Source organism: Erythrolamprus reginae, chromosome 7 (assembly GCF_031021105.1).
Source record: "Erythrolamprus reginae isolate rEryReg1 chromosome 7, rEryReg1.hap1, whole genome shotgun sequence".
NCBI classification, from domain to species: Eukaryota; Metazoa; Chordata; class Lepidosauria; order Squamata; family Dipsadidae; genus Erythrolamprus; species Erythrolamprus reginae.
The window spans coordinates 22,177,884-22,322,062 of NC_091956.1; the positions used below are offsets into that span (position 1 = coordinate 22,177,884).

At 42.3% G+C, this 144,179-nt stretch overlaps 1 protein-coding gene across 2 annotated transcripts; it reads right to left on the reverse strand.

Moving 5' to 3' along the window:
* Positions 1 to 6,204: 6,204 nt before the first annotated feature.
* On the reverse strand, positions 6,205 to 86,775 carry PDGFRA (platelet derived growth factor receptor alpha). Of its 2 annotated transcripts, none has more exons than XM_070757141.1 (23): positions 86,557 to 86,775; positions 66,328 to 66,388; positions 61,429 to 61,743; positions 60,481 to 60,747; positions 58,448 to 58,578; positions 55,400 to 55,571; positions 55,126 to 55,315; positions 53,192 to 53,307; positions 50,432 to 50,552; positions 47,739 to 47,932; positions 41,871 to 41,965; positions 39,865 to 39,997; positions 34,066 to 34,170; positions 33,628 to 33,738; positions 33,180 to 33,333; positions 29,215 to 29,381; positions 25,767 to 25,876; positions 20,328 to 20,450; positions 19,168 to 19,279; positions 14,273 to 14,372; positions 12,536 to 12,641; positions 10,460 to 10,695; positions 6,205 to 8,111 (listed from the first exon to the last, which is right to left on the reverse strand). In XM_070757141.1, the coding sequence occupies exons 2-23, from the start codon at positions 66,374 to 66,376 to the stop codon at positions 7,964 to 7,966; spliced, it is 3,255 nt and encodes a 1,084-aa protein (XP_070613242.1). In that variant the 5' UTR covers positions 66,377 to 66,388; positions 86,557 to 86,775; the 3' UTR covers positions 6,205 to 7,963. The 2 variants fall into 2 exon arrangements, with proteins under 2 accessions (XP_070613242.1, XP_070613243.1); XM_070757142.1 differs by lacking the exon at positions 86,557 to 86,775 and adding an exon at positions 82,432 to 82,493.
* Between the last annotated feature and the right edge of the window lie 57,404 nt (positions 86,776 to 144,179).

Below are 144,179 nucleotides of genomic sequence, written 5' to 3' on the forward strand. Positions count from 1 at the left end.
AACATCCATATTTAAATCAGAGTCCCAATCAAGGTATTCCTCAATGTTCCAATTTAATTCTGGAGCTTCTGCTGCTATTATTATTATTATTATTATTATTATTATTATTATTATTATTATTTAGATTTGTATGCTGCCCTTCTCCGAAGACTCGGGGCAGCTCTTTCTCATCCTGGCACCCACACTGGGGAACCCGAATGAGAGTTTCCTACCCAGTTGAAAGTTCAGATGCCTTGCCCTCTGTTCTGCCAGCGTGTCTCAACTGGCCGAGGAATGTGCAGGTGGATGTGGGGGAGACATCCACATGCCGCAGGCCTGTTTTGCTCCCGATGGAATCTGCCGATGAAGTCTCCTCTGACCAAGGAAGCATGAGTGACAGGAAAGAGGGGAGTTTGGCAGACAGCCCGGGAGGAGATCAATCATCTGTGGATGATTGATCTCCAATCCAATCATCCTTGGATTCTGAACAAGAATTAATGACACATCCACGCATGCGTAGAGTGATGCATAGGAGACAACAACTGAAGGATTATTACAAGAGAAAATGAGGCCACCTGTGGTTGGGTGGGGCTGCTGTGATTAGTGCTACAGATGAAAAGAACAGCGTGCTGGTTTAGCCTTGTGGCAGTTTATCTGATTCATTGTTTCGTCAAGATCGTGGTTTGTGTGCTATTCAAGATTGTGTGTGGACTCTCTGGACTTTAGAATTTGACTCAATTTCCCAGTTATTGTGTGAGCAATTGGATTGCATTTAACCTGTGCCTTGTGTGTACCAGAAAATCCCTTTGACATTTAAAAAGGGAGCTGTTTCTGTTCTTCTGTTTATAAAAACCTTTGGGTTTTCCTTTTATCTTGTAGTGTGTGTCTTCCTGGATTAATTACCCTGTAATTACGAGTGGTTGAAACATGCCGGCAGAACAATGCGCAAGTCTTGACATCTCAGTATGTCAAGGTCCTCTTCGAATATGATGGATGGACATCATCATTCCTTCCAGAATACCATATTAATCACAAGATTTGTCTCAGAGTCCACAAGTTATTCAGAGTGAAGCAATTCGACCTCTGGATAGTGCTGCACTTACAACCACAAGTGAGCCCACAATTTATGTCACTAAGTAAGACATTTGCTAAGGGAGTTTTGCCCCCTTTCTTGGCTGCAGTTGTTAAGTGAATCCCTGCATTTGTTAAGTTGGGAACCCAGCCGTTAAGCGAATCTGGTTTCCCCCTGGACTTTGCTTGTGAGAAGGTCGCAAAAGAGGATGACATGACACCAGGGCATCGCAACCGTCATAAATGTGAGTCAGTTGCCAAGCATCTGAATTTTGATCACATGACCATTGGAATGTTGGACTCTCATAAGTATAAAAATAGTCATAAGTCATTTTTTCCAGTGCCGATTTGTGTTGTGGTTGGCTCGAGACCATGGCCCTCTGGCAACAAAATTTGAGCCTGATGATCTGGGGCCATCTGGGCATGGTTGGCCTGTGTGGCTGTCGGAGGAGGAGGGAGAGTCTGGGTGTGAGGAGCCTACAGAGGCTATAGAACCCTCAACTGGGGATTCACAGCCCCCATCTGGGGGCTGGGGTTTATCAGGGTCTGAGGAGGAGGAAGAGGAGATAAGGGAGCCGATCCTGAATGTACGGGTGAGAAGGATGTGGGGGCGGCAGGAGCAGTTAAGAAAGCTCAGAAAGGGGAAGTGAGCTCAGATGTACATAGTCCCCGAGAGTACATAAGGGGGAGGAGTTGGAGGGTGCTCTTTGCAAGAAGCCAACATTCCTGCCTCCGGAGGAGAAGAGCCTATAAAGAGTGTTTTTACCTGACAAACTTGGATACAGTACTGGACATTCATACGATTATAATAATATTGTGAGTAGACTTTTGACCGAGAAGCAAGTGTGTGTGACTTTATCTTATCAAGTTGGCCTCACGCCTGGATTTTGGCAAGGGAAAAGACATTGTTTTGGTTTGCGTTTGTGCAATTCAACAAATGTCTCATAAAAAGACTCTTGTTCTGTGTGAAATCTGTGTGTTTGAATTTTAATTTGAGGCTAAATACTGGCCGGCTACTGTGCAAGACAGAACAGTTTTGTAACTTTGAATGGTCACTAAATGAACCGTTGTAAGTCGAGGACTAACTGTACTAGCAGTGACTGCTGCTTAGAATCAGGAAGGTGAATTGAATCATGTCTAGCCGCAGACTGGAGGAAACAGTGGATCGCTTTCAGTAAGAATAAAAACTTCGGAATTATTTTTTAAATTTTATTTTTAAATTTATATATATATATATATCATTTATTGAAATATAAAGATCTTAATTTACATGTTCTTAAAGACAAAAAAAAATAAGAAAAGGGGCATTTGAATTACATTTTGTACCTTTAGTCACTCTCCCAACTTCTCCTTCCCAAACATTTCCCAAAACTAACACTCGAAACACTCTTTTGCTTTATCACTCCTTATCTAAAATATAAATTTTGGACATTTAAAAGTGCAACAGTTAGCATGTCTGTGGAATATATCACAGTAACAAAAATTATTAACAGAGGCAGTGATACAGCTTGTCATAAATGTTTTGTACTCCTCAAAATTGATATAAAAATACATATATACATATTGATGTATAACATCACCTTATCTCATGTCCTTCCTTATATCATAGGACTGTTTTGTATAATTGCAGACAACATTTTAACGAATAGGTCAGCCATTCTAAACAAGAAAGTTGTGTTTCACAGGCAGATTTGATTGTCATGTGTATATGGAACAGAAAGAAACTGGGCATTTATTATTATTATTATTATTATTATTATTATTTTGTGAAAGCTTCTTGTATCTGAGCCATAATGTAGAAACTAGGTGATTTTCCTCTGCCACTATATTATTAAAATCCAGTGCAATCCTAAATACATCATTTAAAAAATAATAATAAAAGCTCCATTTAATTCCAAGGAGCTTGCCATCACACAGGATTGCAATCTAGTGGGTTGAGATTGACTTAAGCTTTTCTTTTGAATGTGCAGTCCATTGCTGTTTCTGGAGCTATAATTTTCAGAAGATTATAGATTTTGGTCCATATCTAAATCTTGGTCCCATAAGTATTGGTCCCAAAGGTGTGAAGCATGGCAAGCAAGAGAAAGCAGAGAACAGCATACACACTGCTCAAAAAGAAAATAAAGGAAACACTTAAACAACACAATATAACTCCAAGTAAATCAAACTTCTGTGAAATCAAACTGTCCACTTAGGAAGCATCACTGGTTGACAGTCAATCTCACATGCTGTTGTGCACATCCAACTTTGTACAGAACAAAGTATTCAATGAGAATATTTCATTCATTCAGATCTAGGATGTGTTATTTGAGTGTTCGCTTTATTTTTTTTTAGCAGTATAGTACATACCAATTTCCATTGTAATGCAACAAGGTCAACATGGACACATTTATGTAGGTTTCTGGCACACAATTAGTTTACTGTTGGCTTCCACCAAGCATTTTTGTATGTGTGTGTGTGTGTGTGTACTTGTCAGTCTATTCTATGATACTATCCCAGTATTTTATAACAGTCCCCTGATCTGCATATAACTGCATATTCTGCATATACTCTGCCAACAAAAGTTAAGGCTATGGTTTTCCCAGTTACAATGTATGGCTGTGAAAGTTGGACTATAAGAAAGGCTGAAGAATGGAGGCCTTTGAACTATGGAGAAGACTCCTGCGAGTCCCTTGGACTGCAAGGGGATCCAACCAGTCCTAGAGGAGATCAACCCTGACTGCTCTTTAGAAGGCCAGATCCTGAAGATGGAACTCAAATACTTTGGCCACCTAATGAGAAGGAAAGACTCAATGGAGAAGAGCCACTGAGGGCAAAAAAGGAGGAGATGACAGAGAATGAGGTGGATGGATGGAGTGATTGAAGCAGTTGACGTGAACTTAAATGAACTCCGGGGCATGGTAGAAGACAGGAAGGCCTGGAGGAACATTGTCCATGGGGTCATGATGGGTTGGACACAACTTCGCAACTAACAACAACAATTCTGCATATTAACCAGATCTAATCCTGTGCACCTTCTGAGCCTAGGCCCCATGCTACTTCATAGGAGGTGAGGGCAAAGTGATCAGTCTGCAAAATAGAGAACTATGTATCTTGTGGAGTTGGGCAAGTTTTGTGAGATACAAAAGAAAGGTGAGTCCATTACTGTCAACAAGGTAAGAATATTCTACTCCATTTAATGCTCGGTGGAACATGAAGACTGATGGGACATAAACAGCCCCAAATTATATTTTTTGCTATTTATAAAATTTCCTACTTTTCTGCCCAGTGGGATGCGAACACTTGTTGAAGGTACATGCTAAATACGATATTGGGAGTCTACATCTGATCTGAGCCCAATTGTAATTAATTAGACTGGCCCAGAAAGAAGTTGTGATAGATTACTAAAAAATGTGGTTTTACTTATTTGGTGTGGTGATGTTGGGCATATCCAGAACAATATACATTGCTCAAAAAAATAAAGGGAACACTTAAAAACAGAATATAACTTCAAATAAATCTAATTTCTGTGAAATCAAACTGTCCACTTAAGAAGCAACACTGATTGACAGTCAATTTAACATGCTGTTGTGCCAATGGAATAGTTGTGCAAATGAAATATTCAATGAGAATATTTCATTCGTTCAGATCTAGGATGTGTTATTTGAGTGTTCCCTGTATTTTTTTGAGTAGTGTACAATAAAATATTTATTGTTACATCAGCCACAAAAAAAGCTCACTGGAATCTCTTGGATTGTTATTGGAGATCCTTGAGAATGCATCTAACTATCATTTGTTGAATGCAACATCTTTCAAGAATGTCCCAAAGGTGACTTTTTCCAAGGGGCAATTGGACTTTCTTATTTTTCTTTGAAGACATTTTGCTTCTCATCCAAGAAGCATCTTCTTGTCACATTTGGGACAACTATGACCTGGATGGACTGAGAATCTCCACGGACATCTTACAAGAACTTAATGTTGGCTGAATCATTCTTTCTGTTTGGAGAGATTGTTTATTCCACTAAACTAAAGTATCATGTGTCATTTGAGATCATCTTCAGAACCAAGTGAGCGGTCACATAGCTGAATCATCATTGAGATGATCCAAAGCACTCCTTCACATTGTAGGTAGGTTCTGATGGGCTGTTTCTCAGCCCAAGGACCAAGCACAGATCTTAGTGTAAACATAATACTGTCTCTAAAACAGCCTTGTCTACTCAGTGCCTTTTTAAAAATATGCTGCTCTTTATTGTCATAAATTCAAGCACAGTTCCCTGTAAGCTGAGCAGTGAGCAATCGCTCACTTAAAAATCATCATCAACTCAGAGTTTTCCAAACCTGTCCAGAAGCCGAGAGGGAAGGAGAGAGAGAGGAAGAGAAGAAGAGAGAGAAACAGATAGAAAAAAGAGAGGAAGGAAAAGAGAAAGAAAAAGAATGGGAGTAAGGAAGAGAGAAAGAAAATCAAAATCTAGTTTGAAACTAGCTCAACTATTTAAGTGGCATTTTGATATTGATAGAGTTGCCCTATTATGAGCTCACTGTTATAGACACACAGGACAGTATTTTATTTTGAAATTCTCTGAGGCAAAACAGGGTTGTTTGTTTGTTTGTTTGTTTGTTTGTTTATTTATTATTTCCATGCCGCCCAGTCCCGAAGGGACTGCCGCTAAGACACTACTTTTCCACCCACCCACCCCAAAAAATTAGCGGGAACACTGAATTCAAGCCAGAGAAGCGATTGCTCCAAGCAGTTGTCTCTCTGGGACTTTTGCAGGGATCATTAAGAGTACTTTGGAAAAACAGATTCCACAGGGCAGTGTTTCCCAACCTTGGCCACTTGAAGGTGTCTGGACTTCAACTCCAGTTGAAGTCCAAGTGGCCAAGGTTGGGAAACACTGCCACAAGGGATCCATCAAGCTTTCACATTTTCTTAACGCCAATTCTCTGCTCCTTCTATTGAGTTGGAGCCTTGTGATGAGTGTAATTGTATGCCAAATGCCTCTCACAACATGCCGAGGTTTTTCGTTTGTTTGTTTGTTTGTTTGTTTGTTTGTTTGTTTGTTTGTTTGTTTGTTTGTTTGCTTCCACCGTTGAGAACAATTCAGAAAATTGTACATATAGGTTTGCATGCAAACTTGGCTTTCGGAACCAAGAGCAGATTCTTCTGAAGTTCACTTTCTTTTTCTTTTTCTCTTTACACAACTCCAGACTAAATTTTCCGTAATTATGGGATTTCATCTTGTGTGCACCATATGCTCCCAGTCTTTATTTATACAGACCGGTTCCAGTTTAGTATTTCCACAGATCCTCTGACCAAAAAAAAAATAAAAATCACAGCCTAAAAGCTACAATCCTATATGCACCAATTTGGAAGTAAGCCAGAACACGAATCGGGACTTACTTTTAAGTAGACGTGAATCAGATCCCACTATAAATCATACAATAATTTGACCCTCTATCACACGTATTAAAAAGGCAGATTAAGAAAAAGAGTAATATTAAATCTATCTCAGAATATATAAAAGAAGAAAGAATGCTACCCGATTGACATTTTACAAATGCCAGCGGCATACTTTTCCCACTTAAATCTACAGAAATTAAGCAGACCTGTATTTTAAGTAGACTGCATGCATGGAAAGATTTACTTCTGATTCAATGCCCATCAGAGAAATTGCAGTGGGGAAAACTTGCTAATTTCCGTAGGAAAATTTCTTCAGAACAAAAACATGTTTGCACAAAGTGGCTACACAACTGGAAATTTCAGGCTCAGAAAAAGATCAGTTGGTGTATCCAATCATCCAAGTCACAGGTATAACCCCCCCTTCAAAAAAAAAAACCTTTTAAATGCGTACCATTGTTCATCGATGCTCCAAGCAGCCTTATTAATTGGTCCCCTATTTCTATTGTACAATAACTTGATTGTAAACGTATTACATTTATTAAAAATACATTTCAGATTTCTATAATTCTGCAAAATCAGTTTCTGCTAGTGAAGACTTACTAGCATGTTAGCCGCTCTATTGAGAACGCTCTTCTGTTAAAGGAAGGCAAATTAATATCTAGCCTTGTTAGAAAACACTTTCTAATCCTATTTCCTAAACTAGGTTTAATTTACCAAAACAGAGAAAACCGAGAGCTTTTTTGTGTAAATATTTAAACCCTAAAATGATTTAGTTCATTAGTAGTGACTTAAGTACTGCGCTTTAACAAAGGACAAAAAAGTAGTTATAAACTATACTTAGTAATACTGAGAACAGTAGATAAAGAACTATTCCTCTACGGTTATGAATTTTTTAAAAAATCTTGCTTGATTTAATAAGCTATTGAATATATTTTGGAAATACCTGCCGTCCCCTTTTTGTTCGCATTATCTGTAAAAAATATATATAAAACATTACTTAGTGTTAATCCATTTCATGCTTGTCCAAAGTGGTTTCTTTTCGATGTGTTAATTCGTCTTCTCAGGTGATAATCCACCAGCAGCTTATATTAACGTAAGGAAGTAAAAAATGATGAAGTCTTAAGTGGTCTTCTTTTTAAAACCTAGTAGGAGCAGGTATTTATACAATCACACTCCCAATGATCCACCGCAGTAGAAATTTTATCCGTCTGAGTTATGAATGCCCTTGAAACACAAAATGAAATATCCGTGGCCTTTTTCCTTTATTCATCCCTCTATTGAAACAGCAAACAAGGCTGAACTGCTACTATGGAATACTTCAAGGAAAAAGGATGCTGGCAAAGGATGCTGAGTTTTCAAAGTCTTTCACGAACCAAGGGAAATTCTGAGACCACTTGTGGAGATATGAGCACTGGCAAGTTGTTTGTTTTGGAGTGGTTTTCCTGATCGAATTGAAAGTATCTTGATCTTCCTCTCTCTCTCTTTTCCTTTTGTTTTACACAGCTCAAAAGTTGTCTGCTCTCCTTTCCAGAGTTACAGGAAGCTGTCCTCAACGAGTTCTGAGGAATCCATGCCGATATCATCAATGATGTCAATGTCGTCGATGGTTTCGTCTTCTCGCTTGACAAATGTCGAACTGCTGGATCCAGTTTCAATGGCACTTTCTTCAGACGTCTGAGAACTGTGTAAGGACAAAGAAGAAGAGGAAGAGGAAGAAGAATAGAAGAAGAAAGAAGAAGAAGAAGAAGAAGAAGAAGAAGAAGAAGAAGAAGAAGAAGAAGAAGAAGAAGAAGAAGAAGAAGAAGAGTTAAGAAGATTAACAAAGCACTGCCGGAAACACTTTACTTATCTGTTTGTCCATTTATCGTTTGTTTTTTTTTAGGGTAATTTTTTTTTCTCCATCATAAAACATACAATACAAAATACCTTCTCTTTTTAGTGCAATAAAAGTTGATTTGATTAGAACATCATATATAATCACAAACAATTCTTAAATCAATTTTAATGTCGGTATCAATCATTTTTTGTTGCCAGGTTTCTAATTTTGTCATCTGGATTAACCAATTATCTTCTGATTTATTTCACCATTAATGTTCTTTCCCGTATTTAAAAAAACACCAATATCTCTAAAATCTTAAATGTTAAGCCAAAATATCTCCTATCCTCCATATACATTTTTCTAAAGAGCTAAAAACCTTTATATAACCATCTATTATTAAAACTAACAAACAAAGGAGGAAAAATAAGTACAAGCAAATTTCAAATCTTTCCCAACTTTCTTTCGTTGAGTCTGTCATCTGCACCTCTATAACTGTCTGGTTTGGTTCTGCAACCCAACAAGACCGACACAGACTTCAGAGGATAATCAGAACTTCAGAAAAAACAATTCCTGCCAACCTGCCTTCCATCGAGGACCTGTATACTGCATGAGTCAAAAAGCGGGCTGTAAAATTATTTACTGACCCCTCACATCCTGGACACAAATTGTTTCAACTCCTATCCTCAAAACATCGCTACAGAGCACTGCACACCAAGACAACTAGACACAAAAACAGTTTTACCCCCGAATGCCATCTCTCTACTAAACAAATAATTCCCTCAACATTGTCAAACCTTTAACTAAGTCTGCACTTCTATTTCTACTAGTTTTTTCTCACCATTCCTATCATCCTTTTCCTCCCACTTAGGACTGTATGACTGTAACTTGTTGCTTGTATCCAAAGATTTATATTAATATTGATTGTTTCCTGATTCCTTATTTGACCCCTATGACAATCACTAAGTGTTATACCACGTGATTCTTGACAAATGTATCTTTTTCTTTTATGTACACTGAGAGCATATGCACCAAGACAAATTCCTTGTGTGTCCAATCATACTTGGCTAATAAAGAATTATATCTATTCTATTCTATCTATCCTGATGATCAATATCTTATAACCATTATTACAACTTATCAGTATATCATTTTAGAATTAATTAATAAATTAATAAATTTCATTTATGATGCTCATACAAATCAAAACAACTTTCAAATCTTTCCTATATCTCTTAATAATCAATATATCTTATAGCCATTATTAATACTTATCAGTACAGTATATCATTTTATACCTCATTTTAAAAAATCATTTATCATATTTGAATGGCCATGCATCTCACCAGAAACTGATTCTGGGCCTTGTACAACACTTAAAACCCTTGTTCAGTTGTGTATAGTGGCCACGGAAAGATTAGAATGCAGAGTGTGCAGTGGTTGGAATGCAGTACTTCAAATTAACTCTGCACACTGCCGGGAGTTCGATCCTGACCTGCTCAAGGTTTGTTCAGCCTTCCACCCTTCCAAGGTTGGTAAAATGAGGACCCAGATTGTTGAGGACAATATGCTGTTCAGAGCTGTAAAGCACTATGAAGTGGTATATAAATCCAAGTGCTTTTGATATTGGTGTATTTATAGACTAATAGCCAGATACCCGTGTTTTGCTACAAAACTATGTGATCAGGCTTGATAAATTGACAGTTAAAGCTTGAACATTAATGAGTAATTATGACCGGCCTTTCCTCTCCCCTTGTCTCCCTAAACTTGCTCCACAGAAGCCTCTGCTATCTTATCCCCTTCTCTCCCTTTCAGGTGGGGAGGTGGAGTCAAATGTCTAACTCCTTAGCATCAGAGCGTGTTAATATAAGGCAACTGGCAGTTGGAACAGAGTTCTTTTCAGGTGGGGAGGGGGAGTAGAACGTCTAACGCATCAGAGTGTGTTAATAATAACAAAAGAAATACTATTTATCTGATGGTCATTTCGAAAAATCCATGTAGAAGCCTGCAAGCATGTAGAAACCAGAGGAACATACAGGCCATGTTTCAAGTTGGTAGGCTTTACGGATCTGGAGATTTCATGATGATGCATGAGTGGCATTTGGCTTTTATATAGAGATTGAAAATACCAATAAAAATGAGTTACCAGTAGTTACAGCAACTGCAGAGCTAAGGTGAGTGTGTATCCTCACATGACCAAAACTGATGTTTACCTGTGCCTGTTCCTTTTTCCCAGTTCATCTTCTGATACAGGGTCAATATCAGGCAGTGGAATTATATAGCCACTGTCTGCACTGAGTCTTTGTTCATCAAATCCGCTCTCCCTGTCCTTCAGTTTGTCATCATTCTTGTAAGTGACACCAATATATGGATTATCGCAGTCCACTCTCATGCGTGTCACAGCAGGATGGTCACTTTTTAAGAAGTCCAAGTGAATTCCATCATAACTCTGAGGGAGAAAAGTTGAAAAAAATTGATTAGAAGCCTAGACCATTCATCCTTATTGTCCTACAGCTTTATTTTTTATTTTATTTATTAATTAGACTTTTATGATGCCCCTCTCCGAGCACTCTGAGACTTTATCTGCCTTCTCTGTAAAATCTAATCTGTGTGCAATAAGGTTTCTTTTGCCATTCAAGGATCGTGCTTCACATATAGCAGTGGTGGCGAACCTTTTTTTCCTTAGGTGCTGAAAGAGCGTGTGTGTGCACTATCGGGCATCTGAGAGTGCCCACACCCATAGTTCAATGTCTGAGGAAGGCAAAAACAGCTTCCCCCGCCCCACCATAGGTCCTCTGGAGGCCAGAAATGGCCTGTATCCCAACTTTTGGTGGGCCCAGTAGGCTCATGTTTCGCCCTCCCCAGGCTCCAAAGGCTTTCCTGGAGCCGGGGGAGAGTAAAACACCCTCCTCCATCCCACCGGAGGCTCTCTGGAAGCCAAAATCACCCTCCCAGAGCCTCTGTGTGAGCCAAAAATCAGCTGGTCAGCACACACATGCACACTGGAGCTCAGCTAGGGCAACCGCTCGCGTGCCAGCAGATATGGCTCTGTGTGCCACCTGTGGCACCCGTGCCAATAGGTTCGCCATCACTGACATATCGAGTGTTTTTAAAGAAAAATAATTCCACAAATGAATAACTTTTCTTTTTTAGAAGTATGGTTCTATAGCCCCTGCACCACAAATGGCTGGAACAACCCTGCACAAAAGGAAGGGTAGTAAGGTAGCAGCAACAATTTTTTTCTGATGTTGCAAAGAACATAATTAAGAGATCAAAGGTGGCTCAACAGATTTGGAAACCTGAAGTATTAAAACTAAAATTATAGTCCGTAATGACATGAGAAACCAAACAACCTATGAACTTCCACAGATGTTCCAGGATCTGCTCTGTGATGGATCACCTGTCTTTTAGAACTGGCACAAGCTAGACCAGGGGTCTGCAACCAGCGGCCCTGAAGCCATATGTGGCTCTTTCATCCCTCTACTGTGGTTCCCTGTCGCTCAAAATATGCGTCAATGTGCAACACTCATTGTCATGTGATTTATTGAGCTTTTCGACCCATCTTTTTTTTCAGAGTTCAAAGGTTTTTGTTGCATGCAGAAATAAAAATGTGTTTTCTCTGAATCAGGTCACTGATTTCATAAATGCATTTTTTTATACATAGCATAAAGGTTAAAAAAAAAACCCTATATATGCAGTGTTATTTTCATTTTAGATGTCAAAAGGGTTTTGTGGTTCCCAGTGTTTTCTTTTCTGTGGGAAATTGGTCCAAACGGGTCTGGTCCAGTTTAAGGCTGCTGACCCCTAAGCTAGACAATCCTATATGAAAGGGAGCCTAAAAGCATGTACACTGCCCACCAACAAATAACATTTATGAAGTTTGTCACAGATATCCCAACTTTTTTATCTCCACATTGCCATCATTCTTCAATAAAGAAACATATTTTTTAAATTGTTGGAATTCATTGCTGGAATGTATTTCAGTACAACTACAATAATATTCCGCCAGTAGATGGGAGTATTTACATGTTTGGATTTATAATAATAATAATAACAATAAAAGTAATAATTTATTAGATTTGTATGCCGCCCCTCTCTGAAGACTCGTATATATGGTATATATATCCTAAGCTCTTTTGTTCAAGTGGCATTTCCTATTACAGTTAAATAGTTGGGCAGTAAAGCACATGGTGACTCTACTCTTTATTTACTCTGTGTGGTGCTTTATATAAACAGAATTTCTAACAAAAATCCTAAAAGCAACATCCATTTTTTCTGAAAAGACTAACCTTCTTGTATTCACCAGGCAGCAGACTCTCAACTATTTCACTCAAGTGGTAAAAAGAAGGTCTCTTTTCTGGTTCACTATTCCAGCATTTCACCATGATATCATACCTGGGAAAAAGATAGAAGAAAATATTTGTGATTGGGAAAGTTCATAAGTAAATTGTTGACAAGATGTAAGGCTGATGAAAAATGGGAAGAAAGCTGTGATGGTTCACTCGTGTCCTGCGCAAATAGTTATGGACTCCGAGGATGTAGAGACCATGGAGAGGAGAGGCAGGCATCCTGACAGTGATAATAATGAGGGCTCAGGGGTGGAATGACAGCCAGGGCCTTCAGCACTTTCTTTCAGGGATGAAACAGCACATCCTGTCAGGAATGAGTTAGCATGTCCGGGGCTGAGTGACTCACAGGAAGAGGAGGAGCCTCTTCTGGATGCCAGAGTGCGAAGGTCATGGAAGAGACACGACTGGTTGGCTAGGTGAAGAGTCACTCAAAAGTAGTGCTGCTGGGTAATTGGGTTGCGTTATTTAAGGGTGAGGTATGCTCTGCCTTGTTACAAAAAAACAACAACATTCATTGTGGAATCATCTTGTTTTTCTCTTGCATTTGGTTTGGCTTTTAAAAGGGACATTCTTGGCCTTGATAATGAGCTTTGCTCGTCCAGTTATTTTCTGAGGACTTCGTCTGAGAACTCTGGTTACAGCTGGTAATTATTACCAGGTTATCTTCGCTCTGGGACTTTAGTCAACTAATATATTTTGCTAGCTTGCGTCTCTCTCTCTCTCTCTGAAAAGACTCTTAAAAGACTTTACAATATTGGGACTTTTGTATATATTTAATCCTGTTATAAATTATAAATCTAATTATTGGGGCTGGCACCAGGACAGAACAAAAGCCACTCATGGTAGACCTCTCATCTCAATAAAACCAACATTGAATCAGCTATCAACTTTCTTTTTTAAAAAAGAACTTTTTTCTTCTTCACAGTTTTCATACACATATCAATGCATATACCTAAGACTATAAATAATATACACAATTACACATTTCTATCAATCATTCTTAAATCAATGTCCTACATGGCATCTATTATTTCTGATCACTAGTCTGTTATTCTTCATTTCTTTCGGATCATTTCTATGAAATACTTTATTTTAGGTTTATGCTATTTATCTAATGCTACCTCCTCAAAACCTTGTTATCTGGGTCCACCATTCATTCTCAATTTTCTTCCTTTACAGTCATTCTAATTTAATTTCTATCTATATCCATTTTCTATCCAATCATAAAATTTCACCCATGCTTTATATTATGGTGTCTTCCTTGTCTTTAATTTTCATTGTCAATCTATTCATCTCTGCACAGTCCAAAATTTTCTTAATCGTTTCTCCTTTAGAAGGAATTTTTGTTGCTTTCCATTTCATCAGCTATCAACTTTCATTCTCCACTACATTATATAGCCCTTTATATTTTTTAAGTATCTCAATAAACTCATGATTACCTGTTAATTTATTACCTAATAGTTTTATCAAACAGCATATTTTTCTTAAAGTGCAACACAGTTTTTTTAGGAGAAGCAATATTGCAAGAGGCAGGCCAATAAATAGCTAGAGCTCTAGTGCAAATTTCAGAGTTCACCTTGGAAGGATTTTGGACAGAATGCTAAAAGGACAACAAGATAAAAAAGTTTAATCCTATCACATGCCAGCAGAGAAAGAAGATGCAAGTGAAATACATACACTTCAGAGGTAGCATGATCTGGTTTGGTCATCCGATAGCCACTTTTGATTTTATTATAGAAGGTAGAGTCAACCATCATGCCAGGGTATGGGGTCCCACCTGGAAAACAAAACCAAAAAGTTGACATCATATTTTCTGGCCCAGGAAGTAACTCCAAAAAAATCCAGCTTATTAAGACATATCTTACAAAGCTGTAAAAAAAATTGAATGGTTCAACATATGTCAAAGATAAGAGTCCAAGATTTTATGCACACATACATGTGTGTGCACAAATTTTTGAAAGCAAGTAGATCAAGATGAAGTAATGGTTCTGGGTCACATCCTTCAAGTCTAACTTCAACCACTGCAAAAACTTCTAAACAAGCTACATCTCCTTTATAAATATGTGCTTTCAGTGGTTGGGATAGCAATAGCATTTTGACTTATATATCGCTTCACCATGCTTCACAGCCCTCTCAAATGGATTACAGAGTTAACATATTGCCCCCAGCAATATGGGTCCTCCTTTTACGGACCTCTGAAGAAAGAAAGGCCGAGTCAACTTTGAGCCAGTCAGGATCGAACTGCTGGCAATTGGCAGAGTTCGCCTGCAATGCTACATTGTAACCCCTGTGCCACCTAATCAGCCTAGGTGAAGATTTAGCAGACTTTAAATATTTTGACATCTATAATTGTATATATAAATCCCTGGTTAAGAATGGACAATTGCAGGGGGGGGGGAGTATTTTAAAAGGAATCCAAATACAGTGGTACCTCTACTTACGAATAAATTCATTCTGTGACCAGGTTCTTAAGTAGAAAAGTTTGTAAGAACAATAATAATAATTTATTAGATTTGTATGCTGCCCCTCTCCGAAGGCTCGAAGCAATTTTCCCCATACGAATCAATGTAAAAGCAAATAATGGGTGCGATTGGGGAAACCACAGGGACGGTGGAGACTCTGTTTCCTCCCAGGAGATTCCTAGAGAGGGCCCATGGAGGCTTCTCCTGCCTTTTCCAGCCCTGTTTCCTCCCAGGAGAGTCTTAGAGAGGCCCCACAGAGGATTCTCCCTGCCTTTTCCAGTTACAGTTTCGGAGACTCGGGTTTGTAAGTGGAAAATGGTTCTTGAGAAGAGGCAAAAAAATCTTGAACACCCAATTCTTATCTAGAAAAGTTCGTAAGTAGAGGCGTTTGTAGGCAGAGGTATCACTGTATATAGGAAAATATATTATTTATTAAGGTCTGATAATCCAGCAATAAACTCACCTATTTCTATCGCATGAAGCAAAATTGGAGTTATTGGTTTAGCATAAGGCATGAATCCCTCTACTTATTTTAGGGTGGACCATAATTTTGTGGCCATAACTTCATTTAACACTGAGGCATGGGGTGATAAAGCATGGGAGTTCTAAAACCCTTTACTACCGGCTTGTGCGCATGCACAGCGCTACTGCGTGCACACACAGAGGTATTCTGGTTGGGTGGGCAGACCCTCCTGCCACCGGTACTACCGATTCTTAGAACCAGGCCGAAACGGAAGCATCCACGGCTGGTGTGATAGGATGGGAGACTGAGAGCAAGAATGATGGTGGAGGGCACACAATCATGCGTGGAGGACAGGGGTGGGTTCCTCTTACCTTTCTACTGGTGCATCCCCTCGTGCAATTGTGCTTCTGTGCATGCACAGAGGAACGATTTTCCTTCTGCGCATGCTCAGAGAGCAAAAAAAAATCACAAAAAATTATGAAAAAAAAGATGGTGCTATGCATGAACCAGGAAAGACAGCACCGGAGCCATCGCGGGCATATAGTGCAATCGGTGGGCTGCTACCGGAACGGCGGGCAGGGGCGCACTGGTAGGAACCCACCTCTGGGGCAGGACTGTGTTTCAGGGAAATCTTTTTGAAAATGAATTGTTTCACTTTAATTTAAACAAAAGACTAGCATATGAACAAAATTGGAAGCTGAATAAAATTCCAGATGAAAGAGAAATATTACATAAGGTTTTAGATTGTGCTGAAATGAATAGGCTTACTTTAAAACTTAAAGATAAAGAAGAGTGTGATTGCTATAAGATCTGGGGAAAGTCTTATGAATGGTTGGAAACGAAAAATAATTGAGACATACTTTTCTGAATCACTTTTGAAGGAATACAGGATGATTTCATTTTAATTTACTAAAGACCCAGATGACGAAATAAGTATTGGTGGCAGCAATGGATCAGGAGGTGAAAGGATTAAATTAGATATTGAGTTAAGATGTTTATGTTTTATTATAGATAGAAAAAGGGAATCGAAGGGAATAGATTTTATAATATTGCTATCTCTAGATTAAATATGTCTCGTGTAGTTAACTTTAATTAATTTGGCTAAAAGGATAAAAAGTGTACAGTGATCCCCCGTTTATTGCGTCCCCAACCATTGCGAACAGGGTACTTCGCTATTTTTCAACCCGGAAGTCAAAATACCATCTACGCATGCGTGTATGGGCACGCATGCGTAGATGGCAACCGGGAGATCAGCTGCTGGGCGGCTTCCCTGAGTCTTCCCCCTCTTGCTGGTGTCAGCGAGGAGTTTCCCCACCGCCCACGCAAACTCCTCGCTGCCGCCCGCCCTTCGCCCGCCCACGCCGTTCATTCTCGCCGCTTTTGAGCTGAGTCCGGGAGCGAATTCGCTCCCGGACTCATCTCAAAAGCGCCGATAGCAAGCGGCAAGGAACGGCTTGTCTCGGCGCTTTCGAGCTGACCGGACTCATCTCGAAAGCGCCGAGACAAGCCATTCCTTGCCGCTTGCTATCGGCGCTTTTGAGATGAGTCCGGAAGCGAATTCGCTTCCGGACTCATCTCAAAAGCGCCGATAGCAAGCGGCAAGGAACAGCTTGTCTCGGCGCTTTCGAGCTGACCGGACTCAACTCGAAAGCGCCGAGACAAGCCATTCCTTGCCGCTTGCTATCGGCGCTTTTGAGATGAGTCCGGAAGCGAATTCGCTCCTGGACTCAGCTCGAAAGCGCCGAGACAAGCCATTTCTTGCCGCTTGCTATCGGCGCTTTTGAGATGAGTCCGGAAGCGAATTCGCTTCCGGACTCATCTCAAAAGCGCCGATAGCAAGCGGCAAGGAACGGCTTGTCTCGGCGCTTTCGAGCTGACCGGACTCAGCTCGAAAGCGCCGAGACAAGCCGTTCCTTGCCGCTTGCTATCGGCGCTTTTGAGATGAGTCCGGAAGCGAATTCGCTCCCGGACTCAGCTCGAAAGCGCCGAGACAAGCCATTCCTTGCCGCTTGCTATCGGCGCTTTTGAGATGAGTCCGGAAGCGAATTCGCTTCCGGACTCATCTCAAAAGCGCCGATAGCAAGCGGCAAGGAACGGCTTGTCTCGGCGCTTTCGAGCTGACCGGACTCAGCTCGAAAGCGCCGAGACAAGCCATTCCTTGCCGCTTGCTATCAGCGCTTTTGAGATGAGTCCGGAAGCGAATTCGCTCCCGGACTCAGCTCGAAAGCGCCGAGACAAGCCATTCCTTGCCGCTTGCTATCGGCGCTTTTGAGATGAGTCCGGAAGCGAATTCGCTTCCGGACTCATCTCAAAAGCGCCGATAGCAAGCGGCAAGGAACGGCTTGTCTCGGCGCTTTCGAGCTGACCGGACTCAGCTCGAAAGCGCCGAGACAAGCCATTCCTTGCCGCTTGCTATCGGCGCTTTTGAGATGAGTCCGGAAGCGAATTCGCTCCCGGACTCAGCTCGAAAGCGCCGAGACAAGCCATTCCTTGCCGCTTGCTATCGGCGCTTTTGAGATGAGTCCGGAAGCGAATTCGCTCCCGGACTCAGCTCGAAAGCGCCGAGAGCCAGCGCCCCCCGGACCCCCAACCCGGGTTTGGGGGGCTGCTAGGAAGCCTTCCATGCCGGCGGCAAATAGCCGCCCCGCCCCCAATCTTCGGCTCCTCGCTAGCGCTGTGGGAGTAAAAACACCATCTGCACATGCGCAGATGGTGTTTTTACTTCCGCAGCGCTACTTCGCGAAAACCCGCTCGTTGCGGGGGGTCCTGGAACGGAACCCTCGCAACGAGCGGGGGATCACTGTATATTAAAGGCATTGTTAGGATTTTTTCTGAATGTTTAATGTAACAAAGAAATATCATTTATTATTATTTTAGGCACTGATTCTCTGTTTTTTTTACTGCTTATATTGTTTTTACTTTATGTTGGAGAAAATATAAATAAAAATTTATACCCCAAAAAATTAAACAAAAGAAAGAATTTTAAAAATTCAATAGAAAATCAACCGTTTATATCTTGGATATTGGGCTAATATTCCATAATAAAGATCAAGATTGCTATTTGAGTGGCAAAGAAGCCAACAGCAGGCTCTCTTCCTATTTTCTGATCAAATATCTACATCAAACCATTTACAAAAGATATTCCGTTGCTGCCTGGCTAACATCCTGAAACTGTGTTTATGTATTATTTAAAAGAACGTGTGAATGCACAATTTATTTTAATTAAATTTATTTTAATTAAATAATAACTGTTAAACTAACTATTTTAACGCATTGCCAATAAATATCCAAAACAGAACTATGGATTGGCTTCGTAGAAAATTAAAATGAATATTATTTACAAAATTAACTTACTAGAAGTCTGAATTCTAATTCATGTAATTTGTTATAGAAGTGGGAAATGAAAAAAATATAGGTTGCAAATTTTTCAGTAATGTAGCTGTTAACAATGTATACTTGTTGATATTATGTTGTTACAGTATTTTTATTGTTATCTGCTTGTACCAGAGCAATTTTTTTAAAAAAAAGTAATACTGCAACAGTTTTGGCTATCATGCCTCTAAACAAACATTTCAACCATAATATATCCACTGCAGATTATTCATCGGGTATAATGCTTTCAGATACCAAACAATTAGTTTACCTACCAAGGGAAAATATTTCCCATAACAGAATGCCATAAGACCAGACGTCACTTAATGTGGTATACAGGTTGTCAAAAATGCTTTCAGGTGCCATCCATTTTACTGGAAGAAAGGTCTGAAAAAGGCAAAAGTTAATTAGAAAATATGCAAGAGTTCTCATAAATTAAATTTTATTTTATTTTATTTATTTTATTTATTCAATTTTTATGCTGCCCTTCTCCTTAGACCCAGGGCGGCTTACAATATGTTAGCAATAGCACTTTTGAACAGAGCCAGCCTATTGCCCCCACAATTTGAGTCCTCATTTTACCCACCATGGAGGGATGGAAGGCTGAGTCAACCTTGAGCCGGTGATGAGATTTGAACTGCTGACCTGCAGATCTACAGTCAGTTTCAGTGGCCTGCAGTACAGCACTCTACCTGCTGCGCCACCCCGGCTCTTATTAAATATTCATTATCAGGTTGTCTTTAAAGTCGATTTGTCAGCCACAAGAATGTGGTTAGGTAGGTAGCAATGACACTAAAGTTGGCCAATTTTTTTTCCAATGTTGTGGCTTTTGCTTCTCACCCACCCAGTGAAGGGGGGGGCACTGTGGAAGTAGTAAGTTTAAGCACTATTTATTGGATACTTAATAGTTTTTTTATAATTATTGAATACTTTATAGTTTTTTATACTTCCTTCTCTAGTACCTTAGTATGATCCTTAATTACTTTTAAAATAGGAAATAATTAAATAGTATGCTTTTACCCATAAACTCTTCAATCATTTTCATCATTATCTAGAACTGAACTTTTATAGGTATTAAAGGAAATGGAGCTACTTGCCTAATCTGTTATCATACTGCACCTTGGGGGTTCAGTACAAAACCTTGAAATGTTACTGTGCTCCTCAACCAATAATGCTGTCTATCATTTGTCCTTTTTGTGGCTATTCAAATAATGTGACTTAATCAACTGAAAAAGCACCTATTTGAAAACTTATCTTGGTTGGTAAGCCACACCCACCCAGTCACATGACCTTTAAGCCACTCCCGGTCACATGGTTGTCAAGCCACTCCTACCCGGTCACATGACCATCAAGCCACACCCACAAAGTAAGCCACGTCCACAGTGTGGCAGTAAAGATTTTGGCACCCGCCCCATTTAAACACAATAGTACGTACGCTGCCTTTGGAGACATAGTTCGAATCATGCATAATATCTCTTGCTAGGCCAAAGTCACAGATCTTCACAATTTTTCCTTGGGCTAAGAGGACATTTCGTGCTGCCAGATCACGGTGCACACACTGTAAAAAAAAAAAGTACACTGCTCAAAAACGTAAAGGGAACACTCAAAGAACACATCCTAGATCTGAATGAATGAAATATTCTCATTGAATACAGTGATACCTCTTCTTACAAACCCCTCGTCATACAAACTTTTCGAGATACAAACCAGGGGTTTAAGATTTTTTTATCTCTTCTTCCAAACTATTTTCACCTTACAAACGCCGCCACTGGGATGCCCCGCCTCTGGACTTCGGTTGCCAGCAAAGCGCCCATTTTTGCACTGCTGGGATTCCCCTGAGGCTCCCCTCCATGGGAAACACCACCTCCAGACTTCCCTGTTTTTGCGATGCTGCAGGGGAATCCCAGCAGCGTAAAAACGGGCACTTCAATGGCAACAGAAGTCCGGAGGTGGAGTTTCCCAGCAAGGGGAGCCTCAGCGAAATCGCAGCATCACAAAAACACGGAAGTCCGGAGATGGGGTTTCCCATGGAGGGGAGCCTCAGGGGACTCCCAGCAGTGCAAAAACGGGCGCTTCGGCTGGCAAAAGGGGTGAGTTTTGGGCTTGCACGCATTAATTGCTTTTTCATTGATTCCTATGGGAAACATTGTTTCGTCTTACAAACTTTTCACTTTACAAACCTCGTCCCAGAACCAATTAAGTTCGTAAGACAAGGTATCACTGTACTTTGTTCTGTACAAAGTTGAATGTGCACAACAGCATGTGAAATTGATTGTCAATCAGTGTTGCTTCCTAAGTGGACAGTTTGATTTCACAGAAGTTTGTTTTACTTGGAGTTATATTGTGTTTTTTAAGTGATCCCTTTATTTGAGCAGTATATTTCATGTTTACTCAGTTGGTATAATTATATTAATATAGAATGTACATAGTGCTATAGCTATTAATAAATTAAGTATTTACAACTTCCTTTTTGTTTTCTCTTTTCTAACCAGTCATAGAATACATTCCAAATTTCATAGACAGACTTGGACAAATGAAAAAAAAAACATTTGGAATATTAAAGGTGGGAACTTTAGAGGGGAATACTCTCTTAGATGTCTTTTCCATCTTGCACATTTTAAATGTCTCCTTTAGCATAAAGATCATTGCAATGTAGCTTGCTTAAGGGGAAAGGAGAGGAAGGATGAGTGTAGATATGTCAAATCTAGAAGACCAAGCAAACCAGGCTGAATTTTTTCTGAACCTGGCATGAGGTTTTGGCACTGTCTCTCTCTTGACCACATGAAAATTTGAAGCGGCCTAGATCCTAACATAGAAACTGTGACTTATACATAAGATATGTAATGACAAGCAGATCTATGGGATAGGTTTGGGGAAGAATCGCTGACGGGGATAAACTCCTACCATCCCACAGGAAGATCACTATGACAACTGTGCTATATTACTTAAAATCTGGTTGGCTCTTAAATTTAGAGAGGGTCCCTTTGCCATCCTCACTCTTAAGGTAGCTCAAGTGACTATTGATTGATTGATTGATTGATTGATTGATTGATTGATTGATTTGATTTGATTTGATTTGTATGCCGCCCCTCTCCGTAGACTCGGGGCGGCTAACAACAATAATGAAACAACATATAACAAATCTAATATTTAAAATAATTAAAAGACCCTTATTAAAAACTGAACATACACACAAACGTACCATGCATAAATTGTATAGGCCTAGGGGGAAGGGATATCTCAATTCCCCCATGCCTGATGACAGAGGTGGGTTTTAAGCAGCTTACGAAAGGCGAGGAAGGGGGGGCAATTCTGATCTCTGGGGGGAGTTGGTTCCAGAGGGCCTGGGCCGCCACAGAGAAGGCTCTTCCCCTGGGTCCCGCCAAACAACATTGTTTAGTCGACGAGACCCGGAGAAGGCTGGGATTCATGCGGCAGAAGGCGGTCCCGGAGATATTCTGGTACAATGCCATGAAGGGCTGATTAAAAGTAGTTTAAAAATTGGGGTTTGAAGCTAGTCTTTGTCAGAGGAGGACCTAAGCGGTTTCTTCTCATCTCCCTCCACAATAATATTCATTTTTCAGAAAACAATATGTAAATGTACAAATACATTCCTTTCAAAAACCCAGATAAGGTGACCAGATGTCCCACTTTTGGCAGGACAGTCCCGCTTTTGAGCAATTTGTCCTGCGTCCCGCGGCGTTTTCAAAAAGTCCCGATTTTTTGTAAGAAATACCAGTCGACGGCTTGAACGCTGGCTGGTGATTGCGTTGGAGCCAGAAGATTCTTCATCCATCGTGAGCTGCTTGCCGGGTGATGATGTGGCTTGAAAGGGTCGCCTGGCAAGCAGCTCACGATGCAAAGTGGTGGTGGTGGGGAAATGAAGCGGTTGCCCCAGTTATTCTATGCATGCGTCTTGGCTGTTCTGAGCTGCGCTGGTTTTAAAAAAATGTTGTGGGGAGTTTAAAGGCGAAGAATCGAGCCAAAGGGAGGTGGAGGACAGAGGAGGTGAGTGGAAAGAAAGTGGAGACAGGCAGGGGAAAGTTAGAGCGTACCAAGTGGGGGGGGGGAAGCAGAGCGGGGAGCCCGCTTTCCTCCCGTACCCCCCTTTTTCTCCCAGAACTTTTTTGGCACGATAGACTACGGGTTCCTTTGTGCATGCCCAACAACAAGAGAATGAGAGAGAGAGAGATTGGCGGGTTGTAGAAGCGACCGAGTGCGCACCTCTTCGGCATCGGGGGGGGGGGGAAAGAGTAGCGAAACTGCTTTCTTTGAGGTGAAGCCTCACCCTGACACTATACTAACACTGAGGTAAAGTTCTGTAAAAATATTTTAGTCATCTGTCTGTCTCTTTACCCCCCTCCCTTGCCGATGGTGTCCCGCTTTACCAAATTTATAATCTGGTCACTTTACCTATGTACTGTAGGGATACATGTAGAGCAGGGGTGTCAAACTCAAGGCCCGGGGGCCAGATCTGGCCCACAAAGTGCTTAGATATGGCCTGTCGGGCCACCCTGGAAACAGTGAAGGATTGTCCCGCATTGCCTCTGTCAGTAAAAATGGAGCTCGGTTGCGTGCGGCCCTCCCAAGCTCCATTTTTACTGGCAGAGGAGTTGCAGGAGGTTGCCACAGGCAAAACAGATCTCAGGAGCCCGTTTTCACTGACAGAGCGCTTGGACCACCAGAGGTGCCCCCAACACAAGTGACATCAAGCTGGTCACACCCACCCTGGCCACACCCACCCCAGCCACCCCATGGCAAATATAACCCTGGTACGGCTCTCAATGAAATCGAGTTTGTCACCCCGATGTAGAATCTATCAGTTGTGTTTGAACTGTGTTTCTTCCTTGTTGCCTGACTTAGATAACTTTCCCTGTTATTACTCCTGCTAGAGGGAACTGTTAGGACTCTGCCCATAACTGTTCGGTTGGCAATATATTGGCTGCAGGTGTTGTAGACTGCCACAAGAGGGAGCTAGAATTTATAGCTTATTTCTCTGAGTCACCTCTCTTGTTTCTCTTTGTCTGGCTACTCACTGTTAATGGCTACTCACTGTTAGTTTAGCTCTGCAATCTCTATGTATTGTAGTTATATATTATAACTAAAATGGGTTTAGGCTTGATATCTTTGTTTACTGATTATGACAAAGACAATTGGTGAAAAAGACTATGTATTTGGTAATATTTGGATTGTTATTCTGACTATTATGTGTATCACTTTAGACTGTTTATCTAAAGATGCTATTTCTCAAAGTAAAGTTTAAGTAAAGTTAGTTTATCTGTGTGAGGCTGAGTAGTTATTCACAATTAATTTAAATGTTTCTGTGTGTGCAGAACCTTGGTAAACAAGGATTACTCTGCCCATACATTAATAGGAATAGTATTAGCGTAATTTTTTTACCTTTGTTTTCTAGGGATTAATAGGAAACTTTAGATCGAAATATGTTATACAGTGGTACCTCATCATACGAACTTAATTGGTTCCAAGAGGAGGTTCGTAAGGTGAAAAGTTTGTAAGATGAAACAATGTTTCCCATAGAAATCAATGTAAAAGCAAATAATGCGTGCAAATCCTTCAGGAAAATCCCAAACTTTAGAAGGGAGGCGAACAGAGGGCAGGGAGGAGCAGCTAAAGGGGGTGGGTGGAAGAAGCAAGGCTAGGCTAAAGGGTGAGTGGGAAGGAAGAAAGGCAAGGGGGCGCCCCTCCCTTTTCTTTCTTAAAAAGACACCGTTTCAGTGCTTTTGCAAGCATGCAAAATCTTTACTCCTCCAAGCTGCCCCTCCCCTTTCTTTCTTAAAATGACACCGTTTCAGTGCTTTTGCAAGCATGCAAAATCTTTACTCCTCCAAGCTGTCCCTCCCTTTTCTTTCTTCAAAAAAGGGGAGAAAAAGAAACCCCTTCATCCCAGCAGCAGCTGCTTGGTTTCGTAAGGTGAAAATAGTTCGGAAGAAGAGGCAAAAAAAATCTTAAACACCGGGTTCGTATCTTGAAAAGTTCATTAGAAGAGGTGTTCGTAAGATGAGGTACCACTGTACTGGGTTCATGGCAGAATTGGCTATTTGAGTTTATGCAGAATTGCCATGGACTGGACTGTGGGGAAATGTCAAATCATCCATACCAGGGGTTGGTTCCTCCTGGTTCACAGAGGATCGCCCGAACTGGGGACGACTTGCTGGTGATGTTACTGAACTATTGGGCACCGCCATCATTTTTTGGATTTTTTTTTGCAAATTTTAAAGCTTTTTTAAAGGTGTTTCCTGTTCTGCCACTTGTAAAAGGGCCCGCCTGCCTGCCCCCGGGTTTAAACTGACTTTTATTCCTTCACCCAAAGCACAGATGATCAGCTGATCAGCTCCTCAGCTGTGTTTTGGGCAGATTCCAGCTACTGAGGTCAGCCAAATTGCACGAGGGAAAGTGCGCAGGTGCCCAAGCGAAACGAGCACGCATGCGCAAAACATCGCAATGCAAACCGGTGGCAAAGATAAGTGGAACCCACCCTTAATCCATACAACATAAATAATCATATTCTCATTTATTTAATAATTTATTTATTAATTAGATTGGTCTGCCACCCTTCTCCGTGGACTCGGGGTGGCTAACAACATATAATATAAAAATACAGTACAACAGCAAATCTAATTCAATTTAAAATTACAATCTAAAAATCAAATATTTAAAAACAATCATACAAGTTCAATCATATAACATATGTCTCATGTCGTTGGCCAGGGGGCTGAGATCTAATTGCTTGGCAACATAGGTGAGTCTATTCATGCATGTTCTGCTGATTGTTCCTTTTTTATAAGACATCTTTGCAAAGCTTAGATGCAAACTGTGTTTAAAATGAAACCCGCCTTCAGATGTTGCTGCTTACGTTTTTTGAAGCCAAGAACTCCATTCCCCGGGCTACCTGGTAGGTGAAGCTCAGCAGATCCAACAAACTGAGCCCTTCAGAATTGTCGTCAGATAGCAGATTCTTCCCATCTAAAAGCAATGAAAAGAAATAATTTTTTGTTGAATTTTAACTCCAGAGGAATCCATCCATCCATACTCTTTCAAGCAAGCATCATTGTGAAAAGCTTTTGAGCAGGTTGCAGGTTCTGAGACATGAAGGAGACAATACCATGGTACCTCTACTTAAGAACTTAATTCGTTCCGTGACCAGAAACGCTCTTAAGTAGAAGCAATTTTTCCTATAGGAATCAATATAAAAGCAAATAAGCAATTTTTTATTAGGAAAAAAAATTAAAACTTGGAATTTGGGTGAGAGGAAGAGAAGGAGGAAGTGGAGGAGGACAAAAGAAGAAGGTGAGGTGAGGGGAATCCAAAAAAATCCAAAACTTTAAGACTTAAAAAAAAAGAGGGACTCTGAGGCAGCGAGTAGGAGCACACGCCTCCCATACACCCGGCGCGAGGCTGCCTCCCATACACTGTGCCAGAGAGAGAAACCCAGAAGGAATGGCAGGAAACTGGCCAGGCCTTCATGCCGCTCTCAAATTTATTTATTTACTGGATTTGTATGCCGCCCCTCTCCGCAGACTGGGAAATTTTTCCAGGCTCGGGTTCTTAAGAAGAAAATGGTTCTTAAGAAGAGGCAAAAAAATCTTGAACACCCGGTTCTTATCTAGAAAAGTTCTTAAGTAGAGGCGTTCTTAAGTAGAGGTACCACTGTACTGTATCTCCAGCAAACTGATTTAACTATGAAGACTCCCTTTTGCTGTCTGAAGGTTTTTTTTACTCAACTTTTACACAGATAAGACGGCGTACCAATAGCGAAAATTGAGCGGTGCACGCAGCTTTGCTTCCACTGTGGGTGTGCATGTGTCCCAGTGAGATTTTGCTTCTGCGCATGTGCAAAAAACAAAATCTCATGAGGGGGTTCATGCGCGAGAGAGTTTTGGGCAATTTTTTGCTTTTGCGCATGTGTAGAAGCAGAAAAATCACTAAAACCTCGCACACACGCCTCTCCACTTGCAATATTTTATTTATTTATTTATTCATTCATTCATTCATGCTTACGAAAGGCAAGGAGGGTGGGGGCAATTCTAATTTCTGGGGGGAGTTGGTTCCAGAGGGCCGGGGCCACCACAGAGAAGGCTCTTCCCCTGGGTCCTGCCAAGCGGCATTGTTTAGTTGACGGGACCCGGAGAAGACCCACTCTGTGGGACCTAACTGGTCGCTGGGATTCATGCAGCAGAAGGCGGTCCCTGAGATAATCTGGTCCGGTGCCATGAAGGGCTTTATAGGTCATAACCAACACTTTGAATTGTGACCGGAAACTGATCGGCAACCAATGCAGACTGCGGAGTGTTGGTGTGCATGCACACCATCCATAGAGTTGGCCGTCAAGGATGTAAATTTATGGAAAACCCCCCCCCAGGCCTGCCAAAAGAGCCAGGTCTTTGCGCAGAAGCAAAATCTCACTGGGATAAATTCACGCGCCCGTAGCAAAAACAAGGGATGGCAGGGATGGACACAGTGGGGTAGCGAAAATGGAGCTCCACCCCAGAGCACCCAATTTGCACTGAAAGATTTTGAAAGAAAATGCAAGGCGTCCTGCATAAGCCACACCCACAGTGTGGTAGTAAAAATTTGGTAGCCCATCACTGCGTGGGAGGCAGTGGTGGGCTGAGACCAGTGAACGCCACTCTATAGAGTGGTAGTAAAATTGAGGATATGTGTGCAGCTGCAATGCACGCCCCTGCGTCCCCGCATGAGATTTGGCTTCTGCGCATGTGTGAAAGCAAAAATATTGGCAAAAATTGCTCATGTAAGACTTCACTTGCTGTGCGTGTGCAGAAACCAAATCTTGCACCGATGGGCTCATGCGCCCACAACAGCCAGTAGTGCTGAAGGCACGCAGCCCTTCACTGGTGGGGGGCCATAAAAATGTGCGGAAGTGGGAAGGAGCACGTGTACATCACATTTGTGAACCGGTAGGGAAGGTAAGTGAAAAACCACCTCTGATCTCTCAAACATTTCAACAAAACAAGCTACGTTTGTATCCATCAATAACAGAGAAGCATGGGGTTCTTTTTGAAAAATCTAAATACTAAATATAGTTTTATTTCTCCTTTAATTATGGACATTTTCCCCCCTAGAAATTGCAGGATTTAAAAAGCACCACCTACACATTACAGGGCTTTGTTGTTACTTTATTCCCATGCGGTTTCAATCCAAAGCCATCATTTAGAAATGGCATGGAGTCATCCACTTGTTTTCCACCTATATCCATTTTTGCCCTGTTTAGCTTTGCTAGGCTGGCTCGTGCTCTTTGGTCATTGGGGTTAGCCAAGACTCTCAAGGGATCGATGATTCTACGGCATGGTTCTTATTACGCTCGGGGGAAATGACAGCTGCAACACGACTAAAATATAATCATTTTGTTACTTGGTTGGACCCACTAAAGCCTTAGTGGACAAGCTTCTGCCAATGGAGCTGGGTCTGGAAGAGAATCCAGTTCAAGAACCAAGAGAGTGCAAATCTATTCTGTAAACCAGGGATCAGATTTCAGCGTAATAGGACAGTAAAAGGGATGAGTTGGTCATACAGCCCTTGGCTAACCATCAATTTGGCATTCTGCAAATTACTTCTGTTTAAAGTCATTTAGCTCATAGGGATGAATCCTAACCTAAGGAAAAGCACAAAACAAATGGCTCAAAATCCAGCGAAAAACAAAACCATTTGCTGCCAAAAAGGCTTCAAGAGTTGTTAACCTAATCCTTCGTAGCTTCTGCTCCGGTAATTTCACACTACTAACCAGAGCATGCAAAACTTTTGCCAGACCAATCCTTGAATGCAGCTCATCTGTCTGGAACCTACACAGCATTTCAGACATAAACACTCTAGAAAATGTCCAGAGATACTTTACTAGAAGAGCCCTCCGCTCCTCCACTCACAACCGAATGCCCTATGCCAGTGTTTCCCAACCTTGGCAACTTGAAGATATCTGGACTTCAACTCCCAGAATTCCCCACCCAGAGAATGCTGGCTGGGGAATTCTGGGAATTGAAGTCCAGATATTTTCAAGTTGCCAAGGTTGGGAAACACAGCCCTACGCAACTAGACTTACAATCATAGATTTAGAAAGCTTAGAACTACTTCACATTAAACACAACCTAAGCATAGCCCATAAAATCATCTGCTACAATGTCCTGCCTGTCAACGACTATTTCACCTTCAACCACAACAATACACGAGCACACAACAGATACAAAATCACAGTAAACCCCTCCAAACCCGACTGCAGGAAATCTAATCTGGTTTTTTTTGCCGAATGAAATTAGTTAGTTATATATGCTAAGACATATAAGTAGACTTACCCAACATGGATTTTTTCTTATATGAAGCAGGGCGGTCGTACAACGACCTTTGGATGTCAGAGTATTTTGACCTGTCCTTTCTTTCTAACATGGGCACGTACTGAGTTGCATCTGCTTGTTTCATGTCCATATATTCACCGTTATTTTCAAAGGACAGGATGACGTAGCTGTAATTGAAAGCACAGTAGCAATATAAAGGAACAATGCACAAATGGAGATTTCAATATTTACTGTACTTATTATACTTCCGCTTGGAAGTGTAATGTTATACTTATTATAGCCGAGGTGGAGCAGTGATGTTGTGGCCTGCCGACAGCCTGTGCAGCTGATAGTGGATCCCGCTCAAGAGGAGACAGGAATGGTTACTCTGGAGGAGGTCTCCTCGGGAGTAAGACTGCGGCTAATTACAGGCTAATTAAGGACAGCAGAGGCAGCTGAAAAGCTGCAGAGAACAAAGTTGGAGAAACCCATCTGATCATAGTGTGCTCTGTGTGTGAAAGACTTCTGCTTTGTTTATTCTGCTGCCATTTCGCTTATCAAGAAATGACTCTAGGCCAGTGATGGCAAACCTTTGGCATGGGTGCCACAGTTGGCACACGGAGCCATATCTGCTGGCACATGAGCTGTTGCCCTACCTCAGCTCCAACATGCATGTATGTGCCAGCCAGCTGATTTTTGGCTCACACAGAGGTTCTGGGAGGGTATTTTTGGCTTCCAGAGAGCCTCCAGGGGGGTGGGGGAGGGTTTTTATAACCTTCCCTGGCTCCAGGGAAGCCTTTGGAGCCTGGAGAGGGCAAAACACGAGCCTACTGGGCCCACCAGAAGTTGGGAAATTGGATGTTTCCAGCCTCCAGATGGCCTCCAGGAGGAAGGGGGAAGCTGTTTTCGTCCTGGCCAGACATTAAATTATTATATACAGTGGTACCTCATCTTACAAACGCCTCTTCTAACAAACTTTTCAAGATACGAACCTGGTGTTTAAGATTTTTTTGCCTCTTCTTCCGAACTATTTTCACCTTACAAACCTAAGCAGCTGCTGCTGGGATGAAGGGGTTTCTTTTTTCCCCCTTTTTTGAAGAAAGAAAAGGGAGGGGCGGCTTGGAGGGGGAAAGACTGCATTTAAAAAAGTAGGAGAACAGCGTGCTTGCAGGCACTGAAAGAGTGTCTTTTGAAGAAAGAAAAGGGAGGGGCGGCTTGGAGGAGGAAAGACTTTGCAGAGAACAGCGTGCTTGCAAAGGCACTGAAAGGATGTCTTTTGCCTTTCTTCCTTCCCATTCACCCTTTAGCCTAGCCATGCTTCTTCCACCCGCCCCCTTTAGCTGCTCCTCCCTGCCCTCTGTTCGCCTCCCTTCTAAAGTTTGGGATTTTCCTGAAGGATTTACACACATTATTTGCTTTTTTACATTGATTCCTATGGGAAACATTGTTTCATCTTACAAACTTTTCACCTTACAAACCTCCTCCTGGAACCAATTAAGTTCATATCATGAGGTACCACTGTATATAATTATTATAGCATGCATGCGTGCTCTTTCAGCATCCAAGGAAAAAAAGGTTCACCATCACTGCTCTGAAGCTACGTAAGATATCAAGATCTATTTGTTCTTCTTGGCTTTAAGACTCTTTAAACTGATTCCAGCTATTAATGAGATTAATTAGCAGTTGGTTGCTGGATAACTGCTTGATATTTATGACAGTTGCTGTGTCCCGGGGTAGTGTGATCCGCTTTTGTGACCTTCCGACAAGCGAAATCAATAGGAAAGCCAGATTCACTTAACAATCTTGTTACTAATTTCAACAACCGCAGGGAATCACTTAATGAATGTGGCAAGAAAGGTGGGGCAAAACTCACTTAACAAATTTCTCACGCAGCAACATAAATTTTAGGCTCAATTGTGGTGGTAATTCAAGAATTACCTGACTTAAGTAAGCATTATATTAAATATTTTCAGTGTGGCTTGGAAGTATAAACGTTTCATGATGAACCTATTGTATAGATCAGACCTGGGCAAGGGGTGGCCTGGTGGCTGCATCAGGCCCGCCCGCTGTCTGTGACCGCCCTGCCCACTGTGACTGGTCCATGGAGGTCGGGGTCCCCTCCAGTGAAAGGATGAAAGAGCTCACTGCGTCTGCCGGGACTCCTCCGGTTCCTGCTTTCCTGATGAATCATGAGGAAAGCAGGAACCGTAGGAGTCCCGGCAGACGTGGTGAGCTCTTTCATCTTCGCACTGGAGTGGACCCCGACCTCCTACCGAGAGCGGCCCAGCACAGAAACCACGCAAACACTCCAGTGCAGTGACTGTGGTGCACTGTGTTGCCGTAAAGCAAACAATTAGGGGTCTGTAGAGTGGGTCTGGGTGTTTAGGTCAGGCCAGGATCTGGGTCTTTACAGTATTGGGTAGAACTGAGTTAATTATATTAGTCCGGCCCTCTAAAACCATCCCAATTTCTCATGCAGCCCCATGGCAAAATTAATTGCCCACCCCTGGTATAGATCGACCCTATTAAACTCGGGAATAGTTTCCTAAGCCTCATGGTATGCTATGGGTTCGGGCAAACTGGTAGCGCTGACTGCAGGTTGGTCTAGCCACCTGGCCAGATGTAATGCCGTCCTATTTTGCACATGCATGAAAGGCAAATGTGCAAGTAAAAAGTATGTGCAGGACACTTTGCATATGTGCGGAGCCAGTGCATGCATCTACATCAGACAGGGGCTGCCACTTACTACTGCTACCGGTGCGATGCAAATGCAGCTTTGGGCTGCCACTGTGCATTCCAGTGAGATTTTGCTTCTGCAAATGCGCAGGAAGCAAAAAATCGTGAGAGGACGCGTTCGCCTGTGAGATTTTGATGAATTTTTTTTTTTGCTTCTGAGCATGCACAGAAGCAAAAAAATTGCAGAAATCTCATGCACGCATGTGTCCTCTCACAAGACTTTGCTTCCTGCGCATGCGCAGAAGCAGAATCTTGCTGGGACATTCACACACACGTGCTGGTGACGCAAAGCTGCACATGCAGCTCGATTTTCACTACCAATGCGCAGTGTGGGGCCTACCGGGTAATAATAATAATAATAATAATAATAATAATAATAATAATAATAACAACAACAACAACAACAACAACAACAACAGCAGGATTGAGAAGAAGCAGCTAGAGAAATTAGTGAAATACGAAGATCTAAAAATCGAGCTGCAACGACTCTGGCATAAGCCAGTGAAAGTGGTCCCAGTGGTACTTGGCACGCTGGGCGCAGTACCAAAGGATCTCAGCGGACATTAGAAAACCATCGGAATTGACAAAATCTCCATCTGTCAATTGCAAAAGGCCGCTTTACTGGGATAGGCAAACATAATTCGCCGCTACATCACGCAGTCTTAGGTGCTTGGGAAGTTCCCGACTGGTGATGAAATATGAAATCCAGCATAGTGATCTCGTTTGCTGTGTTGTATTGAAATAATAATAATAATAATAATAATAATAATAATAATAATAATAATAGTAATAATAATAATAATAATTTATTATATATGTATGCCGCCCCTCTCCAAAGACTCGGAGTGGCTCACAACAGTAATAAACAGTGTACAAATCCAATACTTAAAAAAATCTAAAACCCATGTCATTAAAAACTATACAACCCAATCATACTATACATAAACCATAATAGCCTGGGGATCTCTCAATTATCCCATACCTGGAGACATAGATAGCAACCCGATACTGATGTACACACACTCATATTTGCGAACCAGTAGAGAAGGTAGAGTGAAAATTATCCCTGCTCATGATTCTCACATCTGAATAAAAAGGCAAATATTTCCCTGTCCAATTGTGTCCCATTCTAGGTTTTCTTGGCTGAAGGAGCCAAGACAATTTCCGTAGTCATCTGGCCATCATGTCTATACGCCAAAGATGCCTGGAACAGATTCACATATTGTCCCTTTGATTACTTTACAGCTTACCTTCTAGTGCTCTCATCTCCAGAGTTAATGCCAAAGATGTCCAGGTCAATCTTTGCTTTGTCGGGATGCCCACTCAGAAAGTTATCCCTATTTTTATGGAGGTAGTTCACCAAGTCTCCATAAAAACAGTATTCCGTTATGATGTATATTGGACCTAATGAGGGGAAACAAAGCAGAACAATGCTTAGCGCTTTTTTCCTGAACTTCCATTTGGCTGTTTTTTCACCGCCCAAGGCTTCAGTGAGGCCTGTGCAAATGTGCAGGGGTGGAGGGATTGTGCGCATGCGCAGAGGGCAGTGGGGGGGGATGGGTATTAGCACATGCACGCATGCTAGCATGTACGAACACACCCTTTTGGCACCCGAACCAAACACGGTTCACCATCACTGTTCTAGGTATTTCTTTTTTCCTATAGAAAGGAACAAAGAAGCCTGCTACAGAAATTTACCTGATTTTGTGCAAGCTCCTAAGAGGTTGACGATGTTCAAATGAGGGCCAAGATGAGTCATTATCTTTAGTTCAGACATGAGAGCCTGTTTTTCACTGGATCGTGCAGTTGCTGGTGAGAAAACATAGTACACAGAGAATTAGAATGGTTTTTTTGCAGAAATACAGAAGTAAACAATTATTGCCTTCCTTCCTTCCTTCCTTCCTTCCTTCCTTCCTTCCTTCCTTCCTTCCTTCCTTCCTTTTAGCTAGGAGAGTGTTTTAATGGCCGGATACTCTTCCTGTCACCAATGTGGAGTTTTGTTCAGCAGATATATTCTCAGTGTGCCCAGAGAGAAATATCTGCCTCTACCTAATATCGAACCCACACCCTCCTGATTGTGAGGTGAGAGCTCTACCTCTCCATATATTAGCTGTAAATGAAAAAAAAAATGCTTACGTTTCAACATCTTCACAGCAACTTTCATCACTGGTTGCGACCGGCTTAATCCATAGGCTGTTCCTTCGACTACTTTCCCAAAAGCTCCAGAGCCAAGGATTCGACCTATAGCCAAGAGCAAAATATAGTTAAAGAGAATTAACACTGGAGCCCTCTGGAGTTATGTCAGAGTGCGCACATTGTGACTACCACTTCAAGACAACTCAGGAGCAAAATACAGTACACAGAGGTCTGTTTTACAAATACAGTGGTACCTCTACTTATGAACTTAAATTTGTTCCATGACCACGTTCTTAAGTAGAAAAGTTTGTAAGAAGAAGGAATTTTTCCCATAGGAATCAATGTAAAAGCAAATAATGTGTGCGATTGGGGAAACCACAGGGAGGGTGGAGGCCCTGTTTCCTCCCAGGAGATTCTTACAAAGGCCCCATGGAGGGCTTCTCCCTGCCTTTTCCGGCCCTGTTTCCTCCCAGGAGATTCCTAGAAAGGCACCGCAGAGGCTTCTCCCTGCCTTTTCTGGCCCTGTTTCCTCCCAGGAGATTCCTAAAGAGGCCCCATGGAGGCTTCTCATCTTTTCCGGCCCTGTTTTCTCCCAGGAGATTCCTAGAGAGGCGCCACAGAGGCTTCTCCCTGCCTTTTCTGGCCCTGTTTCCTCCCAGGAGATTACTAGAGAGGCCCCACGGAGGCTTCTCCCTGCCTTTTCCAGCCCTGTTTCCTTCCAGGAGATTCCTAGAGAGGCTCCACAGAGGCTTCTCCCTGCCTTTTCCGGTTACAGTTTCAGAGGTTCGGGTTTGTAAGTGGGAAATGATTTGTGAGAAGAGGCAAAAAAATCTTGAACACCTGGATCTTATCTAGAAAGCTTAGTAAGTAGAGGCGTTCTTAGGTGGAGGTACCACTGTACTGGTTTATATAGACAAGACTTCTCTATATATACATGCATGTGGTAGGCATATCTTCAGCTCTATGACTACAATACAGATGGAACATGGCAAGGAGAGAGATAACTGTGGAGAGGAGCAGTATCAGCTTCCTACCCAGTACAGGCCACACTGCGCACTGATAGTAGGGACCTGTGCATGCAGCTTCAGGTTGCCGGCCTTCACGCGCATGGATCCCAGCGAGATTTTGCTTCTGTGCATGTGCAGGAAGCAAAATTTCACAAGCGAACGTGCACGCATTAGATTTCAGTAATTCTTTTAGTTCTGCGTATGCGCAGAAGCAAAACATCACCGAAATATCTTGCACATGTGCATCTCCTCATGCGATTTTGCTTCCTGTGCATGCACGTAAGCAAAATCTCACAGGGATGCAAGCCAGTGACCCGAAGTTGTGCACGCAGCGCACCAGTAGTGGTCGTAACTAGCAATCCCCACCTGACGAGGAGAGAGACGCCCTCACATGGTCTCTCTTATATAGACAGCTTCTTAAACTGGCAATAAATCTGTTGACTTATCCTCAGTTTTAAAGCGGCAATAACCCTGCTGCATCACTCTCGTTGCATCAGCACATCAGCTGGTCCGCTATGAAATCACCCTTACTCTGACGAGTTATTTTTTTCCTTTCGAGAGTTTTTCTAAAAATGTGGCCTTGGTACTTCTGTAAACTTCTAGTAAAATCTACCGATATCTCCTTGAGCGCTGGGGCCCGATTTTTAATTAGGCAAGAACTGAAACTCAAAAAAACTGAAATTATTGAAATGCTATACAGCAGTGGTTCTCAACCTGGACATCGGGACCCCTTTAGAGGGTCGAACGACCATTTCACAGGGATCGCCTAAGAACATGGGTAAAGATAAATTCCCCATGGTGTTAGGAACTAAAGCTTCTGGCGCCTTGGAACATATTACAATCTGACCAATCAGGCGTTGACAGTGGGGTGTCCCTCTGACCTTCCTGCCAATCAGCTTAAAGCTTTGTTGGGAGAATTGGGGCTAGACTTATGGTTGGGGGTCACCACGACATGAGGAACTGTATCAAGGGATCACGGCATTAGAAAGGTTGAGAACCACTGCTATACAGGATACCTATCTAAGCTACCATCTGAAATGATAAAGTTGAGAAGGCTACCATCACAAATTATTAGTTCGTTTTGCATAAAATAAGCATGAGAAAAGGTGGGAAGGAAGATGGCCTGAGCAAGCAGAAGGGCCCAAGCTCTCTTTTCATCAGTCACGATCAACAATATGGGGGGTTTATTATTTTATTATTTATTTATTATTTGGATTTGTATGCTGCCTCTCTCCGAAGACTCGGGGCGGCTCACAGCAAGTAGTACAAATCATAAATAATCCAATCAGTTAAAATATTTAAAGCTTTAAAAAAAACCCATATACTAACTAACAGACACACACACAAGCATACCATGTATAAATTAAACATGCCCAGGGGGAGATGTTTCAATTCCCCCATGCCTGACGACAAAGGTGGGTTTTGAGGAGTTTACGGAAGGCAGGAAGAGTAGGGGCAGTTCTAATCTCCGGGGGGAGTTGGTTCCAGAGAGCCGGTGCCGCCACAGAGAAGGCTCTTCCCCTGGGGCCCGCCAACCGACATTGTTTAGTTGACGGGACCCGGAGAAGGCCCACTCTGTGGGACCTAATCGGTCGCTGGTATTCGTGCGGCAGGAGGCGGTCTCGGAGATATTCTGGCCCAATGCCATGAAGGGCTTTAAAGGTCATAACCAACACTTTGAATTGTGACCGGAAATTGATCGGCAGCCAATGCAAACTGCGGAGTGATGGTGAAACATGGGCATACCTAGGTAAGCCCATGACTGCTCTCGCAGCTGCGTTCTGCACGATCTGAAGTTTCCGAACACTTTTCAAAGGTAGCCCCATGTAGAGAGCATTACAGTAGTCGAACCTCGAGGTGATGAGGGCATGAGTGACTGTGAGCAATGAATCCCGGTCCAGATAGGGCCGCAACTGGTGCACCAGGCGAACCTGGGCAAACGCCCCCCTCACCGCAGCTGAGACATGGTTTTCTAATGTGAGCTGTGGATCGAGGAGGACGCCCAAGTTGCGGACCCTCTCTGAGGGGGTCAATAATTTGCCCCCCCCAGGGTAATGGACAGACAGATGGGATTGTCCTTGGGAGGCAAAACCCACAGCCACTCCGTCTTATCCGGGTTGAGTTTGAGTCTGTTGACACCCATCCAGGCCCCAACAGCCTCCAGTCACCGGCACATCACTTCCACTGCTTCGTTGACTGGGCATGGGGTGGAGATGTAGAGCTGGGTATCATCAGCATATTGATGATACCTCACCCCATGTCCTTGGATGATCTCACCCAGCGGCTTCATGTAGATGTTAAATAGCAGGGGGGAGAGGACCGACCCCTGAGGCACCCCACAAGGGAGAGACCTCGGAGCCGACCTCTGACCCCCCACTAACACCGACTGCGACCGGCCAGAGAGGTAGGAGGAGAACCACTGGAGAACAGTGCCTCCCACTCCCAACCCCCCCCCCCCCAGCCGGTGCAGAAGGATACCATGGTCGATGGTATCGAAAGCCCCTGAGAGGTCGAGGAGCACCAGAACAGAGGATAAACCCCTGTCCCGGGCCCGCCAGAGATCATCCATCAACGCGACCAAAACGGTTTCCGTGCTGTAACCGGGCCTGAAACCCGACTGCTGGGGACCTAGATAATCGGCTTCTTCCAAGGACCGCTGGAGCTGGAGTGCCACCACCTTCTCAACAACCTTCCCCATAAAGGGAAGGTTGGAGACTGGACGATAGTTATTAAGTACGGCTGGGTCTGGGGAAGGCTTCTTGAGGAGGGGGCGCACGAGCGCTTCTTTATAGAGTGTTGGAAAAACTCCCCTCCCCAAGGAAGCGTTGGTAATCTCCTGGGCCCAGTTCCATGTCACCTCCCTGCTGGCCGAAACCAACCAGGAGGGACACGGGTCCAGTAAACAGGTGGCGGAACTCACAGCTCCAATGGCCTTGTCCACTTCATCAGGTGTCACCAGATCAAACTCTTCCCAGACAGGTGGACAAGTATGTGCCCCAGTCACCTCGACTGACTCGTTGTCAGCCGACTCTGTTTTACAATTGGAGTCGAGGTCGGCCCGGATCTGAGCAACTTTATCAGCGAAAAACGTGTTAAGGTCCTCGGCACTACTCTGCAAGGGCTCCCCAACTCCCCCCTGGTTAAGAAGGGAGCGGGTCACCCTAAACAGAGCGGCCGGGTGGGATTCCGCTGATGCAATCAAGGCGGCATGGTACGCGCATCTTGCCGCCTTGAGCGCCACTTTGTAAGTCTTAATAAAAGCTCTTACAAGTGTTCGATCAGATTCAGACCTACTCTTCCTCCATCGCTTCTCTAGACGTCTCTTTTGGCGTTTCAACTCCCGGAGCTCCTCGTTGAACCATGGGGCTCTACGGGGTCTAGCGCCACGGAGAGGTCGCAAAGGCGCAATCCGGTCAAGAGCCTCCGCTGCAGCCTTGTTCCAGGCTTCCGCAAGAGACTCTGCCGAACTGTGGACAAGTGCCTCTGGTATAACCCCAAGCGCCGTCTGAAAGCCCTCTGGGTCCATCAGGCGTCTGGGGCGGAACATTTTAATTGGTTCCACCTCCCTGTGGGGAAGGATTGGAGCCAGGAAGTCAAGCCATAGTAGAAAATGATCTGACCATGACAAAGGCAGTGCTTCTAAGCCCCTTAGTCTCAGACCATTACTCAATTGCTCGGAAAGGAATACCATGTCAGGTGCGTGCCCTCCCTCGTGAGTCAGACCCCGAACTACTTGAGTCAGGTCCATGGCTGTCATGGTGGCCATGAACTCCTGTGCCAGCCCAGAGGTTTCGCCGAGTGACGGCAGGTTGAAGTCCCTCAGGACAATAAGTCCGGGGAACTCCACCGCCAACCCAGCTACCTCCTCTAGTAGCACAGGCAGGGCTTTTGACATGCAGCTGGGAGGCAGGTACGTGAGAAATAAGCCCACCTGAACCCCTAAGTCCAACTTCATCAAGAGTGACTCGCAACCTGCAATTTCCGGAGCAATGAATCTATGTAGGCAAAGGCTCTTCCTGGCTATAATAGCCACTCCTCCCCCCCCTTCCCTGGGGTTGAGGTTGATGCCATATCTGAAACCCGGCTGGGCAAATTTCAGAGAGAGGAACACCTCCCTCTGGGCCCAGCCAGGTTTCAGTAATACATGCCAGGTCGGCCTCCTCATCCAGGATCAGATCCCGGATGAGGAGAGCTTTATTTACCACCGACCTGGCATTAAGCAGCAGCAACCTGAGCCCAGGGCCAGAGTTACACTCGTCAGCAGTACCCAAGATTGGGCTCACGGAGCCAGAACAAGGGATCGTTATTAAGCAACGATCCCTCGTTCCCCTGGAACGGCTAACTCCGTGGCCCCCACCATATCTGCCTCTCCCCAGCAACACTGGAATATTCCGACCCTCTGCCACCCCAGAGATCGGTGCCCCATCCCCTCCCGCCTCTCGAGCATCAGGTGGGCCTAATCTACCATTCATACTATTACCATTCATCTCATCCAAACCGTGACCCCACCCACCCCAGCCATCCCAATCATACCAGCCATTCAACTCATGCACACAAGTAACTCTATCCCAATCATCCATTTAAATTTAGGAACCCCAATACTAAAAATATATTAAATTGATAACAGTTTAAAACATTAATAAATATATAAAAACAATTCCCAGTTAATTAATTAATAAATATTAACAACAATAAAATATAAAAATATAAAAATAGCTAAAAATAAAATATATTAAAAAATTATGGAATATATCAAAAACAGAAAAAAAGAAGACAGTTGCGCGACCCTCACCCAGCACTAGTCCATCTCTAGGGAATTCCCATCTTGAATCGTAGGGCAGTTGCATCGGGTCCACGTAGATGTACTCATGGCCGTCAGGGCTGATAGACTCAATGACTCTCCATCTGATCTCATATCTGGGCTTCTGTGCAAAAGAAGACAGGGAAGTTCAGTTTCATCAGGGTGAAATCAGGGGTGTCCAACTCAAGGCACGCAGGCTGCATCCGGGCCTCAATGTGGCCAGATGCGGCTCATGGGGCCATCTTGAAAAATGTATGGGGCCACCCCATGTCGCTTCGGACTGGCCTATCCTCATTGCTTCATTCCCATCTACCCAATGCAAGTAGGAAACATTGGGCCAGCATGTAAGGTGACCAGACGTCCTGCTTTTGGTGGGATAGTCCTGCCTTTGAGCAATTCGTCCCACATCCCACGGCATTTTTTAAAAGTCCCATTTTTAAAAAACGGGACGTCTGGTCACTTTAGCTTTTGAAAATATAACATACGGTGACTAGTGTTCATTCAAAGTGACAATAAAGTTATTTCTAAAATTTCTTAAGTTTTCTAAAAGTACTATGGGGAATTCACGAATCCCAGCGGCCAATTAGGTTCCAGAGAGTTGGCCTTCTCCGAGTCCTGTCGACCAAATAATGTCGTTTGGCGGGCCCCAGGGGAAGAGCCTTCTCTGTGGCGGCCCCAGCCCTCTGGAACCAACTCCCCCCAGAGATTAGAACGGCCCCCACTCTCCTTGTCTTTCGCAAATTACTTAAGACCCACCTTTGTCGCCAGGCATGGGGGAGTTAAGTTATCCTTTCCCCCTATTACAAGTTATGGATGGTATGTTTGTGTGTATGTTTGGTTTTTTATAAGAAGGGTTTTTTTAGTTGTTTTTATTAATTGGATTGTTCATGTTGTTTTACCACTGTTGTTAGCCGCCCCGAGTCTGCGGAGAGGTGCGGCATACAAATCCAATTAATAATAATAATAATAATAATAACAACAACAACAACAACAACAACAACAACAACAACTCCGGGAGTTGGAAGTCCCCACACACCTTTAAAGTCGCCGAGGTTGAGGGAAAAGATAGCGTGACGGAATGGAAGAAAACCCACGTGACTTTCCCCTCCCCCCCCATCTCCTCAAAGAAGATGCCCCTTGCTTGCTCGGCCCTCCTGCTCATCCACGTGGGGGTCCTGAGCCTCCCCACAGATGCTGCTGAAGCCGCCACCCTCCTCAGCAAGCGGCCCTGCACCATCCAGGCAAGGAGGAACCACATCCCTGCCCGCGGCTGCTGTCCTAAAGATATTTTTACACACACACACACAAAAGTCATCTGTCTGTTCCCCTCCCCTACCGGCAATGGTGTCCCGCTTTAGCTAAATTATAATCTGGTCACTTTACCAGCATGGCTTCAGCAAAGGGGCCACATTGGGCCAGCATGGTTTCGGCCCAGTCTAAGCAATGCAAAGAGGAAACATCAGGCCAGAATGGCTTCAATGTAAAGGGAAAGCATTGGGTTAGTGTGGCTTCGGCCTGGTCTATCCAATGCATAGAGGAAACATGCCGACAGTTTGGGGAGTGGTGTCAAGCTAGCCATGCCCAACCAGCTGGCCACACTCACACAGCCAAGCACGCCCACTGTGTGAAGCTGGCCACGCCAACCCAGTCGGCCAGACCCGCCACCACCATCCCCATAGGTCAGCCACAGCTCTGGTGCAGCCCTCAAGGAAATGGAGTTTGACACTCCTGCACTAAATCATGCAGACTGTGGTTTAGAGCAGGGGTCCCCAACCTGTGGGTCGCGGAGCCCACTGCCAGGCCATGGGCTAATTGCCACTGTGTCACATAAGTAGCTGGCTGGTACGCACATCTCTCTGTGTGTGCATATCCCTACGTGCACATCATTGTGGGTGCTGACAGCCAGTAGCGTATTGGTACCGGTACCCCCACCTCCCCCTGTTCTGAGCCATCAACCCTGAATGGTTGGGGAACTCTGGTCTAAAGGGTGGACTTACCTGTTTCCAGATGATAACCAAGACAATCAGTGCAATTATCATAATCACAAGGAGGACCAGGACAGCAGCAGCCACGGTGAATTCTGATCTTAAGGCTGTAAGAAGAAGCACATGGGATGCTTTCATTTCTTTTTTTAAAAAAAAATAACTTCCCACTGCGGACTTTCGGTGCAGTAACACTGATATTAACAGAGGAGTTAGGCAAATGCAGGGGTGAAATCCAGCCGGTTTTGACAGGTTCTGGAGAACCGGTTGCGGAAATTTTGAGTAGCTTGGAGAACCAGAAAATACCACCTCTGGCTAGCGGTAGATTTAAACTTAATATTAACCACTCCAAACTTGACTGTAAAAAATATGACTTCAGTAACCGAGTTGTCGAAGTGTGTAACTCATTACCGGACTCCATAGTGTCATCCCCAAACCCCCAACACTTTACCCTTAGATTATCTAGGGTTGACCTATGCAGATTCCTAAGAGGTCAGTAAGGGGCGAGTACAAGTGCACTAGTGTGCCTTCCGTCCCCTGTCCTATTGCTTTCCTATATCTCCTATATCTTTCTTCTATTCCTATATCTCTTCTTCTATTCTTTCATTGATATGTTCTATTATTATATCTTCTTTTCTATTCTTTCTTAGATATATTTTACTATGAGTATCTCCTCTATAACCTTCATCATGTATTTTACTATGTGTACATATATATATGTACACACACACACACACACACATATATATATGTGTATATATATTTATATATATATATATATATATATATATATATATATATATATATATATATATATATACATACACACACACACACACACACACTAAAACTCACATTGTGTATTGGACAAAATAAATAAATAAATAAATAAATAAATAAATAAATAAATAAATAAATAAATAAATAAAATAAAATAAAAAGTGGGTGGAATGGAAATGTTGGGATCTTGGAGTAGGTCTTAGTCCTATTGTGTGGGATCAGTGATGGCTTGCTACCAAAATGATAAGGTGCTACATTCCGGGAGTGATTTTCAGGACGTGCATGCAGCTGCGCATCCCTGAGGGGTGCATGAGCATGCCCGCATGAGATTTGCCTTCTGCGCATGCGCAGCAAGCAAAATCTTGTGGAAAGATGCTCATGTGCAAGAGATTTTGCCGATTTTTGCCTTTTCTGTGCATGCGCGAGTGGAGTCACAAGTGCCTGGAACTGCTCGTGCGAATGGGGCCGCAGGCAGGGGTGGATTCCTATTACCACTGATACCGATGTGCTGCGCGTGCAGCTTCAATTAGCTTGCATGTGCATGCATGTGTCCCAGTGTGTTTTTGCAAAAGCTCGTGAGGGGGATTTTGCCATTTTTTGCTTCCGTGCATGCGTGGAAGTAAAAATATTGGCGAAAATTGCCAAAATCTTGCTCACGCGAACATCCTCATGTGAGATTCACTTGCTGTAGCCGCGCGAGCTGTTGTGGGTACATCTAGGTACACCCACATTACACCAATCCTCCACAGACTGCACTGGCTCCCAATTTGTCTCCGAACACAATTCAAGATGTTGGTCATTACCTTTAAAGCCCTACATAGCTTAAGGCCTGACTTTCTTCTACCACATAGCTCCCAGCGACTGGTAAGGGCCCACAGAGTTGGCCTTCTCTGTGTCCCGTCAGCTAAGAAGTGTCGGCTGGTGGATCCATGGGGCAGGGCCTTCTCCGGGCTGCTCCAACTCTCTGGAACCAGTTACCTCCTGAAATACGGACCCCCACCCACCCTACTGGCCTTCTGGAAAGCGGTAAAGTCTTGGCTTTTCAACAGGCCTGGTGCGTTTATCTGATGGTGGTAACCATCGAGATACAGCTATAAATGGTGTGCATGGGTTTAATTGTTGTATTTAAATTGTTTTTAAACTCTTTTTAGAGGTTTTAGTATTACAGTATTTGGATGTTTTGTATTTTTTGGTTGGGAGCTGCCTAGAGTCCCTAGGGCAGTGATGGCGAACCTTTTTTCCCTTGGGTACCAAAAGAGCATGCCCACACCCATAATTCAATACCTGAGGAGGGCAAAAACAGCTTCCCCCACTCCCCAGAGGCCCTCTGGAGGCTAGAAATGGCCTGTTTCCCAACTTCTGGTGGGCCCAGTAGGGTCATGTTTCACCCTCCCCAGGCTCCAAAGCAGTGTTTCCCAACCTTGGCAACTTAAAGATATTTGGACTTCAACTCCCAGAATTCCCCAGCCAGCGAAAGCTGGCTGGGGAATTCTGGGAGTTGAAGTCCAAACATCTTCAAGTTGCCAAGGTTGGGAAACACTGCTCCAAAGGCTTCCTTGAAGCCAGGGGAGGTTAAACACGCCCTCCACCATCCCCCCAGAGGTTCTCTGGAAGCCAAAAGTGCCCTCCCAGGGCCTCTATGTGAGCCAAAAATCAGCTGGATGGCACACTCATGCATGTTGGAGATGAGCTAGGGTAATGGCTCGCGTGCTAGTAGATATGGTTTCACGTGGCACCCGTGCCATAGGTTCGCCATCACTGCCCTAGGGAGTTGGGCGGCATAAAATTGAATGAATAAATAAATAAATTTTGCAGTATCCTTCCCCCAGGAGTGGGGAGTGAATGGAGATTTTGCAGTATCCTTCCCATGCCATGCCCACCAAGCTACGTCCACTAAGCCACACCATGCTCACAGAACCGGGAGTAAAAGAAAATTGGATTTCACCACTGAAGTTAACCTACAAAAGCTCATGTAATCATTCCACAATGGAGATTTCACGCTAGCAAAAACAAAATAAAAAACCCAAAACAAAACCCAATCTTTCCAAATTAAGCCATTTAAAAATTCACTATGCAGTTCACTTCCCTTCCTCTGTCATCCTTGTCCAAAGCCCAAGAAAGGAAATGTGTGGGAACAGTCCAGATGCAATAACAACGAAGACAAACCCCCTTTTGTCTAAGAGGTTTATAAATTGTTAATGTTCCTTTGACAGATGCTGTACATTGCAAATAATGTAATAATAATCTGCGCCAGCTCAGGAAGCTCAAACTGCCCAAGGAGCTGCTGATACAGTTCTACAGAGGAATCATTGAGTCTGTCATCTGCATCTCTTTAACTGTCTGGTTTGGTGCTGCAACCCAACAGGACCGACACAGACTTCAGAGGATAATCAGAACTGCAGAAAAAGCAATTGCTGCCAACCTGCCTTCCATTGAGGACCTGTATACTGCACGAATCAAAAAGAGGGCGGGGAAAATATTTACTGACCCCTCACATCCTGGACACAAACTGTTTCAACTCCTACCCTCAAAACGTCGCTACAGAGCACTGCACACCAAGACAACTAGACACAAGAACAGGTTTTTTTCCGAACGCCATCACTCTACTAAACAAATAATTCCCTCAACACTGTCAGACTTTCTACTAAATCTGCACTTCTATTCTACTAGTTTTTCTCCTCATTCCTATCACCCATTTCCTCCCATGTTGACTGTATGACTGTAACTTGTTGCTTATATCCTAAGATTTTTTATTAATATTGCTTCTTCATTGCTTATTTGACCCCTATGACAATCATTAAGTGTCGTACCACATGATTCTTGACAAATGTATATTTTATTTTATGTACGCTGAGAGCATATGCACCAAGACAAATTCCTTGTGTGTCCAATCACACTTGGCCAGTAAAATTCTATTCTATTCTATTCTAAAAAAAAATCTGACACATCTATACAGATGTTCTTCAACTTGCAACACTACGTTTAGTGACCATTCAAAGTTACAACGGCACTGAAAAAAATTGACTCATGACCACTTTTCACACTTATGACTATTGCAACAAACCCAGAATCATGTGATTTACATTCAGACGCCTGACAACTGGTTCATATTTATGACTGTTGCCATGTCCCAGGGTTACATGATCAACTTTGGCGACCTTCTGACAAGCCAAGTTAATAGGGAAGCCATATTCATTTATTGTGATTAATTTAACAATTGCAGTGATTCACTTAAGAAATATAGCAAGGAGAGTCACAAAATGAGGCAAAAGCCACTTAACCAATTTCTCACTTAGCTATATAAATTCTGGGCTCAGTTCAAGGGTGAGTAGAGTGGAGTGGAGTGGAGTGGAGTGGAATGGGATGGAATGGAATGGAATAGAATAGAATAGAATAGAATAGAATAGAATAGAATTATTTATTGGCCAAGTGTGATTGGACAGACAAGGAGTTTGTCTTTGGTGCAGATGCTCTCAGTGTACATAAAAGAAAATACACTGTCAAGAATCATGAGGTACAACACTTAATGAATGTCATAGGGGTCAAATAAGCAATCAGGAAACAATCAATATTAATAAATATTAAGGATGCAAGCAACAGGTTACAGTCATACAGTCATAAGTGGGAGGGGATGGGTGATACCAGGTTGGCCCAGTTCAGGCAAACCAGTAGCAGCAGTAGTTGACAGTAATTCGGAGAACTGGTAGTGATGGTTAGGCTCTGCCTACCTACCCAGACACCACCATTTTCATTTTTTTAACCCTCTGCGCATGTGAAAAGCCTTCTATGCATGCGCAAAGGGTGAAAAAGTGCACAGGAAGGTAAATAGATTTCAAGGTTGGCTCAATTGTAGTGGTAGGTTGAGGCCTAGCCGTATAGGCTTAGTCTGTTATATTATAAAGGCTTGCCTCAATTTACATGTTTTTATTTTCAATGTATATTTATAAGTTGCTACCTATAAGGTAGGCCAGTGTTTCCCAACCTTGGCAACCTGAAAGTATTTGGACTTCAACTCCCAGAATTCCCCAGCCCGCGGATGCTAGCTGGGGAATTCTGGGAGTTGGAGTCCAAATATCTTCAAGTTGCCAAGGTTGGGAAACACTGAGGTAGACCATAAGGAAAGCTGAGCACCAAAGAATTGTGGCCTTTGAACTCTGGTGCTGGGGAGGACTCCTGCGAGTCCCTTGGAGTGCAAGGCGATCCAACCGGTCAGTCCTAGAGGAGATCAACCCTGACTGCTCTTTAGAAGGCCAGATCCTGAAGATGGAACGCAAATACTTTGGCCACCTAATGAGAAGGAAGGACTCACTGGAGAAGAGCCTAATGCTGGGGAAGACTGAGGGCAAAAGAAGAAGGGGATGGAAGAGAATGAGGTGGCTGGATGGAGTCACCAAAGCAGTCGGCGTGAGCTTAAATGGACTCCGGGGGATTTTAGAGGACGGGAAGGCCTGCAGCAGAGGTCCCCAAACTTTTTACACAGGTGGCCAGTTCACGGTCCCTCGGACTGTTAGAGGGCTGGACTATAAAAAAACTATGAACAAATCCCTATGCACACTGCACATACCTTATTTTAAAGTAAAAAAACAAAATGGGAATGTATTATTTAGAGGGGGAGGGAAGTCTGAAATTCACAAAAGTTTATGTTTTGTTTTTAATTTTCTTTTGTTAACATCTGATTGGCTATACAACTCCTATACCCAGCTCCCCCGTGCGGCCTTGGCAAAGACAGCACGGGGGGGTGTTTTTGTGTGTGTGACAGCACGCCTTACAGGGGACATTGGCATGTTCCCCGGACACAGCCAGAGAAACCGGGCGGGGCTCAGAGCCCACGGGGGTTTCTCCAGGTCGACAGACTGACCCGCGGGCCGGATAAATGGCTTCAGCAGGCCGTATGCGGCCCCCGGGCCGTAGTTTGGGGACCACTGGCCTGGAGGAACATTGCCCATGGGGTCACGATGGGTCGGACAACAATACACAAATAACTACAACATAGGTGCTACATCAAATGGATCTTCTTCTCAATTTAATTATATCCTCTTACAAAAATATCTGAATTTGTGGGGTTTGGGGGCTGAGGAAGAACTTTGATCAAAGTTAACTTACTAGGAGCCACCAGCTTCAGTTCCCTGGTAACAGTCCGAAGGTCATTCTTTGCCATACAGCGAACGGCCATTATTTCTTCCACCTTCGTAAAAGTCACCTGACTGGTTACCATGTTCTTCTCATCGAGATGAGTCTCCACCGTGACGTCAGAGATATTGTTGGTCAGAAGAGTCCATGAGGTGTCATTGTTGCATCTATAAACAAGTCGCTCTTTGATTGATCCCGCCAAAGAATCTTCGTTCACTGAAGACTATTGAGTGAACAAATATCTTTACGGGCATCAGGACCCATCGCCCAAGCAGAATCAACATTTTTCTTTCAACAACAGCCATTGATTTATACTACAAGCAACATTTTAGGAGTTATTGGCTGCTGATCAGTTTCCGGTCACAATTCATAGTGTTGGTAGTGACCTTTAAAGCCCTACATTTCATTGGACCAGAATACCTCCGGATCCGCCTTCTACCGCACGAATCCCAGCGGCCGATAAGGTCCCACAGAGTTGGCCTTTCCGGGTCCCGTCGACCAAACAATGTCATTTGGCGGGCCCCAGGGGAAGAGCCTTCTCTGTGGCAGCCCCGGCCCTCTGGAATCAACTCCCCCCCAGAGATTAGAACTGCCCCCACCCTCCTTGTCTTTCGCAAATTAATCAAGACCCATCTTTATCGCCAGGCATGGGGAAATTGAGACATCCTCCCCCAGGCTTCTATATTTCATGTTTGGTATGTATGTGTTGTATGGTTTTAATTGCTGGGGTTTTAGATATGTTTTATTTTTTAATATTAGATTTGTTTCACTGTTATATTGTTTCTATTATTGTTGTGAGTGGCCCCGAGTCTTCGGAGAGGGGCGGCATACAAATCTAATAAATAATAATAATACTGTAATAATAATAATAATAATAATAATAATAATAATAATAATAATATTAAGAATGGTACTACATACCACACATGGACAAATCTCAGTTGTTATTCTTTATAATAATAATAATAATAATTAATAATTAATAATAATTAATTAGATTTGTATGCTGCCCCTCTCCGAAGACTTATACCAATCTATTTATTTCAATAGATTTATAGCCTGCTTTTCACACGAAATTTAAACTCGGGGAATATTGTTGGACACAGTTTATACAGTTCACTTCTTATTAACAATTAATCTTGGGCTTTAAATTATGTATAAATCCAACAGACAAGGGGTTTCTATAAGGAATAGAATAAAAGAGTTGGGAGGGGACCTTGGGGGTCTTTTAGTCCAACCCCCTGCTTAGGCAGGAACCCTCTAGCATTTCAGACAAATGGTGATCTAATCTCTTGTTTAAAACTGTCAGTGTTTGGAGCATTCACAACTTCTGGAGGCAAGCTGTTCCACTGATTAATTGTTCTAACTGTCAGGAAATTTCTCCTTAGTTCTAAGTTGCTTCTCTCCTTGATTATTTTCCACCCATTGCTTCTTGTCCTGCCCTCAAGTTCTTTGGAGAATATCTTGACTCCCTCTTCTTTGTGGCAACCCACGAAATATTGGAACACTACTATCATGTCACCCCTAGTCCTTCTTTTCATCAAATTAGACCAGGAAGAAAATAACTGTGGAGTAGAGAAATGATTCACCATTGCAGTTTCTCCAACTCTAACTTCAAATCCTGTGGCTTGGGTGTTTAAAGATCCATTATATACATTTACACATTTAACAATACACCAATTGCATTTAAGAGTTAAATATTCAAGACCTATTTTAATCAATAATTACTACTTTATTATATTCCCACTCCCAGATCTGATACTGTAATCTTTACACCAGCGAGGTCAAAATATATAGTTAGTTTATAGTTTATTAGATTTGTATGCCGCACCCCTCCGAAGACTCAATACTGCTCAAAAAAATAAAGGGAACGCTTACACAACAGAATATAACTCCAAGTAAATCAAACTTCTGTGAAATCAAAGTGTCCGCTTAGGAAACAACACTGATTGACAATCAATTTCACATGTTGTCAGCACATTCAACTTTGTACAGAACAAAGTATTCAATGAGAATGTTTCATTCATTCCGATCTTGGATGTGTTCTTTGAGTGTCCCCTTTATTTTTTATGAGCAGTATTGAGTCTTCGGAGAGGGGCGGCATACAAATCTAATTTTTTAAATGGTTTCAACTCCCATTAACTGTTTAGCCATTCTCCATTCTTACTGCCCTTTGGCATCAGAGATGGGTTCCTTTTACCTGTTCCTACTGGTACGCATTGTGATGTTTCGCGTGCCTGCGTGCATCCCAATTTTTCTTCCGCACATGCGCAGAGGGACAATTTTACTTTTGCACATGCTCAGAAGTAAAAAGATTAACCGGAAATTAGAAAAAAAGATGGCGGCATGCACGGACCAGCAAAGACAGCACCAGAGGTGTCGCACCAAAATAGCATCATCAGCGGGCCACCACCGAAGTGGTGAAGCAGACCACAACTGGTAGGAACCCACCTCTGATTGCCATTCCGTATTACTACTTTATTATTAGCTAATTAATGATTACCAATTTTGGAGTTATGGGAGTTGAAATGCAATACAAAAATACAAAGGCACGCAGTTGGGGAACAGAGCTATTATGAAAAAGGATATGGAAAACATATTATTATACCAGACAGATAAAGCCACTCAAGGCACCCCCCCCCCTCAAAAAAAATCAAAGGCCTTACTTCTTAATGTCCTTGCAAACCAGCCATTCAACGTCGGGGAGGGGTGTGCCTCCTGCCAAGCATTTAACCGTCTGCCCAGCACCATGGTGATTATCTACCAGGTCTCGAATTAAAGCTGGAACTGAAAAGGGATAAATTGGGAACAGCGTGTAAGAGTTTCTTCAGTTTATTTCTGAATTCACATCTGCCTGGCAGACGACGTGGTTTTTTTCTTGAGGAAAAGCAGAGTTTTAGAAATGGACCAAGGGGTGGGGGGGTTAGCTTATACAGTGGTACCTCTACTTACGAATTTAATCCGTTCCGTGACCAGGTTCTTAAGTAGAAAAGTTTGTAAGAAGAAGCTATTTTTCCCGTAAAAATCAACGTAAAAGCAAGTAATGCATGCAATTGGGGAAACCACAGGGAGGGTGGACGCCCTGTTTCCTCCCAAGAGATTCCAAGAGAGGCCCCATGGAGGCTTCTCCCTGCCTTTTCCGGCCCTTTTTCCTCCAAGGAGATTTCTAGAGAGGCCCCATGGAGGCTTCTCCCCATCTTTTCTAGCCCTGTTTCCACCTAGGAGATTTCTAGAGAGACCCCACAGAGGCTTCTCCCCAACTTTTCCGGCCCTGTTTCCTTCCAGGAGATTCCTAGAGAGGCTCCATGGAGGCTTCTCCTCACCATTTCCAGCCCTGTTTCCTCCCAGGAGATTCCTAGAGAGGCTCCATGGAGGCTTCCTCCCACCATTTCCATCCCTGTTTCCTCCCAGGAGTTTCCTAGAGAGGCCCCACGGAGGCTTCTCCCCACCTTTTCTGGTTACAGTCTTGGAGGCTCGGGTGGAAAATGGAAAATGGTTCTTGAGAAGAGGCAAAAAAATCTTGAACACCCGGTTCTTATCTTAAAAAGTTAGTAAGTAGAGGCGTTCGTAGGTAGAGGTACCACTGTATTCACTGAGACAGAAAAGTCTGCTGCATTATATGAATTCTCTATGCCTTTTACCTACAATACATTTCTGTTAACCAGGGACGGATTGCTACTTCTGCCACTACCGGTGTGCCACTTCGGTTATGTTGCATCCGCTGTGCGCTATGCATGAATCCCTGGGGTGTTTTTGCTTCAATGCAATTGTTCAAGAAGCAACAGGGACATTCAGATTTTAGTTAAAGCAGTGTGCATTGTTACGTATATCCTGGGATTAAAAACTACACACTCCTCTCTATGTAGAGGTGAGTTCGGACCAGCTCGGATCGGTTTGCCTGAACTGGTAGCAACCCGCTGGTGATGTTACAATGATGTCACCAAACTGGATCCGTCAATGCCAGTGTGTGAGTGCCACCATCTTTTTTTAAAAAAATTTTTTTAAAATATTAAAAAAATTAATATATTTTTTTTTAAAATCAATTTTTTAATTTTTTTTTTTTTAAAATTAATATTTTTAATATTTTAAAAATATGTTTATTTTAATATGTTTATTTTTTTATATTCTTCTGAGCATGCGCAGAAGCTGACTTCCAGCTCTGCGCATGCAGTCACCAGCTTTTTTGGGGGGGGGGTTTAAAAAAACCCAGATTTTTCATTAATGCGCACGCGCGCATGCCCAAAGCACACAGGCGCCCCACAAAGCATGGACACACTCACAAGGCCCACCTACATAGCACAGGAGGGAGCGAAATAACAATGAGGTAAGTGGGAACCCCATTCCTGTCCAGGAGACGAGCTCCCCCCAAAAACAGCATTTACCACCTGCAAGTTGTATAAAAACATTTATAATCCACGGCCCAATTAATTGAAGCCCTTTTTAAGGATGCAAGTACTGTAAATGAAAAGTATCCGATAGCATTGAATGGAGACCGGTCTCTATGAACTCTTTCCAAATTTATTCCTTAAAAGTGGTCATTGGGGTAAGTTCTCCACTAAATGCTTATTTTGTTCTGTGATTCTTTATCCCCTTTCATGTGCCCCTTCCTCTCTCCAAATTAAAACCGTATGGATGGGACCACATCTGTCTTTCAGCCAAGCACACCAGATGTTTTGAGTACAGTATGTCGACTGAAATAAATCCCCAGGCTATCATCCACTGGTATCAACAAGCAAGCACAATTTTCCTGTGTAGTTTGCAAAGCTACTGGCTGGATTTCAGAAGCATTTCATGACGTGAAGATGGAGGTATTATTGCTAGAATGGTGCAGTCAATCCCATTTCACTCATGGATTTGTTGGAAATAAAGGCCAATTATTTCACATTATTATTGTGACTATTTTCTTACTAAGTCCAGTTCATCTAACGTAGAAGATTGGCAGCAGAAAAAGACCTCCTGGTCCACCTAGTCTGCCCTTATACTATTTCCTGTATTTTATCTTAGGATGGATGTGTTTATCCCAAGCATGTTTCAATTCAGTTACTGTGGATTTACCAACCGCGTCTGCTGGAAGTTTGTTCCAAACATCTACTACTCTTTCAGTCAAATAATATTTCCTCACGTTGCTTCTGATCTCCCCCCCAACTAACCTCAGATTGTGGCCCCTTGTTCTTGTGTTCACTTTCCTATTAAAAACAGTTCCCTCCTGAACCTTATTTAACTTTTTAACATATCTAAATGTTTCGATCATGTTCCCGCTTTCCCTTCTGTCCTCCAGACTATACAGATTGAGTTCATTAAGTCATTGGTTCATCGCACCAATAGAGGCAGAATCAGGAATCCTCCCTTGCCTCATTTCAACCCCGAACTACAAATATTCTCCTTTATTGATACTGATCCTGGCTTGTCCCATTTTAGAAGTTTACCTTGTACGAGCAAAGAGAAAGTGTATCTTTGGATTTCGTCCTCATTCTGTGCTACGAGTGTATAATATCCACTGTCTTCTTCCTTGGCACGGATTAATTTTAATACACTCTGATATCTGTGAGGGGAAAAAAACTATGATTAAAAAAATAGCGCAGCACTGTAGGAAACAAGTACTTTTTTAATGGAAGCCAATATATATATATTGTTGTGGTTAGCTCTGGCTCTGCTCCTGCCCCAAGGACTGTGGATGTGGGGGAGACATCCACATGCTGCAGGCCTGTTTTGCCCCCAGTGGAATCTGCTGATGAAGGCTCCTCTGACCAAGAAGACATGAGTGACAGGGAGGAGGAGAGTGTGGCAGACAGCTCAGAAGGAGATCAATTATCTAGCTCCTCCTTGGATTCAGAACAAGAGTTAATGATACAGCCATGCATGCGGAGAGCAATGCATAGGCAACAACAACTGAGAGATTATTATCAAAGAAAGTGAGGCCACCTGTGGTTGGGTGGGGCTGTGGTAATTAGTGAGGCTGCTATAAATAGCAACCTGTGGGTTTGGCCATTGTGGAGGATTATCTGATCGTTGTGTTTCATGACTGCTTTACTGACTTTGACCTTTTGTGTGCTGATTTTTCCCCACTTTGAAACTAAACCAGGGCAAAGTGTGTTTCACTTTGTGAAAGAAGAAGGACTGTGAATTGCCTCACAGCTGCAAGCTAAGTATCACAACTGATAAGGGACTTGTACAAATTACCAGTTTGTTTGGAGACGAGTGCTCTTTGCTATACCAAAAGAGGGCTTGGTTTAAGTGAATTTTCATTATAAAGAACATTGTTTAGAATTTTCAAACATGTGTGTGTCTGAAATTTGTACCGGTGCATTTTTGGGAGGATTCTACCAGAGAGCCCGACAGAACATATATGATGATAATGATGTTCATCCATCGTTTTCAAGGAGGACCTTGACATCTAATAGGTTGTGGGCTGTCCATGATGTGTCCACAGGTAGCTGGTAAGGTCTATATGGGCACAAAATGTTCTGCCACATGTTGGGCAGACATGTGTGGGCACTATTGTTGCAGCATTTGCAGCTCTGGCTTTGCAGAGCGCTCGCTTCTCTTCTGCTATGAATGTTCTTCTGGCCTCAGATGTCTGGCAGCCATGTTGGTCAATCTTGCGCCAGGGTTTCCCAGGAGGTCAATATTGAGGGACTTGAAGGAGGCTTTCAACATGACTTTACATCGCTTCCTTTGCCCCCTGTGTGATCGCTTTGTGATGTTTCAGGGAAATCACATTCGCCATCTTCAGGCTGAAGTTATTAGCTTCATGCTGCTCTGATTATAGGTTATGACCTATAAAGCCCTTCATGGCACTGGGCCAGATTATCTCAGGGACCGCCTTCTGCCACACGAATCCCAGTGACCAGTTAGCTCCCGCAGAGTGGGCCTTCTCCAGGTCCCGTCAACTAAACAATGTCGGTTGGCGGGGCCCAGGGGAAGAGCCTTCTCTGTGGGGGCCGTGGCCCTCTGGAACCAACTCCCCCCAGAGATTAGAATAGCCCCCACCCTCCTTGCCTTTCGTAAGCTCCTCAAAACCCACCTCTGCCATCAAGCAGGGGGGAACTAAGATAATCTTTCCCCCTAGGCTTCTACAATTTATGCATGGTATGTTTGTATGTATGAGTGGTTTTATAACAAGGGTTTTTAGCTGTTTTAGTATTGGATTTTTACATTCTGTTTTTCTCACTGTTAGCCGCCCCGAGTTCACGGAGAGGGGCGGCATACAAATCCAATAAATAAATAAATTATGGTTAACCGAAGATGGCGAATGTGATTTCACCAAAACATTGCAAAGACACTCAAAATATTACACAGGAGAAAAACCGAACTGACAACAATCTACATACATATACCTCTGAGAAACGTGTCCCTTTACCTTGTTTCTTGGGTTTGTTTGGAACTGGTTACAATCTCCGTGAGATTCTCCATCAGAGTGACATTGTCCTTCAGCCAAAACAATTTTGGCTCTGGGTACGCATGGACGTAAACAACAAAGTTTCTGACTTCGTGTAGATTGACAGCTTCCGTAGGCGTGAACTGGGGTTCCAGATGAATGAACCCTTTATCTGTAGGAAGACAATAGCTCCATGACTACCCGGATTACCATTCTCATGACCGATAACAGGAAAAAAGAGAGAAACAGACTCTACCATGGACATCGATGGCTATCTTTTCCATCTTCTTAAAATCTTTGGTCACATGTCGGACAGCACACTCATATTCTCCACTGTCCTTCACTGAAGCATCGGGAATGGTTAAGTTATAAATCAGCTTCTGGGTTGGAACTTTGATGTCATCCAGGGTGATTATTCCTTTATTCTTCTGCATATGAGAGACAGACAGAGGGAGAGAGAGAGAGAATGGAACAGATAGTCAAGACAGGGGATGAGTTTCCATCGTTACGCTATCGAGACTCAGCTGTATGTTTCCACCCTGGGCCAATTTACTGAAGCAGTTGAAGTGATGTGCTGGTGCCTAGAGCCTCTAAGGGTCTGGATGGGCATCAACAGGCTCAAGCTCAACCCTGACAAGACGGAGTGGCTGTGGGTTCTGTCCCCCAAGGACAACTCCATATGTCCATCCATTACCTGGGGGGGACTTTGACCACCTCAGAGAGTGTCCACAACCTGGGAATCCTCCTAGATCCACAGCTGAGGCTAGAATAACATCCCTCAGTAGTGGCTGGGAGGGGGAGGTGTTGCACAAGTTCATCTTGTGTGCCATTTGCGGCCCCATTTGAACAGGGAGTCTCTACTCACAGTCACTCATGCCCTCATCACCCCGAGGCTCGATTACTGCAATGTGCTCTACATGGGGCTACCTTTGAAGAGCGTTTGGAGACTTCAGTTAATCCAGAACACAGCCGTGTGAGCCATTATTGGTGTACCTAGATACACCCATATTACTCCAACACTCCACGGGCTGCACTGGCTTCCGGTTGATCTCCAAGCGCAATTCAAAGTGTTGGTTATGACCTATAAAGCCCTACATGGCTTAGGACCAGAATATCTCCGAGACCGCCTTCTGCCGCATGAATCCCAGCGGCCGATTAGGTCCTACAGAGTTGGCCTTCTCCGGGTCCCGTCGACCAAACAATGTCGGCTGGCGGGACCCAGGGGAAGAGCCTTCTCTGTGGCGGCCCCGGCCCTCTGGAATCAACTCCCTCCAGAGATTCGAACAGCCCTCACCCTCCTCGCCTTCCATAAAATGCTGAAGACCCACCTTTGTCGCCAAGCATGGGGATAATTACCACCTTCTCCCCCCTTTTTTATTAAGTTTTCGGCCTTACTGCATGATGGATTAGGTTGAATGTGTATGATTGTATAGTTAGGGATTTTACTATTTTATTAATGTTTTTTAAATTGATTTAATTTTTCTACTGTTGGATTTGTAATGTATTGTATCACTGTTATGTTGTGAGCTGCCCCGAGTCTTCGGAGAGGGGCGGCATACAAATCTAATAAAGTATAAACTAAACTATAACTACTTACCTTCCCTATCGGTTTGAAAGGGTGTGTTTTGTGCACCCACGAGTGAACTTTTTCACCCTCTGTACATGCACAGAAGGCTTTGCCCATGCGCAGAGGGTTTTTTTTTAAAAGAAAATGGTGGCATCAGAGCAGGTGGGCGGAGCCTCACGCTTCTACCACAATCAGTTCTTTTTTTACTTTTTTAGTTGTACTATTCAAATTTATTTTATATATAATCTGTTTCATTATTATACAGTATGATATACTACTTTGTTATTGGAATAGCTACTTTATTAGACAAATAGACTTATAGTTTAGTAGACTTTTTGTTGCAATATGAGGAATTATTTTATATATAATCTACTTGGCTTAAAGGATTATAAGAAAATTGCCTTTTGGAACAATTAGCTCAACATATTTGTAACACTCAAATAAGAAGCCCTTCATATAAAGCCCTTCATGGCACCGGACCAGATTATCTCCAGGACCGCCTTCTGCTACTGCATGAATCCCAGCGACCAGTTAGGTCCCACAGAGTGGGCCTTTTCCAAGTCTTGTCAACTAAACAATGCCGTTTGGCGGGACCCAGGGGAAGAGCCTTCTCTGTGGCGGCCCCAGCTCTCTGGAACCAACTCCCCCCAGAGATTAGAATTGCCCCCACCCTCCTCGCCTTTTGTAAGCTCCTTAAAACCCACCTCTGCCGTCAGGCATGGGGGAACTGAGATATTCCTTCCCCCTAGGCCTTACAATTTATGCATGGTATGTTTGCGTGTATGTTTGGTTTTATAATTAAGGGTTTTTTAGTTGTTTTAGTATTGGATTGTTACATGCTGTTTTTATCTTTGTTGTTAGCTGCTCCGAGTCTACGGAGAGGGGCGGCATACAAATCCAATAAATAACAATAACAATAACAACAACAACAACAATAATAATAATAATAATAATAATAATAATAATAATAATAATAATGTGAATTTGATGACCAGCAATTAATGTAAAGGTTATGTTTTAATATTAGATGGAGAAAAGCTATATTTTAAGAGGTTTTGAATATATAAGATATTATATGTTTCTACAGTCCTTTTATGAAAGAAAGAGATATAAGAGCCTCCCTTGAATGATTACAAAGTAAAAAGAAAAAATTTGCAAATGTTTGACAATAAGCTTGATTTTGTATTAGAAACTGTGTATTGTTTTTAACTTTGTGTTGGAGGGGAAAAAAATTATGCACAGGTTCTCTGAACCACCAGCAGCCGATGCTACTAAAACATCTGAACTGGGCCGAACCGGTAGCATTTCACCCCTGATCCAAACCTTCTGGAGGAGACCATATTAGTGAAAGCTGCTTTGGATTACGACTTAAAGACATTTGGAAATAATCACGTTCTTTCATCAGCACAAGGGCAACATGTGAGCAACTGTACAGGAACCATTTTTCTCGTATTATATTTTCCAGGTTTGTGGACTTGTTATTACTCTTCCTCTCCCACTTCCTGTCAAACTCATGTGTTACCCATCTCCGTATAACAGTTCTGCAAAGTTCTGCCTGCTTGCTAACCCTTAAGTCTTGACAGTTGACCAAGCAAATGCATTTAACAATTGGCCTTTCTTCCAAATGTTTTTATTGCAGACATTTTCTTCTTCTTCTTTTTTAAAAAAAATAAGGAATTAAAGCCCCACCTACAGTCTCCTCCCGTCATTAAGTCAACAACAAAAAGGGATATTTACCTCTTTCCCTGGATAATTCCACTCTAGGTTCACTACTTCATTATCCAAGACCACACAAGTAACGGTAATGACTTCTCCCGTTTTATATACAGTCTTGGGGGATTCAATTTCAACATGGAGATATGATGGAGCTGGAAGAGAATTAAACACTTCTAAGAAAATCATATGCATAGTACGTCATTCTCTTGAATACTGTATTTTTCTCCGTATATTAAAACATCAACATTGAAGAAGTGCAAGGAGAAATTTATTAAACCAAATCTTAGTACAGTGGTACCTCTACTTATGAACTTAATTCGTTCCATGACCAAGTTCTTAAGTAGAAAAGTTTGTAAGAAGAAGCAATTTTTCCCATAGGAATCAATGTAAAAGCCAATAATGTGTGTGATTGGGGAAACCACAGGGAGGGTGGAGGCCCTGTTTCCTCCCAGGAGATTCCTAGAGAGGCCCCACAGAGGCTTCTCCTCACCTTTCCACACCCTGTTTCCTCCCAGGAGATTCCTAGAGAGGCCCCACAGAGCCTTCTCCTTGCCTTTTCTGGTTACAGTTTCGGAGGCTTGGGTTCTTAAGTGGAAAATAGTTTGTGAGTAGAGGCAAACAAAATCTTGAACACCTGGTTCGTATCTAGAAAAGTTCATAAGTATAGGCGTTCGTAGGTAGAGGTACCACTGTATTTTCAAAAACTGTCATTCATGGAGTCAACTCATGGCATTTGGGACGAGCTAAAAGAACAAATAGCATTTTTCGCCATTTAAAATAAATAACATATCTGAATCATTGTAAGGGTGGAACAGGGTCCACTTTTGGGATTCAAAAGCAGGAATCTAGTTGTAGATGTGAAAGAGGACATATGGTTGTCCAAATTATTCTCCCAGTGCCTGGTGCCTCCATCTAGGGCAGACCTGGGCAAGTGGTGGCCCGGGAGCTGCATGCAGCCCGCACGCTGTCTGTGACCGGCCCGCAGAGGCCGGTCCAACCAGAAAGGAGAAATGAGGGAGGAAGGAAGGAGAAATGGAGGGAGGGAGGAAGGAAGGAAGGTAGGAAGGAAGGAAGGAAGGAAGGAGAAATGGAGGGAACAAGGAAGGAAGGAAGGAGAAATATATAATAAATATAATATTATAATATAATATAATATATTATATTATATATATAATATATAATATTATATATATAATATAATATATAATTATAATTTATAATTATAATATAATTAACTCAGTTCTACCCAATAATATACAGTAGTAGGTAGAACTGAGTTAATTATATTAGTCCGGCCCTCTAAAACCATCCCAATTTCTCATGTGGCCCCCTGGCAAAATTAATTGCCTGCCCCTGATCTAGGGGATACAGTGAGCCCTCAATTTACAACAGTTCATTTAGTGGCCAATTCAAACTTACATAGGTACTGAAGAAAGTGAATTATGGCCGTTGTACAGGGGTGAGCTGCTGGGAATTTGCAGGAGTTTAGGAGAATCTTTAGTTAAGATTCTGTACAGCTTGGAGAACCCCCCGAATTCCATTCATGGCTGGGCCCGCCTGCCTTGCCCCTCCCAGGAGTCTCCACACGGCCCATTTTGGATACAGGTAAGTGCAGGTCACGTGCAGATGTTTGGGAGGGTGAAAAATGGGCCTAGCAGAAGTTTGGGAAGACCAGAAATGGGCCAATGGTGGTCGTAAGCACTGTTCCCCGTAAGCTGCATGGCTGTGCTGTCGCGCACGCAACAACAAACTTCAGTGCAGCTCTTCCCAACTGCTGCACAGTCATGATGGCTAAGGAAAGGAGAGCAGCCCCGCAGCCCAGAAGGACCCTATCTGAGAATAGAGTCACCCAGTTTTGCACATGTGCAGAAGCCAAATCTTGTTCCGATGCACATGTCCGCCCACTGGTCACCCAGAGCTGTGCACACAGCTCCATTTCCGCTACTGATGTGGTGTCCCCCTACCGTTCCAGTAGCAACCCAATGCTGCCTCTGACTAAAGAGATTCAAACTTGTCATTTATCCCTTTCCATTGAAAAATACATAGAGATGTACCTTTGTATACATAGATGAAAAATTCATTGGACTCGAATTCGACGGCTTTGACAGTTGTCTTGCATATGTAGGACCCCAACGAGAAGTTTCCAATGAAGCCCAACCTGTTGTCATAAGAGGCATACAGAATTTTTCCATCTCTGTTCATCAGAGTGACTTCAGTGTTAGGATCGGTCGTACGACAGGGGATAATTGAAGAATTGTCTTCCTCGCTGGTGACAATGATCAAATCTTCTAGGGAGTTTGGGACAAAGGGAACAGCTGGATCTGTTGAGAATGAGATACTCAGATGCATCAATAAGAATAAATACATACATGAATACCGTAATTTTAGGAGTATAAGACGCACCAGAGTGTAAGACGCACATTAGTTTTTGGGGAGGAAAATAGGAGGAAAAAGTCTGCCTACCATATATTCAACTGGCTAGCGTCCTTAGCCTGGTCAGCTTCAGGACACTATTTTATCCACTGATTAAGAGCTTAAAAAACACCTTATTTGGACAGAGTAATAATGAAAGCGCTTGTAAGCCAGTAAGAGCTGGGAACATCAGTTTGCCTGTATGTGCTTTCTGGATTTAATTTTTGCAAAAAACTGTGATAAATTTGGCTCCATATTTTACCCTCCTTGGAAGGATGGAGTCAACCTTTTTATGTATGGTTTGGAGTCAACCGTTTTATGTATGGTTTGCTTAGGATGTATAACTGTTTTTATATTAAGGGTTTTTAACTGTTTTTATCATTGCATTTGTACTGTGCCTTGTTGTTGTGAGCCGCTCCAAGTCTTCGGAGAGGAGTGGCATACATATCTAATAAATAATAATAAATAATAATAATAACCTTGAGCCTGGTGAGATTCGAACTGCCAAATTGCAGGCAGCTGGCAGTCAGCAGAAGCAGCCTGCAATACTGCACCTAATCACTGCGCCACCGCAACTCCAATCAACTCACCTGGCACAAAAATGTAGATGTCTTTCCCCTCCACCTCTCCATCTTCCTCTTGTGAGTGATTATAATAACAAATATACAATCCGGTGAGAGACGCCGAAGCGTTTGCCACTTCAAGGACAGTCACAAAAAGGCCACTGTTGTTCTCTTCGTTTGTGATGGTTATGGAGTGGTTGCCTTCTGCGATGGGGTGCTGCCAGCTGACTTCGCTCTCTCCAGAACATTTCAAGGTGAAGGAGCTATTCAGTTGCACAACCATTTGCTCTTCGTTGGGAAGAATAGTGGGAAGCAAACTCTGGCAGGAGATTATGCATGACCCTACGAAAAGAAAGCACGGTGCATAGAAACATAGAAGATTGACGGCAGAAAAAGAGCTCATGATCCATCTAGTCTGCCTTTATACTATTTCCTGTATTTTGTCTTAGGGTGGATATATGTTTATCCCAGGCATGTTTACATTCAGTTACTGTGGATTTACCAACCACGTCTGCTGGAAGTTTGTTCCAAGCATCTACTACTCTTTAAGTCAAATAATATTTTCTCACATTGCTTCTGATCTTTCCCCCAGCTAACCTCAGACTGTGCCCCCTTGTTCTTGTGTTCACTTTCCTATTAAAAACACTTCACTCCTGAACTTTAACATATTTCAATGTTTCGATCATGTCCCCCCTTTCCCATCTGTCCTCCAGACTATACAGATTGAGTTCATGAAGTCTTTCCTGATAAGTTTTATGCTTAAGACCTTCCACCATTTTTGTAGCCCGCCTTTGGACCCTTGCATTACTGGGAAGAACGTGGTTTAATCTCGAGGAAGTGATGTTGTGTTCCAGTGATGAATCCCAGCGGCCAGTTAGGTCCCACAGAGTGGGTCTTCTCCGGGTCCCGTCAACTAAACAATGCCGCTTGGCGGGACCCAGGGGAAGAGCCTTCTCTGTGGTGGCCCCGGCCCTCTGGAACCAACTCTCCCCAGAGATTAGAATTGCCCCCACCAACTTTGCCTTTCGTAAGCTACTTAAAACCCACCTCTGCCGCCAGGCATGGGGGAATTAAGATTTCTTCTCCCCCTAGGTCGTTACAATTGTATGCATGGTATGTCTGTATGTGTGTTTGGTTTTGTATATTAAGGGGTTTTAATTCGCTTTTAGTATTGGATTATTATTGTATACTGTTTATGATTGCTGTTAGCCGCCCCCAGTTTTCGGAGAGGGGCGGCATATAAATCCAATAAAACTTGAAACTTGATGTTCCACCCAGTAGTGCATTGCTACCAGTAGAGATAAGGATGCTGCACCAGTAGCGAAAATATAGCTGCACATGCAGGTTCGCATATGTGCATATGAGCGAGATTTAGCTTCTGTGCATGCACAGGAAGCAAAATCTCATGAGAAGACAGTTGCGTGCGTGAGATTTCAGCAAATTTTTTGCTTCTGTGATCATGCGCATGATATTTCACTGATTTTTTGAGATTTCTTTGCTTATGCGCGGAAGCAAAAAACCACTGAAGATCGGAAAAATCTTGCATATGAGTGCGTTCTCGCATGATATTTAGCATGCGCAGAAGCCAAATCTCACACAGGCATGTGCGCGCATATACATCAGGGCACAGAGATGTGTGCGCATCTCAATTTCTGCCACCAGAACCCTGATCCCAGCTGTACTGGCTGCAACCCATTACTGATTTTGCCAAAACTTTAATATATATATATTAAAAGGAATTTTAGTAGTATTTTTTAATTAATTAGGTTTGTTGTTGTGTTGTTTTTTTGTATCCTATGAGCCGCCCCAAGTCTTCAGAGAAGGGCGGCATACAAATCTTAAGAAGAAGAAGAAGAAGAAGAAGAAGAAGAAGAAGAAGAAGAAGAAGAAGAAGAAGAAGAAGAAGAAGAAGAACAACAACAACAACAACAACAACAACAACAACAATATTGTTCCTAAGACATTTTTTGTAGCAGTCAAGCTCAAATAACGATACATGTTTCCAAAAAAGCATTGTTTTGGACAGTCCCTCTTCTTTATTAAAGTCCACCTTTAAAGTGGACCTGGGAATAGCATATTTTTTGTTCCAAAGATGGTCAGATCCTCCTCAAAATCCAAGGAACTCAATATGTCCTGTCTACAAATTGAGCAGCTGCCAAAAAAATCAATACATATTTTACCCCGGGCCAAACTTCGCTATTAACTTCACCTTTCTCTAAAATTCCTGGTGGAGTTTTTCCAACTCTGGCATGGAAAATATATGAAATTCAGACCTTGTTGTCTTTGAGTCTGAGCGTGGCATGCTTAACATTCTTGGAGATTTGCACCCATGATCTCCCTTTTGGGAAGAGAAGTGATGCAGGAGGGGGGAATCAAAGCAATTTTTTTTCTCCACTCAGTGCCGGGAGATAAAATACATTTCTGATGCTGTTTCTGCAACCAGAATCGGTTTATGAAAGTGAGAATAAAATGAATTGAATGTGTTTGCTCAAGCAACAGACTGAGATTTTGGAATGTGGGGCAGCTCTCGCAATTCCTCATCCACTGGAAAGGCTGGGAAAGGGAGATCTAGACCAGTGTTTTTCAACCAGTGTGCCATGGCACACTAGTGTGCCGCGAGACATGGTCAGGTGTGCCGCGAAGAAGGAAGCTCAGCTTTCGGTCTCGCAACTTTTTGCTGAGAGAAAGAGAGAGAGAGAGAAAGAAAGAGAGAGAGAAAGAGAGAGAAAAGAGAAAGGGAGAGAAAGAAAGAGTGTGAGAAAAAGAAAGCAAGAGAGAGAGAAAGAAAGAAAGAGAGAGAGAAAGAGAAAGAAAGAAAGAGAGAAAGAAAGAGAGAGAGAAAGAGAAAGAAAGAAAGAGAGAAAGAAAGAAAGAGAGAGAGAGAGAAAGAGAAAGAAAGAAAGAAAGAAAGAGAGAAAGAGAAAAGGAGAGGAAGAGAGAGAGAAATGAGCAAAAGGGGGAGGAAAAAAAGAGAAATGAGAAAACGATTGAGACAGAGAATGAGAGGAAAGAGAGAGAAACAAAAGAGAGAGAGAAATGACTCTTGATTTAAAGCATATGATAAAAAGCACCCAAAGAATAAGAGAGAGAAAAAACCCAGCCCTCACCTGTTTTTGGAAAGGGTTCCAGAATGTGTACACACACATACACACACAAGGGGGGGGGGAGGAGACAGAGATGGAAAAAGAGACGAGAGTGTCTTAGGGTGTCATTTTGTGTCATTTTGGTTGGTGGTGTGCCCCAGGATTTTGTAAATGTAAAAAATGTGCCGTGGCTCAAAAAAGGTTGAAAATCACTGATCTAGACAATGTATCAGGCTGCTTGTTTCAGGCTTAAGCAAGGTAGATTTAACCCAAGAGATCTGATTGGAAAGGATTAGTGCATACACAGAGTGCAACCTAATTTAGCTTCTGTTAATTGCTGTTGAGAGGTGCTCCATTGTAACCTAATGTGCCAATGGCAAAGACAAAGCTTCTAAAACAATGGTTCTCAACTTGGAGGTCGGAACTCCTTTGGGGGTCAAAGGACCATTTCACAGGGGTCACCTAAGACCATAGAAGAAGACAAATTTCCCATGGTGTTAGGAACTAAAGCTTCTATTCTGGTGCCTTGGAACATATTTTTACAATCCAACGAATCAGGCATTTACAGTGGGGGTGTCCCTCTGACCTTCCTGCCAATCAGCTTAAAGCTCTGTCAGGAGAATTGGTGCTAGACTTATGGTTGGGGGTCACCACAACACGAGGAACTGTATTAAGGGGTTGCGGCGTTAGAAAGGTTGAGAAACACTGTTCTGGAGAGTTTAGGCAAATTGCCAACCTAAAGCAATGTCTTGTGAAATGCAAAGTGTGAATTCTGCGTGTATGGTGTAACATACATGTAATATGTAATTCATACGTAATACACATGTAAAATGTGTATTCTCAGCAACGTAATGTTAGATAGCATTCCCTAACAGAGTTCTGGGTTATATTATGCTGGAAAATGTATTCTTTTCCTCCCTTCTAAAGTCCATTGTCGACTAGGTTGACTAAGTAGCATCGGCTAGTGGGGCCATGGGGGAGGGCCTTCTCTGTAGTGACTCCAGCTCTCTGGAACAAGTTACTCCCTGAGATTAAAACTGCCCCTACCCTACTGGCTTTCTGAAAAGCCTTGAAAACCTGGCTCTGCTGGCAGGCCTGGAGGCCATGAGCAATCGACACATTTAGTTCCAACCTCAATATGATATGGCATGCATGACTTGGTATGACTGCATTAATGTGATTTTAAATTGTTTATTTTAAATTGTCTTTTATATATACTATTTTATTGTAGTAAGCTGCCCAGAGTCCTTCAGGATTGGGCAGCATGCAAGTGAAAGGAAGGAAGGAAGGAAGGAAGGAAGGAGGGAGGGAGGGAGGGAAGGAGGGGAGAGAAGGAAGGGAGGGAGGAGGAAGGGAGGGAAGGAAGGAGGGAGGGAGGGAGAGAAGGAAGGAAGGAAGGAAAGAAGGAAGGAAGGAGGGAGGGAGGGAGGGAAGGAGGGAAGGAAGGAGGGAAGGAGGGAAGGAAGGAAGGAAAGAAGGAAGGAAGGAAGGAGGGAGGGAAGGAAGGAAGGGAGTTTTCAAAGCGCTGCGAAAATCATACAGTTTGCATTATATTAAATTATGTTTCTATAGCAATGATGACCTGTGCAAGCTGTAAGAATTATAAAAAGTTTGAGGAAAAAGTGTTGTGGGTTTTTTGCACATGCCTGCTTTTCTCTCAGCCTCCGTTTAACGTGGGAGACCAGAAAAAGTCATCCAGTTTTGCTTCCTATCTAGAAATAAAAGCTGATTGTCGGTTGTGTTCCGAGTTCCATTGGATTGATCAGCTTCTGAGCGGCATTCCAAAACCTTACACGACAAATGCTAAACTTGGCAAAAATATTCCACTGTAGGCAACTCTTACCTGCCAGGAGGTAGCCCAAGATCAATAACTCTTTTCGGGAAGGACCCATAGCAAAGGTCAACTGAAAACAGAACACAAAATTTTAAAGAAATTATGATTATATAGAAAATAGGTAGGACACATCTGCAATGCATGCTGGAAATATTTAGAATTTAGACTTATATATCGCTTCACAGTGCTTTACAGCCGTCTCTAAGTGGTTTGCAGAGAGTAAGCATCAACCTTGGAAGGATGGAAGGTTGAGTCAACCTTGAGCCTACTGAGATTCTTTTTTTTAATATAAAACTTTATTAATTTTCTTAAAATTCACACACAAACTTACAAACATTTAACACATAGTAGGGGTTCCAGTTACCCCTCTCATCTTAGAAGATTCATTTTTAATACAGAAAAAGAATATGTTCTTAATTCATTAAGTGAACATATTAATCTAAATGAAAAGAAGAATATTGTTCAACCATTCTAATAATATAGAAATTAAGTTAATAAAAAAAGAAAATATAAAATCATTTTGGTATATTCATACATTTCTCATATTGTTCAATTTTTATTTTTATTTTTGTCTATCCACTTATAAACTTTATTCCAAATAGTATAAAATTCAGATTATTCTTGGTCATTCAACCTTCTTGTCATCATATCCATCTCTGCACAGTCTAAAATTTTCTTTATTACCTCTTCTTTTTTGGGGATATTTTCCCCCTTCCAATTTTGTGCATAAACTATCCTGACCACTGTTAAAATATGAACTACTAAATACAAAATATCTTTTTTATAATTCCGCTTAGTTATGCCTAACAAATAAAATTCTGGGGGGTTTTCTATTTCTTGCAGTACAATCTCTTTTAACATTTTTTCTATCATTTTCCAATATATCTTAACTTTATTACAGGTCCACCATTGATGATAATAAGAGCCTATTTCCTTCTTACATTTCCAGCATTTTGGGGATATATTTGGGGACATTTTGGCAATTCTATTTGGTGGGAGATGCCACCTGTAAAACATCTTAATTTGGTTTTGCTGGAAATATTTAGAATTTAGACTTATATACTGCTTCACAGTGCTTTACAGCCGTCTCTAAGTGGTTTGCAGAGAGTAAGCACCAACCTTGGAAGGATGGAAGGTTGAGTCAACCTTGAGCCTACTGAGATTCAATCTGCCAAACTGCTGGCAGTCGGTGATCAGCAGAAGTAGCTTGCAGTACTGCACTATAACCACTGAACCACCAAGGCTCTTTCATATCTACAGGTAATATCTAATATCTCGCTTAGAACTACAATATGTCGCCTTAAACATGACCTAAGCATAGCCCATAAAATTATCTGCTACTACATCCTTCCTGTCAACAAATACTTCAACTTCAACCATAACAACACACAAGCACACAACAGATACAAACTTAAAGCAAACCGTTCTAAACTCGACTGCAGGAAATACGACTTTAATAACAGAGTAGTCAGTGATGGGCTCCTACGGGTTCGGTCAGGTACGCAGAAGTGGTGGAAAAATTTTGAATTTTTTTCTATTTTTCCCTTCTGAGCTCTGGTTATGTTTTTCCTATCGCAGTAAATGAGGTTGAATGTGTATAATTTTAGAAGAGCTGTGCGTGTTTGTATATACACATACTGTTTATATAGTAGATAATGTATATTTGTGTGTGCCTGTATGTAATATGTATGTACACATATGGCATATATACATAGAATCAAAGAGTATATTTTGCATGTTCAGTAATAATAAGGGAAATTGTATCTCTTTGAGGCAAGGAGAGGCCAGGCACCCTAATCCTAACCCAAACCCTTGACGTGACTGACATCAAAGTTGGCCACGTTTAAGTCAGTCACATGACCTTTAAGCCACCCCCAGCTACATGATCATCAAGCCACTCCCACCTGGTGACATGGTCATCAAGCCACACCCACAAAATAAGTCACGCCCAGAGTGTGGTAGTAAAAAATTTTGCAGCCCTTCACTGAGAGTAGTTGATGCATGGAACTCACTACCCGACTCTGTAGTATCATCACCTAACCCCCAAAACTTTACCCTTAGACTATCCACTGTTGACCTCTCCCGATTCCTAAGAGGTTAGTAAGGGGCGTGCATAAGTGCACCAGAGTGCCTTCCGTCCCCTGTCCTAATGTTTCTCTCTTACTAGTATCATGTATACAAACATCACCAATATGTATTTGACAAAACAAATAAATAAGTTAATAAAATAAATTCCAAACTTCTGTATCTGAATCAACATCTTAACAAAAGAGAAAATGCAATTCCAGATAAGATGCTTCTTAGTCCCTACATCAATTAGGAAAATATATATTTTTTAAAAAAAAATGGAAGAGGAGGAGGAGGAAAGATTCTGAGATTATGTAGCTTCTCTCAAACTCAACACCATTTGGTGATCCTCTTCTCCAGATGTCTTCTGTTAGTAATGAAAACCTCAACTTTGAGATGCAGGAGCATCTTGCAAAAATAGATTAAAGATAAACACCACCCTTGTGTTGACCCATAGCTTACTTCAGGGGTGAAAATCTAGGATGAAAGAATTCTTCAGTGCTCAAAAGATGTAACATTGCTAAACCTCTGCACAGAAAACTGAGATTAATTTTGAAAGAAAGAGAAGCGACATGCAGAACTTAATCTGGCAGAAGACAAATTTAGTGCCTTCCATCCCCTGTCCTAATGTTTCTCTTTTACTAGTACAGTGGTATCTCTACCTAAGAATGTCTCTACTTAAGAACTTTTCTAGATAAGAACTGGGTGTTCCAGATTTTTTTGCCTCTTCTCAAGAACCATTTTCTACTTAAGAACCCGAGCCCGGAAAAATTTCCCAGGAAATTTGAGAGCAGCATAAAGGCCCGGCCAGTTTCCTGCCATTCCCCCTAGGTTTCTCTCTCTGGCTCAGTGTATGTGAGGCAGCCTCACGCTGGTTGTTTGGGAGGCGTGTGCTCCTCCTCGCCGCCTCAGAGTCCCTCTTTTTTCTTAAGCCTTAAAGTTTGGGATTTTTTTTTAATTCCCCCTCACCTCACCTTCTTCCTTTGGCAGCGACTGTCCTCCTCCTCTTCTTCCTCCTCCTCCTCCCACCCAAATTCTGAGCTTTTATTCCTTTCCTAATGGGTTTGCACGCATTATTTGCTTTTACATTGTTTCCTATGGGAAAAATTCCTTCTACTTACAAACTTTTCTACTTAAGAACCTGGTCATGGAACGAATTAAGTTCTTAAGTAGAGGTACCACTGTATCATGTATATAAATATTATATCTTTGTACACCACCAATACATAAGTGACAAAACAAACAAACAAACAAATAAATACATAAATAAATAAAATAAACCTCCATAATTTGCTAATGGCTAAAGAGCAGGCTCATGTCTACATGTTTCAAAAGTTTAAAGTTCTATTTCAAACACAGTGAAGCATTCAGTCTGTCTAAAACTCTTTACATACGTGGTGATATTTTTAATGTTGCTGAAATATCAGCTGCTTAAAGTAAAAATTAAATCTACTGGGATAAAACATGGCAGTCCTGAAAATGGTTCTTAAGAAGAGGTAAAAAAAATCTTGAACACCCATTTCTTATCTAGAAAAATTCTTAAGTAGAGGTATCACTGTATTTGTTTACTTTTAATTGACACGATTTCCTTCAAAGGCTTTTGAGCTGCATCTAATTTGACTCTAGGCGGCTGATTTCACACTCCCTAAAGTGTTAATTGCATTAACAGATTTCTTTTTTAAACGGGCCAGTCTTTTTGTTTAGTGAAATAAACCATGTTAGGTGTCCATTATAAGTCTTGAGATATGGTCAAACCTAGAAATTTGAAGGTCTCTACTGTTGATACTGTGTTTGTTTACCGTATTTATTTACTGGATTTATATGCCGCCCCTTTTCAGGATTTGGGGCAGCTTACAACATACAAAAGAAAAAAACAATACAAGTGTCCTAAATCCAATTCATTTAGACTAACTAATCTTATCTTAAATCCCCAGTTACATTAAAAGTCAATCATTCCCACTCAAACAAACACACATAACAGTGTTGTCTAGTATGGTAAGAGGTGGTAGAATGGGAGGGTTTCTCCTAAAGTCTACCACTATTTCTACAGTTTTGAGTGTATTCAGTTCCAGATTGTTTTGGTCAAGGAGAAGGAGGAGAAGATTGTAATTTATATTCAGATGCTTAGCAACTGACTCATATCTGTGACAGTCCTGGACTCATGTGATCTACTTTTGCAACCTTCTGACAAGCAAAGTCAGTGAGGATTCCTGATTTGCTACTGATTGAACATCTGCAGCCATTCAGTTAACCAAGATGACCAGAAACCTCGTAAAGCACACTTAACAAATTTCTCACTTGGCAACATAACTTTTGGGCAACATGAATTATGGTTATAAGCCGAGGACAACCTGCTATTGCCAATCTACTTTTTAATAATACCACGTATAAAGGAAATCCAGCACGTTCCAAATATGTAGCCATCAAATTGCTGCCTATGGTTTAATAATAATAATAATAATAATAATAATAATAATAATAATAATAATAATAAAAACAACAACAACAACCACAGAGTTGGAAGGGACCTTGGAGGTCTTCTATTCCAACTCCCTGCTTAGGCAGGAGACCCTACACTACTTCAGACAGACGGTTATCCAACATCTGCTTAAAAACATGTGTTGGGGCATTCACAACTTCTGGAGGCAAGCTGTTCAACCATTCTGTCAGGAAATTTCTCCTTAGTTCTAAGTAACTTCTCGCCTTGTTTAATAATAATAATAATAATAATAATAATAATAATAATAATAATAATAATAATTGTTAGTACATGTGTGTTAGGGTTTGCCGTTGTAAACTTGTACTGTCACTTTAAATGTTACAGTTGCTACTGTAAAACTGTACTGTCACTTAAACAGTTAAATATTCTAAGCTGGAACGTCATTAGAGGGCGCCAGTATTCCATCCCTCAAATGACACTGTGACGCACATTTCTGCTCAGTCATTCTCATTATTACTTTGCCTTGAGAGGGGGAGTGTAATTAGCTTTGTGCGTATTTTATTGTATTTGCTTAGTGCTTGTTATTGAATTGTTTCTATCTTTTGTCTATATGTAAATAGTACTTATTTAGCATAACTAAGTCTGTGTCTTTGTTTCTTTGGCTTTATCACACACCCACGCTCTGTTAAAATTCTCTGCCTGGTGTATGTCGAAGGTCTCATAGCTTAGCTATACCGAGACATGCCAACAACAACAACAAAAAATAACAACAACAACAACAACAGCGTTGGAAAAGACATTGTAGGTCTTCTAGTCCAGTGATTTTCAACCTTTTTTGAGCCGCGGCACATTTTTTACATTTACAAAACCCTGGGGCACATTGAGCGGGGCGGGGAGGGGGTGGCTAAAAAAAGTTTGGACAAAAAAATTCTCTCTCTCTTCCTCCATTTCACTCTATTTCTCTCTCCCTATTTCTCTCCCTTCCTTCCTCTATCTTTCTCTCTCCATCCCTCTTTCTTTCTCTTCCTTCCTCCCTCTCTTTTTTGCTCTCCTTCTCTCTCCCTCTATGTCTTTCTCTTTCTCTCCTTCCCTCCCTCTCTTTCTCTCTCTCTCTTGCTTTCTTTCTCTCTCTTGTTCTCTCTCTCTCTCTTTCTTTCTTTCTCTTGTTCCCTTTCTCTCTATCTTGTTTTCTTTCTCGCTCGCTCTTTCTCTCTTTTGCTTTCTTTCTCTCTCTCTCTTTCTTTCTTTCTCTCTCTTTCTCTCTCTCTTGCTTTCTTTCTCTCTCTGAGCTTCGCGGCACACCTGACCATGTCTCACAGCACACTAGTGTGCCACGGCACACTGGTTGAAAAACACTGTTCTAGTCCAACCCCTTGCTTAGGCAGGAGACCCTAACTACTTCAGACATAATTATGGTTGTCCAACATCTTCTTAAAAACTTCCAATTTTAGGGCTTTCCCAACTTCTGGAGGCAAGTTGTTCCACTGATCAACCGTTCTGATTGTCAGGAAATTTCTCCTTAGTTCTAAGTTGCTTCTCTCCTTGTTTAGTTTCATAGAGATGGCCATCAAACTACACTGCTCAAAAAAGTAAAGGGAACACTTAAACAACAGAATATAACTCCAAGTAAATCAAACTTCTGTGAAATCAAACTGTCCACTTAGGAAGCAACGCTGATTGACAATCCATTTCACATGCTGCTGTGCAAATGGAATAGTTGTGCAAATAAAATATTCAATGAGAATATCTCATTCATTCAGATCTAGGACGTGTTATTTGAGTGTTCCCTTTATTTTTTGGAGCAGTATATTTTTTTAAGCATTAGGAATGCTGGCATTTTTTAAATTCAACCTGATCGAGAAATATGCATTAACTTATTTCCCTCTTAGCATCTTTGGCTGAAACAGGCAGCAACAATAGCAAAGACAGCCCATTCGAAAGTGGGCCATAGTTTTCTTGGAAAGTTATAAAAAGCAGAGCAATCTGGAGTCTTAAAACCGGGCCGATCAGAAGGAGTGATTTACCAACCGGTGTGGGCTGGCAGGATCTCAACGGCGGTGCTGGCTTTTTCACGTGTGTGGTGTGGAGGGGGATGAATCACTGACCTCCAATCCACCACCAGGCCTGCCTGACAAATGATTAGCCAACAGGCGCAGGCGACTTTAGAAACTCAACAGATGGCATTCTTGCCGAAACAAGTCATTTGCCTTGGTTTTTCAATTAGCAATAATAGCCGTGTGTTTATGTAAAAGCGACTCCCCACTGATAACCAGGCTCTGGCACTTCAAAGTCATCTTCTCTTGCAGCCTCCTCCTTCACCTCTCCCACCCCCACTTTTTTTTATCACAGTTCTGCCCTTTATTTTTTCTAGATAAAGAAATCCTCACTGCCTGCATGTCTTTCCAAGGAATTCTTGGACTCATCTTCGATTTGTCCCGTACAGCAAATGTTTCTGCTAGCTGCTGCTGCTCCCTCTATAATTGCAAGCTAGAATCCCCTGGACATAAACTGTTTCAACTCCTACCCTCAAAACTTCGCTGTAGAGAACCGCACACCAAGAGAACTAGACACAAGAACAGTTTTTCCCCCCAAATGCCATCACTTACACACAGCTTCCCCAATTTGATGTGCGTGCACTTATTCCAACAGATGGCAGTGTTGAGCCATAGAAAAGAAGGGAATTACTAACTGAAAGTTTTAGGTCTAGAAGTAGCGGTAGGTTTTTAATTGGTTCCAGATTACCTGCATAATATGTGCCAGAAAGCTGAAATTTTAAAATGGAAATCATTCGGATTTCTCGGTGGCACAGTTTATGTTTATGTTTGTTTATGTTTATTTAGATTTGTATGCCGCCCCTCTCCGCAGACTCGGGGCGGCTCACAACAAAGTGAAAAAACAGTTTACAACAAATCTAAATTTCTACTAAAAACATTTTAAAAACCCCATTTTCTAAACACACATACATACACACATACCATTCATAAATTGTATATGCCCGGGGGAGATGTCTCAGTTCCCCCATGCCTGATGACACAGGTGGGTCTTAAGGAGCTTACGAAAGGCAAGGAGAGTAGGGGCAGTTCTAATCTCCGGGGGGAGTTGGTTCCAGAGGGCCGGGGCCGCCACAGAGAAGGCTCTTCCCCGACATAGTTTAATTGACGGGACCCGGAGAAGGCCCACTCTGTGGGACCTAATCGGTCGCTGGGATTCATGCGGCAGCAGGCGGTCTCGGAGATATTCTGGTCCAGTGCCATGAAGGGCTTTAGAGGTCATAACCAACACTTTGAATTGTGACCGGAAGTTGATCGGCAACCAATGCAGACTGTAACCCTCGAACGCTAGTATAATTTTAAACATTTTTACAACTACCTATAAACGTAATTGTAAATAGAAACAGCCCCCACAATTTTAAGTTTCATAATTGAGGTCCTTGAATGTGCAGAAATGACCATAATGACCTTGGAAATACAGGAAAAAGACAAATCTGAATTTTACAAAATATGAGAAAATTGGTACAAACAGAAAAATGCATAAAAAATCTAAAAGAAAAGTAAAACTAGACACTTCTTCCTTTCTTACCCAAACATCATGAAAATATAGAAACACAGCATCAATGGAACATAAACCCCCTAAAAACAAACTCGTACCTTCCTCAGAAATATCCAAAATGAATACAAATATAGTATACAGCAGTGTTTCCCAACCTTGGCAACTTGAAGATATCTGGACTTCAACTCCCAGAATTCCCCAGCCAGCGAATGCTGGCTGGGGAATTCTGGGAGTTGAAGTCCAAATATCTTCAAGTTGCCAAGGTTGGGAAACACTGGTATACAGAACTAAAGAAAATAAACACACGTAAATGTTTTTATATTTAAGTATAAAAGTAAGAGGAAACTTTTTTACATTTTCAGTGGGGTAAGTATCCCAAAGGTGGTTTTTTTTCAGGAGGCAACTGGACTTTTCTTCCTTTTTTATTTTGAAGAAGTTTTGCTTCTCATCCCAGAAGCTTCTTCAGCTCTGACTGGATGGTGGGGAACGGAAGGATTTATTCCTTGCAGACAGCTGGGCATTTGTACTGGGCATTTTTTGAGGGTCATGGAAGCTACTTGGTGGTTTATCTGTGTCCAAAGTGTCACCTGAGCAGTGGCTCCTGGTCCTTGTAAGTCTGCGATATTATTTTTTTTTTAGAATCTCTAAGTGACCCTGAGGATACAGATAAACTTTCTGTGTTTCAACGACCCTCAAAAATGACCACCCTCTGCAGCATTTCATGCGCTGAAAACTATGCCTGACAAGGAAATATTGAATGGACAGGTATGATACCTTTGTACCCCTCTCTGGTACAAAGCTGAAGGGATCAGATCTGGTGGCCTAGAGGTTAATTCTCTGCCTTACAAGGCAGAAGCTGCCGGATCAAATCCCAGTAAGGGTATGGCTAGCTGATGAGGCCAGAACAAGGCAGAAATAGTGCTATCCTAGTCTCCCTTAATTTTAAAAATTCAGCAAAAACATGTGATACACACACACACACACACACACACACACACACAAAAGTATTTCTTGCAAATGGACCATTCAAGGCATGCATATATATATATGTGTGTGTGTGTGTGTGTCAAATGTTTTATATATATATGTGTGTGTGTGTGTGTGTGTGTGTGTGTGTGTGTGTGTGTGTGTGTATATATATATATATATATATATATATATATATATATATATATATATATATATATATATATAAAGAATAGTCCTAAAAATGCGAGTTCCAGGTATGTGTGTGAATGATGAGGCAGCAGCCATCTCGATCACCGGAACATAGAAACTTTAATAAAACCACTTAGCTTTCGTTAGCGTGCTGCAGAGGGGAGGGAAGGGTGTGGCCCTATGACGCGGGCAATGAGCAGACTGAATAATGCTTTATAAAGGTGATTGTCTCCCATGGCATTTTAATACTCTGACGAAGTTAATATATATATATATATATATATATATATATATATATATATATATATATATATATATATATATATATATATATATATATATATAAACATAAGAATGCCTCCCTTGTCCAGCACATTAAAAAAACAGGGCACGAAATTGACTTTGAAAAAACTAAATTACTTTCCAAAACAGAAAATTTATACAGAAGAATTACTATGGAAGCAATAGAGATAGAGAAGCACCCCTTCAGCATGAACAAACGGGATGATACATCCCACCTACCAGAGATTTGGAAACCAGCCTTAAACAAAAAAACATATCATAATAATCACCATGTCAATCCTTCAAGTAATTGTGATTCCGCCAACCAATCAAATCACTAAAACATAGTCACCCAATCTATTTGCTACATTCAAACCAAATCTCCACCCCCAACACTATATGTAAGGAACAAATGTCCAGAGATACTTTACTAGAAGAGCCCTCCACACCTCCACTCGTAACAGAATACGTACTCTATGCAACTAGACTTACAATCCTAGGTTTAGAAAGCTTAGAACTATGTCGCCTTAAACACGACCTAAGCCTAGCCCATAATATCATCTGCTACAACGTTCTTCCTGTCAATGACTACTTCAGTTTCAACCAAAACAACACACGGGCACACAACAGATACAAACTTAAAGAAAACCACTCCAAACTTGACTGCTAGAAATACGACTTTAGTAACCGAGTAGTTGATGCATGGAACTCACTACCAGACTAGTATCATCACCTAACTCCCAAAACTTTACCCTTAGACTAGCCACCAGTGACCTCTCCCAATTCCTAAGAGGTCAGTAAGGGGCGTGCATAAGTGCACCAGCGTGCCTTCCATCCCCTGTCCTAATGTTTCTTTTTTTTACTAGTATCATGCATAAAAATATTATATCTTTGTATCCTACCAAAACAAATATATAAATAAAATAAATAAGGATACAATTGAATTGCATGAGGTATACAAGTGTGATGTGCGGTGTTGACACTTTTTAATGGCGGCAGAGAGGGGAATGGATTTTCTTAGGCACAAAGTTGCTCTCCTGCTTTTAAACTCATCTTTAGGCATGGAAGTATTCGGCTAACCTTGGCAGACTTGGAGAAAAACAAGCTAAGCAGAATAAACTCGTGTAATACTTGGGTTTAGAGGCCTTTGCAGCCATCCCCATAGTCACATGAACAAAATTTGGATGCTTGGCAACTGGTTCATATTTATGATGATTGTAAGGTCCTAGGGTCATGTAATCATCTTTTTGGGACCTGACAAGCAAAGCTCTCGCTCACTCGCTTGCTCTCTCTTTCTCCTTTTCTCTCTCTTTCCCTTTTCTCTTTCTCTCTCTGTTTTTTATTCTTTTTCTGTGTGTTTCTATATGTCTCTCTCTGTCTTTCCCTCTTTCTTTCTCTCTCTGTTTCTCTCCCTCTTTCTCTGTCTTGTCTTTCTTCCTCTTTCTCTATTTCTTATTTACTCTCTTTCTCTCTGTCCTCCTCTTTGTCTCTCTCTTTTTCTCTCCTCTCTCTTTCTTTCTCTCTCTCTCTCTTTCTTGCTCTTTCTCTCTCTGTTTCTCTCTCTACTTCTCTGTCTTGCCTCTTTCTCTCTCTCTGTTTCTTATTTACTCTCTTTCTCTCTGTCTTCCTCTTTGTCTCTCTCTTTCTCTCTCTTTCTCTCTTTCTCTTTCTTCCTCTCTCTATTTCCCTCTCTTTTTTCTGTCTTGTCTTTCTCTCTCTGTCTCTATTTCTTATTCTCTCTTTCTCTGGGTCTTTCTTTTTCTCTCTCTTTCTTGCTCTCTTTCTCTCTCTCCTTCTCTGTCTTGTCTTTCTCTCTCTCTCTCTCTTGTTTTGTCTCTTTTTTTTCTCTCTCTCTCTTATTCACTCTGACAGACAATATGCAAGCTGTATTCACTCAGCAGTGGGGGTTACTAACTTATCAACTGCACCCATTCCTTTAATAACTATGTCAAGAAAGGTCATACAATGGGGCAAATGTCTCACTTAGCAGCAGACATTTTGTACTCAATTGGGGTCGTAAATCCAGGACTTACTGCAAAAAATCCCCAATCTGGAGTCCAAAACAATGGCAGCAAAGAGATTCAGAAAAACTTGTATAGCCCCTACACAACAGGCTGGGTGCAGTTGCCTTGAACTGAAGATGCAAATCATACAAATGAAGGATAAACATGGGATGGAGCCTTGTTTTCAAACGTGGCGATTTTAAGAGGTGTGGACTTCAACTCCCAGCATTCCCCAGCCAACAAGCAGCGAGCGTGTGCAAGACAGGGCTTAAACAAGACCGATTCTCTAAGGCAGCAGTTCTCAAGGAATGATCCCAGAAATATTCCAAATAAATACTCTTAACAATTCTCATTTTTCATTTCTGCAAAGTCGGTAAAGCTAACCCTCGAAAAACAAAGCTCCTGAGATCCTCAACCATTTATTTTTTTAAAAAAAGAAAAAAGAAAGAAAGCAAAGGAGATCTGAAATCAAAATTTAGACCCATTTGGCTACTACCATCTGTCAGGGCCAAATTGTGTTGAATGGTATGCATGTGTATTTTTGATCGGATTACACTGGGAAACAATTTGTAGCACAATTTCTGTTGAGTTTGATTTTTGAGCTTTTTAATAGTTAATTAGGCATGCAGGTTTCAAAACTATGGTTAGTTTTCTTCCACCACGTCAAGTTGTTTTTTCTCTACACCAGTGTTTTTCAACCATTGTGCCGCGAGACATGGTCAGGTGTGCCGCGAAGAAGGAAGCTCAGGTTCTGGTCTCGCAACTTTTTGCTGAGAGAGAGAGTGAGAGTGAGAGAGAGAGAAAGAAAGCAAGAGAGAGAGAAAGAGAGAGAAAGAGAGTGTGTGTGAGAGAGAAAGAAAGCAAGAGAGAGAAAGAAAAGAGAGAAAGAGAGAGAAAGAAAGAGAGAGAGAGAGAAAGCAAGAGAGAAAGAAAGCAAGAGAGAGAGAGAAAAGGAGAGGAAGGGAGAGAGAGAGAGAAATGAGCAAAAAGGGGTGGAAAAAAGAGAAATGAGAAAACGATTGAGGCAGAGAATGAGAGGAAAGAGAGAGAAACAAGAGAGAGAGAGAGAAGTGACTCTTGATTTAAAGCATATGATAAAAAGCACCCAAAGAATAAGAGAGAAAAAAACTCCAGCCCTCACCTGTTTTTGGAAATGGTTCAAGAGTGTGTATACACACACACAAGGGTGGGGAGGAGACAGGGATGGTAAAAGAGAGGAGAGTGTCTTAGGGTGTCATTTTGTGTCATTTTGGTTGGTGGTGTGCCCCAGGATTTTGTAAATGTAAAAAATGTGCCGCGGCTCAAAAAAGGTTGAACATCACTGCTCTACACCTTATATAAATAATATAGTTAATTAGGCAACATGAGCATCAAATTGCATTTTTTCACATCGCCATCTTGCTAACTTCCCAAAAAAACCGTGGTGCAGTCAGTGATGAGCAGGTGAGCGATTCCACCAAGATTTGAAGGACATGGAAGCACAGTACCAAGGTAAATGGGATGTACATATGATGGCTGGCTATTGTTGGAGCATCAAGCGAGAATGTCCATAAATTAAACACTCCAGAAAAAGCTATAAGCAAAACTTTTTACCTTAATATGTATAATTACCATTCAATTAAAAAACAACATTTGTATGAACACAATTTAACTTGCAGTAACTATTATAGCCTTTGTATGAATACAATTATTCTTTGTAAACAGCATATTTGGTAAGTTTTTCCTTTCCTTTATATGCACAATTTGTATGACTTTTGTAGCTTAAAAAGTTGACCTGTTAGACAAAAACTGTGGTTATTTTGGGATCCGGAGGCCCAAACGTTAGTTGAAAACAAGTCACAGATTTAAGACAAAAAAATTGCTGTTCCCCAGTGTTATCACTTTGTGTTTTTATAAATGGGGTTTTATTGGTTTAGTAATTAATGCTTGACTTCTTTTTATTGTATGCAGCAGTGGGCTACTGCCCGGACAGGGGGGAAGGCAGTGCGGTAGTGAAAATGGAGCTCCATCCCAGAGCACCCAATTTGCACTGAAAGATGTTGAAAGAAAATACAGGGCGTCCTGCATAAGCCAAGCCCACAGTGTGGTAGTAAAAATTTTGGTAGCCCTTCACTTTTGTGTATTGTGTTTTTTATATTGTTTTAAGCCGCCCTGAGTCCTATTAGGATTGGGTGGCATAGAAGTAGAAGTAAGTAAGTAAATAAGTAAGTACATATATACATACATACATACATACATACATACATACATACATACATACATACATACATACATACACACACACACACACACACACATACATACATACATAAGGAACAGTCATGCCCTGATTACAATTTATATTAAAATTGTTTCCTGATTGCTTATTTGTACCCTATGACAATCATCAAATATTGTACCTCATGATTCCTGACAAATGTATCTTTTATTTTATGTACACTGAGAGCATCTGCACCAAAGACAAATCCCTTGTGTGTCCAAATCCCACTTGACCAATCAAGAATTCTATTCTATATTCTACTACCATCCACTGTTAGGATGCAATGGACCCGCCATTCCTAACAACTGTCGCTTGAGGGCAGCAGAGGACCGCAAAGGCAAAAAACGGCCCTGACCGAGTTCTAATTTACTACAGGTATCTGCCACATCATACAACCGTCTCAGCAAAATCTCCAGAAATCTCAGCCCTTTCCTCTTAACGCGCTTACATTTCTGGCAGATTGGGACTCAATGTAAGGGGAGGGGGACCCTGTCTCTCACTGCTACCCCCGCCAAGAGTTCGATCCTCAGTCTTTCTTCTATTACTACTACCACCCCGTGCCCAGTGGCAGTTCATTTCCATGGATATATTTCTTTTTTGCAAAGGGAATTTTGCAAACGGGTCTTTTTTGCTGCGCCGTCCTGCAAATTGTTTTTTTTTCCCCCCCTTGGAAAACGGCTGGGGAAGAGCGCCGCGTCAACATGTTTTTTATTTGAGGAAAACTATGGTGAATCGGCGCCAAGCTAACCACACGCGGCAGCCCTTCAAACGACGCGATGACGCCCGTTTGACTTCTCCCTGGGAATCGCCAAGAACCGAAGGCAAAGCAAAACATGGGGAGAAGAACCGGCACAAAAGATTCTCCAAGAGGCCGATTTCTCCATCCGAAGAATACAAATAGATATAACCGCGTTGGAAGGGACCTTGGGGGTCTTCTATCTAGTCCAACCCTCTGCTTAGGAAGGAAACCCTACACCACTTCAGACAAATGGTTATCCAACATCTTAAAAACTTCCAGGGTTGGAACATTCACAACTTTTGGAGGCATGTTGTTCCATTGATTAATTGTTTTAATTTTTTCCATAGTTCTAAGTTGCTTCTCTCCTTGTTTAGTTTCCACCCATTGCTTCTTATCCTACCCTCAGGTGCTTTGTAGAATAGGTTGACTCCTTCTTCGCCCCAACCCCTGAGATATTGGAACACTGCTACCATGTCTCCCCTGGGTCCTTCTTTTCATTAAACTAGCCCTGCCCAGTTCCTGGAACTGTTCTTCATATGTTTTAACCTCCAGTCCCCTTATCATCTTCGTTGCTCTTCTCTGCACTTTTTCTAGAGTCCCAACAGGGGCGGTATACAAATCTAATTATTATTAATAATAATAATAATAATAATAATAATAATAATAATAATAAATATAAATCATATTTGGATGAGATTATTGGGGGGGAGATCAATATATATTTAATATATATAATATATATTTTTATAATTATAAAAGAGCATCTTCAGATCAAAACAAGAGTTCAATTATCCGCCTTATGAATCCATCTCAAAAAACGCCCCTTATTCTCCACCAGCTTGTATTCTATTCTATTCTATTCTATTCTATTCTATTCTATTCTATTCTGGCAAGGCTGTGGCAAAGGGGACCGAGCCCAAGGTGGGCCACACCTCATCGGCCGTGGCTTTTCCTTGCTTCGTCCCCAGCAAAAACAGGGTTCGGGCCACTCCGCGCTTGCTGTGAAAATCGTAGTTTTGCTTATACACTCCAAGTCAGAGGTCTCCAAACTTGGCAACTTTAAGACTTGTGGACTTCAACTTTCTCAGAATTCTCCAGCCAGAAACTTTTAAGACTTGTGGACTTCCAAGTCTCAGAATTCTCCAGCCAGCTAGAGAATTCTGAGAATTGAAGTCCACAAGTCTTAAAAAGTTGGCAAGTTTGGAGACCCTTGCAAATTTAACTCGCTCTGCAAAACTTCAAGGCGTTTCTTTCGACTCCCCAAAGACTGAGAAACAACCCTTAAAGCAAGTTAGTCGTTCCGACCTCTTTCTTTCCCTCCCCCCCTTCCCTTTAAATAATTTTTAAATAACTGCCTGGGGAGGGGGGGGGAACCTGGCCAAGATTGCAACATCGAAACATCTGGGACGCGCCCTTCCCCGCGCGACGCGGAAACGCTCGGTTGGCGCGCCGGGCTTGGGCTTCTACCCGTCTGCAGACTTAACAGCTTAAAAAACACACAACAACAACCACAACGACAACAGCAATCTCGCCGATGGAATCACAACCGAGGATAGTAGACCACCCAGTAGACCCGGGCCTCGCGCGCGCTCACCCCCCTAGCCTTCAAACTCACCCGGGTGCAAGATTACAAGAGCTCGGCTTTTCCGCCAGGGGTGGGTAGGTTCGTCTTTGTTTGGCCCCCTCCGTGGGACCTCCGAGGAATGGCAGCTCTGGCAGGAGAGAGGCGAAGATGCCCACTTTGCTGCCAGCCCCTTGTTTTGGGAGGCAGGGGCGCTTTTGAGTTCCAGACAACGTCTCCAAAAAAAAACCCACGAAGAAGGGGTTGTCCCACAGGGAAACGCGGAGGGGGGGGGCGAGATCTTCAATCCCACTCTGAGATCCCAAAAGAGAGCCACGGGATCCCCCTCGGGGATGTTTGCTCTCTAAGAGTGGGGCTAGATTGCCGTGGAGTAGAAATCCGAGAGATTTGGCGCAGCTTCTCGCCTCGGAGATTCCCAAGAAAACGCGCCCCCAACGTTGCAGCTCTTTTGAAGACGGGCCGGGGTCCCGTTCCAAGATGACGAGACGGGTGGGGGGAGTGAATTCATCCGTGGAAGAGAGAAAGGCGCCTCCCCCGCCTGGAAAACGGGCTCCGGAGGGGAGGCTGGTGCGAAGCCTGGGCTGCCTATGAGGACGGCGATCTCAATGTTGGGACTGCATCCTAGCCGCGCCTCTTCTCCTCCTCCTCCTCCTCCTCCTCTCTTCTCTCTTCCTGTCCTGTCCTCTCTTCTCCTTTCCTCTTATCTGTTCTCCTCTCCTACTCTCTTTTCCTCTCCTTTCTCTTCTTCTCTTATCTGTTCTCCTCTCCTAATCTCTTCTCTTCTCTCCTCCTCTCTTCTCCTCTCCTCTCTCTTCTTCTCTTCTCTTATCCTCTCCTCTTATTCTCCTCTCTTCCTTCTCCTCTTCCCTCTCCTCTTTCTGCTCCTCTCCTCTCCTCCTCTCTTCTCCTATCCCTTCTTCTCCTTTCCTCTCCCCTCTCTTCTTCTCTTCTCTTCTCCTCTCTTCTTATTCTCCCCTCCCCTCCTCTCTTCTCCTTTCCTCTCTCCTCTCCCCTCTCTTCTTCTCCTCTCCTCTCTTTTCTTCTGTCCCAAACGGACAGCCGGTTCTATCGCGGCAGGTCGGCGACCAGAGAGTCCCTTCTCGACTCGGCCGCTGGAAACCCTGCTAGCAAAACACCGGAGGCGGCGCTCCGGTCAATCCTCGCCGCCCCGCCTTTGCTGGACCGGAGTTTTGGGGAAGGCGACCGGAGGCAGCCCGCCGGCCTTCTTCCGATCCCCGCTAGGACGAAGCCGAGTAAGGCAGCCCCGCTCCTTGTACCCATCTTGGGTCCCTTTGAATCTGGGTCATCCCGTTCCCAAACGCCAACGGCGGATCCCCCAACTAGATCCCTCCGACGAGGCTTCCCGCCAGGCGGCGTCGGCCAAGAGGCTGCCCCATTGACTCTCCCAGAAGCAGCAGCTCCCGCCAGCTTCCCATCCCCGCGTCCCAGCGACCAGCTACTCTGGCCCAACGACTTGTTGTAACCCCTAAGGACGGGTTGAGGAGACCAGGGGGAGGGGAGAGGAATGGGGGAGCGGTGGTCTCGCCCCTCCCTCTGGAGGTGGGTTCCCCGCCCCGCCCCACCCTCACCTTGGCCAGGTCGCTCGGGTCTCTCTGAGTGGGGGTTGTGGGGTAGGGGCGGCATCTGAAAGGTTGGGAGTGGGAGAAGAAAGGTGGGGAAGAAAGAGACGAAAGCTGCGAAGGTGGAAAGGGCCAGGACGAGACATTGAAGGGGAAGGAAGAGCGAAGGAAGGAGGGAGGGAGGGAGGGAAGGGAAGAGGGAGGGAAGGGAGGAGGGAGGGAGGACGTTGGAATAAATAAAGATAGATAGATAGATAGATAGATAGATAGATAGATAGATAGATAGATAGATAGACTTATTTACTTACCTATTAACTTATTTATTTAATATTAATTGGATTTATTTGCCGCCCCTCTCAGAGGAAATGGGCTTGGGATAGGAGAAAGAAGGGAAGGGAAGAGGAAAGGAAGGGAGGGAAGAGAAGAACAGGAGAACAGAGGAAGAGAAGAAGCGGAAGGAAGGAGGGGAAGGGATAAAGAGAAGAAAGGAAGGGGGAAAGAGAACAGAAGAAGAGGAGGGGGAGGGAAGGGAGGGAAGGGAAGTAAAAAAGAAGTGAAGAGGGGAAGGGGGAGGGAGTGAATGGAAGAAGGGGGAGGGGAGGGAATGAGAGAAGGGAAAACAAGAAGGAAAGAAAGGAAAAAGAAAAGAAAGGAAGAAGGGGAAGGGAGGAAAGAAGAGAAGAAGGGAAGAGGAGGGTAGGGGAGGGAGATGAGGGAGGGAGGGAAAAAGGGATGGATGGTTGGAAGGAAGGAAGGAAGGAAGGAAGGAAAATTTGAGACAAGCCCCTCCCTTCCTTTCCCACCTTTCCTAAAGCTCCGGGTCGATTCGAGGATCCCGACCGCTCAGCCCGACGGCCTCCCTAAAGATGCCAGCGAGCCTCAACCGCTCGGCCAGCTTCCCCGGGGCCCCTTCCCTGCTTCATCTGCCTTCCCCCCCCCCCCCCCCCCAGTTGCCCTCTGGCAAGAGAGAGGAGGAGGGAAACCCTCCGAGGAGGCTTCCCTCCAGTTTGGGGCAGGCGCTCCAGGGACATCCCCCCCCCGCTCCATTCCCCGCGCCCTGGCCCGCCCGCCCCCCTCCTCCTCCCCAGCCCCAGCTGCAAGAATGCCGCGCCGCGGGCCCCCTCGGCCCAATCTGGTTGTCATTAGCGCAGCCCCACAGCAGGCAACGGGTTTTTTTTCCCCCCAGCCTCCCTTCAGACCGCGGGCCTCCCCAGGAGCGACCCCGCGGCTTCCAAAGCGAAGGCGGCGGGACGGGGCGCTGGGCTTTTTTTTTTTTTTTTTTTTTGCGCGCCTCGGGGGAGAGACAGAAAGAGCGCAAGCCGGCGCGGATCCGCCGCTCTCTCTCCTTTGTAAGCCCCGCTCAGTTCGCTCCCGCCGCATCCCCGGGATTGTCCCGCTCGCTTTTCCCGGCCTCTCCCCTCACCCCAGCGACGGAGGACAATACGGAATCAACAGGATCGACCCGATCCCTCTCTCTCCCACCCAACAGGATCGGCCCGATCTCGATCCCATCCATTCAACAGGATCGACCCGATTCTTCTTCCGCCCACTCGACGGGATCGACCCGGTTCCTCTCCCGTCCACTCGACGGGATCGACCCGGTTTCTCTCTCACTCTAACGGGATCTTCCCCCATCCCCTCAACGGGGTCGATCCGGTTCTTCTCCCGTCTACCCAACAGGATCGGCCCGATCCCTCTCCCGCCCTCTCAACAGGACCGTCCCGACCTCTATCCCACCCACCCAACGGGATCGACCCCGTTCCTCTCCCCACCGCTCAACGGGATCGACTCGATTCTTTTCTCGTCCACTCAACAGCACCGACCCGGTTCCTCTCCCGTCCATCCAATGGGATTGACCGATTCCTCTCCATCCCACCTACCCAACAGGATCGACCCGATCCCTCTCTCGCCCACCCACCCAACGGGAACGAGGCTGCGGATTTCACCTTTCCTTTTGCTCCAGGCTGTCCTGGGGTCACAGAAAGCCCATTCTCCTCGTCGGGAAGCCCTCTAGGATGGAAGCAGGGCTTCCTTCGGATCACCCCCGAAACAAGACCGAATTGTCAGAACTGGGCGGGGGGGCGGGGGGGACAGGGAAAGTCACCCTAAACCCTGCCTGGATTCCGGATGCTCTTTTATATATCAATATATATTGATCTCCCCCCTCCCAATAATCTCATCCAAAGATTATTATTATTATTATTATTATTATTATTATTATTATTATTATTATTATTATTATTATTATTATTATTATTATTATTATTAATTAATTTATTTTATTTTTTTGCTGGACTGCAACTCCAAAAAAAAAAAAAGAATTCCCGAGGGAGAGAGAAAAAGAAGCCCCCCCCCCCCAAAAAAAACCCAGCACACACACACACGCACACACAAATTGCATTATTACCTTCCAGAATCTCGGTTAACAATCCGTCAGCGCCAAAAACCAATGCAATTAAAAAAATAATAACCCAAATGCATGATTCCCTTCCTGAATCTCCGTTAATAATCCGTAAACGCCAAAAAACCCCAATGCAATTTTTTAAAGAAAAATAAAATAAAATAAACCCATTATTACCTTCCAGAATCTCCGTTAATAATCCGTCAGTGCAAAAAAAAAAAAAACCAAACCCAATGCAATTTAAAAAAAAAAAATCCAAGTTTTTTTTCCCAATCCAATCCTTTCTTTGGTCCTTTTTTTCGCTTTCTCTCTTTGCAACGGCCTCCCAAAACGACTGCCGGAGTGGATTCGAACCTACGGCTCCATCCCGCTCTCAGTGAATCCCGGGCTTCGAGTAAATAGTTGTCGGGAAACGGTCCTCCTTTTCTCCTCCCGCCCTCCACGCCCCCCCCCCCTCGCCAAACCCTTTCCCGGCTCTCCCTCTTTCCAAAATAAAAGCCCCTCGCGCCGATTCGACGCCCGAGATGTCCGGGCGCGAACTCTTAAACTGGCGGGGGTGGGCAGGGAGCAAGGGGGTGATGAATCGGGCCCAACCTTGCAAAACTTCGTCTGGGACTGTGGAGGAGGTGTGCGTGCGTGCGCTGGGTGCGTGTGCGCGTGTTTGGTGGTGTTTGGTGGTCGTGCTGAGAAGGGTTTGGACCAGATGGCACGGGGCAAGGGGGGGAGATGGGCAGGGGGGTCCCTCGCGCTTAAAGCGAGAGCAGATTCATTTTTTTTATTTTTTTTTTTTATTTATTTATTTATTTTATATTTTATTTTATCTTATTTTATTGTATTGTATTATTTTATTATTCTATTCTATTATTTTATTTTATTATTTTATTCTATTCTATTTTATTTTATTTTATTTTATTATTTTCTTTTATTATTTTCTTTTCTTTTATTATTTTCTTTTATTCTGTTTTTATTTTATGTTATTATTATTTTCTTTCTTTATTTTCTTTATTTAGTTACTTATTTACTTATTTATTTATCATTCATTCATTCATTTACCCATCCAGGCATCCAGGCATCCAGCCATCCGGATACATATGGGTCTTATACAAAGATCTTTGTATGCCACCGATATGTACTTGACAAAACAAACAAATGAATAAAAATAAATATACTGCTCAAAAGAGTAGTAGATGCTTGGAACATGTGGTTGGTAAATCCACAGTAGCTGATTTTAAACATGCTTGGGATAAACGTATATCCATCCTAAGATAAAATTCAGGAAATAGTATAAGGGCAGAGTAGATGGACCATGAGGTCTTTTTCTGCCTTCTGTGTTTCTATGTTTCAAAAAAAGAAAGGGATCACTCAAATAACACATCCTAGATCTGAATGAATGAAATATTCTCATTGAATACTTTGTTCTGTACAAAGTTGAATGTGAACAACAGCACGTGAAATTGATTGTCAATCAGCGTTGCTTCCTAAGTGGACAATTTGATTTCACAAAAGTTTGATTTACTTGGAGTTATATTATGTTGTTTAAGTGTTCCCTTTATATTTTTTGAGCAGTGTATAATAATGTTTATATACATGATGCTAGTAAGAGAGAAACATTAGGACAGGGGAGGGAAGGCACACTGGTGCATTTACGCACGCCCCTTACTGACCTCTTAGGAATCTAAGGGAAAAGTTTTGGGAGTTAGGTGACGATACTACAGAGTCAGGTAGTGAGGTCCCTGCATCAACTACTCCATTGCCAAAGTTGTATTTCCTGCAGGCGAGCTTGGAGCACTTTACTTTGAGTTTGTATCTGTTGCATGCTCGTGTGTTGTTGTGGTTGAAGCTGAAGTAGTCGTTGACAGGAGGGACGTTGTAGCAGATGATTTTATGGACTATACTTAGGTCGTGTTTAATAGTTCTAAACTTTCTAAAGCTAGGATTGTAAGTCTAATTGCGTAGTTCCTGACCCTTCGCACCTTCCTCCCCCCCCCATTGACCCCATCTCAGCAATGTAAACACACACACCCAAGTGAGGACCAAGTCTCCCCAAACTTGAGATATTTGTGGACCTGTGTAGCATTTATTTATTTATTTATTTTATTTATTTATTGGATTTGTATGCCGCACCCTCTCCGAGGACTTATACACCGCTTCACAGTGCTTTACAGCCCTCTCTAAGCTGTTTACAGAGAGTAAGCCTATTGCCCCCAACAATCTGGGTCCTCAATTTACCGACCTCGGAAGGATGGAAGGCTGAGTTAACCTTGACCCTGGCGAGATTCGATCTGCCAAACTGCTGGTAGCCGGTGATCAGAAGAAGTACCTTGCAGGAATGCACTGGGCCACCCAGGCTCTTGTCTGGTTTCATATTGTCCCCGCTTCCTGGGTTTGGGGGACTTTGGGAGACTGGGGAATCCGAAAGAGTAGACTACACACATACACACACACAGTGTGAGTTGCATCACAACTGTCAGTTATCCCAGGTTTTTGCTGGGTTAGGGCGCTCTGAGACTTACAACTTCGCCTCTCTGGGAGGCGCCGGCGGCCTCAGGTGTGGCTGGGAAGAGGAGGAGGAGGAGGAGGAGGAAGGCTCGCTCTCCGCGGCTTTAACACAAGAAGTGCGCGCTGTTTTTCGGTGGTTGCGGTAGTTAACCGTCCGACAAACGCTCCCGCCCCAAAGAAAGGCGCTGAGGATCGAACCCGAATAAGCCTTTTCTGGGGTCCAAAGAAGAATTGGTGCACAACATAAGCGTCCCTAGAGGAGGAGGAGGAGGAGGAGGAGGAGGAGGAGGAGGAGGAGGAGGAGGAGGAGGAGGAGGAGGAGGAGGAGGAGGAGGAGGAGGAGGACAGGGCTCTGCTTTGGCTCTTTTGTCCCGGCGCAAAGCGTTAAAAAAGAGAAGGTGGAAGATGGAAGAGAAGAGAGGAGGGGAGAAAAAAAGAGAGAAGAAGAGAAGAGAGTTAGATTGAAGGGAGGGATGAGGGGAGGAGAAGAAGAGAAAAGAGATAAAGGAGATAAAGGAGAAAAGAGAAGGGAAGATTCGGGGCATCGGAGGAGGGTCGAGGCGATTTCGGGCTCTTTCGCCCCGGCGCAAAGCGAAGTTGTGGAAGTTGCGCGGCAGAAGCAAGAAGAGAGAAGATGGAAGGGAGAGGAGAGGAGAAGAACAGAAGGGAGGAGAGAAAATGGAAAAGGGGAGGGGAGGAAAGAGGAGAGGAGAAAAAAGAGAAGAGAGGGAAGAGAGATGAAGGAGGGGAGGAAAGACGAAAAAAGAAGAAGAGAAGATGGAAGAGAGACGATGGAAGAGAGGAGTGGAAGGAGAGAAGGAGAGAAGAAAGAGAGAAGATGGAAGAAGGGAGGGAAGAGGAGAGTAGAAGAAAAGAAAAGAGAGAAGGTGGAAGAGGGGAGGAAAGAGGAGAGTAGTAGAAGAAGAGAAGATGGAAAAGAGACGAGGGAAGAGAGGAGCGGAAGAAACAGGAGGGGAGAAGACAGGAGAAAGAAGAGAGAAGATGGAGGAGAGAAGGGAAAAAGAGAGAAGAGAAGATGGAAGATGGAGGGGAGGGAAGAGGGGAGGAGAGGAAGAGAAGAAGAAAAGAGAAAAGAGAGGAAAGAGAAGGGAAGGTTGGGGGGAAGGGTCGAGGCGATTTAGTGGGGGGGGGGGTCCCCGGGAGTTAAGGGGAGGGGGCTGCTGTTGATTTTCTGTCTAGTTTGTGGGAAACGAGGCGTGGAGCGCGCGGGGCTTCTTCGCCACTCGGAGCTGTTCAGCGTTGGGGGCCAAGGGGGCACTCGAGCTCCAGGAAAGCCATCCGAGAGGCGCAGCTGAACCTTGGAGAGGAGCGTGGAGTAGAGCCCCAAGAGCGCAGCTTCTTCCCCCACCGGAGGGGGGGTGGGGATGCTTAGCTTCATTGGCTGGGAAGATGGGGGGAGAGAGGCATCTCTCGCTGGTGGGGGGGCTGACCCCCAAACGCGCCGGGCACCTGGAGGGTGCCAAACGCAGCCTTGCGCGTTTTGGACACGTTTGGAGTGCGCGCGCCCCCCCTCACCACAACCCTTGCTGAGGCCCCAGCAAAAAGGGGGTTGTCCCCCCCCCCCCCACTAGAGCTTGCGCCTGCTGAGCCTTCCTTCTCTCCCCCCTCCCCGCCCCACTTCTTTCTAGGCCCCCACACTGCCCGCGGGCCTTGGCTCTCCCTCTCTTCCCCGCCACCCCCCCCCCCCGCCGCCCCAGCGCTGCCTCGGCTATTGCTTCCATCTGTTTCGGCAGGAGGAGGGAAGAACAGCAGACCCCTTGTTACACTGGGCTCGACAGGATACCGTAGGGTTTGGACGCGAAGCGCAGCGGCGTAGGGTTTGAACGCTTGCGAGGCAGCGGGGCAAAGAGGGAGGGAGGGAAAGAAGGAAGGAAAAGAGGGAGGGAGGGAAGGGAGGGAGAGAGAGAGAGGGAGGGAAAGAAGGAAGGAAGGAAAAGAGGGAGGGAAGGAAGGGAAAGAGAGGGAGGGAAAGAAGGAAGGAAGGAAAAGAGGGAGGGAAGGAAGGGAAAGAGGGAGGGAAAGAAGGAAGGAAGGAAAGAAGGAAGAAAAAGATGTTGTGATGGAAAGAAAGAAGGAAGAAAAAGAGGGAGGGAGGGAAAGAGTGGGAGGGAAAGAAGGAAGGAAGGAAGAAAAAGAGGGAGGGAGGGAAATAGGGAAGGAAGGAAAAGAGGGCGGGGAGGAAGGGGGGAGGAAGGGAGGGAGGAAAGGAAGGAAGGAAGGAAAGAAAGATAGAAAGAGAGAGAGAGAGAGAGAGAAAGAAAGAAAGAAAGAAAGAAAGAAAGAAAGAAAGGCAGCCTTTCACCTGGGTTTCCCCCGACCGCCCAGCCCGCAGCTCCCTTCCGGGCCAAGCTAAGCCCCTGTTTTTGGGGGAAAGGGGCGGGCGGGGGGAGGTTGCTCCCTCTTGCCGGTAAAGCCGGGGAGCTGATAAAAGAAGAATTTTCTTTCCCGCCTCTATTGTCCCAGTCAGATGGAAATTGAACTCCTGCTCTGGATACCCAAGCGAGGAAGAGAAGCGGGAAAGGAGGAGAGAAAGGAGGAAGAGCGGACGGGAGGCCGGAGAACTGGGGGCGAGGGGGGGGGGAGAGATCTTCTGCTTGCAATCAGATCCTCGGGGTTGGAGCAACGCCTTTGCGACGACCCACCAAACTAAGACAACCCGCCGGAGAGAGCGCCGCGCAGATCCAGGAGAAAGAGCGCGCCAAAGAGATGCAGAAGAGCGCAGGCCGATCCAGACAACCCGAATCACCGCTTCCCCCTCAATCCAAATCAAGGGGGTGGGGGTGGGGAAGGAGGGGGGGGGTTGGGAAATTGGAAACCCGTTTGGCGTCGCTTGGGGGTTCCTAATCCAGGACCCGACCTGAGTGCTTTGGATCCATCCAGATGCAAAAATTAGGACTGAATCGTCCGTCCGTTTGGAGGGGGGGGGAATACCTTTTCCGCGTCTGTTGGGGTCGAGAATTATTTGGTTGGGGGGGGGAGCTTCTTGGCCCCTGCTTTTGAAAGGAAGCGTGGCCAGGCGGGACACACAATCTCTCTCTCCCTCCCTCCTTCCCTCTCTTCTCTCCTTCCCTCTCTGTCTCTGCCTCTTTGTCTCTCTCCCTCTCTCCTCCCCCCTCTCTGTCTTTCTTTCTCTCTTCCTCCTTCTCTGTCTCTATCTCCCTCTCTTTGTCTCTCTGTCTTTCTGTCTCCCTCCCTCTCTCCCTCCCTCTCTGTCTCTCTCTCCTTCTCTGTCTCTATCTTCCTCTTTCTCCCTCTCTCCCTCTATGTCTCTCTCTGTCTCTCTCTGTCTCCCTCCCTCCCTCCCTCTCTCTCTCTCTCTCTCTCTCTCTCTCTCTCTAAGCCTCTTCGAAGCCTTCAAAAGCTCTGCTGAAGAACGGAGGGGAAGCGAAACGTCTTCAAAGAAAAAGAAAACCTAGAAAGTCCACTGGCCTCTTTGGACGGCGGGGGGGTCCGAGACGGGACGACCGTGATCTGCTCCGTAGATATTTCTGTAGATTTGGAAGATTGGAGCGTGGAGACGAGAGAGGGTGGGAGGGATGGACACCCCATCGGTGGCTCTTAGGAACAAGCGGCCAACGTCCTTCTCTCCCCACCCCTTTCTCCTCGCCAGTCTGGCTGTATGGTTGTGGTTCCCCCTCCTCCTCCTTATCTGGGGGCCTGGAAGTTGATAGAAAGCAGGGAATATTCACACCAGATGTGCCGTGGGCGGGAGAGCCCTGCGCGCCTTCTTTCCCTCTTTCCCAGCATCCAAGCATCGCCTGGCCATTTGCTGGCAGGGGCGCCCCGTCGGGCCTTCCCTCCTTTTCCTCTTTCTCCGGAGGAGCTGGAAGGGCGCTTGACACTCCTTTGAGGGCTGTTTTCTCAAGGCAGCCGTCCAAAGAGGTTGGGAGCTGCCTGGGGAAGGGGGCGGGATGAATAAAAGGTGGTGTTGGGTAGGCAGCCGTCTTTTAAAAAAACTATGGAAGGGGACTTCTATGGCCCTGTTTCTTTTTTTGTCAGGGGAGAGGATCTGAGCTTAAAAGTAGTACAGACTCTCAGAAGAGAACAGAACAGAACATAATAGGACTAATGCAATGAAGAATGGAATGGAATGGAAAGTCTTAAAAATTGCTGGCTGGAGAATTCTGAGAACGTTGAAGTCCATAAGTCTTAAAGTTGCCAAGTTTGGAGTCCTCTTGGGGTTTAAAAGCAAAACTACAAACGTGTTGAACCCGAGCGGAGTGGCCCGAATCCTGTTTTTGCTGGGTACGAAGCAAGGAAAAGCCACGCGGTGAGGTGTGGCCTGCTTTGGACTCTATTCCCTCTGCCATAGCCTTGCCTTCTCTCCAAATATTTTGGAAACGGGAAAGCCAACTCTGGGGAAAATGAAGAATCTTCAGAATCTTCAGAATCTTCAGAATCTTCAGAATCTTCAGAATCTTCAGAATCTTCAGAATCTTCAGAATCTTCAGAATCTTCAGAATCTTCAGAATCTTCAGAATAGAATAGAATAGAATTAATGGAAAGTAGGGGACGGGAGGGGCTGGGAGGGGAGAGGGGGAGAGGAGAAGAGAAGATGGAGGAGGAGAGGAAAGAGGAGAGGAGGAGGAGGAGAAAATAGAAAGAAGAGAGAAGATGAAAGAGGGGAGAGGAGGACAGAGAAGAGAAGAGAAAAAATAGAAGGTGGAAGGGAGGGGAGGAAAGGAAAGGAAAGAGGAGAGAAGATAAGAGAAGGAAGAGAGAAGATGGTAGAGAGGAGGGGAGGAAAGAGAGAAGAGGAGAGAAGATGGAAGAAATACAATGGAAGAGGGGGAAAGAGGAAGAGAAAAAGAAGAGAAGGAAGAGAGAAGATGGAGGGGGAGGAAAGAGGAGAGAGGGAAGAGAGAAGATGGAGAGAGGAGGGGAGGAAAGAGAGGAGAGAAGAGAAGAGAGGAGAGGAGAAGAGAATTAAAATAGAATTAGAATTTTTTACTGGCCAAGTGTGATTGGAATCATAAGGAATTTCTCTCTGGTGCAGATGCTCTCAGTGTACATAAAAGATAAGATACATTTGTCAGGAATCCTGACAACCAGGAAACAATCAATATTCATATAAATCGTAAGGATACAAGCAACAAGTTACAGTCATACAGTTATGTGTGGGAGTAGATGGGTGACAGGAATCATGAGAAGACTGGTAGCAATAGTAATTAAGCCTGAGTGAAGAGTTTGACAGTGGTGAGGAAATTATTTGTTTAGCAGAGTGATGGCATTTGAGAAAAAACGGGTCCTCTTGTCTAGTATGCAGTGCTCTATAGCAGTGATTTTCAACCTTTTTTGAACAGAGGCACATTTTTTACATTTACAAAATCCTGGGGCACACCACCAACCAAAATGACACAAAACGACACTCTAAGACACTCTAAGGACACTCACCTCTCTTTTTCCATCCCTGTCTCCTCCCCCTCTTGGTGTGTGTGTGTGTATACATACTATTGAACCATTTCCAAAAACAGGTGAGGGCCTGGGGGGTTTTCTCTCTTATTTTTTGGGTGCTTTTTATCATATGCTTTAAATCAAGAGTCCACTTCTCTCTCTCTTTTGTTTCTCTCTCTTTCCTCTCATTCTCTGTCTCAATCGTTTTTCTCATTTCTCTTTTTTCCTCCCCTTTTTGCTCATTTCTCTCTTTCCCCTTCCTCTCCTTTTCTCTCTCTCTCTTGCTTTCTATCTATCTATCTATCTCTTTCTCTCTCTTGCTTCTTTCTCTTTCTCTTTCTCTCACTTCTTCTTTCTCTCTCTCACTCTTTCTCTCACTCGTTCTCTCTCTCTCTCTCAGCAAAAAGTTGTGAGACCAGAACCTGAGCTTCCTTCTTTGCGGCACACCTGACCATGTCCTCGCGGCACACTAGTGTGCCACGGCACACTGGTTGAAAAACACTGCTCTATAGTGTCGTTTTGAGGGTAGGAGTTGAAACAATTTGTGTCCAGGATGCGAAGGGTCCTCAATGCAAAGTCTGGTTTGTGTAGAAATTTGTGTGATCCTGTAGTATCAAACTTGATGACCCAAAGCTACACACGACTTCTCAAATTCACTGAAGAATCTTTTATTGATTCTTGATACATTCGATGTCCGTAGATTTTTATGCTAAGCCATTCAGTGAAGGAAACCACCATGAGGAAGGTGACATATGCCTATTCATTCACACAATTTTGATCCCTTTAATCCTCCAAGTCAACTAATTGCCTTTAATCTGTGGAAGATATTTTAGTCTCTGCAGAAGTAGAGAAAACCTGTATGGGTACAGTATTGATCTTCTTCAAAACAGCCCATTTGCCTTCTGAGTCCTAAGGCAAATTGAGATACTGTATTCCCTTTTCCTGCACCTCTGCAGAATGTATTCTACATGAAAATATAATAAAATGAGTTTTCCACCCTGTGCAGTGACTTCAGTTTATTTTGAGTACATTCTTATATAAAGCTACATTCCTATAAAAAGCTGTTGAGGAGAAAGAACAAAAAATAACAAATAAAATCTGTTTGGGTTTATTTTGGCAACGATCGGGATTCATAAAATTGTTGATTTCATAATTGAATTGACACAGGTCTGTTTCCAAATTGAATACATAAATAACATCACTTTTTTAAAAAATTCTAGAATGAAGCACATGCTTGGAATTTTGCAACTACAATGGAACCTCTACTTAAGAAACTTAATCCGTTCCGTGACCAGGTTCTTAAGTAGAAAGGTTTGTAAGTAGAAGCAATTTTTCCCATAGGAATCAATGTAAAAGCAAATAGTGCGTGCAAACCTATTAGAAAAGAAATAAAAGCTCGGAATTTGGGTGGGAGGATGTTCTGTCGCCTCTCTGGTAGACTCCTCCCAAAAATTCACAGGTAACAAAGGTCAGACACACACACATTTGAAAATTCAAAACAATGTTCTTTATAATGAAAAATTCGCTTAACCTAAGCCCTCTTTTGATATAGCAAAGAGCACTCCTCTCCAAACAAACTGGTAATTTGTACAAGTCCTTTATCAGTTCTGTGATACTTAGCTTGCAGCTGTGAGGCAATTCACAGTGAAACACACTTTGCTCTGGTTTAGTTTCAAAGCGGGGAAGAATCAGCACACAAAAGGTCAAAGTCAGTAAAGCAGTCAGGAAACACAACGATCAGATAATCCTCCACAATGGCCAAACCCACAGGCTGCTCTTTATAACAGCCTCACTAATTACTACAGCCCCACCCAACCACAGGTGGCCTCATTTTCTTTGATAATAATCTCTCAGTTGTTGTTGCCTATGCATCGCTCTCCGCATGCGTGGCTGTATCATTAACTCTTGTTCTGAATCCAAGGAGGAGCTAGATAATTGATCTCCTTCTGAGCTGTCTGCCACACTCTCCTCCTCCCTGTCCCTCATGTCTTCTTGGTCAGAGGAGCCTTCATCATCAGATTCCACGGGGGGGGGGGCAAAACAGGCCTGCAGCATGTTGATGTCTTCCCCACATCCACAGTCCTTGGGGCAGGAGCTGGGCCAGAGCTAACCACAACAGAGGAGGAGGAAGAAGAAGAGGAGGAGTACAGTCGCTGGCGAAGGAAGAAAGTGAGATGAGGAGACTCAAAAAAATTCAAAACTTTAAGGCTTTAAAAAAAAAGAGGGTCTCTGAGGCTGCGAGGCGCCTCTTTAGGAATCTCCTGGGAGGAAACAGGGCCAGAAAAGGTGGGGAGAAGCCTCCGTGGGGCCTCTCTAGGAATCTCCTGGGAGGAAACAGGGCCGGAAAAGGCAGGGAGTAGCTTCTGTGGGTTCTCTGTAGGAATCTCCTGGGAGGCAACACCCTCCCTGTGATTTCCCCAATTGCACACATTATTTGCTTTTACATTGATTCCTATGGGAAAAATTGCTTCTTCTTACAAACTTTTCTACTTAAGAACCTGGTCACCAAACGAATTAAGTTCGTAAGTAGAGGCACAACTGTATTTTACAGCCCTCTCTAAGTGGTTTACAGAGTCAGCATATGGCCCCCAGCAATCTGGGTCCTCATTTTACCGACCTTGGAAGGATGGAAGGCTGAGTCAACTTTGAACATGGTATGATTTGAACTGCCAAATTCCAGGCAGCCGGCAGGCAGCAGAAGTAGCCTGCAGAGTTTCACTCTAACCACTGCGCCATTGTGGCTACCCTCAGTTAACACTGTTAACACCTTATGCCCAGCAAAGGACTGCTGTCTTTTGTGCTACTAGCACTAGTACTCCAACATAGAATAAAAAAAACAACACATAAGTACAAACACTAAAACCTTGCTTAAAATAAAACATATGTAAAAAAATTCTTTTTCTATTGATCACTCAATGGAGGCTTATTTTCTTCCAGTTAAAAAAACCATTCTATAAGAACTTATATAATATTATCAAGTAAAAAAAAACCATCAGAAAACAACAGTCTTTTCCCCACCCTACACTAAAATATTATTATTATTATTATTATTATTATTATTATTATTATTATTATTGATTAGATTTGTATGCCACCCCTGTCCGAAGCCTCGGAGAGTTACATTACATCAGCATAAACAATATCTATTATGCCCATCTTAATAGAAACATTAATTCCTACATTGAATTAATTAATCCAATATCAGTTTATCCTATAATTACTATAGGTTCTATGTACCTCTACTTAAGAACTTTTCTAGATAAGAACTGGTTGTTCAAGATTTTTTGCCTCTACTTAAGAACCATTTTCTACTTAAGAACCTGAGCCCGGAAAAATTTCCCAGGAAATTTGAGAGAGACACAAAGGCCTGGCCAGTTTCCTGCCATTGCCACTGGGTTTATCTCTCTGGCGCAGTGTATGGGAGGCAGCCTCGTGTAGGGTGTATGGGAGGCGCTTACTCCTCCTCGCCATCTCAGAGTCCCTCCTTTTTCTTTTTTAAGCCTTAAAGTTTTGAATTTTTTAAATTCCCCTCACCTCACCTTCTTCCTTCGGCAGCGACTGTCCTCCTCCTCTTCTTCCTCCTCTTCCTCTCACCCAAATTCCGAGCTTTTATGTCTTTCCTAATGGGTTTGCATGCATTATTTGCTTTTACATTGATTTCTATGGGGAAAATTGCTTCTACTTAAGAACCTGGTCACAGAACGAATTAAGTTCTTAAGTAGAGGTATCACTATATATCTAAAATTAAAAAAAAATACTTATCATGTATCACATAAGCTGTATTTCCATCGATATTTTTGCTTCCCCGCATGCCCAGGAGCAAAAAATGGGCAAATACAGTGATACCTCGTCTTACGAACTTAATTGGTTTTGGGACGAGGTTTGTAAGGTGAAAAGTTTGTAAGACGAAACAATGTTTCCCATAGGAATCAACAGAAAAGCGATTAATGCATGCAAGCCCAAAACTCACCCCTTTTGCCAGCCGAAGAGCCCGTTTTTGCGCTGCTGGGATTCTCCTAAGGCTCCCCTCCATGGGAAACCCCACCTCCAGACTTCCATGTTTTTGTGATGCTGTGATTTCGCTGAGGCTCTCCTCTCTGGGAAACCCCACCTCTGGACTTCCGTTGCCAGTGAAGCGCCCATTTTTGCGCTGCTGGGATTCCCCTGCAGCATCGCAAAAACACGTAAGTCCGGAGGTGGGGTTTCCCATGGAGGGGAGCCTCAGGGAAATCCCAGCAGCGCAAAAACAGGTGCTTCACTGGCAACAGAAGTCTGGAGGCGGGGCATCCCAGTGGTGGCAGCTTGGGTTTGTAAGGTGAAAATAGTTTGGAAGAAGAGGCAAAAAAATCTTAAACCCCGGGTTTGTATCTCGAAAAGTTTGTATGATGAGGGGTTTTTAAGACGAGGTATCACTGTATCACCAAAATCTTGCTTGTGCAATGAGATTTCACTTGCTGCACATGTGCAGGAGCCAAATCTCATACAGGGGCAAATGTGCACAAATTGTGAATGCGCAGCCACATGCGCATCCCAAAAATCGCTACTGAGGCGTAGCCCCTGACTGTTCTGGTAGCAGCCCACTCCTGCCTATGCCCATTATATTGATGGTTTGGCAGCAAAACAGTGAGGATGGGGAAGATGATAGAAAGAAGGACATCTATGGAGATTCTCAATCAACCAGGTCACGGTTGTCCCAAAAGTGCTTTTTCAAGAGGCCTTTCTTGTTTTCTTCGAAGAAGTTTCACTTCCAATCCAAGAAGTTTCTTCAACTCTGACCAGATGGTGAGGAATGGAAGGATTTATATTCCTTGCAGACATCTGGTCCTTTGCATCCTTTTAGAGAGTCTTTGAGGCCACCTGGAGGTTAATCTGTGTCCTCAGGGTCACCTGAATGGTGCAAAGGGGTGTGTGGCCTTCTCGAAACTGTTGAAAGGACTGGGTTGTTGACTGGAAATAGAGGATGTCATATCCCTCCCCCTCTGTTGAGAGAGGGCTGTTCAAATTTTGACATAGATGGCCTCTTTGACCCCTCTTTCAAACCAGCCGTACTCCCTGTCCAAAATGTGGACTTTGCTGTCATCAAAAGTGTGACCTTTGTCTTTTAAATGCAGATGGATGGCTAAATCTTATCTGATGGGTTTGTTGTGCCATGCGTTTATAAAGTGGCTGTTTTGTTTCTCGGTGTACAGATTTGCATGTGTCTGCACATTGTGTCGCATTGTTCAGTTTGTGTCTCCGTGTTTTATCCGTGGGGTGGAAAAGCTTCTGCCTTAACCCTGCTGTTGTGTTTGCATTTACTATACACTTGTGCTGTTTTGGGTGTAACGAAATGTAACAATCAGCGTGTGGCAAAAAGTAAACAAAACCGGGGAAAAACCCCCACACTCATAGTAAGAACCTCTCAAATGAGGAAATGTCAATCAATCACACGTTGCAGATTCACATGACAATCTACAGGGTTCAAAATTCATTTCGGATCATATAGACCGGAGCATAGGAGCAAGGTTAATGTATTTTGGGTTTTCAAGGGCACACGTATGTGGCGTTGGCTAAGATTCTCCCGAGTTTTTCAGATATTCCTACAACATATGGAATGGCAGGGCCACCTGAGTAGTACAAATGGGAGTGGAGCAGGGATAGGTTCATATCAGTACACCAGGGTACGCCGTTCTGGTAGCGACCTGCAGATTGAGCAATTTGCACACGACCGTTCCAATGCCGTCTTCGCCGGTCTATCCGGTGGAGCCATCTTTTTTTTAAATTTTTTAATCTTTTTTTGCTTCCTGCGCATGCGCTGAAGCAAAATCTCATGAGGGGATGCTCGCACACACAAGATTTAGGCACTTTTTTCCTCAACGCATGCACTGAAGCAAAATCTCATGAGGGGACATTCGCACAAACAAGATTAAGGCACTTTTTTCTTCAACGCATGCACTGAAGCAAAATCTCATGAGGGGACACTCGCACGCAAAAGATTTAGGCACTTTTTTCTTTAACGCATGCACTGAAGCAAAATCTCATGAGGGGACACTCGCGCGCAAAAGATTTAGGCACTTTTTTCTTCAACGCATGCACTGAAGCAAAATCACATGAGGGGACACGCGCGCAAACAAGATTAAGGCAATTTTTTCTTCAACGCATGCGCTGAAGCAAAATCTCATGAGGGGATGCTCGCTCAAACAAGATTAAGGCACTTTTTTCTTCAACGCATGCACTGAAGCAAAATCTCATGAGGGGACACTCGCGCACACAAGATTTAGGCACTTTTTTCTTCAACGCATGCACTGAAGCAAAATCACATGAGGGGACACTCGCGCGCAAAAGATTTAGGCACTTTTTACTTCAACGCATGCACTGAAGCAAAATCTCATGAGGGGACACTCGCACGCAAAAGATTTAGGCACTTTTTTCTTCAACGCATGCACTGAAGCAAAATCTCGTGAGGGGACACTCGCGCGCACAAGATTTAGGCACTTTTTTCTTCAACGCATGCACTGAAGCAAAATCTCATGAGGGGACACTCGCGCGCAAAAGATTTAGGCACTTTTTTCTTCAACGCATGCACTGAAACAAAATCTCATGAGGGGACACTCGCGCACACAAGATTTCTGCACTTTTTTCTTCAACGCATGCACTGAAGCAAAATCACATGAGGGGACACTCGCGCGCAAAAGATTTAGGCACTTTTTTCTTCAACGCATGCACTGAAGCAAAATCTCATGAGGGGACACTCGCGCGCAAAAGATTTAGGCACTTTTTTCTTCAACGCATGTACTGAAGCAAAATCTCATGAGGGGACACTCGCGCGCACAAGATTTCTGCACTTTTTTCTTCAACGCATGCACTGAAGCAAAATCACATGAGGGGACACTCGCACGCAAAAGATTTAGGCACTTTTTTCTTCAACGCATGCACTGAAGCAAAATCACATGAGGGGACACTCGCGCAAACAAGATTAAGGCAATTTTTTCTTCAACGCATGCGCTGAAGCAAAATCTCATGAGGGGATGCTCGCACAAACAAGATTAAGGCACTTTTTTCTTCAACGCATGCACTGAAGCAAAATCTCATGAGGGGACACTCGCGCACACAAGATTTCTGCACTTTTTTCTTCAACGCATGCACTGAAGCAAAATCTCATGAGGGGACACTCGCGCGCAAAAGATTTAGGCACTTTTTTCTTCAACGCATGCACTGAAGCAAAATCACATGAGGGGACACTCGCGCGCAAAAGATTTAGGCACTTTTTTCTTCAATGCATGCACTGAAGCAAAATCACATGAGGGGACACGCGCGCAAACAAGATTAAGGCAATTTTTTCTTCAACGCATGCGCTGAAGCAAAATCTCATGAGGGGATGCTCGCACAAACAAGGGGACACTCGCGCACACAAGATTTAGGCACTTTTTTCTTCCACACATGCGCTGAAGCAAAATCTCATGAGGGGACACTCGCGCATACAATATTTTGACATCTTTTTCCTCCGTGTATGCGCTGAAGCAAAATCATGCGAGTGCCCGAATCACTAGAATGCACATGCATCGCAATATGCTGAGTCTGTAAACCATTTAGAGAAGGATGTAAAAGCACTATGAAGCAATGTATAAGCCTAATTGCTATTGCTATATGCCTCAAGACAAATTCCTTGTGTGTCCAATAACACTTGGCCAATAAAATTCTATTCGATATTTGGAATACTGTGTAGATTTGGAATACTGTGTTCAGTTCTGGAGACCTCACCTACAAAAAGAGATTGATAAAATTGACCGGATCCAAAGACGGACTACAAAAATGGTGGAAGGTCTTAAGCATAAAACTTATCAGGAAAGACTTCATGAACTCAATCTGTATAGTCTGGAGGACAAAAGGGAAAGTGGGGGGGGGGCATGATCAAAACATTTAAATATGCTAAAGGGTTAAATAAGGTTCAGGAGGGAAGTGTTTTTAATAGGAAAGTGAACAGAAGAACAAGGGGGCACAATCTGAGGTTAGCTGGGGGAACAATCAGAAGCAAATATTATTTGACTGAAAGAGTAGTGGATGTTTAGAACAAACTTCCAGAAGACGTGCTTGGTAAATCCACAGGAAGTGATTTTAAACATGCCTGGGATAAACCTATATCCATCCTAAGATAAAATACAGGAAATAGTATAAGGGCAGACTTGATGGACCATGAGGTCTTTTTCTGCGGTCAATCTTCTATATTTCTATGTTTCTATTCTATTCTGTTCAAGGCCTTAGAGCAGCGGTCCCCAAACTTGGCAACTTTAAGACTTGTGGACTTCAACTCCCAGAATTCTCCAGGCTGGAGAATTCTGGGTGTTGAAGTCCACAAGTCTTAAAGTTGCCAAGTTTGAAGACCTCTCCGCCTTAGAGGAAGGGTTGGAAGTGTGAAGGCCACAGACTAAATGAGAGGCGAAGGAGCTGACAGAAAACAGCAGTTTCTTTTCCGTGGCTGCTCATTACAATTTCTGCTGTTTATTGGGTGTTGGGTCTCTGACCAAACTCCCCTCCCCGGAGTAGATTTTATTCTCCGACATTGAAATATGCTCCCACCCTCCCCTCCCATCCCAGTAAAGAAAACTTAAGTCCAGACCAAGCTTGACTCTAAACCCAGTTGTTAATTTAGGAGTCTGGTTCTGTTTTCACACAGTCTTTTGCCCTCCCCTTCCTGACATCATTGCTTAATTTTTATGGGCTTGATTAATTTGCAGAGGAGGGAGGGAGGGAAGGAGGGATGGCCGGGTGTCTGGGATGGAAGTGAAGGCAGGCGGTTGGGTTATTGGGGGGAGAGGACCTGGTTTACAGACAAGTCCCTAAGGCGAGCTGTGGAGTCTTTTGTCTTGTTCGGGTAGAAGGTCTGGCATCAATTATGGTGGGCTCTGTTTATGCTCTTTTTTTTTTTGCAGCGAATAGATTTGCACACTCGGGTTTCTCTGCGAATCTTGCTCCATGTTTCTCCTCTTGTTTCTATAAAGTCTCCTTTCTCTGTTTATTTATTTTTATTTATTGTACAGTGGTACCTCTACTTAAGAACTTAATTTGTTCCGTGACCAGGTTCTTAAGTAGAAAAGTTTGTAAGAAGAAGCAATTTTCCCCATAGGAATCAATGTAAAAGCAAATAATGTGTGCAAACCCATTAGGGAAGAAATAAAAGCTCGGAATTTGGGTGGGAGGAGGAGGAAGAAGAGGAGGAGGAGGACAGTCGCTGCTCAGAGCAAAGGGAGCATTTTTTTTTCTCTGGGTGCTGGCAGAGGTTTATTCCCTCTCCAAGCGCCCAGAGAAAGGAAAATGCTTTGTCTGCTCTGGACTGCCAAAGCTTCCTTAAGCGCCACTGAAAGGCTCCTCTGCAGCCCAAAATGGCCAGGATTAAAGGGGGAATGGCAAGAAACTGGCTGGGCCTTCGTGTCTCTCTCAAATTTCCTGGGAAATTTTTCCGGGCTCAGGTTCTTAAGTAGAAAATAGTTCTTGAGAAGAGGCAAAAAAATCTTGAACACCTGGTTCTTATCTAGAAAATTTCTTAAGTAGAGGCGTTCTTAAGTAGAGGTACCACTGTATTTATATGCCGCTCACTCCAAACGGACTCTGAGCGGTTAACAATCAGGATAAATTCAACAACAATAAAAACTGTTAAAAACCACCTTCTGGCTCTTTTGAAGGTAAATCAACCATTTTTTCAAATCTTGCCCCCTTCCCGCCAGGACAATTAGCCCCCCCTAAAAAAAACCCTTGAGGAACCTCTTTGTTTAAGTTGCTCCTTCCTACCACTCTCCCAGCCACACTCTGTGTGTGAATTGTGTGATTAACACAGGGGGAAGAGGAGATGATAGACTTCATGACCTACAAAATACTATAGGGCCCTGTACACCAGAACAACTAAACACAAGAACAGTTTTTTCTCTGAACTGCTAAACGAATAATTCTTTTACCAAGTTTATACTACTATGAATCTTCTCATTGTTCACCCATCTCTTCCCACTAAGGACTGTATGATTGAATGTTTGTTGCTTGTATCCTTACAATTTATATTGACTGGTTCCTAATGTGACTGGGTTACTTATTTGTACCCGGATTATAATTAAGTGTTCTATCTTATTACTCTCTTTTTTACAGAGAAAGAGAGAGGGAGAAAGAGAGTAAGACAGAGAAAGAGAAAGAGAGAAACCAAGAGAGAGAGAAAGAAGGAGAAAGAGATAGAGACAGAGAGACACAGAGAGAGTAAATGAGAAACAGAGAGAGAGAGAAAGAAAGAAAGAGAGAGAAAGTGTGAGAGGGAAACAGAGAGAGAAAAACGAGAAAGATAAAGAGCGAGAGAGAGAGAAACGGAGAGAGAAACAGAGAAACAGAGACATAGAGAGAGACACAAAAAAGAGAGTGAATGAAAAACACAGAGAGAGAGAGAATGAGAGAAAAAGAGAGAGAAAAAGAGAGAAATAGAGAGAGAGAGAAAGAAAGAGAGAGAGAACCAGGAAGAGAAACAGAGAGAGAAAGAGTGGAAAAGAGAGAGAAAGAGAAAAAGAGGGACACAGAGAAAAAGAATGAACAAGAAACAGAGAGAAAAAGAGAAAGAGAGAGAAACACAGAGAGAAACAGAAAGAAAGAGAGAAAGAGAAAAAAAGAGAAAGTGTGTGTGTGAATGAGAAATATAAAAAAAGAAAGAGAGAAAGAGAGAAAAAGAGAGAGAGATAGAGGAGACAGAAAGAAAGAGAAAGAGACAGAAAGAGAAAGAGAGAGAGAAAGAAAGAGAGAAAGAGAAAGAAAGAGAGAAAGAGAGAGAAAGAAAGAGAGAAAGAGAGGGAGAAAGAGAGAAAGAAGGAGAGAAAGAGAGAAAGAGAGAGAGAAACAGAGAGAAAGAAAGAGAGAGAGAAAGAGAGAGAAAGAGAAAGAAAGAGAGAGAAAGAAAGAGAGTGTGTGTGTGTGAATGAGAAATATAAAAAGAGAAAGAGAGAGAGAAAAGAGAAAAAGAGAGAGACACAGAGAGACACAGAAAAAGAGAGTGTATGAGAAACAGAGAAAGAGAGAAAGAGACAGAGAATTTTGATCACTTGACCATGGGGATGCCCCAAAGGCTTCAAGTGTGAAAAACAGTCGTAAGTCACCTTTTTCAATGCCGCCGTAACTTTGAACGGTCACTCAACGGAACCATTGTAAGTCGAGGACTACCTGCAGAGAAGACCAGGTGTTTTTCGTTATTGGTGGGGGAAGGGCATATTGGTTAAATCCCGCCATTTACGCTCATGCATGGTTAGAAAGTTGCAAGGTTTTTCGTCTCAAGGGCAACAAACCAGAGCTCTGCTCCCTATTTACATTTCCCATATGGAACGTATACTGTCATTTCAGGCAAAGATCCAAAATGTGACTCTACAATGATATTGTGAAAGAACCTCCAGCTGCTAGCTGGAGAGAGAGAGAGAGAGAGGAAGGAGAAAGTCCCGATTAGAGGTTTGCCTCTTAGTGGCTGCTCATCCTCCAGTATTGGGGTACAGTCAGGTCAGCGATGGGCTACGAGCCAGAATGCTAAATTGCGCTCGCTGCTGCTGCTCGTAAGTTCATTCATTCATTCATTCATTCATTCATTCATTCATTCATTCATTCATTCATTTATTAGATTTGTATGCCGCCCCTCTCCGTAGACTCGGGGTGGCTCACAGCAATAATAAACAATATATAACAAATCTAATAATTTAAGAGAAACACTAAAAAACCCATTATTAAAAGCAAACATACACACAAACATACCATACATAAACTGTATAGGCCCAGGCAGTGTTCCCTCTAATTTTTTTTTGGGGGGGGGGGGCGGAAAAGTATAGTGTCTGAGCAGCAATCAGTTCGGGACTGGGCGGCACAGAAATAATAAACAAACAAACAAACAAACAAACAAATAAAAAACCCACCCTGTTTTGCCTCAGAGAATTTCAAAATAAAATACTGTACTGTGTGTCTATAACAGTGAGCTCATAATAGGGCAACTCTATCAATATCAAAATGCCACTTCAATAGTTGAGCTAGTTTCAAACTAGATTTTGATTTTCTTTCTCTCTTCCTTACTCCCATTCTTTTTCTTTCTCTTTTCCTTCCTCTCTTTTTTCTATCTGTTTCTCTCTCTTCCCCTCTTCCTCTCTCTCTCCTTCCCTCTCACTCTTTCCCTCTCGGCTTCTGGGCAGGTTTGGAAAACTCTGAGTTGATGATGATTTTTAAGTGAGCGATTGCTCACTGCTCAGTTTAGAGGGAACTATGGGGCCAGGGGAGATGTTTCAATTCCCCCATGCCGGACGGCAGAGGTGGGTTTTAAGGAGTTTACGAAAGGCGAGGTGGGTGGGGGCAGTTCTAATATCTGGGGGGAGCTGGTTCCAGAGGGTCAGGGCCGCCACAGAGAAGGCTCTTCCCCTGGGTCCCGCCAAACAGCATTGTTTAGTTGACGGGACCCGGAGAAGGCCAACTCTGTGGGACCTAATCGGTTGCTGGGATTCGTGCCGCAGAAGGCGGTCCCGGAGATATTCTGGCCCAATGCCATGAAGGGCTTCATAGGTCATAACCAACACTTTGAATTGTGACTGGAAACTAATCGGCAACCAATGCAGACTGCGGAGTGTTGGTGTAACATGGGCGTACCTAGGGAAGCCCATGATTGCTCTTGCAGCTGCATTCTGCACGATCTGGAGTTCTTGCGGGACCAGTACAATTTTGCTGCCGCACCTGTGGATTGCACAAAACTGGAAAAGAGAGATTTTGAGGAAAATTGTGGACTGTGCAAAGATGAATAAACTGACTTTGAAAGTTCAAGGCAAACAAAATTCTGATTACTATAGAATTTGGGGATAATTCTATGATTGGATAGGAAGTTTTGAGGAAAATTATGGACTGTGCAGAGATGAATAGCCTGACTTTGAAACTTAAAGACAAGATTCTGATTACTATAAAATTTGGGAATAGACAGTGATTGGATAGACAGTTAATTATTATTATTATTATTATTATTATTATTATTATTATTATTATTATTTTATTGGATTTGTATGCCACCCTTCTCTGCAGACTCCAGGCGGCTAACAACAGTGATAAAAAACAGCATGTAACAATCCAATACTAAACAACTAAAAAAAACCTTACTATAAAACCAAACATACATACAAACATACCATGCGTAAATTGTAAGGCCTAGGGGAAAAGAATATCTCAGTTCCCCCATGTCTGACAGCAGAGGTGGGTTTTAAGAAGCTTACGAAAGGCAAGGAGGGTGGGGGCAATTCTAATCTCTGGGGGGAGTTGGTTCCAAAGGGCCGGGGCCGCCACAGAGAAGGCTCTTCCCCTGGGTCCTGCCAAACGACATTGTTTAGTTGACGGGACCTGGAGAAGGCCCACTCTGTGGGACCTAACTGATCGCTGGGATTCGTGCAGCAGAAGGCGGTCCCTGAGATATATATAGTAATGTTTTAATATTAAGCTATTTCTGGTTAAACGGAGATAAGAGAATTGAGGATTTATTTATTTATTATTTATTTATTGGATTTCTATGCTGCCCCTCTCCGAAGACTCGGGGCAGCTTTAATATATTTATATTTAATATAAGAACTCAGATGGAGAAGATAAGCAATGGTGGGAGCAATCTGTAATGATACACCACAAAATTTTCTTTTTAAAGTTAGTTTAAACATGTATAAAACATATATAATTCTTTTCTAGATTTTTAGTTGTAATACAAGAATTTATTTCACATATAATTTTCAATTATTATTCATTATAAGATAATTAATTCTTGGAATAATCAGTTTAATAGATGTGTGAGATGAAATTAAGACGTGAAATTAATGAGCACTGATCAATGTATAGGTTGTTGCAATGTTTTATTATTGGATGGAGAAAAAGTATTTTCTAAGAGGTCTAAGAATATATACTGCTCAAAAAAATAAAGGGAACACTCAAATAACACATCCTAGATCTGAATAAATGAAATATTCTCACGGAATACTTTGTTCTGTACAAAGTTGAATACGCACAACAGCATGTGAAATTAATTGTCAATCAATGTTGCTTCCTAAGTGGACAATTTGATTTCACAGACGTTTGATTTACTTGGAGTTATATTGTGTTGTTTAAGACTTTTCTTTATTTTTTTGAGCAGTGTATAAGACAGTATAAATTTGTAGATTCATTTAGAGGAAGAAAAAGATACAAGAGCCTCCACTGAATTATTATAAGAAAAAAGAAAAAAAATCTGTATATGTTTGATAATAAGCATTGATGTTGTGTTTGAAACTATGTATCATTTTTATTCTATGTTGGAGGGGGGGGGAAATTATATCGGGGGGAAAAAGTTACAGAGACACTGCTCCACTATCCATCACCAAGCGGGTCCACCCACAGGCAAATAGACTACTACTACTACTACTACAAAAAATCTGTACCATGGGAACTTGTGAGCATGCACAAAAGCTGAATTTCCAGCACTTATTATTAATTATTAGAGGACGGCACAGAAAGGAAGATTACTATTTAATAGCAAATATATTAACACCAGCGAGATTGGTTTTTGTGCAAAACTGTCAAAAAGAAGTGAAGAGATGGTGATTAGGAAAATGTTAGATTGTGCAAAACTAAGTAAACTTACTTTGGAATTACAGAATAAACATGACGAAGAATATTACAGTGTTCCCTCGATTTTCGCAGGTTCGAACTTCGCGAAAAGTCTATACCACGGTTTTTCAAAAATATTAATTAAAAAATACTTCACGGTTCCCCCCCCCCTATACCACGGTTTTTCCCGCCCGATGGCGTTATATGTCATTGGCAAACTTTCGTCCACCTTTAATTAATATTTTTTTAAATAAAGTTTAATAAATAAACATGGTGAGTAATAATCTAAATGGTTGCTAAGGGAATGGGAAATTGTAATTTAGGGGTTTGAAGTGTTAAGGGAAGGTTTGTGATACTGTTCATAGCCAAAAATAGCGTATTTACTTCCGCATCTCTACTTCGCAAAAATTCAACTTTCGCGGGCGGTCTCAGAATGCATCCCCCGCGAAAATTGAGGGAACACTGTATACCGTATGGGGAAAACTATATAGTTGGATAGAAAAGAAAAAAGACTCAATTTAACATTAAAGGGAAAGCGGATATTGTAGAGACAGAAATGTTAACATATTAAGTTGGTTGGTTTTGTGATTGTTATGGCTTTTTTCCCCTGCTAGTTTATGTTTTGTGTTTTATTTATTTATTTATTATTTATTATTTAGATTTGTATGCCGCCCCTCTCCGTGAACTCGGGGCGGCTCACAACAGGCATAAACAAATCGTACAAATCCAAATAGATTCAAATAAATTTAAATATTTAAAAAAGTTTTAAAAAGAACCCCGATATACTAACAAGCACACACACAAACATACCATTCATAAATTGTACGTGCCCGGGGGAGATGTTTCAGTTCCCCCATGCCTGACGACAAAGGTGGGTTTTAAGAACTTTACGGAAGGCAGGGAGAGTAGGGGCAGTTCTAATCTCCCAGGGGAGTTGATTCCAGAGAGTCGGGGCCGCCACAGAGAAGGCTCTTCCCCTGGGGCCCGCCAACCGACATTGTTTAGTTGACGGGACCCGGAGAAGGCCCACTCTGTGGGACCTAATCGGTCGCTGGGATTCGTGCGGCAGGAGGCGGTCTCGGAGGTATTCTGGTCCAATGCCATGAAGGGCTTTAAAGGTCATAACCAACACTTTGAATTGTGACCTGAAATTGATCGGCAACCAATGCAGACTGAGGGGTGATGGCGAAACATGGGCATACCTAGGTAAGCCCATGACTGCTCTCGCAGCTGCATTCTGCATGATCTGAAGTTTCCGAACACTTTTCAAAGATAGCCCCATGTAGAGAGCGTTACAGTAGTCGAATCTCGGGGTGATGGGGGCATGAGTGACTGTGAGCAATGAGTCCCGGTCCAGATAGGGCCGCAACTGGTGCACCAGGCGAACCTGGACAAACGCCCCCCTCGCCACAGCTGAAAGATGGTTTTCTAATGTGAGCTGTGGATCGAGGAGGACGCCCAAGTTGCGGACCCTCTCCGAGGGGGTCAATAATTCCCCCCCCCCCAGGGTAATGGACGGACAGATGGAATTGTCCTTGGGAGGCAGAACCCACAGCCACTCCGTCTTATCCTTTATGTTTTCATTATAATTAAAACAAAAACAAACCGACAGTGAGCTAAGTTAGAAGCCACTAATTATGAGTTTCCTAATAATTGTATTATTTTATGGTTGGGGTGGTGGTCACCACAATATGAGGAACTGTAGTATGCAGTTGCAGCATTAGGAAGGTTGAGAACCACTGATCTGGATAAAGGAATAGAATTGCTCCGGATGTTCTTCACCAGTTCAAAGGGAATTGGGTAGAATCAGCCGTTGCTCAGGTTGGTTTGCTCCAATGACTACTACTAGACATCCTGTAGGAAAGGCTTCCTGTCTTTCTTTTGGAGATGGGGTTTGCAGGAAGTTAGGAAAACTTTCACACCTTTCTTTTTTTGTAAAAGTTATTTTTATTTCTTTTCTCTTTAAACCAAGTACTCCATCCTTCATTACATAGTGTGCCATCGGAGTACCAATTTTTGTGTGTGTCGTAATTGTGATAGCTTACTACCAAATTCTTTACATCCATCTGTTCTCATTTTAACATTACAACTTAACATATCTCCTGTTGTAACGTTCCTTTGCCTAAATTATTTAATTTGATACTTTTTATCAATTTTCTAACCAATGATAAAATAACCCACACAACGCAGTACATGATAATAATCAGATTCTTCCTTTCCTTGAATTGCTAGTGTTAATCTACTTATTTCTGCATAATCAAATATTTTCTCAAAAACTTTCTGAAGGACCTCGGGAAAAGAGTGTTAATGGATTAGGGAGTGGGGTGGTGGTGGAATATTATCCATCAATTTTTTAAAAATAGATTAACAAAGTTGGAAGGGACCTTGTAAAATAGAACAGAGTAAAGTAGAGTAGAGTAAAGTAGAGTAGAGTAGAGAAGAGAAGAGAAGAGTAGAGTAGAGAAGAGTAGAAGAATAGAATGGAATGGAAGGGAATATAATTTTATTGGACAAGTGTGATTGGGCACACAAGGAATTTGTCTCTTAGGGCATTTCTCCTTAATTCCAGGACGTTTCTCCTTAATTCTCCTTAATCACCAAAAAGGCTTCAAGAGTTGTTAACCTAATCCTACATAGCTTCTGCTCCAGTAATCTCACACTACTAACCAGATCATACAAAACTTTCGCCAGACCAATCCTTGAATACAGCTCAACTGTCTGGAACCCACACCACGTTTCGGATATAAACACTTTAGAAAACATCCAGAGATACTTTACTAGAAGAGCCCTCCATTTCTCCACTTGCAACAGAATACCCTACACAGCTAGACTTATAATCCTAGGTTTAGAAAGCTTAGAACTACATCACCTTAAACACGACCTAAGCATAGATCATGAAATCATCTGCTACAACTCCTTCCTGTCAATGACTACTTCAGCTTCAACCACAACAACACACAAGTACACAACAGATACAAACTTAAAGTAAACCGCTCTAAACTCGACTGCTGGAAATACGGCTTTAGTAACCGAATAGTTGATGAATGGAACTCACTACCAGACTCTGTAGTATCATCACATAACCCCCAAAACTTTACCCTGATAATATCTACTGTTGATGTCTCCCGATTCCTAAGAGTTCAGTAAGGGGTGTGCATAAGTGCACCAGCATGCCTTCCATCCCCTGTCCTAATGTTTCTCTCTTACTAGTATTATGTACATAAACATTGTTATATCTTTAGATACTACCAATATGTACTTGACAAGACAGACAGACAGACAGACAGACAGACAGACAGACAGACAGACAGACAGATAGATAGAAAGATAGAAGATAGAAGATAGAAGGGGTGTGCATAAGTGCACCAGCATGCCTTCCGTCCCCTGTCCTAATGTTTCTCTCTTACTAGTATCATGTACATAAACATTGTTATATATTTAGATACTACCAATACGTACTTGACAAGACAGACAGACAGACAGATAGATAGATAGAAAGATAGAAGATAGAAGGGGCGTGCATAAGTGCACCAGTGTGCCTTCCGTCCCCTGTCCTAATGTTTCTCTCTTACTAGTATCATGTACATAAACATTGTTATATCTTTAGATGCTACCAATACGTACTTGACAAGACAGACAGACAGACAGATAGATAGATAGAAAGATAGAAGATAGAAGGGGCGTGCATAAGTGCACCAGTGTGCCTTCCGTCCCCTGTCCAATTGTCTCTCCTTGTCTCATTTATCTTTTCTTCCTTTCAAATATGTTCACCTATACTTTTATATCTTATCTTCTATTCTTTTCTTTTCTTTACTTATATTATTACATATCTTTCTCTTCAATGTGTATTATGTATTGGACAAAATAAATAAATAAATAAATAAATAGTTAGATAAAATATGCAGCCGCTCTTCATATGTTTTAGCCTCCAGGCCTTTAATCATCTTAGTTGCTCTTCTCTGAACTTTTCCCAAAGTCTCAACATCTTGAGAACAAAGGATAGCGGGCACTATCTTTATTTTTAATTTGCACACGTATTAACTCTAAAGCTGAGCTCAGCCTCCCAGGGATGGTGGGAGGAGAGTGAGGAGAAGGCCTTAATCTCCTTGTTTTCCTTTGACCCTCCATTTTGGCCCAGCCGAAAACCCGGGGATGTTTGTTCTGTTAGGATAAACAAAAGACTCGAAGCCTGGATTGTGAAATTCCAAAAAAACGGGCCCTTCCCAGAGACGCTGAAATCCAGGCGGGATTTGTGGAGACCAACGGAGAGAAGAGGCAGCGCTCGCTCCCTGTGGCACCCGTCAGCGGCCCTAGCCTGACCAGGTTGGGCAGCAATTTTGCTGACGTGTGGAATGGAGGCAACCTCTTTTCGCTTCTTGTTTTCATCTCCAGCACAAACCTCTTCATTCTGTTTGCTCAACATAATTTGGCTCTGAATAGCCAGGCTCCAGTAAGGGGAGGGGAGGCCGGAGAGGAGACCGCTAGAGACAAAAGAAGTTAAAAGTTAGTTGCTCCCACCCCTTCCCTCCCTCTTCCCTTTGTTTTACTCGCAACACTGCTGTTTGACTTAGCGTAATGGATTGTGCTCTTTGCAAGTCTTACTATGCTTGATCAACTCCTACCCTCAAAACGTCACTACAGAGCACTGCACATCAAGACAACTGGACACAATAACAGGTTTTTCCCCCGAACGCCATCACTCTACTAAACAAATAATTCCCTCAACACTGTCAAACTTTTTACTAAGTCTGCACTTCAATTTCTACTAGTTTTTTCTCATCATTCCTATCACCCATTTCCTCTCACTTAGGACTGTATGACTTAATGAACTCAATTTGTATAGTCTGGAGGACAGAAGGGAAAGGGGGGACATGATCAAAACATTTAAATATGTTAAAGGGTTAAATAAGGTTCAGGAGAGAAGTGTTTTTAATAGGAAAGTGAACACAAGAACAAGGGGGCACAATCTGAGGTTAGTTGGGGGAAAGATTAGAAGTAACGTGAGAAAATATTATTTTACTGAAAGAGTAGTAGATGTTTGGAACAAACATCCAGCAGACGTGGTTGGTAAATCCACAGTAACTGAATTTAAACATGCCTGAGATAAACATATATCCATCCTCAGATAAAATACAGGAAATAGTATAAGGGCAGACTAGAGGGACCATGAGGTCTTTTTCTGCCGTCAATCTTCTATGTTTCTATGTAACTTGTTGCTTGTATCCTTAGGATTTTTATTAATATTGATTGTTTCTTCATTGCTTATTTGACCCCTTTAACAATCATTAAGTGTTGTACCACATGATTCTTGACAAATCTATATTTTCTTTTATGTACACTGACAGCATATGTACCAAGACAAATTCCTTGTGTGTCCAATCACACTTGGCCAATAAAGAATTCTATTCTATTCTATTCTATTCTATTCTATTCTATTCTATTCTGTGCCTGATTTTGCAAGCTCAATAGAATCCCTTCCTTGCTATGGTGGCTTCCCCACACATCCCATCTCCTTCCCCACACATCCCATCTTCTTAACTTCCCTTCTTTTCATCCCTTCATTAGAATCTTCTTTCTTCTAAAAAGTGAAACATGGCAATTTTGGTTTTCGTGGACGCAAATTTAGTTCCGTTGAGCTCTGGATATTGATTCTTCTGGCAACTGGTCTACCTGTGGCCCTTACACCTGACCTAGCCAGTGATGGGCTCGACGGGTACAGTCAGGTACGGAGGACCTATCCAGATTCCTAAGAGGTCAGTAAGGGGCGAGTACAAGTGCACTAGAATGCCTTCCGTCCCCTGTCCTATTGCTCTCCTATATCTCCTATACCTTTCTTCTATTCCTATATCTCTTCTTCTATTCTTTCATTGATATGTTCTATTACTCTATCTTCTTTTCTATTATTTCTTAGATATATTTTACTATGAGTATCTCCTCTATAACCTTCATCATGTATTTTACTATGTGTAATAGATAGATATATACCCACTAAAACCCTCATTGTGTATTGACCTAAATAAATAAACAAACAAACAAATAAATAAAAAAATTAAAAAATTAGACGTTTTTTCTTTTTTTCCCTTCTGGACTCTAGGTATGTTTTTCCTATAACAGTAAATGATGTTGAATGTGTATAATTTTAGAAGAGCTGTGTGTGTGTGTGTGTGTGTGTGTGTACATACACATAGAATTTATATAGTAGATGATGTATATTTTTGGATGGCTGTGTGTAATATGAATGTACACATAAGGCATATATACATAGAATTAAATAGTATATTTTGGGTGTTCATTAATATTAAATAGATAGGGAAATTGTATCTCTTTGAGGTGAGGAGAGGCCAGGCACCCTAACCCTAACCCTTGACGTGAGTGATGTCAAGTTGGCCACTTTTAAGCCAGTCACATGACCTTTAAGCCACCCCCTGGTCACATGATTGTCAAGCCACACCCACCTGGTCACAAGGCCAGCAAGCCACACCCACAAAATAAGCCACACCGACAGTATGGCAGTAAAAATATTTGCAGCCCTTCACTAGACCTAGCAACTCCCTTTTGGAATACAGTCGTAGCGCCAAATGCTTTATGCTCCAACTGAAGTTCTGAGCGTGCAACAGTAGTGGGCTGGTACCAGTGTGTTAAAGGACAGTGCCCCGGTAGCAATCACTGCACCGTCCTTTAACGTAAGCAACATCGCATATATTTGTAGCCAAAAATACGTGCACACCAGGGGAAAATTCCCATTCCCGCTGCTACTGATGCACTGCATGTGCAGCTTCAATTAACTTGTGTGCGCACACATCCCAATGCATTTTTGCTTCTGTCCATGCGCAGGATGCAAAATTCCATGAGGGGATGACCAAATTTTACCTGATCCAAATTTTTCTACCAGTTCTGCCTACCTGAACATATCCGTCGGAGCCCATCACTGCTTGTGAGCAATTATGAGATGGATTAACACATTCTGTTCATTGAGAATTTTCCACACCTGTAGAGATGCTCTCTCCTACTGAGCAAAAAGAAAATATGTCTAGCAGGCTTTGGGTGTTTTTTAAAACCGCTTTTGTTTGGGTTAAGACAATGGGAAATAAATGAACATGTTGTCAACCGTATGTTCCAAACTTTATGAATCCAGGAGCAGAAGACTTGGATACTAAAAAAAAAACCCAAACAAACCACAACCCACTTCAAACGTCAGATTTATTCACACATTACATTAAGCAATAATGCATTTTGCCAGGCTTAAGACTTAAGTGTGTTGGTTCATCTTAGTTACTTACCAGAGCTTACAAAACTTTTGCCAGACCCATCCTCGAATACAGCTCATCTGGTTGGAACCCATATCGCATCTCAGACATTAACACCCTTGAAAATGTCCAAAGATACTTCACCAGAAGAGCCCTTCACTCCTCCACTCGAAATAGAATACCCTACAAGACTAGACTTTCAATCCTGGGCCTAGAAAGTTTAGAACTAAGACGCCTTAAACAAGATCTAAGTATTGCCCACAAGATCATATGCTGCAACGTCCTGCCTGTCGGCAACTACTTCAGCTTCAACCACAACAACACAAGAGCACACAACAGATTTAAACTTAATATTAACCGCTCCAAACTTGACTGTAAAAAATATGACTTCAGTAACCGAGTTGTCGAAGCATGGAATTCATTACCGGACTCCATAGTGTTATCCCCAAACCCCCAACACTTTACCTTTAGATTATCTATGGTTGACCTATCCAGATTCCTAAGAGGTCAGTAAGGGGCAAGTACAAGTGCACTAGAGTGCCTTCCGTCCTCTGTCCTATTGCTCTCCTATATCTCCTATACCTTTCCTCTATTCCTATACTGTATCTCTTCTTCTATTCTTTCATTGATATATTCTATTCCTATATCTTCTTTTCTATTATTTCTTAGATATATTTTACTATGAGTATCTCCTCTATAACCTTCATCATGTATTTTACTATGTGTATATTGATATATACCCACTAAAACCCTCATTGTGTATTGGACAAAATAAATAAAATAAATAAATAAATAAATAAAGTTTGTTAGGTCTGTGGAACTTATTACCTGACTCCGTACTGTCATCCCCTAACCCCCAACATTTTAGACTATCCACGATTGACCTCTCCAAGTACCTAAGAGGCCAGTAAGAGGCGTGCATAAGCACACTAGAGTGCCTCCCGTCCCCTGTCCAATTGTCTCTCCTTATCTCATTTATCTTTTCTTCCATACTTACATTTTTCCCTCTGTTCCTCATTGACTTATTTTATTTTTATTCTTATATCTTCTCCTCTATTCTTTCTACTACGTGTATATTCTCTATAACCTACAATGTGTATTGGACAAAATCAATAAATCAATAAATCAATAAATCAATAAATTATTAGATTTGTATGTCGCCACTCTCCGAAGACTTAATTGATTATTAATAGATCAATAAACCAATAAATCAATAAACCAATAAATCAACAAACCAATAAATCAATAAACCAATAAATCAACAAATCAATAAATCAATCGATTAGTAAATTAATAAATTAATAAATTAATAAATTAATAAATTAATAAATTAATAAATTAATAAATTAATAAATTAATAAATTAATAAATTAATAAATTAATAAATTAATAAATTAATAAATTAATAAATTAATAAATTAATAAATTAATAAATTAATAAATTAATAAATTAATTATGGGTTCTCATCTAGCAGAGGGATTTTTTGGCTGAGGTGTGTGTCACCCAATAATGGATTGCAGCCGATACAGCTGGTATCAGGGTTCTGGTAGCGGAAACTGAGATGCACCCGCATCTCACATGCCCCATCGTGTGCACACAGCAGGTAGAGTGCAGTACTGCAGGCCACTAAAGCTGACTGCTAGATCTGCAGATCAGCGGTTCGAATCTCATTACCGGCTGAAGGTTGACTCAGCCTTCCATCCTTCCGAGGTGGGTAAAATGAGGACCCGGATTGTGGGGGCAATATGCTGGCTCTGTTTTTAAAAAGTGCTATTGCTAACATGTTGTAAACTGCCCTGAGTCTAAGAAGAAAGGCGGCACAATAAAATTGAATAAATTAAATAAATAAATAAATTTGGGTTCCGCACATGCACAGCAAGCAAAATCTCACGCAAGGATGCTCTCATGCAGGAGAGTTTGGGCAATTTTGGGGCTTTTGCGCCTGCATCCTTACATGAGATTTCTCTTGCTCCACATGCGCAGAAGGCAAATCTCATGCCTATGGGCATGTACGCACCTGATGGACATGTGCACGCCTGCGATGATCCTGGAGAGCATACCAGTAATTAATTTAATTTAATTTATTAGATTTTTATGCCGCCCCTCTCCATGGACTTGGAGTGGCTCACAACAAAACAACACAGTATAACAAATCTAATATTAAAAAAAACATTTAAAACCCCACATTAAAACCATGCAACACAATCATTCCATGCATAAACGAGGAGGGCGTTTGCCCAGGTTTGCCTGGTGCACCAGTTGCGGCCCTATTTGGACATGGAGTCATTGCTCACAGTCGCTCATGCCATCTTCACCTCGAGGTTCGATTACTGCAACACTCTCTACATGGGGCTACTTTTGAAAAGTGTTCGGAAACTTTAGATCGTGAAGAACGCGGCCGCGAGAGCCATCGTGGGGCTTCCAAGATTCGCCCACGTTTCTACAACACTCCGTGGCCTGCACTGGCTGCCGATCAGTTTCCGGTCACAATTCAAAGTGTGGTTATGACCTTTAAAGCCCTACATGGCATTGGACCAGAGTACCTCCGGAACTGCCTGCTACCGCACGAATCCCAGTGACTGACAGAGTTGGCCTTCTCCGGGTCCCGTCGACTAAACAATGTCATCTGGCAGGCCCCAGCGGAAGAGCCTTCTCTGTGGCGGCCCTGGCCCTCTGGAATCAACTCCCACCGGAGATTAGAACTGCCCCCACCCTCCTTGTCTTTCGTAAATTGCTCAAGACCCACCTATAGACACCTTCCCCAGGCTTTTATATTTTATGTTTGGTATGTATGTGTTGCTTGGTTTTAAATATGATAGGGTTTTATATACTTCTTTTAATGTTAGATTTGTTCACTATAATATTGTTTTTTATCATAGTTGTGAGCCGCCCCGGGTCTTCGGAGAGGGGCGCCATACAAATCTAATAAATTATTATTATTATTATTATTATTATTATTATTATTATTATTATTATTATATGCCTGGGGGATATCATAATTCCCCCATGCCTGGTGACATAGGTGGGTCTTTAGCAATTTACGAAAGGCAAGTAGAGTGGAGGCGGTATAAATCTCTGGGGGAAGTTGATTCCAAAGGGCCGGGGCCACCACAGAGAAGGCTCTTCCCCTGGGGCCCGCCAACCGACATTTTTTAGTTGTCGGGACCCCGAGAAGGCCAACTCTGTGGGACCTAACTGGTCACTGGGATCTCCAAATGTGGTTTCACCAGCGTTCTATATAGCGGGATCACAATCTCCCTCTTCCTGCTTGTTATACCTCTAGCTATGCAGCCAAACATTTTACTCGCTTTCCCTACCGCCTGACCGCACTGTTCACCCATTTTGAAACTGTCAGAAATCACTACCCCTAAGTCCTTCTCTTCTGAAGCATCTCTCTACTCTTCCTTTGTTGTTTAACCTTCCTGGGGACAAAGTGCCTAGAAAGTGAAAACCCTAATGGGTTTTGCTTTGATTTGGCCCTTAGAACTGTCAGCAATTTCAGCAAGAGGTTACAAGGAACAAAGGCATTCTTGTTTGTGGAGTCTCTGGGCTTGGTTGTTTGCTTGCAGATAATGATTGCAAGACAACAACCAAATTCAGAGAATGCCAAGGACTCCAAGGATGAACCCTGGGCTACATCTCCTCTCTTCTACAGGCATTCTTTTTTTTTCCTACACAGAAAGCATGCATATAAACATGGATTTATTTTTTCTGCTGCCCAAATCCCAGCGACCGGTTAGGTCCCGCAGAGTTGGCCTTCTCCAGGTCCCGTCAATGAAACAATATCGTCTGGCAGGACCCAGGGGAAGAGCCTTCTCTGCGGCAGCCCCGACCCTCTGGAATCAACTCCCCCCGGGAGATTAGTATTGCCCCCATCCTCCTTGCCTTTCGCAAACTCCTTAAAACCCACCTCTGCCATCAGGCATGGGGAAATTGATTCCCCTGGGCCATTTCCGTTTTATGTATGGTTTGTCTGAGATGTATGACTGTTTTTATATTAAGGGTTTTAAATTGTTTTTAATTATTGGATTTGTACTGTTTTGTTGTTGTGAGCCGCTCTGAGTCTTTGGAGAGGGGCGGCATACAAATCTAATAAATAATAATAATGATGATTGAGATAGCTCGTGAGGGCACAAATTGTGTTGGTTTGCCTGATTTTAGCAAATAGTCAGATTAGTTTTGGATTGTTTTGCTTTATGGTTGATAGGCAAGCAAACAACATGTCCTACTAATTATGATTACCGGTATTTGAAATACTCAATTTTGGTGAACAAGAGACCCTGTAATTAAATTATCTAAAATGAGGTTCTACTGGATAGATAGGTAGGTAGGTAGGTAGATAGGTAGGTAGGTAGGTAGGTAGGTAGGTAGGTAGGTAGGTAGATAGATAGATAGATAGATAGATAGATAGATAGATAGATAGATAGATAGATAGGCGGCTGATAGATGATTGATAGATGGATGGATGGATGGATGGATGGATGGTAGGTAGGTAGGTAGGTAGGTAGGTAGATAGATAGATAGATAGATAGATAGATAGATAGATAGATAGATAGATAGATAGATAGATAGAAAAAAAATTGCTGCCAACCTACCTTCCATTGAGGACCTGTATACTCCACGAGTCAAAAAGAGGGCGGGGAAAATATTTACTGACCCCTCACATCCTGGACACAAATTGTTTCAACTCCTACCCTCAAAACGTCGCTACAGAGCACTGCACACCAAGACAACTAGACACAAGAACAGTTTTTTTCCGAACGCCATCACTCTACTAAACAAATAATTCCCTCAACACTGTCAGACTTTCTACTAAATCTGCACTTCTATTCTACTAGTTTTTCTCATCATTCCTTTCACCCATTTCCTTCCATGTTGACTGTATGACTGTAACTTGTTGCTTATATCCTAAGATTTTTATTAATATTGCTTCTCCATTGCTTATTTGACCCCTATGACAATCATTAAGTGTTGTACCACATGATTCTTGACAAATGTATCTTTTATTTTATGTACGCTGAGAGCATATGCACCAAGACAAATTCCTTGTGTGTCCAATCACACTTGGCCAATCAAAATTCTATTCTATTCTATTCTATTCTGTAGATGATAGATAGATAGATAGATAGATAGATAGATAGATAGATAGATAGATAGATAGATAGATAGATAGAGACGATCACATTCCGCCCACCCAGCAACTGGGCAAAGAATCCCACTTGCTAAAAATTTTGAAGCCCATCCCTGGACATCATGCAACCAAGTGCCAGGAAATGGCTTTAAAAAAGGCTAAGATAGCAATCAACATAAGACACGGAAAGGGTCTTCTAAATCCCTAATCCTATCGATCCATCCGGTCCTAAATCGTTGGGGACAGATTGCTCAATCTATCAGACAGCTTAAGGAATTACTAATATCCCCCCTTTTTTTTTTGCATTCTGACAGTTTCCAAATGTCACTACGCAAACATCTGTTCGTGATGGAGGGCAAGGGGAAGGGAAGGGAAGGACTTCCTCTTCAGATTTTGCTGCTAGTTGTAGCGTTGTGTAATGTGGGCCGGGTTTGGTTGCTGTTGAAATACTGTAGTTTGGTTTGCTTACGGCGTTGATGATGTGCAAATTCAGAGAAAGACTGTCTGCCGTTTCATTAAAAACAAAGACACACAGAGAGAGACACAGAGAGCTATGCTACCCAATACCTCGCCTACAAAAGTGGAGTTTTTCACAGTGCAGTTTGTTCTGGAGACCTCACCTACAAAAAGATATTGATATAAATTGAACGGGTCCAAAGACGGGCTACAAAAATGGGGGAAGGTCTTAAGCATAAAACTTATCAGGAAAGACTTCATGAACTCAATCTGTGTAGTCTGGAGGACAGAAGGGAAAGGGGGGGGACACGATCGAAACATTTAAATATGTTAAAGGGTTAAATAAGGTTTAGGAGGGAAGTGTTTTTAATAGGGAAGTGAACACAAGAACAAGGGGGCACAATCTGAGGTTAGTTGGGGGAAAGATCAAAAGCAACGTGAGAAAATATTATTCTCCCGAAAGAGTAGTAGATGCTTGGAACAAACTTCCAGCAGACGTGGTTGGTAAATCCCCAGCGGCTGAATTTAAACATGCCTGGGATAAATATATATCCATCCCAAGATAAAATACAGGAAATAGTATAAGGGCAGACTAGATGGACCATGAGGTCTTTTTCTGCCGTCAGTCTTCTATGTTTCTATGTCATAGGCAACAAATAAAGGAAGGCTAGAAAAGGGGATTAAATGGTTTTTTTAAAAGAATCTACATCCCATTGGTAAAGAGATTGTAATATAAAATGCACTAGTCTTTCTAATAATAGACATAGGAGACACAATTAATAATATACTTTATCCCATGCCTGGGATAAATATATATCCATCCTAAGATAATATACAGGAAATAGTATAAGGGCAGACTAGATGGACCATGAGGTCTTTTTCTGCCATCAGTCTTCTTTGTTTCTATGTTTCTAATACAGAGCAACACCCTATGGCTTTCCTAACAAGCAATTTCAGTGCACATAAAATATGGAAAAGTTTTAAACTCACCACTGGGAGGGAGGGAAGGGGGGGAAATTCCCGATGCCCTTGAGCGAAGCCACTAGGAGGCACTCGAGTTCAAGCCAGCAAAACCAAATTATTTCAAGGTGGCTTGGCAGGAGCCCAAGAAAAATCAGCTGAATTGGAAACCAAAGTATTCCCATTTCACTCCTGTAGAAAACACGCAACCCGTTCGGTGTAAATACCTCTCTGCGTCGCTTTTGTAAACTTTATGCAATTTAAACAGGAAAAAAAAAACCCTTCCATTTTTTTAAAAATCCCCCCGAATCTTAGACCCTCTCATCTCCTGCCAATTCGTTTTTTTATGAACATTTTCTATTTACCATTTTCTATTTACTGTTGATTTTAGTTAACCTCTGCAATGTTAAGTATTAGAGAACTGGGGAAAGTCGCTAAGGAGGAGAACCAGAGGCAATTGCTTCCAAGTGTGCACCCATTTTTCTCAAGTATTATGATCTACAGCCTTGTCCTTTTTTATTTCTTTTTCTTTTCTTTTCTTTTTTTAAACTCACATATCCCAAGTCTGTAAAGGTGACGTCAGGAAAGCTAAGGCTCCAGAATGAACGAAGACTTGCAACAAAAGTCACAAATTATTTTTTTTTAAAGTTGCTTTTGTTAGTTACAAATTTTGTTTCAAATAAACAAAAAACCCTCCAAACTGAATATTATATGATATGGGGATTATTTTATCAATGGTTAGAGAATAAAAAAAAGGAAGTTGGAAGCAAAAGGAGTTTAAAATTTCAATTGGAACTGGATGGGTGGGCATTGGACTTGGTATTGTGTACTGTACTGTTTTTTATTATTGTTGTGAGCCGCCCCGAGTTTGCGGAGACGGGCGGCATATAAATCCAATAAACCTAAACCTTAAAAAGGGGTAGAAAATACATTAAAAAAGGAAAGTAAACAAGCAATATGATAACTGTTTGTATTATGACTTCATGGCATCGGGCCAGAATATCTCCGGGACCGTCTTCTGCCGCACGAATCCCAGCGACCGGTTAGGTCCCACAGAGTTGGCCTTCTCCGGGTCCCGTCGACTAAACAATGTCATCTGGCGGGACCCAGGGGAAGAGCCTTCTCTGTGGCGGCCCCGACCCTCTGGAACCAACTCCCCCCAGATATCAGAGTTGCCCCCACCCTCCTTGCCTTTCGTAAGCTCCTTAAAACCCACCTGTCGTCAGGCATGGGGGAATTGAGATATTCCCTTCCCCTTAGGCTTACAAAATTTATGCATGGTATGTTTGTATGTATGATTGGTTTCTTAAATTGGGGGTTTTAAACTACTTTTAATATTAGATTTGTTTATATTGTTCTTTACTGTTGTTAGCTGCCCCGAGTCTACAGAGAGGGGCGGCATACAAATCTAATAAATAAATAAATAAAATAAATTATGAGGAGGATTATTATGCTTGAAGTTATTGCTATAATTTTATTGGAAGACATGCTAAGAGGGAAAAATGAATGGGATTATTATATTCAATTGTTTAATATACTGTATACTGCTCAAAAAAATAAAGGGAACACTTAAACAACAGAATATAACTCCAAGTAAATCAAACTTCTGCGAAATCAAACTGTCCACTTAGGAAGCAACACTGATTGACAATCAATTTCACATGTTGTCAGCACATTCATCTTTGTACAGAACAAAGTATTTCAAGAGACTATTTCATTCATTCGGATCTAGGATGTGTTCTTTGAGTGTTCCCTTTATTTTTTTGAGCAGTGTATAATTCTAAGATTAGAGAATTAATATTAATGTGAATGATATTGTAAATTTTGATGTTTATTACACAGAGATATTTATACCCAGACAACATACTGTTTAAGGAAAGATGGAATGTTCATGTTTTTTTAAAAAAAATAAAAACTTATATTTAAAAAAATCCTTGAGGAAACAATTAGTCCACTAATAGGGGAATATGTCAAGAAAGTGACAGGCAGCAGGGAAAAAACAGAGCTGCTTAGTTCATTCTTTGCATCTGTTTTCATGCAAAAGGCGGGTGTGTGTGTGAGAAATAGTACAATCTACCCAAAACAGAACAATAAAAGACAGAGTAGGAATAGAAAATAAATTAACCCCCCCAAAAAAGGCCAGAAAACACCTGTCCACCTAGATGAGTTCATCAGGACCAAGATGCGATCTTGAAACTACTAGACCAGTGATGGCAAACCTATGGCACGGATGCCACAGGTGACACTGGAGCCATACTTGAGAGCACATGAGGCTTTGCACTATGACAACTCCAGTTTGCATGTGTGCACTGACCGGCTGATTTTCAGCCTTCTGGAGGGTGGAGGAGGGCATTTTTATCCACTGGGCTGTTTTTTATCCTTCCCGGGCTTCAGGAAAGCCTCCAGAGGCTGTGGATAGTGAAAATTGGCCCAACAGGCCAACCAAAACTTTGGAAATGCGGGGACAGTGTAGGGAATTTGTGTGTGCATACATGAGGGGAGGCCATTGCATTATGGGTGTGGGCAGTGAAGGGCTACCAAATTTTTTACTACCACACTGTGGGCGTGGCTTATGCAGGACGCCCTGCATTTTCTTTCAACATCTTTCAGTGCAAATTGGATGCTCTGGGGTGGAGCTCCATTTTCACTATCCCCCTGTCCAGGCAGTAGCCCACCCCTGGGTTTGGGCATGCACCATCATGCCATTACACATGTGCGCAAACCTTTGTCACCCACATCAAAAAAGGTTCGTCATCACTGTACTAGACCATGTATTTGAAAGATCCTGGGCCACTGGGAACTAGCACAGGACTGGAAAGGAGTTGATGTGGCTCCTATCTTCAAAAAAAGCAGAAAACTATAGGCTAATCAGCCTCACATCAATACCTGGGAAGCTCCCAGAAAAGATTATCAAGCTGCGGACCTGCAAACACCTGGAAGCAAGCAGTTATAACCTGAAGCTAACAGGGGTTTCTCAAAAACAGAACATGTCAAAGAAACCTCATTTCATTCTTTGACAAAGTGGTTAAATTAGTGGTCCACTGAAATGATCTGGACATAGAATATTTGAATTATGGTAAGGCTTTTGACACAATAGACCAAAACCTACTTCTTAATAAGTTAAAAAAATGTGGGATAAGCAGTATCACTTATTGAACGGGTCCAAAGACGGGCTACAAGAATGGTGGAAGGTCTTAAGCATAAAACGTATCAGGAAAGACTTAATGAACTCAATCTGCATAATCTGGAGGACAGAAGGAAAAGGAGGGACATGATCGAAACATTTAAATATGTTAAAGGGTTAAATAAGGTCCAGGAGGGAAGTGTTTTTAATAGGAAAGTGAACACAAGAACAAGGGGACACAATCTGAAGTTAGTTGGGGGAAAGATCAAAAGCAACATGAGAAAATATTATTGTACTGAAAGAGTAGTGGATCCCTGGAACAAACTTCCAGCAGATGTGGTGGATAAATCCACAGTAACTGAATTTAAACATGCCTGGGATAAACATATATCCATCCTAAGATAGAATACAGAAAATAGTAAAGGGCAGACTAGATGGACCATGAGGTCTTTTTCTGCCGTCAGACTTCTATGTTTCTATGTTTCTATCACCACCAGATGGATTCATAACTGGCCAACAAACTACACTCCATGTGTTGTCCTTAATGGAACTACTTCTACGTGGAAGGAAATATACAGTGGAGACTGTTTTAGGCCCAGTACTCTTCAATATCTTCTATGTTTCTATAAAGGGAACACTCAAAGAACACATCCTAGATCCGAGTGAATGAAATATTCTCATTGAATACTTTGTTCTGTACAAAGTTGAATGTGCACAACAGCATGTGAAATTGATTGTAAATCAGTGTTGCTTTCTAAGTGAACAGTTTGATTTCACAGAAGTTGAATATAATAACCCTGTTCATTTTTCCCTTCTAGCATGTCTTCCAATATAGATAATATACATGCATAATAGACATGTCTTCCAATATACATACAAATCTAATAAATAATAATAATAAAAATAATAATAATAATCAACCTCCTCATAATACAAACAGTTATCATATTGTTTGTTTACCTCCCCTTTAAACATATTTTCTACTCTTCTTTAACATATTTTCTACTCTTCTTCTTCCTAAGTGGACAGTTCAATTTCAAAGAAGTTTGATTTACTTGGAGTAATATTGTATTCTTTGGGTGTTCCCTTTATTTTTTTGAGCAGTATATTTATATGCTATTCATTTCAAAGCAGACTCAGAGTGGCTAACACATGAGATAAATACAATACTATTAAAATAAAGTCACAAATACATAATAAAATCAGTAATAAGGATAAATAAAAACTTTAAAAGAGCCATATACACACAGCAGTCAATCTAATTTCAGGCCTACTGGAAAAGCCAGGTCTTAATGGCTTTCCGGAAGATTGGTAAGGAGGAGATCTCTAGGGGCCAGTTGATTCCATAGGGTCAGTGCCACCACAGAGAAGGCCCTTCCCCAAGGTCCCGCCAACCAACATTGTTTGGCGGCCAGGACCTGGAGAAGGCCGACTCTGTGGGTCCTTACTGGCCGCAATGAGGTATGAGGGAATTATCTGACTATTCCATTCACAAAATACTTCATACTCATCACAGGCGCATTTTATTGGTATATTATGCCGCCTTATTTATTATGTTTCTTCTACCATCTTGGCTTTGCAAAAATTCTAAAGTATTCTTGCAGCTACATTGAGTTTTGTCTATTGCAAAAGACAGGAAAACTGCAAAGGTGTGTGATATGATTTCATCGTACTTGGTTTTGGAGGAAATGATTGTGAAAGTGTGACAAAAGAAGTGAGAAAAAAAGAGAGAGAGATAAAGACCGATCATTGCAATGGAATGATAGAATTGTAAAGATGGAAATGGACTATCTCCCCAAATAGCTATTCCGCTTCCTTTTCATCATATTCTGTTTGCAAAGTGTCATCCATTTCCTCTCTGATGAGTGGGTACTTAGTGTAATTTTTCTCACTTTCAATGAGAAACTGATTTCCTGGGACTTAAATTCCATTTCCCATTGCTCTGGGCCAATAAAAAACCTTATACTTATCCTCAAGAAAATGTTTGATTGTGCAAAAGCAGATGCGCTAATGCTAAAATTAAGAAATAAAGAAGACACCGACTATTATAAAATTTGGAATTATTTCTATGATTGGTTTGCAAAAAGAAAAGAAAACTAAAACCATAATAGAATAGAATAGAATAGAATAGAATTTTTATTGGCCAAGTGTGATTGGACACTCAAGGAATTTGTCTTGGTGCATATGCTCTCAACGTACATAAAATAAAATATACATTTGTCAAGAATCATGTGGTACAACACTTAATGATTGTCACAGGGGTCAAATAAGCAATGAAGAAGCAATTTTAATAAAAATCTTAGGATATACACAACAAGTTACAGTCATACAGTCAACATGGGAGGAAATGGGTGATAGGAATGATGAGAAAAACTAGTAGAATAGAAGTGCAAATTTAGTAGAAAGTCTGACAGTGTTGAGGGAATTATTTGTTTAGTAGAGGGATGGCGTTCGGGAAAAAACTGTTCTTGTGTCTAGTTGTCTTAGTGTGCAGTGCTCTGTAGCGACGTTTTGAGGGTAGGAGTTGAAACGATTTGTGTCCAGGATGTGAGGGGTCAGTAAATATTTTACCTGCCCTCTTTTTGACTCGTGCAGTATACAGGTCCTCAATGGAAGGCAGATTGGCAGCAATTGTTTTTTCTGCAATTCTGATTATCCTCTGAAGTCTGTGTCGGTCCTATTGGGTTGCAGCACCAAATATATGTAATAATACATGTACCTTTTCTTTTTATTTATTTATTTATTTATTTATTTATTTATTTATTATTTAGATTTGTATGCCGCCCCTCTCCGCAGACTCGGGGCGGCTCACAACAAAGTGAAAAACAATTTACAACAAATCTTTTTAATTGTCTTTTTGGAAATTACAATTAATTTTATTACTTATATATTTGTAATATACCTATAGAAAAAATATTTTTACGATATCAAACATTTAACACAAACTTAACATGAGGCAGTAAGAAAATAGTAAATTTATGGACAAGATAACAATAACCAAGATAAATAGTCGAACACCGAATATTCAATGCCAGATGAAATATTATATATTAATTCCAGGGAATGGATATAAATTTCATTGATAATAGTAATAGAGAATGATTTAGTTTTTTCTCCTAGCGAAGTACAAAACATAAGTATAAGTCAATATATTGTTCTTAAGTGTTTGTTGTGATTAGTTTTTTTCTTTATGAGTACTTGTGTATTGTATTGTCGTTTCTTGTTTGTTATGTTTTTTTAATGAAGAAATTCAATAAAAAATATTTCTTTAAAAAGAAAACTTTAGACTTGCTTCATAGGACATGGTCTATAGTTCATCCTCATGGCCCTTCTCTAAACCTCTTCTAGTTCCTTTGAGTCCTTGAATTATAATGTTCAAAACTGGACACACTATATTTCCAAGGTAGCCCTTGTCTTATGTGTCTGTTGGAAGCACTGTGACGGAATCCACCCACTTTGCCATAGATGGTTCTTGACTTCTAGTCTTTCCTTTCACTTTTCCCAGCATTATAGATTTCTTAAACAGTTAGCTTAAATGTGTATGAAGTAGGATAATGAAGAAGGACCTGTATACCGCACAAGTCAAAAAGAGGACTGTGAAAATATTTGCTGACCCCCCCATCCTGGACACAAATTGTTTCAACTCCTACCCTCAAAATGTCGCTACAGAACACTGCACACCAAGACAACTAGACGCAAGAACAGGATTCCAAATGTGATCTCACTAGCGCTCTGTACAGCGGGATCACAATCTCCCTCTTCCTTCTTGTTATATCTCTAGCTATGCACCCAAGCATTCTACTTGCTTTCCCTACCACCTGACCACACTGTTCACCCATTTTGAGACTGTCAGAAATCACTACCCCTAAATCCTTCTCTTCTGAAAAAAATTTTTTTTTTACATCCTTGAAATCTCTTGTGTCTCTAGTTCATTACTGGTGTCATGGGCGCCTGTGATGGCCCAAACACTCTGCTAGTGAAAACGGGCTCTCAAGCTTTGTTTTCGGCTGTGATGGTCTCCTGCAATCCTCTTCCAAGCTCCATTTTCTCTGGCAGAGGCACCGCAGGCTGGTCCTTCGCTGTTTTCATGATAGCGCCATTGGATAGATCTAAGTACCCTGTGGGCCGGATCTAGCCTACGGGCCTTGTGTTTGACAAGCCCTGCTCTAGATGAATGTGACCGCTGAAGAAATTTCACCTGCATTCTGCCATCTTCTATCCTTGCCTTTCATTGGCAAGACCATGTCACTAATATGGGAATTGCAGAAAGGATAAGCAGGCCACACGTGCTATACTACGTTCACTTCACATGTGACAAGAGAACAAATTGAGGTTTGTTTTAGCTTGGCATGCTGCGATTCCAGACAATATCATTTCTAAGCAATAGTTTATGGCAGTGCTCCTCAAGTATTTTCTGCTACGCCTAGTAATGGGCAGCCAAAATTTTTACTGCCACTCTGTGGGTGTGGCTTATTTTGTGGGTGTGGCTTAATTGTCATGTGACTGGGTAGGAGTGGCTTGCCGGCCATGTGACCAGATGGGAGTGGCTTGAACGATCATCATGATCATCATCATTAAGTCCTCGACTTACAACCTTACCAGTATCACTCGCTGGGCTGACCAGTTGCTTGGTGCTTCCCGTGCTCTCCTTCCTGGGCCGCCCCCCTGCCTCAGGCTGGGTTGTTAGGCAACCGGGTGCTGCCAAAAGCATAAATGCAGCCAGCGTCGCTTCCACCCATGTCTTCTGCTTATACCTCAGGTGGGAGGTGGCCGAGTGACTCTGGAGGGAAGCTGGGAAGGAGAGAGGGAAACTCGTCCAAGGCCAGAAGGGAGGAAAGAGGAAAAAAGCAAGGAGCACAGACGCAAGAGCAGCAGCACCAGGGAGAAAAAGGAGAGCCGAGCCAAGACCAGTAATCCAGGAAGTGACCGCCACCGATCAGCTGGAGCTGCGCACACATCTTCATTTCCGCCAGTGGAAGTGCATTCCACTCCGTCCTGCCTGCTGCCCACCCCTGGTTACACCCCACCCCTTTAGGAAGGAGTAAACATTTCGGGGAGGCCTAACTCTCCGATCTGGGCCCTAAAGGAATTTTAGTGTTAATATGTATTATTTTACTTATTATAAGCTGCAAGCAAACAATTGGCTGGGGAAGGTTGCTCTACCCACTTGCCCGGGAGTAAGTCACACTGACCTCAGTGGAGCCTGTTTTTGGTTAGAGGATGCTGCTTCTTGTCCAGCAGTAGGTTCGCCATGCCATTCATGGCTACGGCAGCACCCTCCAAGAACCCATGCAGCTGCCCCGCCTTGCCTGGCCACCTTCTCTTCTGGGCTTGGAGCAGTGTGCAAATGGGAAAACACTCCCCATCTGTTCTGCCAGGCTCTCTGGTATGAGCCTCCTGAAAATTCAAGGGTACAAATTTCAGACACACACACATTTGAAGATTCAAAACAATGTTCTTTATCACAAAATTCAAAAGAAACAAAGCACCCTTTTTGTATTGCAAAGAGCACTCGTCCCAAAACAATCTTGTAGGCTGTACAATTCCCTTAATCAGTCCTTAAGTACTTAGCTAGCAGCTGTGAAGAAACGTCACAGCCCTCCTTTTTCCAACAAAGTGAGACACACACACTTTGCTCTGCTTTGGTTTCAAAGGCGTGAAAAATCAACAAAATCCAGAAAACAGAAAAACACGGTCTTGAAGAACTGCGATCAGATAATCTTCCACAACGGCCAAACCAACACGCTGCTATTTGTATCAGCAGCTCTAATTACTAGAGCCCCACCCAAACACAGGTGGCCTCTCTTATCTCCTGTAATATGTCATCAATTAGTCTCTTCTACACATAACTCTGCGCCTGCTTGGGTCCAAGACTTCCGCATCCGAATCAACCGAAGGTAATGGAGATTGGCTTCCCGGGCTGTGTGCCAAGCCCCCCTCTTCCAAGTCACTTCCACCTTCTTCTTCATCTGAGGAAACTGCACTACCTGACTCTGTCGGCAATAAAACAGGCCTATGACATGTTGATGTTTCCCCTGCATTCCTTGGGGCAGGAGCTGGGCCAGAGCCAACCATAACACCATCCGAGGGAATCAATCAAGAGGGAGCAGCCATGTTCTCCAATGTCACACACATCGCTCTGTGCCCCCCCCCAGGGGGCATGCCCCACTATTTCAGAAACACTGGTTTATGGCTTAGGTTGCTATGTAAACCTCATCCATTGTGGTTTATTGCATAAACCTTGGTTAAACCAATCGTGCCCAAACGTAATATAAACTCAATGGGGTTGTTTTCATTTTGATTGGTAACCTACACTTTATTGTAGAGAGCCTAGGGGAACCTCTTTGAAGACTGATATTTATGATGTTTAGATGGCTAATTGAAAATTTTAATGTTCAAAGCAAAGCCACAACAATGTATATTCATTGGCATTGTCAGTACCATGTACTGTATTGGTTGGGTTTCCAATATATGAAGATAAACCAGCAATGTACTGTACGTTAGGAGAAAATAGTGGTAATACTTTACATTGCGTCTGTTCTGCTGCAAACCTTACATTGTATTGTTGGTTATATATGCTGGCTAGTATTGATATCTGAGCTGTGTGCAATATACTGTGTGGAATATAAGATATTGCTATGTGCTACGTTGTGTATGTGTATGCTGCGTGCGAAGAAGAGAATATAAGATATCAGATGTGTGTTAAGTGGTAAAGGTACATGCTGTGTGCAAATAGAAGCGAACACACTATTATGGTTAGTGTGTAATACTATATGTACCTGCCGTGTGCGAAGGAGATAATATATGTAATACTATATGTACTTGCTGTGTGCGAAGAAGAGATGTATTGTGGACTGTATTATAATTACTATGTAATATTATGTAGATATTATATATCCTGTAAATAATACCCTTACTATATGTTGGCTTGTATTATTGTCTGAACAACCACCACTGCCACATATACTCTGGTTCAAAGACAGTATTTCTATCATTGGGTCTAGGCCCAGTGTGGATTCCTGACAGGCATTATAAATACACATTTATTTATTTGTTTGTTTGCTTGTTTCCTTATTTACTTATTTAATTGTGAACGACCCAAATTGGATTCATGCTTTCCATTGTTATACAGATCCTCACGCAGCATTTCCACATTTCCAGGGGATTTTCTCGTCTTTTCTATCCTCTTTTTAAAAACCGAGCGTGACATTCATTACAAACCAGGTATTCTTATCTTCTATATGCAGATAGCATGGTAGATCCTGTTACTCATTTTCGTAATTCTGACTCACCTTTTTGTTTCCTAACTCAGGAGGAAAGAAAGAAAAAAGCAAGCTATTTTCTTAAAGGGACAACTCCTTTAATTGGATTTGATGTGAAAATGACTTTTGGTGTAATCGGAAGCTAAGCAACATTATGTTCCTTTCTCTTTTAATGGGACGGAAGTAACTTTGAAAAGTGTTCGGAAACTTCAGATCGTGCAAAATGCAGCTGCGAGAGCAGTCATGGGCCTACCTAGGTATGCCCATGTTTCACCATCACTCCGCAGTCTGCATTGGTTGCCGATCAATTTCCGGTCACAATTCAAAGTGTTGGTTATGACCTTTAAAGCCCTTCATGGCATCGGACCAGAATATCTCCGAGACCGCCTCCTGCCGCACGAATCCCAGCGACCGATTAGGTCCCACAGAGTGGGTCTTCTCCGGGTCCCGTCAACTAAACAATGTCGGTTGGCGGGCCCCAGGGGAAGAGCCTTCTCTGTGGCGGCCCCGGCCCTCTGGAACCAACTCCCCCCGGAGATTAGAACTGCCCCTACTCTTCCTGCCTTCCGTAAACTCCTTAAAACCCACCTTTGCCGTCAGGCATGGGGGAACTGAAACATCTCCCCCTGGGCACGTTTAATTTATGCATGGTATGTCTGTGTGTGTGACTGTTAGCATATGGGGTTTTTTAAATATTTAAATATTTTAAATTTGTCTGATTGCTTATGATTTGTTTTTACATGTTGTGAGCCGCCCCGAGTCTTCGGAGAGGGGCGGCATACAAATCTAAGTAATAAATAAATAAATAAATAAATAAATAAACTGTTACATTAAATTTAGAATAGAATAGAATTCTTTATTGGCCAAGTGTGATTGGACACACAAGGAATTTTTCTTGGTGCATATGCTCTCCGCATACATAAAAGAAAATATAGATTTGTCAAGAATCACGAGGTACAACACTTAATGATTGTCATAGGGGTCAAATAAGCAATGAGGAAACAATCAATATTAATAAAAATCTTAAGGATATAAGTAACAAGTAACAGTCATACAGTCATAAGTGGGAGGATATGGGTGATAGGAATGATAAGAAAAAAATAGTAGAAATAGAAGTGCAGAATTAGTGAATAGTTTGACAGTGTTGAGGGAATTATTTGTTTAGTAGAGTGATGGTGTTCGGGGAAAAACTGTTCTTGTGTCCTGTTGTCTTGGTGTGCAGTGCTCTGTAGCAACATTTTAAGGGTAGGAGTTGAAATAATTTATGTCCAGGATGCGAGGGGTCAGCAAATATTTTCACAGCCCCCAACCTGTATACTCGTGCAGTTTACACGTTCTCAATGCAGGTTGGCAGCAATTGTTTTTTCTGCAGTTCCGATTATCCTCTGAAGTCTGTGTCTGTCTTGTTCGGTTGCAGAACCAAAGCAGACAGTTGTAGAGGTGCAGATGACAGACTCAATGATTTTCTGTAGAACTGTATCAGCAGCTCCTTGGGCAGTTTGAGTTTCCTGAGTTGGTGCAGAATGAACATTCTTTTTTGTGCTTTTTTGATTATGTTTTTGATGTTAGGTGAACATTTTAGGTCTTGAGATATGATAGAACTTAGAAATTTGAGAGTCTCTACTGTTTTAATTTATATTAACAAGGGAGCAGCCTTTAAGAACTGCTGATCTCAGATAAATGTTATGTCAGTGTCAGGTGCATACGGTTAAAGATTCATTCATATATATACAGTGGTACCTCTACTTAAGAACACCTCTACTTAAGAACTTTTCTAGATAAGAACCGGGTGTTCAAGATTTTTTTGCCTCTTCTTAAGAACCATTTTCTACTTAACAACCTGAGCTCAGAAAAATTTCCCAGGAAATTTGAGAGCAGCACAAAGGCCCTGCCAGTTTTCTGCCATTCCCCTTTTAATCCCAGCCATCTCGGGATTTTCTGGGCTGCCAGATGAGTCTTTTGGTGGTGCTTAAGGAGGCTTTGGCAGTCCAGAGTGAACAAAGCATTTTCCTTTCTCTGGCCACTTGGAGAGGGAATAAACCTCTGCCAGTGCCCAGAGAAAAGAAATGCTCCCTTTGCTCTGGGCAGTGACTGTCCTCCTCCTCTTCCTCCTCCTCCTCCTCCTCCTCCCACCCAAATTCCGAGCTTTTATTTCTTTCCTAATGGGTTTGCATGCATTATTTGCTTTTACATTGATTCCTATGGGAAAAATTGCTTCTACTTACAAACATTTCTACTTAAGAGCCTGGTCACGGAACGAATTAAGTTCTTAAGTAGAGGTACCACTGTATATATATAATCTGTAAAATAAATACAAACAGTTTAATTATTGGCTATTTATAATTAGTTAAAATTAGTTTTAATAGTTAAATAATTTTAATAATTTTAACTAATTATAAATAGCCAATAATTAAACTGTTTGTATTTATTTTACAGATTCAATCCTTGAATACAATAATGACAGCCAGACTAACCTTTGAAAACAAATAAAAACAATAAAAACAATACTTGTAAATATTTTTACATTTTTGAAATAATAAAATTATAATCAACACCAAGTTTATAATTATTTAAAATGTGTATACATTTTTATTTCAGCATCGAATAAAATTTGGATGGCTATTGTAAATGGAATATGAGTACCACAAATGACTAGGCAAGATGCAAGAAGGCATTTAGAATTCAAAATGATCACAGAGGCAGTCTCAATTTTTACAATCTGACCAATCAGGCATTTATAGTGGGGATGTCCCTCTGACTTCCTGCCAGTCAGCTTAAAGCTCTGTTGGGGGAATTGGCACTAGACTTATGGTTGGGGACCACCACAACATGAGGAATCGTATTAAGGGGTCACAGCATTAGAATGGTTGAGAAAGACTGTCTAGGGTCTCAACATCTTTTTTATAGGGTGGTGATAAAAACTGAATGCAGTACTCTCGGTGTGGTCTAAGGCTTTATAGAGTGGCATTAGTACCGTACCTGATCTTGATTTTATCCCTCTATTAATGCAATTTAGGATTGTGTTGGCTTTTTAGGCTGCTATCGCACATTGCTGGCTCATATTTAATTGGTTGTTATTATACTTTCACTTCTTTCACTGTTCTTTCATGTCCAATTTTCTGTATCACTCACTCACTCACTCATTTAAAATATTTGTATACCCCAGTCTTATAAATACTTCTGGGCGGCTCCCAATCCGAAAGCAACTTGATAATTTCAGAAGACCCCTAACCATGATTTTATGAACTTTCAAAGCTGGCTTTGAAATCAATACTAAGGATGTAGATTTTTGAGAAAAACATTGCCTTTCCCTTTTTTGGAATCTGGGGCTGCATACCGTAGTTTGTTGTTGGTTCTTTTTGCTGTGGACATTCTTGAAATACAGCAAAATTAAATGATTTCCTCATGGTTTACTCAAACATAAACATGTGTTTTGCAGTAACACCATGAGCCTGAGGATTCCATAGTTAATTATTCTGTATACATGATTTTTCAAAATTATGGGTAATCTGAAACCACTGTTATTCCTCCGCCCCATCCCTTTTCCCCTATTGGCATCTTTGAAGAACTTCTAACAGTTGTTACAATGCTAAAAGTTTAATGTTTCCAAATGTAAAATAATGCACTTGGGGAAAAGGAATCCTCAATCTGAGTACTGTATTGGCAGTTTTGTGTTAGCAAAAACTTCAGGAGAGAAGTATTTACGGGTAGTGATTTCTGACAGTCTCAACATGGGTGAACAGTGCAGGAAGGTGGTAGAGAAAGCAAGTAGAATGCTTGGCTGCATAGCTAGAGGTATAACAAGCAGGACGAGGGAGAGTGTGATCCCTCTGTATAGAGCGCTGGTGAGACCACATTTGGAATACTGTGTTCAGTTCTGGAGACCTCACCTACAAAAAGATATTGACAAAATTGAACAGGTCCAAAGATGGGCTACAAAAATGGTGGAAGGTCTTAAGCATAAAACTTATCAGCAAAGACTTAATGAACTCAATCTGTGTAGTCTGGAGGTCAGAAGGGAAAGGGGGGACATGATCAAAACATTTAAATATGCTAAAGGGTTAAATAAGGTTCAGGAAGGAAATGTTTTTAATAGGAAAGTGAACACAAGAACAAGGTGGCACAATCTGAGGTTGGTTGGGGGAAGATCAAAAGCAACGTGAGAAAATATTATTTTACTGAAAGAGTAGTAGATGCTTGGAACAAACTTCCAGCAGACGTGGTTGGTAAATCCACAGGAACTGAATTTAAACATGCCTGGGATAAACATAGATCCATCCTAAGATAAAATACAGGAAATAGTATAAGGGCAGACTAGATGGACCATGAGGTCTTTTTCTGCCGCCAATCTTCTATGTTTCTATGTTTCTAGAGAGAAGGGATAAGCACCGCTCCATAGACTTTCAGTTTTGTGGAGAAATGGCGGATTATGTTGATTGAGCACTCTAGTACAGGAGTCCCCGGTACCTAGTGGGCTGCGAGATGTTTGCAACTAAGCTGTATAAGTGGTGGGCGAGCACACAAACCCAATTGCTCTTACAAGCAGGCAAGCATGTGCATTTCAGCTCCTCGAGTCTCCTATTTTAATGGATTCAACATTTTACTTTCCTGAAAATGAATGAGTGTGGAAACCCTGACTTTTTATTTCAACTGGATTTGCTCTGATTCTTAATTATATAATAGTTACTTCTAGCTCTCCCTGTTGATTGCATCCTTATTCATCGATTAACTGCTCTGGTTTAAGCTAGGAAAGAATTGGTACACCAGACCAATGGTGGGTTGCTACTGGTTCACACTGGTTTGGGGGAACTGATAGCAGCAGCGGCAGGAGGCTCCGCCCATCCACCCAGACATTATCAAAAACACTCTGTGCATGTGTAGAAGTGTTACATGAGAGAAAAGCGTGTGTGTGCACCCGTGCAGTCCTGTTCCCAAACTGGTAGCAAAGGTAGAAACCCACTACTGCTCCAGACTAAGCTTTCTACGCTTTAAAATTGCAGCAGAATAACTCTGGTAATTGTAGACTTTGATCATGGAAATCCAAGTTCCTTATACTAAGGCTTTATATTTTATTATTTTTATTTATTTTTATTTATTTTTATTTATTTTATTTTATATTTTATTTATTTTATTTTATTTTATTTTATTATTTTATTTTATTTATTTTATATTTTATTTTATTTATTATATTATATTATTTTAAAAAGTAATGATAAAAAAAGACAATAGGACAGTAGGACAGGGATGGTAGGCACTATGATATGATATAATATGATATGATATGATATGCCCACCCCTTACAGACCTCTTAGAAACACACCCTTCCTGGGTGTGAATGGGAGGTGGTTTGCTATTGGTTCATCGCCAGTGGTTGAGATGAATCCTAGAAGGTGATTGGTCAGTGAGCGTTCCCTGTGCCTCCACTCTTCCTGTCGCTGAGGGATTGTGAGGGGAATGTTTATGTTTGGATGGAGGCGGCTGTCAGCGGGCAAGATAAAGTTCGCGGAGAGGGGCGGCATACAAATCTAAATAATAAATAAAATAAATAAATAAATAAATGGCCTCCGCAGGCCGTATCCGGCACGCGGGCCGTAGTTTGGGGACCCATGTTTAATTTCCCCTACGGCACACCTGACCATGTCTCACAGCACACTAGTGTGCCGCAGCACACTGGTTGAAAAACTCTGCTGTATTCTAACAAATGTTTTGTATTGTACTTAAGAGACTTTCCAAGTCTATATTGGATTCAGAGCATGAACACTAAAGAAAACTGTTTTCCCCCACCCCAGACAAACAAGCACATATATTTTGAAAAACCTTGAGTACCAAGAAATGAGACTACTCTGAGGAGAGCCCCCTTGTCATCTCTGATATCACTTTCAGGATCCTATAATAGCAATGTGGCTGAAGGAGTTTACTAGACAATGCCCATTTGATTAAAAGGGGAGCTGATAGCCTTTAAACATGAACAAGAGGTTGCTAAAATGCATCTCGGCCCCGCGATGTATTGCACGCAGTGGCTCTGCCAAAGAACCCTAAAGGTTGCATAAAGAGCAGGAGGGTATTAGTCCAGCCAAGGAAGACCACACAAGATTACTTCATTGAGGCTATAATGGGTTACCTTTGTGCCATTCCCATTCTCATTACAATCACTGCCACTAGAATGGATTCACGTCGTGCCATTTTCTGCTCTAGTTGCCCGAAGAATTAAGTATTTAAGCCCGCATACAATCCCTGATTGGTTGATCACTCCTCCTGTACTGGCTTGGCAGCTTGAAATAGTGAAATTGTCAGAAGATCAAAATGCACCATTTAGGAGGGAAATTTTCCTTCTTTGTTTTCATTTCCCCCCACCTCCTTTTTTTTTTAAATCACTTTTTCCGTTCACAATATCTCCAAATGATTTTTTTTCTTAACGCCAACTACCGTACTTCCCTTAATTATGTGTAAGTAAAGAATTCCCTCCCCTGTCCACTAGGGGGCCTTAAGTCTAGAAAGGAAACCCACTGGCGTCTTGATGCCCTTCCTGCCACATGGCGCCACAGCAATGAAGTTGAAACTAAGGGGAAACTTTTTAAAACTTTGGGAGCTCAACCGCTACACGGTCCTTTTCAATATTTTATTTTTTATTTATTTTTATTTGTTTATTTGTCAATCAAGTATAGGATAGTAGTTTATATAAACATAAACAAGGAAATGAATGATTTTAAATGTTATTAGAGTTTTTAAAGTTCTTTTAGCTATATTAATTGGATTTTTTAGATGTGTATATTGTTTATTGTTTTGATATGTTGTGAACTGCCCGGAGTCCTCAGAGAAGGGTGCCAAACAAATCCAATAAATAAATAAATGAATGAATGAATGAATGAATGAAAGAAAGAAAGAAAGAAAGAAAGAAAGAAAGAAAGAAAGAAATTATAAAAGAAGACAAATAGGACAGTGACGGTAGGCACAATGATGCGCTTATGCACGCCCCTTACAGACCTCTTAGAAAAGGGGAGAGGTCAACTGCAGACAATCTGAGGTTAAAGATTTGGGGGTTTGGGGAAGAAACCACAGTCAGGTAGTGCATTCCAGGCATCGATCACTCTATTGCTGAAGTCATATTTTCTGCAGTCTAGTTTGGAGTGGTTTAAATTTAATTCAAATCTATTACGTGCTCGTGTGTTGTTGGGCTTGAAGGTGAAGTCATTAACAGGAAGGACAGTTTGGTATATGATTTTGTGACTATGGTTAGATCAGTTCAGAGGTGACGTAATTGTAAATTGTCCTATTTCAGTATTTCAAGTCTGGTGGAGTAAGGTATTTTGTTGCAGGAGGAGAAGTGAAGGACTTCTCTTGTTAAATTATATATTATATTATATTATATTATATTATATTATATTATATTATATTATATTATATTATATTATATTATATTATATTATATTATATTATATTATATTATATTATATTATATTATATTATATTATATTATATTATATTATATTATATTATATTATATTATATTATATTATATTATATTATATTATATTATATTATATTATATTATATTATATTAATTAGATTTTTATGCCTGGACATTCAATTGTATTAATATTTGATATGCAATGTGGGTGCCATACAGGTGAGCTGTATTCTAGAATTGGTCTGACAAATGTTTTGTAAGCTCTGCTTAGCATTTCTATGTTATCAGCGAAGAAGCTATGTAAGATTAGATATCCTGCAAGTAATTGAACTTTGGCTATTATACCAGGTTGTTTTTAAAGGGGCTGGAAAAGTTTGTCCATTCAAAGTGAAGGGGAACCTGTTTGAATTTTTTTTCCACTCGTCCATCTGCTAAGTGTTGTACCTCACAATTCTCGGCAAATGTATCTTTTCTTTTATGTACACTGAGAGCATATGCACCAAGACAAATTCCTTGTGTGTCCAATCACACTTGCCCAATAAAAAAGAATTCTTTCTTATGTAAGCTGCCCTGAGTCTGCAGGAGATGGGCAGCCTAGAAATCTTAAATAAATAAATGAATAAATTAGATCAGTGCTTCATAACCTTGGTAACTTCAACTCCCAGAATTCCAGGAGCTGCATATCCCATGCCTCTTGAGTTTCCTTGGAAGCATTTGAGTGAGGAAACTTTGTCAAATACTTTTTTAAAAAAAATCCAAATATGTAGCTTTGGATCATCTCTATGAAGTGGGTCATATTTTTGTTCAATGGGTATTACTATTTTGTTATTTATTTATTTATTTATTTATTTATTTATTTATTTAGTTAGTTAGTTAGTTAGTTAGTTAGTTAGTTAGTTAGTTAGTTAGTTAGTTAGTTAGTTAGTCAGTCCAATACACAATAATACACAATGAAGGTTATAGAGCAGGGGTCCCCAACCACCGGGCCGCGGACCAGTACCGGGCCGCGGGGCATGTTGCACCGGTCCGTGGAGTCAGCAGCTGCCGGCCCTCATGCTGCCACCCCCTCCCTCCAGCGCTTCGCCTCCCGCCAGGCAAGAGGCCTCGGGAGGCAGGTTCTGCCGGCCACAGGACGATGGATGGGACAGAGGGGTGGGAAGGACCGAGAGGCTCAAGCCTCTTTTGGCTTCTGCTGCAGGGCGCTTTTGCGTTTTTGGCTGGGGGGAGGCAGGAGGGCCAGCCTGACCCCCTCTCTCCAGCGCTTAGCTCCCGCTGGGCGATAGGGCTTGGGAGGCAGGTTCTGCCGGCCACAGGACGATGGCGGGAAAGAGGGGCGGGGAGGACCAGCACCCCCATGCTTAATCCCGCCCCCAACCACGCCCCTTTCCGCCCCCACTGGGCCATAGAAAAATTGTCTTGCTGAAACTGGTCCCTGGTGAAAAAAACGTTGGGGACCACTGTTATAGAGGATATACTGTAGTAGAGAAGAAATGCGAGATATAGGAGAGACTATAGGACAGGGGCCAGAAGGCACTCTAGTGCGCTTATGTACACCCCTTACTTATCTCTTAGGAATCTGGAGAGGTCAACTGTGGATAGTCCAAGGGTAAAATGTTGGGGGTTAGGGGATGATACTACAGAGTCCGGTAATGAGTTCCACGCTTTGACAACCTGATTACTAAAATCATATTTTTTACAGTCAAGTTTGGAGCCGTTAATATTAAGCTTGAATTTGTTGTGTGCTCTTGTGTTGTGGTTGAAGCTGAAGTAGTCTTTGACAGGCAGGACATTGCAGCATATGATCTTGTGGGCAATATTTAGATCACGTTTAAGGCGTCGTAGTTCTAAGCTTTCAAGACCCAGGATTGTAAGTCTAGTTTCGTAGAGTATTCTGTTTTGAGTGGAAGAAATCCTGTATATCTTGTATATACAAGATTAACTAGATTAAGCCGCCCCGAGTCTTCGGAGAGGGGTGGCATACAAATCTAATAAATAATATTATTATTATTATTATTATTATTATTATTATTATTATTATTATTATTATTTCCCAATTTACTATATTTAGGTTAAAGAATTCAAATGGAAGCTGCCTAGAACTAATACAGTGGTACCTCTACGCCTATACTTATGAACTTTTCCAGATACGAATCGGATGCTCAAGATTGGGGGAGTGGCTTGAGTATCATCTGACCAGGGAGTGGCTTAAAGGTCATGTGACTGCTTAAAGGTGGCCAACTTGACATCACTCACGTCAAGGGTTTGGGTTAGGGTTAAGGTGCCTGGCCTCTCCTTGCCTCAAAGAGATACAATTTCCCTTATTATTACTGAACATCCAAAATATACTATTTAATTCTATGTATATAGATGCCGTATGTGTACATACATATTACACACAGGCACACAAAAATATACGTTATCTACTATATAAAGTGTATGTACACATACACACACAGCTCTTCTAAAATTATACACATTCAACCTCATTTACTGCGATAGGAAAAACATCCCCAGAGCCCAAAAAGAAAAAAGAAAAAAAATCACAATTTTTCTATGGGTTCTGCATACCTGACTGTACCCATAGGAGCCCATCACTGACCCTAATAAAAAAATCTGGGAAAACATTATACAGGTAGTCCTTGACTTACAACAGTTTGTTTAGTGACCATTCAAAGTGACAACAGCGCTGAAAAAAAGTGACTTATTATCATTTTTCACACGTATGACTGTTGCAACATCCCCTTGATCACATGATTGGTTCACATTTACGGCAGTTGCTGTGTCCCAAAGTCACGTGATCCCCTTTTGCGATCTTAGGACACTAACTGAACAACTGCAGTGATTCACTTAACAACTATGGCGAGAAAAATGGTAATATGGTGGCAAAACTCACTTAACAAATATTACCTAGCAACATAAATTTTGGGCCCAGTTGCAAGTCAAGGAATACCTTTATATATTTATTAGGCTAAATCATCTCTTGCCATAAAGACTCTTTTTTCTTTCTCCCCCCCCCCCGCCTCCATTTGATTAAATTATCCTCTTTTTTTACCTAGTCGAGAGCCCCATTGATATCCACTCAGATACGGTGCCGTTTTTTATGAGTTTGTGCTGGTTAATGACCTCTTCAAGTTAAGTATTAAATACGTTTCATGAATGCAGTTGTGATTATCTATATGACCTTTAGAAGTAAAACCTGAACAAATCTTTTGACAATAGTGATTGAGGAGAACTCTGCAACATTCTTTGAAGTCTTCAATAGGAGGTGGATAATTTTGATTTCTTCAGTTACTTTACAGTAATTACATCTTTCGAGGCCCAGTGTTGTTTTTTCTTCAGCACTTTCTATCTCATATTTAAGTCTGCCACTGGTCATTATCCTTCAGCCCGGCCTGCTTCACAGGGCTGTTGTGATGGGGATAAATTCGCGCTTTTAGAGGAAAGCCTAGTTATCAATCCAACGGCCAAAGAAAAGAAGGGGGACGCAAGAAGTGAAAGGCTTCCTCGGCTTGTTGACTGGCGCCACTTGTGCTCCAGATAGTTCTCAATTTACGACCTATAACCGAGGTCAAAATTTCTGGTGTTAAGTGAGTCATTTGTTATAGAGCTTTCCTGCCTCCTTTTAGGACTTTTCTTGCCACCGCCGTTAAGTGAATAGCTGCCATTTTTAACATGGTTGCTAAATTAATCTGTGGGCATCTCTCACCGACTGAAGGTCGG

What these genes read in the sequence shown, in the direction of transcription:
- PDGFRA (XM_070757141.1), bottom strand. Translation starts at nt 66,376, where the DNA reads ATGGGTCCTTCCCGAAAAGAGTTATTGATCTTGGGCTACCTCCTGGCA. An exon ending in AAACAAACCCAAGAAACAAG is followed by an intron (nt 53,308 to 55,125) that starts GTAAAGGGACAC and finishes TTCCCCTCACAG; the next exon opens with ATATCAGAGTGTATTAAAAT. An exon ending in TGCCTGGTGAATACAAGAAG is followed by an intron (nt 10,696 to 12,535) that starts GTTAGTCTTTTC and finishes TTTCTCCCTCAG; the next exon opens with AGTTATGATGGAATTCACTT.